Genomic DNA, 142295 nt, shown 5'->3' with positions numbered 1-142295 from the left:
AGGAAACTCTCCACCTCCCTTCCATCAAGGGGGAAGACTCGTAGCTAGCTCGTGTTCCCATTTTATATGGAGCCTTTGCTTCCTTTTGGTCACGACGCAAGAAACTTCCCTCTCTTTCTCTCTCTCAATCTCTTTGCTCCCTTCGCCTCCCGAAGGTCTTTCATTGGCGGTCGCCTAAGGTCTCGGGCTGGCTCTGGCGTCGAACAAACATGATATTGTACAGTTACTGGCTGAGCACACCGATGCTCAAGTCAGATCTCGGCTCTGAAAATTCAGAATTATCTGCTGCTTTATGAAATTATTGATTGATGATAACTTGACAAACTAGATGTATGTTTTAAATTACTTCATGACTTTATTCGTTTTCTTGAATTTAAATGCATGGGAAATTTTAAAATGACTGTCATTTGCTGATGCTTCTTTTTGTTCCCATTGGATTCTATGCTGTCATTTATGAGTTCGTTTTTTTCCTCATACACTTTCCGGTGCTCCATACTTTCCTCAAACACTGTTCGGTTCCATCAAGACTTTAATAATGGCAACTTCCTAAAACTGAGGTACTCTGATTTTTTAATTTTTTTCATTTTTGTGGGGTTGGGGTGGGGGATCGTGGGAGGGGGCGGGCGCGTTAAAATTGAGACTGTATTTTATTGTGTCACTAGATTTACTGTCCTTGCCTGGATCAGTAATGGACTGGATTTTGTTGACAATAAAATGATGGCTATTTCGATGGTTTTTAATAGATCACAGGGATTAATTAGGACCTTATCTATTGAGGTCATTGTTGATAGACTAACTATTCACAGTAAAGTATCTTTTCGTAATGGGTGTGACAATTTATTTATTTTGAGAACAGGCTGTTTTGATTTTAAAATGCTTTTTAGTTTGATTAGCAACGGAAGGAAAGCAAGTATCTTTTCGTTTGATTAGGCTTTATTTTGCACCAATAAATGCTACTCTATATATGACACGACCACATGAAAACACATACTAATGGGACCTTAATTGAAAGAGCTCTTAACAGTGTGGGGAGATGCTCATCCCTGTGTGGGGAGATGCTCATCCTTCGCCGAGCTAGTACGGGCAAGCATCTCCATGCCACCTTACAAATAAACAACGCTAACTTGTGGGTGGATGTGGAGCCTCTAGATCTAGCCTCCATCAATCTATCAAGTCGTATACTTTTTGGCCACCCGGAGTAAGTTTCGTCAAGAGCTGCATGGGATGATGTCACTTATGCTTGATGTATGCTGGGGCGGATCATATCCTCCTTGAGAGAGATTCGGCTATGGTGATCGAGTGGATTTGGGATTGGGGACGTGGCGCTGACTCTAGACTGCTGTTCTACGATATTCACAGGCTCTTAGACGAGTATGATCTTTCGTGGACCTTACACGTTTATAGGAAGGTGAATTGCACTGCTGATCGGGTGGTCCCCTTCGTGGCTCACCATTCTGGGAGCTTCATCTGGATAGACCACGTGTCGATATTTTTTTCTCATATTATTTTTTCTTTTTTGATTTTGTTGGCTGCAGTTACATCCGTCGCATGCGAGCCGTGTACTAAAAAATAAAATAAAATAAATAAAATAGGAGGAGGAGGAGGAGGAGGAGGAGGAGAGAGAGGAGAGTGCGACACGGGTCTAGTAGTGGCACACTGGAACGACCCCACTAGGTTTTCTAAAAGAGCACCTTGTGGAACGACAGCCTACCAAAGTTCAAATTTTTGAGTGGCAAATTAAACTTTCCCACTCCCCCACTGTCCCACCTACTAATATTGTGGGTCACTTTTTTTGGTACAATAGCTGCTCACCCGACTCTAGTGTAGGAGCAGCCAACAGTATCAAATGCTACAATCTGACACAAATACGAGGGGGCCCTCCTGATGCGGTCAACATATCTTTCTGGAGTGCTGTGCAGCATAGGAAGCCACCCAGTCTGCAACCTTATTCGCCTTTTGATATACGTGTACTGCCTGGGAGGCACTACTGTTTTTTAGCATCAGACAAATGTCACAAAGCAGGGGACTCCCATCCCCCCTACTGTATCCAGTTAATCACTGGGGCTGAGTCTCTCTCAAGAATAATGCGCTTAGCTCCCAACCTCCGTCTCGCGTAAGAGATGTCTTACCAGGTTGCCCTAAGCTCTGCCCTTATAACTGAGAGCCCATCGACACTCTGCTCGCCCGCTGCAATCATCTATGAATCGTGACCTCTGATCACAAAACCCACACTCGCCCTGTCGCCGACTCCAGTGCCACTACCATCAAAGTTTACCTTGAGATAGCTGAGAAGTGGGGGCTCCCAAGAGATAAGGAGAAACCTGGGAGCTAAAGCAGCTAAACGAGGGTTCCAGATGTCCCTGCCCATCCCAGGTGAACTCGTCATAGTAGTAACCCTGATGATCTCAGTCGCCTGGATACGTGCTCTCTCCACAATACTCTACGGAGACTCCTGCCTGTTGTCGAAAATCCTGGCATTCCTACCCAACCATATGTGGTACGCCATATGGGCCAATTGGGTCCCCCACGCCACCGCCCTTGGGCTCTACACAGCCACCCTCAGCTGGTGTACTAGGTTGTCTATAGATCGGGTAGTGTGGCACTGTAGAAGGTCCGCGCAGCTCCAGATCTTTGTTACCCGCTCGCATCCAAGCAACACATGACTGATGGACTCCACGTCCGAGTAGTAGATACAACTCGGAGTGATCTGAATACCCCTCCCCACCAGCACTCCCCTTGTAGGGAGGCATCCCCAAGCCATTTTCCATAGAAACAGGGCCACACGAGGGTGGACTTGCAACCTCCAAATCCATCTACCATCCATCTGCCTAACAACCTTCCCTCCCATCACCTCTCGGATATCCGTGATACGTAGTCTGGATCTGCTTGTAGCTGCCCAAACCAACCTGTCCGTCACCTCCACCGTAGGTAGCGGAATAGCTAGGATCAACTCTGCCAGCTGCATCACAAAGACCTCTCGAATCAGTGGCTCGTCCTACCTGCTCCGGCCTGGAACAATCAGGTCGCTCACTCGACGACCCTCTAGCCTTGATGGATTGAAGAAGGTCGGTATACGACAAAGTACCCCCTCTAATACCCAGCTGTCCTCCAGGGTATCTATAGAGTGCCTATCACCTACTGCCCATCAAATCGCAGCCCGCACCATCAGCGCATAGGAGCAAATCTCCCTCCAAATAAAGGAGCACCGTCGACCAGCCTGGAACTTCTTAGTCGCCGTGTAAACTCCATACTTGACTCTCAATAGGGCACTCTATATATAAACAATCGGGCTCTAGTATAAATCTGGCTGTATGTCGCGCTGCGAGAATCTCTTGCCTCGTCACCAAGGACTGGATCTCCAAATTGTCCTGACGTATCGGTTGACACACAACCTTCCATGCCAACAAGTGTATACCCCTTCCTTCCTGGCTGCCCCAAATAAAATTTTAGAACAGCTGCTCCAACTCTTAGGTGGGTCGCTTTCACGAGGCGGCTACTTAGCATTTCCATGAACTATTTTAAACCAGCGTGCCTGTTCGAGGGACAATTGCACCAAAAAATTCACAACTCTTGTATACATACATATGTATGTATATGTGTGTGTATATATCTACTTAGCATTTTCATAAACTATTTTAAACTAACGTGCCCGTTGGAGAGACAATTACACCAAAAAAATTCACGACTCTTGTATACATACATACATACATACATACATACATTAAGGAAAGCGACCGCCAACAGCACTCTTCCCAGCTCCCAACCATGTGCTCTTCTGGGCATTCAGTGGCCTTGGAACTTTCACAGGATTTACGTAATTTAAATCCTCGATTCTCACAAAGTTGTTCGTTTTTACTCCAGTCTTTTTAGAACTTTCACAGGATTTACGTAATTTAAATCCTCGATTCTCACAAAGTTGTTCGTTTTTACTCCAGTCTTTTTAAATCTCTCAAAGGCTTCCAGTAAAAGTTGGACCACCCTAGTGGACCTGACTAGTTATCTAGGACCTGGATCCAAGGGCAAATGATAGCGTAATTGCTTTTGTCTGAAGTCTACATAGATGACTTCACCATGTTATGCTCATCCTACTTAGTAAGATCTGGTCAAGGAGGGTGTTAGAAAAAGTGGATTGCTTGTGATATTCTAACATTCCCCATTTGCTGAGTGAATGGTTTAAGATTTATTTGGCTTCAATCGAGTTAAACCTGCTCAAGTCGCATGCTAGTATGTTCCATGACACCTGAGTTGATGGATATTCTTTCTCATTTTATTTCCAAACCGATTTTAACTGTTCATTTTGATCCATTCTTGTCTGAGATACTTCCATTCATAAAAATCTCATGTCTTTTACCCACTCTTTTTATTACAACTTAAGAGTCATGCATGCACAATCTCTTCTACGACATTGGATATCACAACTGCCACATATTATATACATAATCTTGCTATGATATCATATATGTCATAAGATTGTGCATGCAATATGTAGCAGCTGTGATATCCAATATCATATATATTATGATAGAAGCAATTGTGCATGATTCTAAGCTGCAATATTTCTTGTTAGAGCAAGGACTCTCTATGACTGCGTATAATAATCAACATGATAAAAGCTTCCATATGGATCGGCATAGTAGAATCATAAGGACGAAGATTGATTTGCAGAATTGTTTTCCAAAAGAAATGAAAAAATTATCACTGTAGAAATGCATGTATTGTTTCAACTGCAAGAATCACCCCATTGATTCGTTCAAGCTGGTTAGACATTACCTTATGGAGATGGATGCCATGCATTATAAGCAAGGATGCAACCAAAATGACATGTTATATGAAAGGCTGATGATCTCATTCCCTTTTTATACTATTATATATCCCATTATTTATAACAATAACAACAGGAGTACCGCTCATTCGAATCTTGAGCCAATGATTGGGTCACCACCAATTAGGTAGCCCTTCTTATCCCATCCAACCTCTGATCACCATTCGATGGTGACAAATGACACCACCCAAGGTGACAAAATCCAATCATATACATCCAACTAAAACTTGCAAGGAAACGCATCAAGGCTTAGATGAGCCAACCAAGTATTTTGTCATCTACTTAAATTTTAATGCATCATTAACGTGATAACTACCAGCTCTTCTCCTCCTGCGATCATACTTTGATCGGTTGCCCATTACTTAAATATAATTGAAACATTATGTAATAATTTTTTTCGTAGAAAGCACCCTAAACATGCAGTACGTGTCACTGACCATTTGCATATAATATTATCGTATGCTTCGAGTATATGGAATCTGAATTACAGTGTACAACTCATCAAACGATCTAATTCTCATTTCCGAAACTAGCCCTAGGCTTTGTAGAAAGTATGAACTAGTCCCACAGTTCACTCAAGCACGTACCCTGCTGGCGCACTTTACCACCGGACACCGTTCAGCCTCGCGCGTCACATCGTGGGCAAAATCGTCATTTTATCTCATTCCCATTCGTTAACTTATACCGGATGAGTTTGATTGCTCCGACGGAGAAGCCTATGGCCATACCACGCGGCCCACCAATGACACCAAAATGCCGTGCAGAGAGGATTCCTGGCAATTAGCCGGATGATTGGCCTGATTCATCTATTTGACGCCAATCAACATGCGCAGAGCTTGATTATATTAGGGGTAACTCCCTACCATAATCAGGTGGATCCAAAAAAAAATCCGAGCGGTGGTGGAGGGGGTCATTCCTGCTTTAGAATATTTAAGCAATGGTGAGAGATGAAATAGCCTTTGAGGCTAAGCATATATTCAGAGAGGCCAACGAAGTCGCAGACTGAGTGGTTGTTTATGTGGCCTGCCACTTCATAGACATCTTGTGGCCTGTTGTGGGCTGAGAAAGGAGAGTTGTCTCTAGAATACTCCGTGATCTGTTGTTTTCTGATTTTATAAGATGTACCCGTATTTGTAACATATGAAATGTATATATATATATATATATATATATATATATATATATATATATATATATATATATATATATATATATGAGTAGAGCTGATTTGTAATCCAACTTGAAAGGTTCAATTTGCAGTCACCATATTGATATTACTACTACATATTAGTTTAAAGTTGAATGCCAAGGCTAGCTCATACATCTTCCATCGTGGCTCACAACTTTATACAATCACTGATCGTTGCATGATGCATGGATTGTCAGTGATTGAGAATTGGATCTCCAGCCGAATCTTAAACTTTTAATCTTCAACCTCTCACCTATAAAAAATAAAAGGAAATATATATTGAGGTTGATATGAAAGTTACAAAGCCTTCCTTATCTAGAGAAACAGTTTGGTGACAATATTGGGCCTGGTAGCATTTGCTTGCAGCAAACAGGACATAACCGTCCCTTTCGTCCGCATCCGCGTGTCGGGTGTCCCTCGGGAGCGTCCTAAACCTACCACTGACGAGTCCAACGCACGCCATAGGAGCGCACTCCTCAACCCCACGGAAACCCAAAGAACACCCAACATGATACCCCACTCCCACAACGCCGGGCCCACAATAGCTGCAGCCCACTATTTGCAAAGCCCACGTCGACATTCTCGCGATCACTGGACCTCAAAGCATGGAGGGTAAAACAGTAAAAGAAAAAAAGGAAATGTAACATTAAAGAAAGAGTGAGTTGTGTCGGGTTAGTGTACGGAACAGACAGAAGTCGCCTGCAGGCGGCTTCTCTTTTGCTTTTCCAGCAGAAAGAGAAACTTAGGGAGGGAGAGGGGTGGAGACTTTTAGAGAGAGAGAGAGAGAGAGAGAGATTAGACCTGTTGGTTGGCGCCTTCTACGTCTCGTACTTTCACTACTTTCTCTCTCCAGCTCTTCTCCAATTGCCTCATTTGCCCGAGCTTGGACCAGATGCGATCCGGGCCGTCCATGGAGGAAACGAGCGGGGAGGATCACTGATCTGCTGCACGCCGTCGGGGAGCTGGATCGGGTTGCTAGAGTTAGGGTTTTTGGCTGGGAAATGGGGAGCATGTCGTCGGACGGGGCGTCGGAGGACCGGTGCGGGAGCTACAGCCCGAGCGCTGATGTGAGTGAGTCGGAAAGCTCGAGCGATTTCTCCGGGCGGAGGTACGGCGGCGGAGGCGGCGGCGGTGGCGCATCCTCTTCCGCCGCGGGGGCATCCTGCTCGTTTGCGTCGTCGCCGCTGGCCGCGGCGGCCACGGAGGCGGCCCGGGCGCTGCTGCCTCGGGGAGATGTGGTGTTCTGGGACGCGAAGCTGGAGAAGCGGGAGACGGATTTTTCTGGTTCATTGCCTATTTCCCCCTAATTTTCTTCTCCCAAAATTAGCATTCTTTCTTTCTTCCTTTGGGAGGGGGTGGGGGTGTGAAAGAAGTAGATCTACCGCATGTTTGCTGTCTTTTCTTATTTTTTGAGTTAATTAATTGGTTATTAAATACAGAGGTGGACATGATGAAGGAGCGATTCGCGAAGCTACTGCTCGGCGAAGACATGTCCGGCGGCGGAAAAGGGGTTTGCACGGCGCTCGCGATCTCAAATGCCATCACAAATCTCTCTGGTAAGATAAATTCCTCTTTTTTGTGGATTTTTTTTGTATTTTTGTTGATTTTTTTGATTTTTTTTTTGTGGGGGTTGGGTGGGATTGGTTCAGCTACTGTATTTGGGGAGCTATGGAGGCTGGAGCCGCTGGCAGCACAGAAGAAGGCAATGTGGCGCCGGGAGATGGAATGGATTTTATGCGTGAGTGATCACATAGTGGAGCTTATCCCTTCCCTCCAAGAATTTCCTGGCGGTGGGACCTTCGAGGTGATGGTCCCCCGACCCCGCAGCGATCTCTACATGAACCTCCCAGCGCTCAAGAAGCTTGATGCTATGCTCCTTGGGATGCTGGATGGGTTCCGGGAAACCGAGTTCTGGTATGTCGATCGGGGGATCCTGGTTGCCGATGCTGATGAGGAGGGAAGTGGGGCATACCCTTCTTCTTCCTTTGGAAGGCCATCTTTAAGGCAGGAGGAGAAATGGTGGCTCCCGTGCCCGCGAGTTCCACCAAATGGTCTGTCTGAGAATGCAAGGAAGAAGTTACAACAGTGTAGGGATTGTGCAAATCAGATACTCAAGGCCGCCATGGCGATCAACAGCACGGTGCTTTCCGAGATGGAAATCCCTGATGTCTACTTGGAGACATCGCCAAAGGTATGGATAGGGACGGTGTGACTTCTAATACAATTTTAAATCTGCTTGATTTGAAAATTTATGGGCTAAAGCAATCGGATATATCTGAATTTCGTTGAAAGGTGCTAATAAGCATGTTTCCTATTTGCAGCACTTGAATTAAATTTTGTTAGTTCACTACTGCTTAGTTTGATAGGTAATGCCTGCAATTTGTATATGTTAATGGGTGTATTTGCATACGTTGAATCTTATCTGGCTAAATTCTGCATTCTTTTCTGTTAGTAACAATCATATAGGGGGTATAAGTGGTCTTAGGAGTGGATGAAGGGAAAGAATGCTGTGCAGACAAGTGATGACAGAAATGGTAGATGCATTAGTTATAGATGTTCCATTTGGTGGTCCTTGATGTAAACATGATAGATAGATGGCATGAAGAAGTAGAAGGGTGATGGAGCAAGAGAAGGCAAAGGCTCACCAGAAGAAGGATAATTTTCAGGAATGACATGGTCATCAAAGGTGTTGTTGGCGATTGCTCGAGGAATCTGAAAGTACAAGAGCCCATTATCTCTTGCATATGAGCCTCATAGCACATCCTCCATGCTCCAGAATGTATAATCAAAGAGATACATATCCAGGAGTTATTTTAGCTTACAACCAAGGATATAAAAGTGGTAATAGTCAGCTGGTTAATAATATAGTCAATGGAAAAGAGATGCCTACTGGGTTCAAGGAAGGTACATGGTAATTAAAACAACTTTCACCAATACTGGGTGGAAAAAGAAGATAAAATAAGACAGATGGTTTAAAACATATGAAGACATGAGCAAACAGCATAATAATTATGTTGGTACATATTATGTCAATATTGTCGAAGCTATGTACCTTGAGAAATAAGCAGGGTAAAATGACACTTAAATGATTGTACAAGATTTTGAACCATAGTAGGAAAGTGATTACGGTATGATGACACATGATCAATTTTCTGAAACAGATGGCCTAATATATGGTATTACAAGTCAAAATAAAATAATCTTGAATGCACCCTTCTGATCACGGAATCATGAGGGAGGTGTAAACAGACAGTTCGTGTAACCAAACCAACAAGTCCCATGTCAAATCTACACTATATTTGTATGAAACTCTCGTATCAAGAACGTTAAGATATGACCTTACGTCAATGATTAATTTCTGACTAGATATGCAGAAAAGTCAATTGTGAGTGTCAAGTTATGGGCCAGGATTGACTTCAAAAGAGAGCGATAGAATTTGACCAGAATGATATGCAAAGCTTCTGAGGCGAAGGTGTGCATTGGGCTGTAGCAGATGCATAACAGGTTTCTTCTGAGACATCAAAATCTAAAGGCTCAAATGACATGAGGAAGGAACCACAACTAGATGAAAGTACTACAAGTGGTGGCTTGAATAGTTATCTCCAACTAATGAATGTGGTCAAGCTTTGACATAAAAATCTTAGAGGTCAGACTGCATCAGATGAAACGGGGAGGTGGATGTATGATGTTAACGAAGCTTACTCTTAGCAAAATACATGTTTTGTTTGGAGCTATTAGAATTGTTTCAGTAACAAAATGGAGTTCGTTGTAAACAACAAATGGTACTTGTATAGGATGAGCCAAAAAGGATTAGCAGAATTCATTAGCACTTATAGCAAAGCTGCAGACAGTGGGGTCCTAGGTTGTCATCACTCAAAGATTTGTTATCAAATGTTCTTGGAATAGAAACTAATGTAAGTTCCTATTTGTTATCCCAGGAATGCCAACTTGTAAGCATAAATGAGGTGTAAATAGGAGTATTCATGATGAAGAGTTGTTTCTGAGTATCCATTGTCATGATATGTAAACTCTTGAACAATTTGTTCTGCTTCATGTGGATAGAGGATCTCTTGGATGAGTTGATCCTTTCATGTTTGCTATGTATAGATTTGACTTGTTATTAGAATCTCAACCAACATGTATTTTTTAAGGAATAATGGATATTTCGCCCAACTGAGGTTCAGATCAAGGCAGAATCCTTGTACCACTTGTGGAACATCATAATAAGGAAAGAATGGCAACTGGGGGAAGTAAAGTTTATCAAGGCCTCCAGAGAAATGTTTGGAACTTAAGCAGAGAATAAAAACTACTAGGTACTAGGTGTGCTAAAAGTCTTGGAAGAAAGGCCTGTAACCTAGAAAAGGCGAACTATCTTGAAAGGTACTTGTGGGCATTGGATGGGTTGGGCCAAAGGTACTAGGATTGGCCCACACTGCTGAAGGCCTGAGGCTAGCTTATACGAGCCCACTCTTAGCCCTACTAGCCCCAATCCTAGCACAGCGCACTGTCATAACTGAACAAGGATTGGCCCAAGTCATTCTTTGGCATGCTTTGGCTGAATTCAACTCAAAAACAACCAGTAGCAGACCTACCTGTTTGATTAAATGGCTATTTTTTCTTTTATTTAGAAAAAAACTAAGACATTAAATGAATACGTCTGTCAATTCCTTGTGTGGGATTCAGGTACTAACTGAGTTTCATTTGCTGTGCTGTTACCTTTTTTAGTATAAAGATTATGATTCAAAGCATACACACCTTTTTTCTTTTTTTTCTTTTTTTCGAAGATTGAGAAGAGAGATCGAGTTCCCAAATTGTCAGCGCCAGCTCAGCCCAGTTTGACAGTAACTTGCTTGGTCCAGCTTTACCAAAATGCAGGTCGAGTCAAGCCGGCCATGGGCTGGCCAGTCCAGACTGTGTCCCTACCAAAAGGGCTAAATAAGATGCCAAGAATCCTTGAAAAGCTCCAATGAAATTCATGACCATAATAGTAAATGGATTAGGGTTAAAAGGGAAGATAAGTCACCTAATACTAGAGAACTACAATATGAGAACCCTTTAATCAGCGGAATTGTGTGATGGCCCATATTAGATTCACTATAATATGTGAATGGAATTAAAAGATAAAGGAAAAGCAGTAATTTACATGTACCTTTCAAGGTTTCAGATGAAGGTAGAAAACTTAAATTACAGCTTAACCTTGGAGAACCTGACAGTAAACTTGGCAGCCAGTTGGTGCTCTTAATATTATGAAAACTAAATTATTGGCTCTGAGGTCACTAGAAGAGTTAAGGGATTGAATCAACAGTCACAATTCTTGCGGCTGCATGGAGATTGGCTGACTAGTGAGACTGTAATGACCATTAGAGCAACTGAATCATCATATATCATTAGAAAAGAAGGGAGGAATCTAGTGTGAAGGTGTCCATAGGAAACTCCTACCATACGAAATGCTCATAGCTCACGAGTAAAACCCTATCACGTTTCTGAATCTAGGCCAGCTTTCGAGTAATGTGTCAATATTCAAGTCGTCAATCATTACACAGAGTTATAAGTTGAATGCCCAAGTGGATCACGAAAAGAGAATCATGTATGTGACATCTATTGTGGATTTGCAAATAGTTCCTTGTTTGCCTAAAATCATCATTTTTAGGGAGGTTCACATGAAACTCAAGGTTCATTGTGTTCTGAAATTTTAATTGGTTGGTATCGTGGCATTCTGATTCTAAGATACAGAAGGAACCAGCTTGGTGAAATTATCCTGGCAGAAACAATTTGCGGTGACTTTGATGTCACTGTTGACCTTTTCTTTCCTCTTCGTGTGGGCGTGAATGCATGTTTGTTTGTGTGCTCCTGTGTTTGTGCATTCAGCTGTAGTGAGGTAAGCAAGCCAGACATTAGTATCTTGGACATCTAGGGAATTGAGTCTCTTGCGTTGATGTAGAAAACATTCTTCTGTTATTTATAGACCACTTAAGGAATGAAGAAAGGAAATGTTAGTTTGAGATTATTGTTATCCTTTGAGTTTGCCTTGACTCCGTTGCTTACATAAATAAGTAGAAATTAATTGTGCACTAGCAATTTTATAACTTTTACAGGGATAGACACCAAGGAAAACTCCTGCTTTTGATTGTGGTTGTGATATCCATGAAATACACATGTGCCTGCGTATTAAAGTACTTTTTTCCTTTGCCTGCATATTAAAGTACTTTTTTCCTTACCTTTTCTGCTACCTCATAATTCACCATGTTAATCAAGTTTATTTTTCATAACATTATGAATCAAGTTTATTTTTCAACAAGGATTGTATCTGGCAAGCATTTCAAGTGGGTTTGTTACTGATAAGATCAAGCCTTTTCCATCTCATGTACCTGCAGCATGGAAAATCTTGTTTAGGTGAGATCATCTACCGCTATATAACAGCTGATCAATTTTCACCGGAATGTCTCCTGGATTGCCTGGACCTGTCATCCGAGCATCATACACTGGAAATAGCCAATAGGATTGAGGCAGCCATGCATGTGTGGAGGTTAAAAGGCCAAAAAGGAAATCCTCAATCAAGGGCAAAGAAGTCATTATGGGGTGGACGGGTCAAGAGTCTTGTGGGTGATACAGAAAGAAGTCAATTTCTGGCACAACGGGCTGAGTGTCTCTTGCAGAGCTTGAGAATACGGTACCCTGGTCTCCCGCAAACTGTTCTGGATATGAACAAGATTCAGTACAATAAGGTTGTCTCGTATTTCCTCCGATTTATATTTTGTACTTAATCCTTAATGTAGATAGTCTTGCTATACTACATGGTATAACGACTGACCAACTGAAAAAGGAAAAAGATTTACATGGAGTTTCTGAAGTTATATTTCTCAATCTTCAGCTCAATCCATATGTTCTTCCTCTGAGCCATCCGAACAATCACCCAATTTTGGGTGGGTCTTATACATGGATTCTAGCTAGGAGATCCTTCTGACTGCATTTCTGCCTTAGTTGGCAGCATGCGGTAGATTATTTGAACCGAAATCACATGATCATCCTTCTTTTTTTTTTCGTTTAAAATCCTTTTGCAGGATGTGGGGCAGTCAATCCTTGAGAGTTACTCCAGGGTCATGGAGAGTTTGGCATTTAACATAATGGCAAGGATTGATGATCTCATTTTTGTGGATGATGCAACAAAGAGGTGTGCAGCTGCAGAATCTGTTTCCATATTTAACCGAGGGCTTGGAGGACTACCTATTCAAAAAAGGATCTCGCCTAGCCCCTTCTCTGTCTCTACCCAGAACACCCCCTATGCCTCACCATTCGCCACGCCCACATTTTGTTCTTCCACTCCAGTGATTGGAAGCCCTGGAAGAGCTCATCCTTCTTTAAGTAAGAGCAGCCTCCAAGGACAGCATGATGAGAAAGCAGGAAAATTCATATCTGGTGAGGTGGAGAGGCTGTGGTCATATACTGGTAATGTGAGTGCCAGGAGAGATGCAGGACATGCCCCTGAACGGGACTGACTTGTGAACAAACAAATCGAGTAGAATGCAGTTAGCAAAGAGATGGATCGGTGCAAAACTCATCAACGGAAAGCATTTGAGGAAGAGGTATAAGCTGGAACTTGTCAGGCTGGTCAGTTTATTCTTGTATAGAAATAACATAATTCAAGTTTTGTTCTTTACTCTCCAATACAGAATCTTGTTTATGTGCATGCTACCTATTACTAGTGGAAGCGAACAGATGGTTTCAAAAAAAGTTGTTGCATTTAGCATCTAATTGATGTTCAAGGGTATGTCTTTTGTAAGTTTTTGGTAATCATCAACAGTATCTCTCAAGAGAATCATGTTTATATGAACTTCCAGTGGCAGAAAAGTATGCCGAAGTACCCAATAGGTGTATCAAGCCGTAGGAAATGATTTTTGTTTGTTCCCGGTTCTCCCAGTCATGATGTTTACTGATAGCATATTGGAACTGTGTAATTGCAGATTTTAACTGGCGCTATCACTTGGCGATTTCTTCAATCTGCAGGTAGAAAAGCTGTTGCTCTTTTTATTCGCCCTCGTTTCATCTTCTCGATGAAATGTGAGGTGATTCCCCTGCTGTTTTTCTAATCTCTCTAAAATTAGACAGCACAATATTTGCATGATTTTGTAAATGCTCTATTGATCAAAGAGATTCATTTCATGTTTTAATTAGTTTCATTTTGTGCACCAATTGATCAAGTTGCTGCTGCAATGTTTGATTACATATCCGAATGAGATAATTATCAGCTGGTCATTAAAGTGTTCATCAGCAAATCTGAAAGATGTCGAGAAAAAAAAAATCCAGAATACGCGCTGCGACATAAATCAGCAAAAATAGAAGTAGTCCTAAGAGAGGAAGGGAGTGATTATCCTCAAATAATAGATTGTCGCTGCGACCAACATAAGCCAGCCAATCAACTGTTTGGTTACCCTCTCCAAAAGTTGTGGGAGGTTGTGAAGTAGATGCATATTATCCTGCAACTCCAAATGTCATGACGAAGATGATGGCTTTTAGAGAGACCTGTGCTTCTATTCATCCGGCTTAACAGCAACCAGATTTCTAACTAGATTTGATTATATTTGAGTACCTTAATAGCAACTTTCCCAAGCACATCAAGATTTGGCTTCTGGCACTGAGCAAGGAAGAAGTTTTGTAGCACCTGCACCTACCATACTCAACAACTCATCCCTCAATAAAAAGCCTGTAGCAGATGTGCTTCCAATCGTCGAAACTTTCCAAATTGTTTTAAATTGATCATGAGTGCTGGTCCAGTTCCTTCACAGATTGTAGTCAAATCCTTCAATAGTTGCATCAGAAAACTCCATTGCAACACGAAGTGGAGTAGATTGGGAAGTACAAAAAAGCAAAAGATTTCGGCAATCTATCTCTAGCTAACCAATCAGCATATCTGTTGGATTTGCAATAGATATGTGGTGCCTTGTAGAAGTTTAGTTGTGCATCACCACAGCCCAGCTTCTGATATCGACACTGTTCACTTTTCCCAAGGACGGTAAAGATGTCCCTCCGGAGGTGGCTGCTTGCTTAGTCTTTGGTAATAAAGATCTTGTGTGATTTTACTCTCTGATACAGATTTGAGGAAGTCACCTTGTGCAACAGGATTCACTTTCTTCTTTTTATCAGCAAGAAATATTATTTGGTGTGGTAAATGAATAATTCAGTGAGAAAAATGAATAATACAAAGATGTTTGGATGTATTCTTGTAGCAAGAAATATTATTTGGTGTGCCAGAACTATAACAGTAACATAATTAACTTGTAAATCTCATGACCGGATCACGTTTCTCTCTGCAGCTACTCTGTATTTAATTACATGCACTTGTTTTCTTTTTTTTCCTTCTTGATGCATCAGTCTGAGCCAGAGACCAAAGCTGAGTTGAGAAAATTCGCAGTACAACCATGGCGTTGAGGAGAAGGCGATGCAAAACTCAAATTGGCGAGGTAGTCAGCAGATTGATTCCGCCTCTTTGAAAGTGTGGAAAGCTGGGAAAGACCACACTTTAGCCTCGCAAATGTCGAGATTTTCCAAGAAAGGATGAAGAAGAATAAGAGGAACTAACGTTGCACCTCTTCATAGCCAAGTAGGCAGAAACCCCTTTCAGGATTTTTGTAGTGGGGTCTTCGACAGGGAAAAATAAGAGTGCTCCTCTACAACCTTAGCAGTCGCATTTCAATTGATTAATATGGCACATTCCTATCGATTGTGTAAGTGAGAGTTTTAATAGGAAACAGAAATCTCACCAAGATGTTTGTTTGTTTTATTAAAATCTGCCACATGTATTGACTGTAGGAACTTTATGCAACTTGGATTGTGGAAGATCTGCCGTTCAAAAGAATAGCGAGCCAAATGACCTAAACCATTCAGAGGTGTTTGGTAGCAGAATAAATTTTGAAATGAATATTTCTTATACTATTGAAGGGATCAACTCATTCTGCAAAATACGACCATTTTAGTGTTCGGTTAAATGGATAAGCAAAGGAAATAAGAAATATTAATGGACACTGAATTTCGCGATAGTTTGGATTTTATGATAAGGACCTACTATCCTCTTACTCTTTTCATTTTATAAGATGATAAAGATAGAAGGATAATTCAAGGAACATGAGCAAGCCTGCTATGGTGTATAAATTGGTTCCACTATTTTGGTGGAATAGACTTATGCCGTGTAGACCCACTTATACCCACATGATATAAGCAATTATTCCATGACCTCTTTTGGTATTTGGCAAAAATGTCAACTCATTTGGAGGGCCCCCTACTTATTCTGCAACCAAACATCCTCATAAGAGTTTTATTTCGAAATGTAAGCTTAGAAGCTCAAGTGGTACACCTTTTTTGCACCATAGCTAGGATTAGAAACAAGTCGGTGCATGATCGGCCCAAAAAGTTTTTCGGGCTTCAGACTAGGCTTAGACATGAAATTGTTTTCTAAATCGTAACCTAAGCCCTTTCCCAAGGCAAGGTCCAATTGGACCCTACCTTAATAGACCCATTTGAGTCGCACGACTAGGCCTGGCCCAAATTGATCCGGTTGAATCAATTCGTCTAAAATGCTCGGGCTCGACCCAAAAGACTAAATCCTAATAACGAATTCAGGCTACAGGCTCAAGCTTTGGGCCATGTCTGGGTCGAGCCAAGCACCGACATAACCTAGCCTTAAAATTTATTTAGGCCCTATTTTTAGACCTAAGCTTTATTCTTAGCTAATTTACAACTCTAGTCTAATATAGAACGGCGCAAACCAATACTTTGGTCTGTGTACGTACTTGGCCTGTGGGCGTCCGAACTTTGGGTCTATGAACTTTCATCTCCTGTGGCCCACCACCTTTCACCGACGTGGACTAATCTTAGGTCGGCCCGAGAATAGACCATGCAGCGAATTCTGACTTGGGTGCATTTGGATAGGTCTCTTGGTGCGGTTGTAGGATAAGTTCTGATGACGAAAGAAAAAGTTATCGAGAGAACATTCTTAGGTAGGGAGATCCATAGAAGAATTCTAAGTTAGGTTACGATCGTGAGCCTATTATTATTTTTTAAAATACATGTTAGCATTATAACCAAGGAAGTGACGCACCTCGTAGGGTGATACGCACATGATAAGATGGGGACTTTTTGGTTATAAAATCATAAAAATAGTGAGTTACCAATTATCCATAGATTTGGTGGATTAGGAGCATGGTATTATATATAAAGAATCTTGAAATGGGTTTATTAGCAAAGTAATTAAAAAGTCAAGATTTCTGCCTTGCATTTTATATGGGTATAGACTAATACAGAAATGCATCATGAAGGCTTATAAATTTTGGGCGCCATCGTGCTTCTGTTTTCTCAAGATCAATTTTGATGGTAATGTTCTCGATAAAGATAAATTCGGAGGATCCAAATTTATTATTAAAAACTCAAATGGTGCATCAATGGCAGCATGTAGAATTAAACATTTTGACACAACAATACCAATGGTGGAATTGCGTGTTGTTTTGGAAGATCTGATATATGTGACGAAGCACCTTAAGGCATCCCATATTATTAATTCTTGTAGGGTACTTGTTAACAAGTGATCAGGTGGTTATTAAACCAACTAATTTTTGAAACTTTCCATCCATTAATATATGATTGTTGGAGAATGGTTTCTGCTCTGCTTTCTTAGGAGCTAATATATATTTTTAGGCAAACTAATAATGTTGCTAATTGGATGGTAACATATATGGCCAATCATATTAAAACTATTTTTTGGACTACTATGTCAAATATTTCTATTGATTTTTCACACATTTTATTTTTTAATTCACACAGATGGCTTTTTCTCTAAATTGGTATAAATAAGATCTGATTTTACCAAAAACAAATAGGCTTATAAACGTTTTACGAGCATTTTAAGGATGATATATATTTAACACATTTAATTATACTACCGTAACAGTATGGTAGAATGATGCGGAAGTTTGATTCTTCCCACTGGCAAATTTCTTGTTGATTATTTTGGACTTTGCTCCAAATAGTGGCTTTGAGAGGGACCTATTTGCAAAATGACATTTCATTATATAAAAGGTACATGTTACCTCTTTTCCCGTGGGATGAAGGGTTTTGTTTTGTTTTAGGGTGAAAGGGATTTCAGCCGCCGCACCCATCTTCTTCATCCTCCCGTGCGCTCTCGGTCTCCTGGCAACATCCGACTTGGGTTCCCCTTTGTCTTCACTCGCTGGAGGCTTTCTTCCTTCTTCCCTTCTTCAACCGTGGTTTCTTCCTGTGACTTCCCTGTTTCCGTGAGCCTCTTTCTTCTTTGCTGTTTACAGTAAATGCAACAAGGGAAGGTATATTTTTGAAACTCATTTGATCTACCATTGGAGCCGTAGAAAGGTTGATTTGCATACTACACTTTTGATCTATCATTGTGGCTGCAGAAGGGTGATCCGATCAGGTTGTTTCTTGCTTTATATTTGGTTTTATATTGCCTCCTATTGTGATCATTTGGCAGTTCATATTTTGGGCTCTTATGTATCTATGCTTGTACCCTATTGGGAAGATTGATATAGTGGATTGTTCCTCCTCCCCGTGGATGTAGGCACTTGCTGCCGAACCACGTAAATTTGGTGTCTTTGTGCTTATCTGTTCATGCCTGTGATGTGTTTGATGGAATGCCTGAATGAGACCAATTGTTAATTGGTAAGCCGGATACAGTGAGTTTTGTGCCCAGTAATCCCAACAATTGGTATCAGAGCTATGGCTACTGTTGGGCAACAAAATTCATCTAGGGCTAACGATTCGGCTTCTGTTTCACATTCCACTACCATAAGGCATGAAGTGGCTGTATTTGATGGCACAGGGGACTTCTCACTATGGAAGGTAAGAATGAAATACCTGTTGGTTAAGGAGGGTGTAGCAAAAGCCCTCAAGGGTATGGATGCAATCCCAGGAGATAATGAGGCTGTTAAAGAAGAGATTAATGAGAGAGCACTAGGAACTTTGTTTTCGGGTTTGAGTGATAAAGTCCTGCGAAATGTTGTGGATCTTGATACAGCTAAGGGAGTATGGGAAAAATTGGAGAGTCTATATATGGCAAAATCCCTTACTAATAGATTGTACTTGAGGGAAAAATTGCACACATTTCGTATGGCAGAAGGGACTTCACTCAAAGATCACTTGGATGAGTATAATAAGCTCCTACTTGATTTATCAAATATTGGTGTTGAAGTAGATGAAGAAGACAAGGCTTTGATCCTTATCTACTCATTGCCTAAGTCCTTTGAGCATATTACTACTACTATGCTCTATGGAAAGGAGACAATAAGTCTTGAAGAAGTAGAAGCTACTTTGTTATCCAATGAGCTTAGATTGAAAGTACAGTTACAACATCAAGTTCAGACTCCAGCTCAAGGACTTATAGTTAGAGGTAGAGATGAGCAGAAGAAAGGTGGACAAGGTAGAAGCAAATCCAAAACCAGATCAAAGTCTAGGTCTAGAAGACCAGGTGTTTGTCACTATTGTAAGAAGCCAGGCCACTGGAAATCAGAATGTAGACTACTACAGTCTAAGAAAGAGAGGGAACAAAAGGATAAAGGAACCGTCTCAGATTCGGCAACGGTTGCAGTTTCATCAGCAGGTCACAACAGTAATGATAATGATGCAGTATTTACAGCTGCTTGCAGTGTCAGTCATCCTGATACTTGGATTGTGGACTCTGGAGCATCTTTCCACATGACACCTCATAAGGAATGGTTCTCTTCTTTTAGATCATGTGAGGGGGGCACCGTTCATCTTGGAGATGATGGTATTTGCAAAGTGGAAGGTGTTGGTATAGTTCAAATTAAATCTAATGCAAACACTGTAGTGACTTTGGACGATGTCAGATATGTTCCTCAACTAAAGAGAAACCTTCTCTCAGTACATGCTTTCGATAGTGCAGGTTTCGAGGGCAGATGGGGTAGAGGATCAATAACTATCAATAAAGGAGTATTGACTTTACTGAAAGGAAAATTGTGTGGGACCCTTTACTATTTGGATGGTAATACAATAGTTGGACAGGCTTCAGCAGTACAGTCTTCTACTGAGCAGTTGACACACCTGTGGCATCAGAGATTGGGCCACATCTCAGACAAGGGTTTACAGGAGCTGAGCAGACGTGGTTTGCTAAGTGGTCAGAAGGTTGGTGCACTTGGATTCTGTGAGCATTGTGTGTTCGGAAAACAACACAGGGTCAGCTTTTCTACAGGCGTGCACAGGACAGCTGGTATATTAGATTATATTCATTCTGACCTATGGGGACCAGCCCCAATTACATCCAAGGGTGGATCTAGGTATTTACTCACTTTTATTGATGACTACTCCCACAAAGTCTGGATATACACTATCAGAAATAAGAGTGATGTGTTTGACACATTCAAGAAGTGGAAGGCTATGGTCGAGAGGCATACTGATAGGAAGTTGAAAACCTTCCGAACTGACAATGGATTAGAATTCTGTTCTACTGAGTTTAATGACTTTTGCAAATTAGAGGGTATTGTCAGACATAGAACCACAGTGGGTACACCTCAACAGAATGGTGTGGCAGAACGCATGAATCGCACACTAATTGAGAGAGTCAGATCTATGCTATCTAGTTCTGGATTAACTAGAGATTTTTGGGCAGAGGCCGCTCACACAGCCTGCTACATTATAAACCGATCTCCAGCATCAGCATTGGGCATGAAAACTCTGGAAGAAATGTGGACAGAAAAACCTGCAGACTATTCAGTACTCAGAGTCTTTGGGTGTCCAGCTTATGCACATGTAAGAGATGGAAAGTTGGACCCTAGGGCTAAGAAGTGCGTATTTCTAGGATACGCATCTGGGGTAAAAGGCTACAGATTATGGTGCACAGAGCCTGGATCCCAAGGTTTTTTAGTCAGTAGGGATGTGACATTTCATGAGATAGCTACTCCTTTAAGGCAGCTACAGCCAAGTTCTTCTGAGAGAGATCAGGGTCAGGATCAGATAAATAGGACTGTTATGAATATTGATCAGACTATCAGATCACAGCAGCAGGCAAATGAAGATACTTTAATTCTGAATGAGCAGCAACAGCAGACAAATGTAGAGATACAGACTCAGGAGGAGGTTACCATAGAAGGTCAGGATCAGATTGATAGCATTGCCACTCGTAGACCCAGGCGTCAGATCAGAACACTACAAAGGTATGGTTTTGAGGATTCAGCTTGTGCTGGGTTAGTTTATTATGCTCTGAGCATTGCAGACACTATTGGTGATGAGCCGACCACATATCAGGAGGCTATTAGTTGTCCGCAGGCTGAACAATGGACCATGGCTATGGTTGAAGAATTACAATCTTTAGAGAAGAATCAGAATTGGAAATTAGTCAGATTACCAGAGGGCAAGAAGGCAATAGGCTGCAAATGGATCTTCAAGAATAAAGAGGGAGCCAGTCATCAGGAGTTAAGATATAAGGCCAGGTTAGTAGCTAAGGGCTATTGTCAACGGGAGGGAATTGACTATAAGGAAATATTTTCTCCTGTAGTTAAACACTCTTCTATTCGTGTGTTGCTTGCCTTAGTTGTTTCTCAGAATTTAGAGCTGGAACAGCTAGATGTTAAAACAGCTTTTCTTCACGGTGATTTAGAGGAACAGATTTATATGCAACAACCACCTGGTTTTGAGGTTCCAGACAAGGAAGATCATGTATGTTTCCTCAAGAGATCATTATATGGTCTCAAGCAGTCTCCAAGACAGTGGTATCGCAAATTTGATAAGTTTATGGTCGACCATGGATACAACAGATCTCCATATGATAGTTGCGTATATCACCAGCGGTTTTCAGATGGATCCTTTTGTTACTTATTACTGTATGTGGATGATATGATGATAGCAGCCAAGGATATATCAATCATCCAAAATCTGAAAGCTGAGCTCAGTACTGCATTTGAGATGAAGGATCTTGGACCGGCAAAGAAAATACTTGGGATGGAGATCAGTCGTGACAGGCAGTTGGGTAGACTTTTTCTTACTCAGCATGGATATATTAAGAAAGTCTTGGATAGATTTGGTATGTCCACAGTCAAGCCAGTCACTACTCCTTTTGCCAGTCATTTCAAATTATCTGCCACACTCTGTCCCCAGACTGAGGATGAGGAGAGATATATGTCCAGAGTGCCATATGCAAGTGCAGTAGGTAGCATCATGTATGCAATGGTCTGCACTCGACCTGATATTTCACAGGCAGTAAGCATAGTAAGCAGATACATGGATAAGCCTGGAAAGGCTCACTGGTCAGCTGTGAAATGGATACTTAGATATCTAAAAGGCACTTCCAATTTGGGATTGGTATTCTCCGTACAGAGTAATTGCACTATTACAGAATTTTCTGATTCAGATTATGCTAGTGATTTGGACAGGAGGAGGTCGTTAACCGGATATGTATTTACTCTCTCTGGTTGTGCAGTCAGTTGGAAGGCTACTTTGCAGCCTACAGTTGCTTTGTCTACTACAGAAGCAGAGTATATGGCGTTGACAGAGGCAGCAAAGGAAGCTATTTGGTTAAGAGGACTAGTACAGGATTTGGGTCTCGAGCAGGACCGTTTGGATATTAATTGTGACAGTCAAAGTGCTTTGCATCTTGCCAGAGATCAGATGTATCACGAACGCACTAAGCATATAGATGTCAGGTATCACTTCATTAGAGATTTGGTGGAGAATGGTGATGTCCGAATTCAGAAAATCTACACTGCTCATAATCCGGCTGATATGTTCACTAAACAAATCACAGCAGTCAAGTTCAGGACTTTCCTGAACTTGATTGGTGTGAGCACTTGTTAATGCCCTTCCGGGCTTGTGGTGAGGAAGAGGTTATTTTATCAATCCATATTTGATGATAGGTACATAATTTGTCGCAAGGAGGAGGATTGTTGATTATTTTGGACTTTGCTCCAAATAGTGGCTTTGAGAGGGACCTATTTGCAAAATGACATTTCATTATATAAAAGGTACATGTTACCTCTTTTCCCGTGGGATGAAGGGTTTTGTTTTGTTTTAGGGTGAAAGGGATTTCAGCCGCCGCACCCATCTTCTTCATCCTCCCGTGCGCTCTCGGTCTCCTGGCAACATCCGACTTGGGTTCCCCTTTGTCTTCACTCGCTGGAGGCTTTCTTCCTTCTTCCCTTCTTCAACCGTGGTTTCTTCCTGTGACTTCCCTGTTTCCGTGAGCCTCTTTCTTCTTTGCTGTTTACAGTAAATGCAACAAGGGAAGGTATATTTTTGAAACTCATTTGATCTACCATTGGAGCCGTAGAAAGGTTGATTTGCATACTACACTTTTGATCTATCATTGTGGCTGCAGAAGGGTGATCCGATCAGGTTGTTTCTTGCTTTATATTTGGTTTTATATTGCCTCCTATTGTGATCATTTGGCAGTTCATATTTTGGGCTCTTATGTATCTATGCTTGTACCCTATTGGGAAGATTGATATAGTGGATTGTTCCTCCTCCCCGTGGATGTAGGCACTTGCTGCCGAACCACGTAAATTTGGTGTCTTTGTGCTTATCTGTTCATGCCTGTGATGTGTTTGATGGAATGCCTGAATGAGACCAATTGTTAATTGGTAAGCCGGATACAGTGAGTTTTGTGCCCAGTAATCCCAACATTTCTCCCCTTCATGCTGGTTTGAAACTTTGCAAATATATATGTGTACTACGTCAAAAAAAAACCTTTGCAAATATATGTACGGTCCGGAGGCAACTTGTCTGTTTTTTCCTTTTGTTTTGGGTAATGCACATTTCTTTATTGTTTATGCATTTGCCTTCTTTATAAACCTTGACAAGATTGGTTTAGCGATTTATTGTACATCAAAAATGCAATCTATTAGAACATATCAAAGCCTGGATTTTATGTCCAAAACCGAGATGGTCGACCATGCAGACACAAAGTGGCCATGGGAGCCTTGGCCACAAAGGATCCATGCTCTTTTGACCAGGCAACGAACGCTCCTTCGATCATTGCACCGTAAAGGGCAAAGAATGATAGCAAGCCTTCTCTTTTATAGCTCCATTTCAATTTCGATGCCACATTAGCACAGTGTTGGTTTCTATAGTACGAAATTTTTTAGCATACCGAATGTCAGTACGTCATCCGTATCGGATATGATACCGAACTGATATGGTACAATATGCTAGCTCTGTACTATCTGGTTCGAATCGGTACAGTATATCATGTTAGTACTTTTCTTTCCTTCTTTGATAACTTTCATCCTGCAATAGAACAATGATACGTAATGGATTTAAAATAAAGAAAGATGTAAAAATACAAAGGCGTGGAGATTGCGGCATGCTTCATGTACTCGGTTCTTTGCAGACACCCAGACACGCTTGGGGAGGTTTGGCGGTACGAGATAAATCCTTAGCTGCAAAGCTAGGCCTGAAGTTAAATACTTTTTTCACTAGTTTTCAGAATCATTTTACATTCTAGTTAAATAAAAAATACTCAAAAACAAAAAAAAAATGTATTCCATAGAATCCTTCTTTTTTTCATTTGAAAGAAAAAGGTGGGCCTTAGCAAAAAAAAAGAAGAAAAAGGTGGAGCACAGTGAGAGAAGAAGCGAGCAGCTGGAAAGAAGGTTTAATTGTCTCACTATTCAATGGAGGCAGAAAGCAAGAATTCTTTCGAGTTTCGGACGGAAAGAAAGTATTCCAGAAGACCTCTGTATCAGTTTGTTCCATATGGTTTTAAAGACCGAAAGATAATTGCAAGGGTTTGGCACACAACATAAACATTAACAGATAATTTTCCTCAGAAAAAAAAAACATAAGATCAGATAATTATCATATAAATCGGTAGTCGTATCATGAATAGCACGATGGCAGCCAAGGAAAAACAAAGAAATGAGAGATGTTGCAGCAAGAATCAAATGAGTAGTTGCACTCACCTTTACTTCTTTCTTTGCCATTTAGGGAGGACATGAACGTTAGAATCCAAACATCACAATGGGTTTCGCAAAGAGAATCCAACAGAGCTCCTTTGGCAGGTTGCCCACCTGATCCATTTCTATTGCCTCCAACCCCATGCCACCTTGGCCCTAATGGAGGTGGACAGAATGCCAATAAACTCTGCAAGAACCGCTTTGACAAACCCACATGATGACTCACATAAAATTTAAATGCTCGAACGAGCTTTCACTGCTATTAAAGATTTGCGTGCGTGTGTGCGTGTGTCGGAGAGAGAGAGAGAGAGGAGGCGGAAGGTGCGATAGGACAATGAGAGGAAGAATAGAGAAAGTTGATGCAGTAGAGCACGAGAAAGGAGAGGAGGAACGGAATAAATCATCCCCCCCTCTATTGACCACTGCGCGCGCGCGGGCCGATGATTTCTGTGCAACATGGCACCAGACTAGAAATAGATGCAGCTGAAGTAATAATTAATGGCATATTAGCGTGCGTGCTGACCTTGAAAGAGGCGGGGGAGACTGTGCAAGCAAAAGAGGGTCATTTTAAATGAGGTAAGTTTGTATCAGTATAAGCTAAGCCATGGAGATTAGTGAGAGTACTGAACATGAAGATTGACAATATGGGCAGCGTTTTGGATTCTATTATTCATGCACATTCCCAGGATGAGAAATGCTTATGTTAAATGTATAAAATCAAAGTACAATAACAAGATAATTTATTTGTGGACTGTCTTCGAATTTATTTAAGAGCTATCCAAAAAGAAAAGAATTTACTGGAGAGAGGAGATGAGGATAAGCTAAGTCGGTTCGAGTGTGTAAAAGATTTGGCCTAAGGTAATTAGCCTCTTTCTCCTCCTCTAAGGATTCGCGCGAATCTTGTCATGGATTTAATAGTTAATGACTGAAACGAAGAACCGATCAATACAAATACAAGCAAAGAGGCAATTATGTATAACAAACAACAAAACCAAGACCAACGAACTGCACAAAAGGAAAGCAAGGGAGCTAAAAAAGGTCCAAGAAAAAAATGAAAAGATGCCTTTGACTCTAGTGGTGCAGTTGAACACAAAAGTTCGAAGGCTTTTACTTTATCCTTTGACTTCCTGCTTCAATTGCTTTTGAAGACAAGTTAAACGACTGGTCAGAATGGCAGCAATAGGAGCGACAGTACTCGACCGATCCGTCAACTCCCGGTATGTGGTTCCCACTACTGGATGCATGGGTGATGATTGCATTTAGCCATGCTCTAGCTGGCCACGAATTGCGAGAATCCAATAAAAAAAGGGTTGGAGACTTTGGAGTGCGTCTCGGTTACGTGGATATTGGTATCCAATGCTTAAACATACATATATAAGAATTTAAATTTATTTAAATCTAATAATAAATACCACGTTTGATTTGTGATCGGTTTTAATAGACTCATGCTGTAGTATCACCTAGTCGATATGGACGATGGGCTGAATCTCTTCTGATACTATTTGTAACCTTCCATAATTTCATTCAAAAAAATTAGCTAGAAATTATTATTTAAGTTCTTTGATTGAAGACTAAAAATGTGCCTACATGAATCCCCACAACATAATTGTGATGGAAGGAAACGAGGAAAGTGCTCCCCGGTTGAAATAGATGAGTACATAATGCAAATTTTGTCTGATCAGCTTGTTTCGAAGTTAAAATATTAGAATTTCAGTCTATTGCAACCTTTTCAGAGGATTAGTGTTAAGTTATAGATCTTGAAAAGTTATCCGATTTCAAAAAAAAATTAGCTTAATTGGGCGTCATATGACCAAGTTATGGCTTCTAAAAATTTGATATGCGATCCGGCTTCTCGATGTGCCGAATCCTTTCCTGGACCCTATCCAGCTGTATCTATAGTGGCCAAAAAACTGAGGTGCGATCCGGCTTCTCAATGTGCCGAATTCTTTCGTGGACCTATCTAACTTTATTTATAGTGGTTAAAGTAATCCTGGCGATCCTCTCGGACCAGACTAATATACAATACCCCCTAGCCATACCAACCCAACCAATTGGCAGCTCAAATTGAGTTACTTTAATTATATTTTCGAGCTACCAATCTAACTTGTTTTTGCAATTCTTAGTACAATAGAACCTCTTCATAAATTCTGTCGCCAAGACAATTAACATTATCCATGCAGGTCATAATCTAGCGCAAGGAAGCATGGCTAGATTTTTCTTTCAAGATATCAGTGGAGGTGCAATGGGCCAACAATTGGCATCCGGTTTCATGTCTCAATCTCCACTGGCTCAAGAATTCTGATGAGGGTAATTTTGCAAGGGGACTCGCACATGGTTTTAGGAGCAGTTAGTATAAATAAACCTCATTCAATTATGGGTGGAAACAATGACTACTACAACACTATAATGGCTAAATATCTAATTTAGTAGTTCTGAAGTGAGTCTACATTACATATATTAACAAGAAAATTTTAAATAATAGCCGCCATCAAACTGTTATTTTGTTAAGACAATCGTTATATACTGAGAATAACAATCTCTATTATTATATCCTTTTCTTATATTAGATATTATTTTAAAAAAAATCAATCTTCATTCCAACTAAAACAAACTTTTAATTATTAATTAGATGATAACTTGAACATATGATGTCATTATGTTTTTTGTTTACAAAAAAATCACTTTCACTGCCTTTTCAAAATAATAATTATTTTAATCTCAAATATTTTTGACCTGATTACCTGTTTTAACTATTATATTAATCAATTTTTAAAATGTATATATATATGTAATGGGCTTGCCATCCAGGATTTGAAACTAGAGTTCTCTATAGCCAGCTCAGGCTCAAACATTTGTTACACTAAAATTGTAGCACAATTGATAGCCCTGGATTCAAGGACAGACCTCACCCTTGGGTGAATGAGCCAGAACACTGAGAACAGCATATATTTTATTTATTTACTTTTTATTATTACATGTTAGAGTCCAAACAATCTCATTCCAGAAACTGTTGAGTTATTCTTGCATCATACATCACAACATATGAACAGTATGCAGTACATGGACTGCAGCAGAAGCTTAAAACTAGCAGCAGCATGAACACCTCCATGTAGAGAACACGTACCCTGGTGATTCCTCTATGAAATACACCGGAGGGAGTACATGGACCGCGCGGATACGTCCATGGCGGGAGCATCATACAAGCTGCCGCAGTGACGACCTCTCTCCAGCCCGTAATCCATCAGCGGACGGTCCTCCAGCTCTACATCATGCTCCTGCACGAATGCCGGCACCTCCATCTCTTCCCTCCTCATTCGCTTCCACAGGTACTCCACCCGGCTCACGTACCTCACCTTCCCATATAACCTATCATCATCCAAAGAAAAAAAAACTTTATACCCTAGTCTGGCTGGTAAAAGAATATTGTTATAGGAATTGTGGCTTTATTCCTCACTCGGAACTGAAGAGGAACCGGCCGAAGGCGGCGAGGAAGAGTCGGGAGCGAAGGCCGGGGTGGACGAAATAGACGGCCTCGAGGTTATCCCGGATAGCGGCGGGGATAGCCTCGTATATAAACCGGATGGTGGAGATGCCGGGGAAGTTCTCCGATCGCCGGACGTCGGTGTGGAAATAGACGACACAGAAGGGTTTACTGCCCAACTCTGGAAATATCCTCCCCTCCAGGTACCTCTTCACTGCCTGCTCTCCTATCTTGGCTGCAAGAAATTATGAAACAGAACTAAAAATCCAAGGTCGAAATGATCCAAATAATTTGGTTAAGTAGAAGGAAGAAAACCTGGGAAAAGCTTGCCGACGATGCGGAGAAGTTTCCTGCCAAGCTTGTCTCTTCCCTGCACTTTGAAAACTTGGACTAACAATTCTTCTTCCATCGATCACAAGAACCCTAGCCTGCTGAAAGTACTAAAGACAAGATTTTGGAGGATTTAGAGTGCGATAATTGTCTAAGAAAATTCGGGAGGGGGAGCTGTTTATCCCTTGGTCGTCGTCTGGAAGGGAATATTCTGAGGCATCTTCGCATTTGGAGTGGGCGAAACGGCTCGCACGACGTTGACACGTGCCAAGAAGGAAGGACTGGGGGTTTATCCGATGGGCACGGCTTTTCTTGGAGTTTTGGCCGGCAAGCAACGAGGAGGACCGATAGTTTCTGGCTGGCCCACCTCGTCCTTCTTGTAGCTATCAAAGCTCGAATCCAATGCGGGGTAGGTTTTACACCGATCGATCGGTCCAAGCTCAGGGTCTACGTACAACGTCCATGCCTTTCCATCACTTGGCATGGCTCAAAAAAACTGCAATAAAAACTAAATTCCATGTGATGCCTTGATTTCGTGAGAAGATAAACACATGTAACAATCCTTCCATTCGAATTGATTCCTCCATGGTCTTTGGATGCCTCTCCGGCAAGCCCTGAATTATTGGATAACTAAAATGGCATCCCATAAGTTCTATCTTTATTAGTTTCCCCAGTTAAATATATAAAATAAGATAAATTTGTTTATTTTCTTGTCTTTCTTATTTCATTCTTTTATTAGATTTCTTTATGCAGTTTTGCTGCAAGATTTTAACCTTTGAGGTTGACTTGTAATGTGCTAGTACTTGCATTGTTAGGTTTTTTTTTATTGCTTTGATATTTTTAATCTCGGTCGACCCATTTTCATCCCCACCTCTGAGGCAAATAAGATGGGATCGATCAAGTAGATTCTTACTACAATTGCCTGTTTATGGCGAGATCATATATAGCCAAAGCCCATTTGCTCACCAAGATTTACATCGTAGTACAGGACACTTGTGCTTGTAATTTCTTGTCTGCCACAGCCACATTTTTATTTGGTTGTGTTGATTTTGACACCAAAGCATGTTGTGGATTGCCTTGCAATCAAAAGATGCAGTCTGCCTCTACTTCTTCTGAGCACGAGAAGCTGCTAAAGGTATGAAATAGTTGCTTGATGCTCTAGCATGTTGTGGATTGCCTTGTGATCATTCAAATTTGTTGCGGGGACGGCATTCTGCCGGAGCCTCACACAACAGCCTAGCCCACATTAAGCTAGCAGAGAAAGAGGACCACGTTCCTTCCGAGGTATTGTCCGCTTTGGGGGTCGAGCGTACCCGGAGCCCTCCTCACGGTTTTGTCCCACAAAAGAGCCCTCGAGAGGAAAGGATTTCCACCCCCCATTTAAGGCACGGAACATTTCCGCTACTAGCCGATGTGGGACTAAATTCAAGGCCCCCTCCCCCCCCACAACATAGCCCTCCCAGCAGGAAGGTTCCGGCCAAGTTTTACCCCAACGGGCCCCCACAGTCCTGGAGGGTAGTCAATGGAGAGAGGAGGCGCCCCTACCTGGCGCGCCATCTGTTGCGGGGACGGCATTCTCCTAACCCACATTAAGCTAGCAGAGAAAGAGGACCACGTTCCTTCCGAGGTATTGTCCGCTTTGGGGGTCGAGCGTATCCGGAGCCCTCCTCACGGTTTTGTCCCACAAAAGGGCCCTCGAGAGGCAAAAATTTCCACCTCCCATTTAAGGCACGGAACCTTTCCGCTACTAGCCGATGTGGGACTAAATTCAAGGCCCCCTCCCCCCCCCCCCCAACAAAATTAAATAAAGTTGATCATTAATGTCAAGTGGAGTACTCATGGAAAACTTCTGTAAGTATTCCAAAATTGAAGCTCCCTGACTGCTCTGTGCCTCTAGAGGCATAGTTACAATATTTTCCAAACTCTAATGCATTTATAAATTATTCTTAATTTTTCTCTCAATGATCCTATGAATCAAACCATTCAATAGTTATCAAACTGTAAGAATTTCATGAATTATTCATGATTATCTGCAACCAATTTAAGAAATCTTTATGTATTAAAAACTACTGATATCATGTAGTACTTTTGGCAATAATGATTCCTGCTATCAATTTTTTTCCATACATATTTTTAAATAACTAAATATGCAGATATTTCAGAAAGTTCATCTATATGTTTTTTTTTTTATTTCATTTCCATTTTTGTTTTTTTATTCAAGCTCTTTCTAAACTTTTAATAAATTTATCAGATTTTTCCTGAGTTCTGAATCTTTACCTCTTTCTGATTTTTTTTTCCCGAGTACAACTTGCGACTATGTTTCAAGGAGCTATATCAGATTTCATACGTTGGATACATTGTTTCCCATCAGATATTCATTCTGCCACGTTCCTTTTTACCATTATTTAAAATGCCACCAAATTAAATCAAATCTTCGAAAGATCATGCAAATCATAAGAGAGGAAAGCAATTCCTTCTCTGTTTCATTTGTAGAGTCTCTTATATAAGGCGCTGTACGTATAAAAAGTAGTAATAAAAAAGAAATGAACAACCGTCCCCAACAACTCATAAAAAGAAAAAAAATTTTCACGGTGCAAGCTCAAGCATCCACGCCATTTTAACTTTTCCACGTACAAGCAGTCAACAGATGCTCCTCGTCCATGTAAGGTTCAGCATCTAACTTGAGTTTCATATTTCTCATGGCGTTTCCTTGAATTGTGATGTTTGGCATTGCATGACCTGATCACAAGAGAAAATGGCACAAAAGAGTCGTTAAAAAATGGCTGGTCTGCCTGAGATTAGCATGTATAAATCCGCCATATATAGACCCATCACTGGAACATATATAGCCTGCGATCAGCTAGCACAAATTAATGAGCTATAGATCAGTCATCATTCGAATGTAGCAATTGTGCTATAATGTCTCATGCACCTTTTTCTTCTTGAAATAAGGTTACATTTGCTCATTTTAAAGAATTAGTTCTGTTATTTGCCCTTTCGGAAGGATTTTTGCTTCCTAATTATTTCTTATGGATTTGTTTATACTGTCTGATGTGAAGTTCTGAGATATATATATTGGTGCGACTGACAGTATTTTCTAGAAAAGACCGAGCTATAAACTTTTCTAGAAAACCTACTGAGCTTGTTTTTAAGAACCTATAGAATTATGGTCGGCTCGTTCTGAATATTGTTATGAATTCTATGAATATATGCCTGGTCCGGCACATCGCCGTCGGAATCCTTCTGGATACTGGCCCGTGGCTTGGAGGGATCTCAGGGTGGAAAGCTGCATGCAGAGCTTGTGGCGAAGAGTGTGTGAGTGCAGCCCATAAAGTCAGAGAGAAAGCGAAAATACATCGAAGGCAATATCGAGGCATCAGTATGGTGAGCCGCAAAAGATGCCATCCAGTCCACCACACTGTTAACCTCTCGAAAGATATGGATAGCCCAGTGAGAAGTGCATTCTCCTAAGAGGCTGCAGATGTCGTGTATTAGTCGCAACCCGCCTGATGCACGCCCAACTTCTGGACCCACTCGATCACTATGGCTGAGTCCTCTTCTAAAATAATACGATCCGCGCTCAACACTTTTCTCACATAGAAAATACTCTTCTATGCAATCCTAACCTCAGTGCTAAGCACAGATTGATCGAAAATAGATATGAGGTTCGCTGCCATTACCACTTCGGGCTATGGACTCGAGGATCTTCCGTAGGGCCAAGACTTGGTGGAGAGGGATGAAACTGTTGGGAATTATAGTTTGTGCATGCTTCTTTTTTTTTTTTTGCTGAAAACAGTAGTATCATACATAACATGTATAGATACAGCCCAAAAAGTTAAAAAGCAAAACATCACGGAGAGCACTAAGCAACTCCACCTCTCCCACTCAGAGGTGGTCCCCGGAGTGGTTGACAAGAAAGGACGCTACCCAATCCGCGGCCTCATTGGCCTCTCTAAACACATGTTTCGCCTGAAGCACCATCCCATCCCTAACCATGGCCCGAATATCTTTCAGAAGTGGGAGGTAATCGCCAAACCTCCCGAAACCTGCAGAATCCATCCGATAACTATCGCAGAATCGCCCTCCAGAAGAACCCCTCTTTTCTACAAGGCACGCCGAACGTAACACAATCCAGACCAGGCCGTTCTTAACTCCGCCCCTAGCACCGAGGTGTCGAACAATTGGCAGCCCCCAGCTGCGATTACCTTGGAATCCGGGCCCCTAACAACAAAGCCTACACCTTTCCTCCTGCCGGCCAGCAAGACACATCCATCAAAGTTGACCTTGAGGAAACTCGAGAGTAGAGGCTCCCAGGTGAAAAACACCAAACGAGACGTTCTACGAGCAGATGAGGAGCCCCAGATATCCCGAGCAGTCAAAGGTCTATCCAACCGGATGACTTGAGAGGCCTCCACCGCCAACAACCACGCCCTCTCCACCAGCACCCCCGGTGGAGGAGCATCTCTTTCCAAAAGTCCATACATTCCTTGCAAGCCAGATCTGATAGGCAATATAGGTCGCCCGCACTGCCTCCGGTCTGAACTGCAAGACCCCCGCCAATCAGCAAATAACCTGAAGAAAGGCCGTCACATGATACCAAAGCGCTTTGGAAAACTCCGACTGCCTCCAAATCCTCCTAGTCCGATGGCACTGAAAGATGCATTTGGTGTATTGATAAAAGAACTTTTATACTTGCTCTTGGGGAATGTGGCACGGCAACGAGGCTTTCAAAATACAACCAGTGTCCGGCATTTTCTGGCAACTTCTCCAAAATTGGCATCTCGATGAAATCAACATGATACAAACACCACTTGCCCGACAGCAGGAAAAAAAAAGAAAAGGAAAAGAGTAGCAAAATCGGTACCCAAGCAATTATTCTCTCCCCACATTATTCTTTGCTTTGCTCTTGCTCTTGCTCGGTGACGCGGAGTCTCGTTCCTTCGTAACGTAACAAAACCGAAGTATCTCTCGAACCTACTCTCAGGCAAGAACAATTCCAGCCTTCCAGGTGACTCGGACAATAGCGTTCCATTCTCAAGCCAAATTAACTTGTCTTCTTCTTTTGTCTTGATTATGCTTTGCTTTGTCCTTTCTCATTGCAAAGCTACACGACGCCCAAAGATGCTCGCCGAAACCCCGTTAAAATCGGCTTCCCTCCTCCCTCCCCCATCCCTCCATCGGCACCATGCAAATGATGGAACCATTGCCACCCTCCGAGGTAGACCAGCATTCCAAGCTACCAATGATGGAACAAGCGCCACCCTCCTTCCCTGGAGAGGCCTCCAAGCTGAAGCTAAAGCTCATGGTAGACCAGCATTCCAACCACGTCCTCTTCGCGGAGGCCGGCAAGGACGTAGTCGACTTCCTCTTCGATCTCCTCAAACTCCCCATCGGCTCAGTCGCCAGCCTCCTCTCCAAATACCGCATAGCCGGCTCCATTGACAAGCTTCGCGATAGCGTCGAATCCCTCGACGACGCCTACTTCATCCTCCCCGCCGAAGATCGCCATGCCCTCCTTAATCCCCAAATCTTCTCGTCCACTCTCCCCCTCACCTCTCTACTCCTCGAAAACGAGAAGTCCTCGGACCGACCGGCTAGAAAGTACTATCGTTGCTCAGGAACCAGCAGTCGGGGGTTTTGCGCCGGCCAGAATCTTTGCGGTGGGGAATTTGGCTACGTCACGGATGTTCGTGGGACGCAGTGTCCGTGTTGCCGTCAGGAGATGACGGTGGAGGTGAAGTTCGTGGCTGGGGAGGCGGAGAAGGCGAGGGCGGAGGCTGGAGGAGGGTACGTGAAGAAGGTGGTGACTTACATGGTGATGGATGACTTGTCCGTGATGCCCGTTTCTACCACCACTGCTATTACTCTGCTCAACAATTTGCTCATTAAGGATGTGTCCTCGCTCAACGAATGGACCGTGGAATTGGGCACGAAGGAGGTTAGCCTTTTCTTTTCTCTTTTTTTTTTTCCATTTTGAGGTTTAAAAACTTCGATAGGATTCAGGAATATTTGTAGATGGTTGACAGGGATGTTAGTTTGTTGCTAATTGTGTTATGGAGTTGGTGGTTTTTGGTAGGGGCTGGACCTGCTGAAGGCGTCGCTGCGGTCGACGACGGTGCTGACGGACGTATTTCTCGGGAAGTCCGAAAAGGGTGTTCCCCTGGATTGAGCGTCAACATGTAATGAGAAGAAAAAGAAAAAAGATTGGCTCTATTTATAAAGCTATGCACAAGGGATACGCAAAAAATATTACTGTAAATATTACACGAGATCGAGAATGGAGCTCCGTCGAACTTCCACATGTACACTAAAAGATACCACCTTGAATATGGAAATCAGATCTCCAAAGCACCAAAGTAAAAAATATAAAATAATAGCACAGCCAATAGGACTAATCTAATAATAATGAGACTAAACCATAAGCTCCAAAAATGACGATAAAGATTGAAAGTAATTGTCACGCTCCCGATTTGAGATTGCACGTCGGAAGCCACAGCAATCGCTGCATACTTATAGGAACTAGGCTCGATCACCACAAAAAAATAAATATTGTATTGAATGTTAAATAGAAATATTTACAAATATTATATTTTTTATATTTATATTGATATTTTAATATATTATTTTTTATTATTTATACTTTTATATTTATTAAATGTTATATTAAAACCTTAAGTTCTTGCTAAATTCTCTTAAATAAGTTGTCTTTGAAGTGCTGGAGTTCCGCCCAAGATGAAATAAGCTTGCTTGAACGTTAGAGAGAGAGCATTTGCTAAATATAATGACTACTCCAACACTATAATGGCTAAATATCTAGTTTAATAATTTTGAAGTCAGTCCACATTACATATATTAACAAGAAAAATTTAAATAATAGCCGCAATCAAATCGTTATTTTGTTATAACAATTGTTATATACTATGAATAACAATCTCTATTATTATATCCTTTGCTTATATTAAATATTATTTTAAAAAATTAATCTTCATTCCAACCAAAACAAACTTTTACCTATTAATTAGATGATAACGCAAACAAATAATGTCACTATGTTTTTTGTTTACATAAAAAACACATTCACTACACTAATAAATAACCCTTTTCATAATAATAATTATTTTAATCTCAAATGTTTTTTACCTGATTACTTGTTTTAACTAGTATAGTAATCAGTTTTTAATATATATATATATATATATATATATATATATATATATATATATATATATATATATATAATAGGCTTGCCACCCAGGATTTGAAACTAGATTTCTCTCAGGAGAGGAAAAATGTCCTCTAGCCAGCTCAGGCTCAAACATTTGATACACCAAACTTGTAGCACAATTGATAACCCTGGATTCAAGGACAGACCTCACCCATGGATGAATGAGCCAGAACAGCATATATTTTATTTATTTACCATTTATTTCATGTTAGAGTCCAAACAATCTCCTTCCAGAAACTGTACTTGAGCTATTCGGGCATCATACATCACAACACATGAACATTAATTATGCATGCAGTACTTGGACTGCAGCAGAAGCTTAAGACTGGCGAGCAGCAGCAGGAACACCTCCATGTAGAAGTAGAAAACAACCCAAAAGAAGAACACGTATCCGGGAGGTCCCTCTATGAAATACACCGGAGGGAGTACATGGACCGCGCGGATACGTCCATGGCCGGAGCATCATGCAAGCTGCTGCAGTGACGATCTCTCTCCAGCCCGTAATCCATCAGCGGACGGTCCTCCAGCTCTACATCATGCTCCTGCACGAATGCCGGCACCTCCATCTCTCCCCTCCTCATTCGCTTCCACAGGTACTCCACCCGGCTCACGTACCTCACCTTCCCATATAACCTATCATCATCCAAAGAAAAAAAAACTTTATACCCTAGTCTGGCTGGTAAAAGAAGATTGTTATAGGAATTGTGGCTTTATTCCTCACTCGGAACTGAAGAGCAACCGGCCGAAGGCGGCGAGGAAGAGTCGGGAGCAAAGGCCGGGGTGGACGAAATAGACGGCCTCGAGGTTATCCCGGATAGCGGCGGGGATAGCCTCGTATATAAACCGGATGGTGGAGATGCCGGGGAAGTTCTCCGATCGCCGGACGTCGGTGTGGAAATAGACGACACAGAAGGGTTTACTACCCAACTCTGGAAATATCCTCCCCTCCAGGTACCTCTTCACTGCCTGCTCTCCTATCTTGGCTGCAAGAAATTATGAAACAGAATTAAAAATCCAAGGTCGTAATGATCCAAATAATTTGGTTCGGTAGAAGGAAGAAAACCTGGGAAAAGCTTGCCGACGATGCGGAGAAGCTTCCTGCCAAGCTTGTCTCTTCCCTGCACTTTGAAAGTTTGGACTAACAATTCTTCTTCCATCGATCACAAGAACCCTAGCCTGCTGAAAGTACTAAAGACAAGATTTTGGAGGATTTAGAGTTAGATAATTGTGTAAGAAAATGGGCGTGCATGGAGGGGAAGATAGGGTCAGCCGATCAAAACAGAGGAAACAGGGCATCGCGTTTCCGTCAAAAATCCGGCGATTGCCAGCTCAAAACGAGCTTCGAAAGGTCACGGAAGAGGGAGAGAGGAGAAGAAGAAGAATAGGAGAGAGGAGTTTGGGATCGTTGGCTCGATCTCGGGTGAACTCGAACGAGGAGGAGGAGGTCTTTAAATAGATAATACCGGCCTTATCCATTTGGTCTTTGGATCACGATGAACTTCGGATCTCCGGCATAATCGGGGAGGAAGAAGACTCCCAGTCGGAGTGGGAGTCTTCTTCCGTGCCTCTTGCACGTGCATCGCACACGATGCTTGGCCCAAAAATGGCTGGGCCAAATACAATGCCCAGAGCATGAGCCAGGACCGGAGTATGCCTGGGTCTGGCGCTTAGGCCTCCACCCGAGGGTCGCACTGTTTTTATGAAAAGTCGTCTGGGATCGGCTTCCGACGAGAGCATTACTGAGCGAATGGGGCTTGAGGATGCCCCCTGAGTGCGGGGCATGCAGAGCCGATGAGTCGGTGGACCATGCACTATTTCAGTGCACATGGGCAAGGGCGGCGTGGCGTGCGGCGGGGCTGCTATGGGAGGGTTGGTCTCGGGGGGACCAGTTCTTACGAACCATCCGTTGGTGGTCGGGCAACCCGTTGACACAACAAGAGGCGGTTAGAGCGACCTGCACAGCATACCAGACATGGCTGGCAAGGAATGCTCGAACCTTTGGTGAGCAGAGCATGTCGCCAAGGCTCGTGGCAGAGAGCGCCCGGGCGCAGGCGGTAGAGATTAGTCGTGCTTCCTCCTTAGATCGACTTTTGATAGCTCGGAATATCTGGGGTTCCCTTTCTGCCTCGGCAGCTTCTCACATGGTGTTTTTCACCTGGGAGCCCCCACCCCCAAGCTTCCTCAAGGTCAATTTTGATGGGTCGGTGCTGGATGGTGGCACAAAGGGTGGAGCAGGTTTCGTTATTCGGGACCCGAGCTCTAGGGTTGTGGCGGTGGGGGGCTGTCTGTTATTTGACGGCACGGTTCCTGGAGCGGAGCTGAGTGCTGCCTGGGCGGGTATTCGACACGCTCAGCGTGTGCTCTCAGCTAGATCAGTTATTTTGGAGGGTGACTCGGCTACGGTCATTAGTTGGATCCAAGGAGGTCAGAGGGTCGGTGCTGCCGACCATCCCTTGATCCGCGATATATGGATGATGATGAGGGATGGAGGGGTGGTCCAGACGAAGCTGTGTTTAGAGAAGCCAACAGGGCTGCGGATCGATTGGGTGGCCACGTATATGGCTAACCATGCCAGTAGTACCCTATGGGTAGGGGACGGGGAGCTGCCTCGGGAGCTCCGGGACATTTTGTTTTCCGACTTTATTGGGTGCATCCGTACACGTGTTATATAGATCACCTGGTTTAGTGGGGAAAAAAAAAACCGATGGGCCGGTCTGAACCCCTTGCGATACAAGAGCATCAACGGCTTCCAACCTTGTTATTAGGCAACAGGTGGGACTCACTAAAGGAACACGTACCAGGCTTGCATGGTACTCAGGAAACACGTACATCTGTGTAAGGTGGCGAAAACGGAGCCTGGGCTTTTCCCACTGTTACTGTGTTTCATTAGTCCATAGATTTTGGGCTGGCTACGTTCCTTTTTAACCTGGTAAGAAATTTGAAACCACGGGTAACTTCGTCACGTCCTAGAATTTTGAAAAGGTGAGGAGAGAGAAATCTTGTAACTCCACAAAAATGATAGGAAAGTCTTAGCTGATTAAAGAGATGAAAATTGTAGAGGTTGCACAAAAGATATTGCAGAGATTAATGAGATGATATTGTAGAGGTTACCTCCGGCCTGAGATTATTGACTATTGGCTGCTAAGATTTTACCAGAGGGTCAGAAGAAATGTTGTAAATTTAGTCATTACTTACATACTAAATTACAAATGTGCTGTTCTAAAGTTGGAAAAAAAAAAAAAAACTAGCCGTTAGAAATCTACATGTCTATTAGCAATCGCTGGTGAGGGTAGGGGTGGGTTTCCCCACGTTTAATTAACCCGTTCCTCCTTTCTTTCCATGGATTTTTGGTTTGTTATGGAGGCTGGAAAGCACTGGCCTTAACTACCACCTCCACTCGCTAACAGTTCTCTCACCACCATTTCACTTTAATCAGTTCAGCATCTGGCTTGCCATTTTTGTCTCCACTCGTCTCGTCTAGTTCGTTTAGCGTGATGGGGGAGGGGAAGGAGATGGGAATGGAGGAGGTGGGAATGAGAGAGATGGAAGAGAAAAGGGCTATGGTGGTGGAGATGGTGAAGGAAAACGTCTACCCTCCTCCACTTCACTCCCATGAAGAAGTACGTCAACGATGAAGCCCTTTTTATGGACTCCCTGCGCCATTTCCACTCTTCTATTGGCACTAATTAAGTTCACGTATGCAGGACTTGACATGCTTTTGATTCTCTTATATATTTTTGTTTATATGCATTAGGGCTTTGATGATATCTTTTTCTTTGATGGAGAAGGAACCCTGCGTTACGAGTAGAAGAGATGGATCTGCATCTCTTATATAAGGAAGTGACTCAAAGGGGTGGCCTTGGAAAGGTCTCCTTATCTTCCTTCTATTGTTTACTCCGCCATGGTATCTTAGATAATTGTGCTACGATCGAGAGACTAATAAGGTTTGACTATAAAGTTCTCATTGTTATTAAATTTGAGTAATATAGGTTGATGAGGTCAGGGCTCCTTCGACCTTAGACCTTCGTCCCCACCGAATTGGAATAGAGGAACAACTGTGTCCCTTGCGAGATATTGTGCGAGATATTGTGCGCTCTGGGGTTACTTACGCGCTCCGGGGTTACTTACGCGCTCCGAGACGGTTTTACTCGACAAAAGGCGCCTCGCAAGGAAAAAGACTTTTCCCTTCATTTAAGGCGCAGACCTTTCCGCTATTCAGTTGATGTGGGACTAAGTTCGAGGCCTTTTATTCCCACAGCGTCACCCTCCCAACGGAAAGGTCGGTGTCGGGTCAAGCTACTGGCTGAGGAGGAGGAGCTCCAGTGCGGATGGTACGTCGGCAGGTTGTGTCCTCCGGGGGACCTGCAAAAAGAAGCCGATGGCCGGGTTTCCGGCGCCGGCTCTCCGATGCTTAAGTCAGAGAGGCTCTCTTTTGAGAAGAAAATAAATTGTGTATAAGAGCTTTAGAGTCAGGATCTGAATCCCCCCTCCGGAGGAAGAGGTTTCTCTTTTATAAGAGGAGTACAGGGTTACCTGTGATGTGACTGGGTGAATTATGTGAGTTACCATCATGATTGGACGTGACCGTCTGAATTAATGAAGTGTCGTGGATGACTGGACGGAGTTGAGTGAGTCAACTGGTTGCCGTGGATGGCATGAGATTTTGAGTAAGCCGGAGATCCGTGGAGAGCATGTGCATTTATTGTTGAGTAAACCGGAGATCCGTAGAGAACATGCGCTTTATTGTTGAGTAAGCCGGAGATCCATGAATAGCATGCGCATTTATTGTTGACAGTCGTTTAGACGAAGATCGCGGGACGGGGCCCTGGAAGGCTTGGTTCCCGGCAGAGTGGAGGAGTTTGCCTCGTTCTCTGACCTGGTCAGGCGTCTTGAGATCGGGCGCCTTGAGATCGGGCGCGCCGTGAGGTCGGGTGCCTAGTTTCACGTGCCGGCAGTGTGCCCATGTGCTTCGGGGCAAACCATTTTTCCCTCAACAGTGCCCTTTCACTCCTGTTTCTGAATCCTACGCAAATCATCATTTACATGCAACACTAGATGTCATGACAATGAAATAATACTTCTAGGATGATTTCCTCCATCAAATTAACATATATTAGTAAATTGTGAGTTTGTCACACTAGAGTCTAGATAGATAGTTGGTGGGAGAGATCTCTACAAAACATTTTGGTTATGTTATGCAAGAATCGCACTTAGACTTGAGCGCATGGCTGGAGGGTGCAACGAGATACCATGCAAAGCAATAGGTAGAATTCGAAGAAGAGCTTGGATTCCACCACCATTGGGTTAGCAGACCCCATGTCGTTAATTGGTCTAGCTTCAGAAAATCCTCCTTCTATAGTCCAAATCATGATGTGAGTTTTTTCAGCTGCGAGGGGGATCATAATTCATGGGACAAGCCAGAGAATGGTATGTCTCAACTCCTTGCCATCATTCAACAAGAAGATAGGGTTAGAAGTTCATCTTTTTTTTTTGCATAGATGGCTTGATTGTAGGTTCAGGAAGTCCTTAAGATCAATGTCCATTACTCGCAATTAACAAACATGGGCTGGCTTGGTGATTATTATCATTTTCGATTTTACTTATCCTAGCTTGAGACATTGCAGAATTATATAAAATTACCCTGATAAAAGTAAAATGTTTTTGAACTATAGTTATTTTGTGCCATACTTAAATCAAATTATATTTATGAAGCTAAAGGTGGGAGAAACATGTACAATGACTAAAACAACAAGAACCAGAAAAAAAACAGCTTCCTCAATGTTTAGAAAAGCCAAAGTAGACACCAAGCAACTTGCATTTCCCCTATAATTTACAACAGAACTGTAATTTTTATACTTGTACATCGTTACTGTATTTTTTTGATACTTTTATAATAAATTGGGGGAAGCTTCTCAGTTCCTCCATTTTCCATCCAAAAAAAAAAATACAGCAGAACGGGAGATAAGAAATTAATGTACTAAGAGCCAGCTCATCAGATTCCTAAACTCTCAGTACCACATTCATCACAGAACTTTGCAGGACTTGTGAGCTGAAACAGAAAGATCAAATGGAACAGGCAAAAAAAAAAAAAGAATGGTGCATAGAGAGCGCATCTTTCAATAATTGCTGTGGGGTAGCTTCAGTGTTATGGCTTGCATACTTTCTCCCTTCATTTTGTCAATAAGTATTACTAGAAAAGAGTATAGGCCGGACACCCGCTGAAACATATACAAGTGCACAGAAGAAGGCCAAATGTAAACAGAAAGAAGCTATTTCTTCTGGAGGAGTATTAGATAGTTGCAAAGCAAGGAAAGTCCGGCCTATTTGAGAGTTATGTTAGAACCTCTTTGGTAATCCTGTGGGATTGGACTAAATTTTCCTCCAGCAATTTTGTAGAAAGGGAAAAATAATCTTTATAGATCTTCTTTAGGCTAGAACTTGAGCAGACCCTTACAAAAATACGAGCTAGATGAGCCAGTCCACCAATTTCTGCAGGAATTGTATCATGCCCCAATGAATATTCTAGATAAGATTTGGGCAAAGACGAATAAAAATACTTTTTGCTGGATAATAGATCTACTATTTGCCACTATCAAGTCCAGGCATCAAGTGTAAGGATCCGCACGGACATATATTTAGTCTCGTATTGATTATGCATTAGGTAAATTTTGGGTGGTTATACGGAACCAAAGATCTAAATAATACTTTTCAGCTAGGTTTTTTGGATAAGTTCCTAAATTGTCACAAATAATATCAAAGCAAATCTGTATGTGGAATAGGAGACACTGCAGCACATGTTCATTAAGGTTGACCATAAGCTGATTACAGTTATTGTGATTAGATTTGAATAGATTTAAAATTTTAACTTGGCAAAAATATCAGAATTTAAATAGAGAAAATATGTGAAATGTGTACACATATATTTAGTTCATATGAGCTATGTATTAAATAGTTCATAAATAATTTTAAAAAAATAAAAAAATTTAATTAATATCTTCTGATCTTTTGGGACGGTCTTTATCCCTATTGACCCAGTTCAGCACAAGCAAGCTGACAGTACTCCGCCCAGTTCTACTAATAAAAACGTCACTTCACTATTCAATACCAACAACGCCATCTCCGTCCTTTTCCTTAACAAAAACGAACCGGACGCTATACACGGCAACTTGCCCGAGGCCTCATCCCCCTGATCCACAACGTAACAAAGAATAAAAGCTACCTCAATGGCGTCACGCACAACCCCGCACCGTCCTATTCCCCATTCACTTCCACTCCACTGCCTTCTCTTCTTCCATTCCATTCTTACCAACTTAACCAAAAGAAGATCAGTACAATGGCCTCCTACTCTCGCGTCTCTCTTCCTGTCCTCCTCTCTCCTCCACCCCCCAAAAGGTTTGTAACTGTTCATCTTCTTTATCTACTCTCTTCTTCTATTAGCATTGGTTGTCATCAAATCTCTGTTTCATAGATTTCTTTCGCTGTCGCCGACGTTTCTCTCGGCATCAAAGCATTCTGGACACCAGCATGCAGTTTCCGGCGCACAAAACGGTCGCCCAGGCTTCCTGAGGTATGGGGTCTACTGTAGTTCAATGGGACGGGTTGTTAAGTTTCTAAAAGCTACTGTTTTCTTCCTTTTTTTTCTTTAATTCTAATTTTCTCGAGAACTATGATTACTGCATTAGATCTGTAAGCAGCGATGGAAATCCAGAAATAGGGGTCCCAAGATCGGTGCCGGTTCGTGTTGCGCACGAGCTCCTTCAAGCTGGTTATCGCTATCTGGACGTCAGGTAATTATGATTAAAGAAATGTCTTAATCTATAGTTATATTTGTGCAGTCGACATTTTTCTGATTTTTTTCAGAAGAATTTTCTCCAGTAATCACAATAGGATGTCATAGGTGGCTGCCAACTCTTTCCATCGGGGAAAAAAAAATGAAAATGACATTAGGAAGTGATGCATTATGGGATGGTTTTTCAGGACGGTGGATGAGTTCAATGCTGGCCATGCAGTGGGTGCTAAAAACATCCCTTACATGCTCAAGGTTGGGTCAGGTAATGCCTGGCTAACCAATGTTTTCCGTGTACTTCGCTTTTAGTATGTAGTATAATTCCCTTTTTCTTTTGGTTTTCTCCTGTGATGATGCTCTCTTTATCGATTCTCTAGTGATAAATCTTCATGATTATGTTTACATAAACAACACAAATAATATAGATTTATAAACCCTTCTATCAAGATTCATAATTTCGGTACCAGATCTTGTACTAGTGCCACACTAGCATATATAGTGTCGGTAATGGTATGGAATTTTTTGTGTGCATCGAGTGTCAGTACAGTACTTGTACTGGACATCGGTATCCGTACTGACGTCTTGTATCGCTCGGTTTGGACTGGTATGGCATACCATGCCTTCTATACTTTGGTACCGGAACACATACTTCTTGTGCATTATTGTTTTTCCTAACATTTACAACTTCAAAGCAGGGATAAATCATTTTTTACACCAAACTCATTGTCAATGATCAGTCTGCTTCTGTGCTTGTTCTGTATAATAATCTAAATTGATCTGATTGGTTGTCCTTGTTCTCCCTTCTCCTTCCTGCTCTGTTCCTGGTCTCTTTTAAGCTTTATAAGTCATAACCAAGCGAAATTAAGATTAGGAAGTCTCCAGATTTTAATGAATCTTTCATATGTCGACCAGTTTAGGCTCGGTTTAGACTTTTTTTGGATCTCACTATTTGTTTTTAATGGCCAAGGGGCCCCTCGTACACTCTAGCTGAATGCATGTTTTATATTTGAAGAACATCCAAAGATTCTGCATCAGAGTCATATTTATGTTGGTATATATATCCAGAATGACAGATTTTAATATATATTAATTAGATCGGAATCATGAGAAGTGTACTTGCGCTGACATCAAGAATGGCACGGTCTTCCTCAAGATTTAGATTATGACAACTTGACTAAGAGCTTTTAGATGCTTCAGACCTTGTGATTGGTTACATATCCATGTTTGAATCTGGTCTTATCAGGTCTTATTGGCACTTCTAATGAGACAGAACAAATACCATATGCAAGATTAATGTGCTTTCCATGTTTTACTCTGCTCTTCTGAAATAAAATGAAGATTTTGTACAAGAACTATGAAGAAGTAAGGAATCTGTATCTATCCTAAATGATATATACAACCGAAGGAATTGTAGGGGCCACAGTATGCTACAGCCTAATTTCCATGTTTTGGGATCAAGTTGCTAATATATTCTCATGGAAAGAAAAATAACAATTGTAAGCAAATTGTTGGAGCCTTGGAGGAATTTACTTGAGCAGCATGAGATTTAGAAATTGAAGTTAAAAATTGAATCTGAGGTACGCCTGCATCATCCATAGTTCCTGGGCATTCTTTTGCTTGGCACAATAGTACGAGTAATGCTCCATTGTGAAAAAAAATAGAAGCCAGTCCAGAAATGAAATTTTTTGAAGATTTGTTGTGAGCAGATTCAGCATTTCAGCTAGGTTAGATGTTCATATCCAATGCATTTCCTATTGCATTTATTTGAATTCAGGTTTATGTCACACCCAAAGTGAATGATGACAGCAATAGAAGACACTGAATGAAAGACATCTAGGAGAGGAATATATGCAGAATTTAAGAAGTAATGATGAAAGAGCATTACAATCTTTGTAGCCTAGAGTTGTTATGGGTGTTGTTTTGTTTCTCTCCTTATATCATGCTATAAGAGTAATGGATGCTACACTGTCAATTTACCAATATTCGAGTGGGCGATAAACTTGGAAGCACCCTGCTCCGCATGCTGAACCGAGCATTAGGGTATACAAATCGGCGTTTCACCATATGGAAGCCTGCAGATATAGCAATGCTTCTTATACTGGTTTAAGATTGTATACAGTTCTTACAGCATGTCATTTAGCTGCTTATTTATTGGGTAATGTAGTATTTTCTAGATCAAAATCCTTAAAACAAGTCTTGAGTAAAAATGGTATATAAATCAGTGGTTCACCATGTGGAAGCCAGTGGACATTTTATTCCGCTGTTTGAGCATGTCATTTAGCTGCTTATTTATTGGGTACTGTAGTATTTGCAATTGTGGATCAAAATCCTTAGAAAAGGTCGAGTGAAGATATATATTGCAGTAGGTTTTATTATAAATTCCTACAGACAAGTTTTGGTTGATAAACTACTGGCATATCTTTCTTTCTTTTTTTCTATGCGGTTCACCATTTAAAAAGTATCTTCACATTTATTTTCTTCCTCCTTCTGGTGTAGGGAAGACAAAAAATCCTAACTTCTTGAAGGAAGTGCTAGAAGTTTTTGGGAAGGATGATGAGATAATCATTGTATGTCTGCATGTACTAATTTTTCAATTCTTGCCCTCAACTTAAGCTACTTTAAGGCTTTTTCTTCTTGGTAATTCTTCACCTTTTGCCTGTAGGGATGCCAGAGTGGGAGACTGTCACTCATGGCTACAGCTGAACTTTCATCTGCTGTAAGTAGAAGTTTAACGACATGCTTTGCCTTTGTACACGTAATAGCAGACAATTTACAAACAGTGGAACCATATATCGACGAGATCTAAGACATTCAACATGAAATATATTTCTTTGGTTGCCATGAAATCATGTAATTGCCCCTGAACTGAGACACTCTTTCATTTCCTCAGGGTTTTACAGGCATTACAGACATTGCAGGTGGTTATTCCGCTTGGATACAGAATGGACTCCCAATCGAGCAGTGACAGCGATCCCGCTGGCACATGTATAGCTCTCCATGCTTCCATGGTGGTAAAATGAGACAGGAGGGCAGCTCTAATTTTCCTTCCTAATAGTTGTTAGCCTCTTGGGAAGAAATAAAATGATCCATTAGCAGCTAATAATCAGCAGATGTATGTATAGATTGAAGTACATCTGCATGAAGAAACTCCATTTGCTATAGTAAATTCCATGAAACTAATTAGGAAATATATTTATACATATTTGCTTGCTTTATGTTATCATGCAGATAGGGATGCTCTATCAAAGTTAAAACCGAAATAATAATTAAAATCAGTTTTTGTAGCCTAGGTTATTTTACATAAGATCACTTTCGTAGACTGATCATTCACGCATTTTAGAAGTTAAGCTTACAACGCCCTCAGTGCCATCAAATGAAAACTGTGAGTTTCGGAACCCTAGATTTCAAGTCCCTCAACACCTTTTCTCTCTTAAGACTGTTTAGTGAATGCAGCAGATCCTTTAACAGTGCGACAGTCGCATATGATACATTTTGGAAAGAATATCGAGCACAGTAAAATATTTCTTGAGATTTATTTCGGTTCACAGCTATTTTTGCAGAAGTGAGCTGATCCAGTCCCTGAGGCAGCTCACTTCCAAAGAGCTGAAGGGAAAGTGTAAATTGCACTTCTTGGTTGAGGAAATATTGCTGTTTGGAGCTGTGTTGCTGGTCTTGTCCATGGTGCAAGAAATGACACCATGTCACAGAGCATCCCCAACTTAAAGGATGCACTTTGAAAGTGGATGCAGCTGCCATGCGATTATATAGTCTTAAATCTCAGTACACATCAGACGGTTGAAACATTGTTTTGAAATCATTTTGGTCTCCATCCGGGTGCAAAGTCCATAAATAATACCATGGTCGTCATCAGAAGTGTCAAAACTTACATAAAGATATCCACTCCACTAAAGAAGGACAAATCAAGGCTCAGAACTACCCTTAGTAACATCAGGCCGAAAAGGTTAAAAGAAGCAAAAACAACCGAACAACTATAACAAAATGATCACCGGCACATGCTCTGGGAAGAGATGATCACTTTTGATGACATTCCATTCGAATATGATAAAAAATAGACATGGCAGCAGTTAAATGTAAAAAGAATTGCAACTCAAAATTTAGGAACAAAAAACTAGGTCGTCAAATTAAATACTGTACAGCTTAAGGTATAATCCTACCAAGGACTGGAAATTGCCCATGATGAGATCATACAAATGATGATTCGCGGACATCTCTCCTTCAGTGGCCCCGCCTCAGAACTGAGAGAAACCTGCCCGATGACTTTTCCTTGCGACGATCCTCAGGTTCATCAGCGACCTGTTAGGCAAAATTCATAAGAAAAACCCTAAAGGCCCTTTAAGGAATTGAGAGGAGGGGGAAAAAATAGTCTTCTTTATTGAACCTCCTTGGCTAAAAACTGGAGTATCTCCAATATTTCTGAAAAGTCTGGCCTTTGAGCTGGGTCCTGCTGCCAGCATTTTTCAAGCAGTTCAGCAAGTTTAGGATTGGTATGCTTTGGTATGGTTGGTCTCAGGCCCTGCAAAGAGCAGAAATCGCCACCATCTTTGTAACAACAGTCAGGCAGCAGCAAAAAGAAAATAGGTGAAAATTAGAAAAGTTCTGATGCTGCAGAGATTAACAGTACACCATGATCAACTTCAAGAAATATATAGATCCTTAAAGATCTAGTCTTATCTAGACCATCAGAAGGCCATACATTTTTATAGAAGTATGTAGACATGAAGATGGGTGGATGAATAAACATATAATGCCGTGCATGCCTTCATTTTAAGCAAACTTACTTTAGGTATACCACCCTTAAAACAGAAGCTGCACCATTCTTAAACTAACAAACCACAAACTACAATTTATTTCCGACCAAAAAACATTATGGTTAAGGTTGTAGTAAATATTAATCAATGACAATAGTAAGATATACCTCAAAACAAATAGAGCACTGTATGTTCAGTGTGTCAGGTTGAGTAATTGTTAGGGGAAAGATGAGTTGTTCAAGATCCACACATCTCTGATCTAATGATGCCCACCTCAACTATCAGAAGCACACTCCTAAATGCTTTGAGGCAAACCATTCATGAACCAGATCTGATGCACAAGCGACGAGACTATGCGACCCTAATGCGTATAGAAAACCCTTGCCTACAACCGTGGATTTGCAGCATATCTCATGGAAACATAATTATGAATATCAAGAAAAAAAAAGAAATATGTAGTTCTTTTTTTAAATATAGCAGCCTCGTACCCTAAAATTTTCCAAAGTTGAACAGTAGGTGATTCAATTCATCATGTAATGTGAAACAAGATTACTGATGCACAGCTTATTGTCCATAATATAACATTTGACAAAGAGAACTGAACGATTTGGGCCAGGTAGCGCAACTTTCAGTTTTCCAAACATGAAGAACCAACAAAGCAAAGAACATGGTATATCTAAAATTTCCTAACCCTATTTTCTTTATACTTAATTCCATTAAGCAATGCCACCTTTAGCTTGAGAAACCAAAAAAAGAAAAAGTTATTTTATCTATTATACAAGTCAAACAAGATTCGCTATAATTATCTACATGTTAAGCTTTTTGATTTTGAGTTACATTTAAATTAAAGTCGCTAGTTTAATAATGTCAAAAAATACTAAAAAAAGGGTACCGCGGTCTCCTGCCATTGCAGAGTTTGAGAGGGTTAGATGAACGTGTGTGCGGAAACGAATGACAAACCCTTCAAGGGAAAAATTAAGACTGCATGCATAAGAGACAATTATTGTAGGCGAAAAAATTTTGCAGCTGACCACATTTTGTTTGCTCTCTCATTCAAGAGTTGGAAGAGATTTATAAATCATTTAATTGCTCAAGAAGCAATGGTTCAAACTTCAATGCTTTATTTTATTTTATAGTGTAAATCTCGAAAACATTTCACACAATTATTTAGTAAGTAAACAGAAAATACATTTCCAGAAGGGCAACATCCACATGGTCTGTAGCGGACTTGATATAGCAAGTCAAGCCTTTTAAGCGTGTAGGGGATATTACATTTACCTTTATTTCAACTGTCAGATTCATTTACTAGTGGACTGAAAAACAATAAACAAAGAAAATTTACATATGATGGCTATAGCGAATATTTGCATGGTGCATAATGATGAGTGGGATATGATGCTTACCTTTTGAACCACACCTACTGCTGCTTGTAGCGGTGTTAGGTACTCATATGGAAGCTAAGCAATAGATAAATATGATCATCAGCTTAACTGAAAAAAAGCACTTGTTATAAAGACTAAGAAATAATTCCATACACTGCATTACCTTTCCTGTTAGCAGCTCCCACAGCAAAATTCCGAAGCTAAAAACATCAGCCTTGTGATCATAGGGCTTGTGTTCTATGACCTACAATATAAACCCATTCTGCTTAGAAACTTATTGGAAACTAGAGCCTAAAATTCAAAGGATATGGGGAAAAAAAAGGATCAGCAAACTGCATAAAAATTGATGAAAAAAGTCCACTGGAATGGCTAGGGTAAGACAAAAATAGAAACAAATCAAATTACATTAGCACCTATGGTTATGACTTATGACATTTCATTCGTTCATCTTAGTACTAGTTTATCATGGTTTTTATAGTTCCAGGAGCACAAATTAAGTAGGGTCAAAAGCAGGAACATAATCCCTAGAAAAAAAAATCTATCAGGAGCTTGAATCTCGAAATATTCTTGAAGACTTCCATATACCACAGAGAACATCTTGATTATTTCATAAATGCTGAATTGATAGAGTAAAATTTTGTTATAAGATACCACCAAAGCTCCTAGTCCTTGCACCATGCTTAGAGTTCAGTTACTATGATCACCATCTTAATTTACACTTTACAGACACAGTATACAGAGTTCCTGACAGCACTATTGCCTTTACCATGCTTAATTATCCTCCAAACATTGCAAACTTTCAAACAAACAGTGCCAATTGTAATCACAAGATCAGCAGAAGAATTGTTTTAATTTCCAAAGACACTACGTCACCACCTCAATCACATGACATGTATATATCTTTAATTCTAACGCTAATCTCTCTACCTCAAAAACAATTGCCAGACCAAAATTCAAGTCATAGGATCGTGATTTTCAAACCATCATACCAAACTGAAACCCTAATCTTAACATATCATTCATTCCATTAATTAGCAAATAACTATAATGCTGTTGTGATGGGACACACCCTCTTCTCTTGCCCTCGGTCAGCCATGTTGTAGATCAGACCCTCAACCACTTAGGGCAGTCCCACATGGGCTCTGACAGGTCCACCATATGGGCTTTCTTTCCACGCAGGTAAATAGACTCAAATAGTATGCACCTGGAGTTGATAGTGGCCTACCTCCAGCAGACTTGGAAAGCTCAAAATCAGGGGATCTTCTAAGGTGAAAGCATCCTTCCTACCAGAAATCTTATGATTTACTTGGCACCATTCAAACTCCTCTCATCTAATGGGCTTCCCTAGAACCTGGCCAGGTACAGGTGTATTTTGACAGAGCAGTAAAGGCACAAAGTGGTGAACTGGGAGTGTCATTTGGAACTAAAAAGGCAAACTACCTGGCAAGGTTTGTTGTCTTGGTACCAGACCCTATACCAGTACCATAATGGTATAGTGTCATACACCTGATATAGAATCAGTTCAGCATACCAAGACTCGGTATGTCCTCCATACCAAGTCTTCGTTCGTCCTGGTATGATAAGGTCCACTGGGTACAGGATGAGTATGTAACGATATGGCAAGCCTTGCTACTTGGTGCTGGGTCTATTCACCAAAAGACCACCTTTCTCTTGCTGACAACCTGGGAAGGTGTAAACTTTGCAATGAACCGACTAGGAACAACCAATAGGAGTAAACGGAGACTCACAACGGTAACCTGGATTGATGGAGATCTTCCCAATCACCCATAATTTTCCAATCTCTCCAAAGTGACGAGGTCATGCCCTAACGTTAGAGCTTCCCACATATTTAGAGTGAGGAATCATGTAACCAATGCCCCATGGCCAACATCACCTGCAGATCCAGGCAACCAAGGGTTCAGATGGCGAACTATCCTGCTGACATATGGTCCCCCCAGCTGTTGATGAGTCTAGCTTACGAGCAGTTGTAACTAGAGAGTTCTGGCCCTATGGTTCACAAAAACAAAAAACAAGGCTCAACCAAAGGCTCTTCCCTGAACCAATTTTGCACAAAACCTAGGTTGATCTTCGTTAAGGCTGCATAAGCACCAAGAAGTTAGAAATGTCAAACTAACAATGGCATAACTTACTCTTGCAAACATAAATCAAATGACAGTGAGGTGATGTGGGCATCAGATTAGCAGTTCCTACAGCAACCATGCGTAATGCCAAGAAATAATCTAAAAGTAGCAAACAAGAAGTGCTATTTCTTCAAATCAAAGAGTGGAAGCGCATAGTATCAAACAACTATCGAAAAAGATAATCATCCTCCTGGACAGAAATGAACAAACTAACATTGCCTATGTATTGATAATGCTATCGAGTGGGTCGTAGAGCATAACCATGATAACCACCATGGTCCAACCACTGACATCACTACTACAAAGATATCTGTAAGGGTGTAAAGTTTCACTATGAATCCCAATCCAGATCTTTTCCGATTCAATTGCATACAGGAAAATGTAAGAGGAATGATAGTGTTTGAAAACCCACATGAATTAAGCCTGTCATGAATAATGCAGCAGCAAATCATAAGAAAATTCATGAATTCAAATTATTCTAAGATTGGTGAAGATGCTCTGCAACTCGTCTCCTATATGCTAGTTTAATATTCATGTATGCTAGTTCTCATGCTTCTTATACAGTTAGCTAATATCAGCCCCTTCAGTCGGTTCCTTAGGTCAGACCTTGCTATAAATCACCACCATAGATGCCTTATGATCCACTTAATACTAGATTTCATACCTATGAAGCATACAGATATAGTATATTTCAGATTTTAAAATCTATCTGAAATCCCAGTTTTGGCATGGCCTAGTTTTCTTTGAAAACATTACAGCTACCAGGTTCTCTAGCCCCTCCCTACACCAATTTCACAGCTTTTTCTTGACTTATGAGTCCTTCTCCTTATGCAAGTCTCCTGTGGTAATCATGGCACTTGCACATACCACCACCCGCTAATATCTAAGTGCATGAAATTATGTACTTTGTCCTGCTTGAGGGAACCCGCAGGTCTTAAGTCTTAGTCGGGAAAAGTTATCCTAACAGGAGGAGATCCTCTTCCCCAAGTTACAAGAGCTTTTGGGATGTCAAGTTCAGGTTGCCCGGATCTAATACTAATACTGATATGCAATTGGCATTTTGCAACATGTACCAGCCATTTGAATACCACATGGTTTCTTTGTATTTCTTAGCCATAACTTTCAGCATAAGGCTCACATGGCAGGATAAATAAACAAATAAACATAAACATGCATGCATGAGGCTGGACATACACTTTACAATTTAGAGATTGGACTTTTTACATCATATATTACTAAATATGTGGATTAAAGGCAAAAACAGTACTCACGTATGTGTCCTAAAAATTGAATATGGCCAAGTTGCATTTTTGGATTTTGTATAATATCTGTTTGTGTCAATACATTGTATTTCATTCTGTATTACACTATTAACTTCAGACGTACCATGAATATGTTTTCTCATAATCTAAACAACTGGTAGAGATTTCAACTAAACATTGGAAAGAAGTAAAAACAGACATCTGAAACAGTACCTCAGGGGCCATCCAACGATATGTTCCCGTTTCAGCAGTCATAACTCCAGATTGTGATTTAACACGTGCAACACCAAAATCTGCAACCTTGACAGCCTGTGAAATGATGACTCAGCGAATGAAAAAACAAATGAATCAACATGTCAAATAGAAGCAAGAAAGAACAGCTAAAATGAGGGGAAAAAATAATGCCACAGAAAATGAGGTTTTCAAATATGATTATCTAAAGACAAAGTATATACAGTAAAGTTGGTTGGTCTTGATTAATATAGTAAAATCAGTCTAATATGAGCATATCAAAATCTTATTCCATGCCTTCTGTGCATCATATTATTGCATAGCATTCCTAAGGCATCGCCATTTCTGAGACATTCTTGTTTTCATGATGCTGTACTGAAAGAACTGAGGTATTGAAACTGTTCGAACCCAAGGTATGGAACCGAGAGGCCATTCCTTGGTGCAATGGTAAAGGCTTGGTCTGACAAGTGCAGTTCCACGAGTTCAAGTCCTGCAACAGCCATTTTGACAGAAAAAAATATGCCAAAGATTAGGATTGTCCCTAGTTCACCCCTCTCAGGACGCAGGAACATCGAGACCATAACTGGGTAATGATCCTTTAGGTGTTGAAACTGTTTGCTTGGGGTCAGAAAATCTTCTGCCTAAAGTTGCACTCAAGCAAAAATGCACTAAAACATTGATCATCCAACATAAGAAATATGGTCTGATGATAAGTCGGAAAGACCCTGTAACTTTTGATTATGGGAAAAAAAACATTAAGTGAAAGGTATCTGTGTCAGCAACACAGCCTGGGATGCAAAAAACATATATCACATCTTAGCAATACAACACAACTCAACATGAGCCATGCAACAGGAGGGTTACAAACAAAATTAGTAGCAGTCTTGGTCTACAAGCATTTATGAGCAATAGCATGTGAATTAGGTATGATGAGAACTGGAAGACATGCTTTACACAAAAAGGAGCTAGGAGCAACACGGCATTGCACTGTGCACTAACACCAGGCATTGCCCCAGGAATTAGTTCTGAATAACAAATTAAAGCAACTTATGAACTTTCTCTGGTTGATTAGGATGTGCAGAAATAGTTAGAACTAAATGCAGACAGTATGGAAAAACATCTCATGATGTATCTCACCGGAAAATCGATTATGCTCCTGCTCCAGTATCTATGCATTATGGAATTTCTGGTATCTGTGTAATTAGTCCCAAGCTCATAGACCACAGAGCTAATGGATATTATTAAAAAATGAACAAAAAGAAAGGATAGTTAATGTGATTACAAGTAGTATTTACATAACTGGTTAAAACTTATTTACTGGATTCCATAAATAGCACTCTAAAGAACGCTGTCAAGAAGACAAGCTTGTAAAATTAGCATCAAGTCTGACACTTTAATTTCGTTGTCAAAACTTCTAGTAGTGAAGAAAGTTAACAGGAAAATGATGATGCAAGATATCTAGATTAAGATGTACAAAAATACTTTTTCTCAAAAAAGATGCAAGCAAGCAATCTACTTGAAGCAAATTTGAAGAATATAACATATAATAACTGTGCTGATAGACATTTAACACATAAAAAAGATAAACAATAAAGAATAAGCTGATGCCAATCCCCCAAACCTGGGTAAGTACAGAATATATATAAATGACATGGTAACCCTGAACAAGGAATCAACTCAAAACGGCAGCTGAGCATTGGTAGCAGCAGATAGTGCATTATCTAAAAAATATAAATGCACAAAATAAAAGAGAGAATTTGTATAAAAACATCTTAGTCAGGTCAAATTTGCATGTATGAAGATGTGGCACAATGAAAATAATAGCTGCATGTAACTACAGACCATTTTTGACGCTACATGAGTCTGCTTGGAGTGACTACAAAGTTTGTTAATATAAAATATTCATGTGTACATGATGTAAACAAACTCAACAGACCTATCAAATTTGTCTAAATTAACAAAATAGCAGAGAAGAATTAAAGATCCATCACTGAAGAACATATAACACATTCAGCCACAATTAACCATATTACAACAGCAATTAATTAGGGATTGGACTATACAAGTGTATTCAATACTAAGAATACAAATAGCGAATCTCTACAAACAACAGCATGTATTGAAATTACTTGCCTCCTTTTCATCCATCAGAAGATTGGCAGCCTTTAGGTCCCTGTGGATAATATTATTCTGGTGCAAGTAGTTCATTCCCTTCGATACATCAATTGCTACCCTAAGCAAAGCTGGAAGCTTAAAAACACCTTTCTGTTTATGAAGAAAGTCATACACACTTCCACCTTGCATAAACTCTGAGAACAGTACATAAACCGAAGAAAATAGCCTCAGCACCAGCAATCAGCACAGAAAAAGAGCATCTACATTCTATGTTATGCATGACAAACTCTGTAGAACCAATTGTCATCCATCCTCAAAATTTCTTAGATACTTGTACCTGTAACAATACATAAGTTTGGAGGTTTGCTGCATGCACCAATAAACTGCACGACATTCTTGTGGCGAACTTTTCTGCAAAAAACATGAGCATAATGAGGGGAAATCAAAGTAGATCAAGAAGAATTTTGTGTAATAGAGAGCACACTTCAAAAAAAGAAAGTGGTGATATAAATTCTCCAACCAAAATGAGAAGAAGCAGATGCAACCATATCCTCTTCCCTTGTGGCGTTGAGACGTGTACTTTCATTATATCCACTTATGGACATTTGCTCAAACCTATAAACTTTTTAAAATCGCTCCCTACAAATACCATTCAGATCTTTAAGTATTTCCATCTTTTAGGTTATTTTCTTCAACTGGCTAGTAGGAGGATAAGATTTATTTAAAAAAAAAAAAACAAAACAAAACGATACTTCACATTACTAAAAAGTCAGCAACAAGAGGCCTGTTTTTGACTGACTACAAAAAATGTACAAACACGTGCAAAGAGACAAGTTACGTAAACAAGTTAAACACAACTTCATAAGGCATTAATAACAATAAGAATGTCAATCAGTGCACAATCTTTGCAAGCTTCTTGTTTCTCAATAATTTAGAAGCCTCATTTATGCTCTTAAACATAAAGCGGTTATCAAAGATTGAGGCATATTTCACCATGAACTACATGAGCAAGTAACATCTAAATAAGTAAACAATGTCTAAAACAGATATACAAGTGAAGACATAAAGTACCTTACTTACATGTCATTGTAATTGTGACAATTTCAAATAATGTTGAGTTAAAATATTGCATCATAGTAGTGGTAATTACCAAACAATTTGCCACCAGAATATTACAAAATTAAGCGAGATAAATTTAAAATACAGCAATGCAAAGCACAGCATGCGAATAATTTGTTTACTTTGTATGCAGAACATAATTAGCGCATCAAAGTAGGAATCAGTATTGAGGCAGTAGCAAAAGCTACTTATTCTATTGTCCAAGAAGTGATGAGACGATAAATGATTCATACTACAGCTGAAAGCAAGTGGTTCTCTTCTAACAAACCTCATAATATAGACTTCCTGAGCAAATTCTCTCTGCATATCTGCATTTACATGCTCAGGCTTGAGTACTTTAATAGCAACATCCTGGCTACAATATGCTCCATGGTAACTGGAAGAAGACAAGCAATCAGGCAAGGAACCATACAAAAAACTGAAAAAGTCTTCTATGTAAGTCCACTGGTAAGACTTACAGATCACCATATGATCCAGATGCCACTTTATTTCCAAACTTCAGCAGCTTGAAATCAATTTCCCACACATCAGTCCCATCTGTAGGTATTTGGACATGGTCTGGTTGAGACACCTCCCCAGTTTGTGCAGTTTCCAATATAGGAGACCATGAACACGTCTTTGACCATGCCTGCTTCTGTATAACATTTCATACGTTATTCAGAGATTCAAGCATACATAATGTTCGAAGAAATGACAAATAAGCAATCAAACAAATAAAATTTCAAGGAGTTCGAGTATTCCAAGAACAACATAACTAAGAATCTAAATGAGATTGCACAATGTTGATATGTAGCAAAGCAGCTTTATTTTCGGACTTCCTTTTCTAGAACTTGACATGAATATTTCAAGATTTAACAGCTCGTCAATAAATAAAAAGTTAAAAGCTACAGCTTGCTGTCAAAACCAAATAACGTCAATGAAGCCATTTCTGTACTATTATTACTTAAATATATAGAAAACAATGTATATATGACTATACAACAGACAAAAGAGTTATATGAACACCTCCTTTTCAACCATTGGTCTGTTTACTTTCATTATGATCATTTCGTAAAAAAAATAAAAATAAAAAGCCCACCCCCAGATTTACAATCACTTGTCAATTTTTAATTAACTTGATGGCCTGATATTTTTGTCATACAGAATCAACACATAAGAACAGTTTCTCATTACCACAGATAGACCAAAATAGCATAACATCAGGGCTTTTTTACATACCAAGAACTTGTTTGCTGCAAGACAGAGAGCAAAATCATAACTTTTCTATCAACTCCTCAAATCACAATAATTTTTTTGTCACATCGTCATCCCAGGTGCTGATAAATTTCTACACAGAACTGCCACTGTGTGTGGAGTCAACACTTTTCTTTCAGGTGGAAACACAAAATAGTAATTTGGTATAAATTTAAAGTTGCTCTCTGACTGCTTGATTCAAGATTACAAACTTAGATCTCACCATATAGTCTAGCTGAATAATTAAATTTACTATTTTTCCAACAATAATAAAGGAAAAAAATGAACAAAACCATGTTTTTAAATGCATTGTTTAGGATTCCCTGGAAAAGATCCTGAAAGTAATTTCAAGCTATTGTGGCCTAATGTGTCTGTACAAGTTAATTTAATGGGAACTTTCCTCCATGCAGCAAAGGGAATAGTTCCCGAATGAAACATGCAACAAATATTGTGGGAATATCATTAGAGAATTCTAATAAAACATGGTTCAAAGTTCCAGCTCAAACCGTTTGCTAAAAATAGTCAGTTGATCCAATAGATAATAAATAGTTAGAGTCCGTTAGACAAACTATCGGACAAATCTCAGTTCAAAACTTCAGCTGAAATCTGATGCAAGTTTTGCTCTCACAAACAGAACCATAAAAAAGTTGCACATAACTTTAAAATAAGTTGCGATCGTTCCATTTGAACTGTTTCATCGTTCCATTTGAACTGTTTCGACTTGCTTACATTCTTCCTTCATATGTTTAGGGTTGACCTTTTGAATCCTTCTTTGCTAAAAAGTCCCATTAAGGGCCACATTCAATCATTCATTATCACAGTGTCACTACAATGTGTTCCATCTCATGATTTTGATTTATCTTAGATTACCCTCATCTTTGTTCAGTCTTCACAAATCTGAGATTCTTCCCCTCTTTGCAAAATCCTGCTCAAGTTTCCATTGCACATGGCCTTACCTTCATCATTTTCTACCACTCCCATCTTCTAGTGATGCAACTCCTATGCTCCCTTTAACATACCCATTACTCACCTGTTTCTTCATAAATACACCGCACATCCACATTAAATCTTCCATGCACATCTTACATGCCGGGACCCTAATTATTAGCCAACAGGCTAAATCACACAGCATAAAACAACTTCTTGTTATATAATCATATTTTCCTGGAATTCCAAGGCACTCATTAATAACAACATAAAAGCACCCCTCCCCTGCATCAACCTAGATCCGATTGCATTAAGAATACAACTTTTGTCTCCAAAGCATAGACAATAAAAATTCTGCTGGAGTTTCAAGGCACCAAAAAGACCATAAAAGCACCTCTCCACTTCATCTACCTTGTCCTGATTTTATCGAAAATCCATCTTTGTCTGTACATCATATAGTATATCAATTCAAGAATATAATATTTCATAGCAATACTAAAAATGTTAAAATTGTTTTTTCAAATCATAATGACCTTTGAAATTTGGGTTCAAAATTCACATGTTGATAGGACTTATTACTTGAGAATTTGATTACCTAAAAATATATTATGGTTAAGTCAATGATACTTCAAGAAAATGTCTGTATGCATTCCTGATAGGTATGTTGATGAATAATTTTTACTTCTTACAACAAAAGAGAAAAAATACTTATGTCATCTTGAGAGTGTTTACAAATGGATCCAAAACTAGGTAACCCTCACCCCACACCAAATGAGTGGGTGTTGCGCAAGGACATGAGTGGGTGCAAGCTTGGTTTGCAAGTTTTATGCATGTGCTACACGTATCAAGAACCATATATGAGTGGAAAAGAGGCATTAAGCAGTGTCATAACATACCTATTAATGTTGTGATTATTGTCAGCCAGTTTGGTTAATAGCATCTAAACTATAAACCACCAATTACTTGACCTAAGGACAACCTTCTAATGCATGACTGATTAATGCAGATACCATGGAGCAAGATGACAAAGATGATAAGCCTATACAATGGAGGTGTTGAAGGGTGAGGAGGCATTTGACAAGGAGAAGATACAAACTATAAATATCAGGACACCTTTACCACAATCAACAAAAACAAATAATGCTAGTCCAAGAGCTTGGCACATGGAAATTGGGCCATGGAACTTAGCCTAAAAACGAGATTTTCATAAATAGCTAAGTCTAATCCACACCTCCAAGGTGTGTCAATCATTGGATTAGCCTGTTCATACTCTAGTTATATATTGTTCTTTCGACATCATGCTGGGTCACTTGAAAATGCTAGAATAGTTGTTCATGTGATTCGAGATATGGCTAGAAGGTTTATGCCAAGAATAACACTCCAGCAAAAGACAACTTACAAATTTGGGGGAAAAACTCAATGATATTAGTTCTTTAGAACCTTATTCATAATGCAATTTTTCATATTCCAAAGAAGTTTTGGATATTCTTTTTTCCTAAAAGAAAGTAATTGTGCATTAATTCCAGCTATGGGTAAGCTCCCACAAACTTTTGGAAAGTTTCATTGAAATCAAAAAATTCATCAAAGCTAGAAAGTATTTAGTATTGTCCATAATCCTGATGATTGCTCAATCAAAAACCAGCCCTTATTATCCAAAGGCTTAGTTTTATCTCATCAAGAAATCGAATCAGCATACAGAAATATCTTTTAAGTCTTATAAAAGATGGAGGAAAAAAAGAAAAAGAAAAAGAACATTCTTGATATTGTCAATGCTATATTCCAAAACAGAATGATAAGAAGATATGTTTATCAGGATGCATAATTTTTCAAAAAAGGAGTTCAAGAACATTGTCAAGCCACAAAAAAAAAAACATGAACAAGCAGTTCTTTATGTTCCCCAAAATACAATTACCATGGAATGTTTTCTAGCAAAGGAAAACATATGATCTTCAAAGTAAAAAATACAAAACAAAAAGGTCTTAGATAAAACACTTGGAGCCCAAATAAGGATATGAATATTAAAATTGACAATTTCTTTATTTAACCCCATTATATTGATAGTTTGACTGGTAAGAACAAAATAATTGATTAGCAAGGCATTTGCTGGGTGAGTAAAAAGAAGGAAATTACCTCAATCTTCTGAAGTCCCTTCTGTAATGCATCCCTGAGCTGCTCCGTTTCCTAAATATTTTCAATGAACAAGTAAGAACTCTTTCTTTCTAGAAAAATATAACTGTCTCCTGACAACTATGTGACAATGTTAGCACTACAAGTCATAATGATAAGCAGATCAATTTTAGCCTCCTAGACATACTCATAGAAATACCCCCCAAAAAAAAAGCTCCAACAGCTTGCATAATTAAATACCAAAAACAAGGAACTCCACTTGGCGTGTAGAAACATGACATTACAATGCATCAATTACTGAAGATTGTGTCATACCATAAAGCTTGAAAAGATCAAAGAATGAAGGCTAAGAGACTGTACATGTGTGCATGTACTCTCATCAAGGGCATATGAGGGAAATGGGGGATCATTCATAAAACTCAGCAATCTAGGGACATGATCTATGGAAATCCTTCATAGACGCAACTTACTATAGTCTGCACAACTTCTAATAAATAAGGTAAAAATATTAATAAAAAAACTGTTGCCTTAGCCGCCCGGGTGCTCACCAAGATAGCACCCTTAGTGGCCATCTAGGTGCCTGCCTGTTTTGCATCAAGTTGGCATATGAGGGAATAAATCAATTTATGAATTAGTATTGTATGTCAAAATTTTGGTAATTTCAATTGACTTAAAACATCTAACTTGATACATGGTTCATTTTTTGGATTATAACTATTTTTTCTTTAACATGTATCCTTGTATTATTAGTTTTTAAAGTTTGCTACTTTTGGGCTACCTTGACCTCTTGGAAACCACCTAGGCACCTGCCGATTGCTTAGGTGCTAAGCAGCCCCTTGGGCACCCATTTGCTGCTACAGTATTTAAAAGAATAATTAGAAAGGCGACACAATATGTTCCTCCAGTATAGGAGCCAACAGGTAATGCCTAAAATTTACTGCAACCATTATATTCTCACGCACTGTGGCCTATTTAGACATGTTAGTCCCCGGCCCCTCCCATTAACACCATTACCAATACTATGAGCCTGCTGTAACTTCAAAAAATAGCACAAATTCCAGGTTTGAAACCAATAATTTCAACAAAAAGAACATGCAACCAATGGCACCAAGAAATACTGAGCTTCATGTTGCATCTGATACATGCAGACAAACATGTTCACACAGATTATAAACAATCCTTAACCAGGGCACATATGCAATTTTCTTAATTTAATATAGCTGCAGTCATGTGCAAAGACAGACAACATTTAAGCATAATGCACCTAGACCTAGATGCAAGATCCAGAGGAATGTTACATCTTGCACAGTTGCAAATAATCTTTCCACCCAAATAATTGACAGATTCTTGTAAATGCTAGAAATTTCATGGTCTCCAGATTTTAAAAGTGGTTGATGCTAATAGTTATATCTGAAAGCAAGGATAACAATTTTTCACACAATTGTTGATTTACAAATAAAATAGGAGATTCATCAATAATGGAGTTGTTTCTGGATTAACTCAACATACTTAGCATGCATGAAAAATCAACAATGCTTAGTTGTTTCTGGAATTCACAAAAATGAAGTACAAAAGAACTGCCTCCCATTGACTCTTATAACATTTCTTTTATTTCTTGTCTCACCAATTTCACTACTCAACTCTTATATTCTCCCTTAGAGTTGTAGAATCATGATCATAAAAGGTGCTATTTGATCAAATAAATGTCAATTTCTCAGAGAATTCATTTATCCTGGGAAAACAAATATAATGCATACATATTTATTCATGAAAGTTCAAAGAAGTTCCACCAATCTAAAGCAAGCAACTGTTGTATAGTACTTCCAATAAGAGTACATCTTCTTCCCACCATGTACAACTGTCTTTACACACAATACCAGTTTACAAAATTATAAACTCTGATTCATCCATGGAAATGAATGAGGTTAAGGAAATCTTCCCATCCTATGTTTAGCATTAGTTAAGAGAATGACTCAATTAGTTTACCTCCAAACCGCATTGGTTGAATCTGACTAGAAGTCAATAAAGGCAACACATTTTTGTCATCATATATAAAATAGGCATTCCTTTATAAAGCACTATAAAGCAACTTTTAGCATGATGTTCTTGCTACTTTGGATAAACAAGTAAATCACAAGCATTACATTCAATAATCCTAGCTGATACAATTTATGCTATTCTCTAATGCAGAAACATAATCCACAATTGTATAATACATGATAAGGGAATAATGGATTCTTAACAAAGTGCACTCAGTACAAAGGACATACAAGTAATAATAATAGTGTCCATTGAGTTTATTATTAAAACAAGTATAAGAATATATCAAGCAGGTTACACAATACCAATTGCCACATCAAGATCTGAAATTTAGCATAGGGATTTTAAAGAATACCTCATAATGCCAGCCATCAACGACAAACACATCTAACGAGTAACCATCATTTGTTGAAAATGCATGTGCTTCTTGGATGTTAAGGCCAACCTCAGCAAGCAACGCAGTCAGCTGAAAACGGAAGAACACTGAAACTTTCACTAACCAAATTTATAAAATAAGCCGATATTAACAAAATGCTGCAACTCTTCCTTCAAGAACTGGCTCATATTGTTTCTTGCATAAGCACTTAGTAGCCAACTGAACATTCTGCTTCGGTAGAAGCAGAAACTTCCAGTGCCATGATTTCAGGGATTTTATGCATTTCTACAACAAAAACAGACAGTAATCTTTATAGATTTGTAACTTGTAAATTCAAAATATTATAAATGAGAATGTATAATGGATTTAATTGGTATACAAAGACATATCCATAAAAACTAGACTTATATTTATGTCAGTGGTTCATTGTTTTTATAACAAGACTTCAAGCAAATGCCTGTCCATTTTCTAGAAGCTGAATAATTTTTTAATGCAGATTGTTATTCAGTAAATTTTGTTTTTTTCTTATTAGTGAGATCATTGACTTGCTTGGCACTTGGCAGTGTGCCTCTCAGATAAATATCATGATTACACAGTGTAACTGCCCTTGATCATAGAGAATAGGAAGGTGTATTCTACTTGTCCCTCATTATCATTTTATCATTCCTCTTCTCGAATACGTCAACAATTTTAGTTCACAATTGGAACTTACCGATGGAACTACCTACAAATAGTCAAAAAATCTATTCATCTGTCTTCCATAACTTTCACTCTTTATGCTTTCAGATTACCATGCTTGATAATGTTAGCTGACCTTAAAAATTAAATTGCCAAATAGACAATGGCATGAGTTATTTAGCAAAAAAATCGCACAAGTATGAATTTGAACAAAAAAATAATATACATCTGAAGCATGCAAGAATAAGCACACAGACATTCTTCTCTTTAAAACAAATCAAAAAATCCAAAGAACTTCTACGATTGTCAGCTTATCAGAAAGTGAAAACAGCTACCCTCCTGTTGAGAGACATGAATAAATTGCCAATGAATTTAGTAAATTTTTAATTCACAAATATATTTGGAAAAAATGATGAGGAATGGACCCTAAAATGGCAATCAGTTGGTCTACCTGACTGAGAAGCTTTGGCTTGTCATCAGTTGAAAAGGTGATTTCATGCATGGGCCTGCTGGATTATCAGAACACGCACAAAAAAAGGGTATTTCAGTGCAGATATATAATGATGCTCCCGAATAAAGAAACAGTTGTTTTGAAGTGGGAAAAAATTACTTACTCAAATGAATAGAAATGATAACCATAGACAAAATCACACAGCCAGGTTGCGGCATATATTATGACTCTCGGGGGAGAAACAGATAATATAACAAAATGCATGGTAACAACAAAAAAGGGGGCAGAAATCTTTGGAAGGTTAGAACCAATAGAAACACCAGAGAGATCTATAGCTAATCCATGATGAAGAAACAAGCAATGATGCATCCAATAACAAAGAGGGATACTAATATAGAAATTTTGATTGAGACAAAAAAATCATGCATAGAATCAACAAATCACATATCATGCAGGGTTAAAAACAAGCGAGAGCCGCATAACATTAACACCTTCATAAGGTTACACGGAGCAAAGAACAACAAAGCTGATAAAGGATGACAAGAAGTTCATTCATATGCATGAAAGGAAAACAGAGCTGTGGTAAAACAACTAAATACAGAAGGCACATGATTGTGGTACAAGAATCAAAATAATAATGTCAAGTCAGAACTGGCTTTATATGCTTGTATTCATTTTCATATTAAGGAAAGAATCCATTGATTTGTGCAAAACTATTTGAAACTTTTTTCCACAACATCTAGCAAAGTTATCTTAGTTCCCCATCCCTCTATCCTGATCCATCAACAATATTATGTAATCCTTGCTCATCTTTCTTGAAATTTAGTTGCACACCATCTCAAGTGATTCCAACTGCTTTATTCTCAAATTCTGCAGGATTTCAGTTCCTTCGTGTACCCATTTATACCCTGTTCTTTCAGCTTTTAGCACTCAATAGTTCAACAGCTAACAATTTTAATGTCTAGCCAACATTAATGTACTAAAATTCCAGATAATATATATAGTCCAACTATTTGTTTCAATCGGCCAGAAAGGAATCTTGGTTAACCCTGACCAAATATCGATAGCTCATCTTACAGAGTACATCAGTGAAAATTTTGATTAGCTCAAGGATCCTTGGTGTGCAAGTTGCCTGGTCTAAGACATTATGGCAATATGGCATGATATATCAAGTCAAAGGTCAAGTACCTTCAAGCAAAGTGGAAACTGAAGATTAACCTATTTTATCTTCACATTATTATCTCTTCCCTGGAGCACAGCAAGGTCAGCCACCTAAAATGGAGCTGCTCAGGTAGGATACAACCCATGAATAATCAATAGTCCTTAGAAGTACAGTTATATAACATTTTAAAATATATAATGGGTAGATGAAATATAGACATAATAGGTAAGGTTGCTTCAAACCCAGGTGTCATGAATTCAAAAGAAACACCTTCTTAGCGCCGGGGGTAAGCCTGCATACATTTGACCCTCCCCAACCCGCAATGTCAAGAGCCACGTACATTACACCTCCCCCTTTAAGGAATTTGATAACATGATTTTTTCCCTATTGCAACAAAAGGGCAATCTAAATCTACAACAGATACATCATTACTTCTGTAGGAAGATTTGCAAGTTTATAATACACACAAAGGTGAACATAAAACATCTTGAAACTGCAGCGAATATCAGAATTGAAAAATCATTGAAATTAGTGAAACGGTTCTAATTACAGTCCCATACTATTCAATCTGTGAGTCCAAGATGACCAAACAAAACAGTGAAAGTTCAAATGATTCTCTCTTTTCATGAGAAAAATGTATCGAGCAGCTGTAAAGAACTTGGATAGAACTAAACTTTGAAAACAACTAAAGCTTTGGGCATCATACAACCAGATTGCTCCTAGATAAAGGGAGAGCTAGATTAAAACGCGCTAATTTTTAAGACATGCTTATTCAAATTGTGAATTTGAAAGAAACAAGAAATTTAAGCAAAGATAAGGAGGTATTAAAAGAAGATGACTGGAGGAATTTTTACCAGTTTATGCAGGAACCGGCTAGCGTGGCAAAGAATTTAAGATGATACATTGGCATGCTTGTTACAGATGATTTTAGAATTTTAACCAATAATAATGCAAGTTCTAAATTATATAGTTATTCTCACACTATAGCTGTGATTTTGATTAATAATTTTCCCAATACCAAAAGGACTTAATAAGCGAAGATAAAGGGAAATATGTGTGAAGAAGACTAATAGGCAAGGTTTACCTGGGAAAGAGTGCAAAGGCATTTCTAGCATCATCTCCATCTTGAAGATATTGCTTGCTGGCTTCAAGGGCAAGTGCCTCTAGATTTGGTGATGAGCCAAAGGCCGGAGGGGGGTGACTGCTGAATATTGTATGATATACATGTATCCAGAAAATCATTGTGCATAAATAAATGCATCAATTAGAAGGCAAGGATAACATGAAGTGGTGAAAAGAAGAGATAATTATACCTTTGCCTGATAAAATAATTTGAAGTAGATTGAGCATCTTCCTCCCCTGGTTTGCTGGAATCAAAAAAATCAGCTCGCTTTCCATCAAGAACTGGGGACACCTAAATAGTAAAAAAATATACCATTATGCAACCAACCACACATGCAAGTTAAGGGACTCCGACATATCATGGTAACCCAAACAACTCAGACCAGAGTAGCCAAAAGCAAATGCCAAATACAAGAGCAAGGCAGTCATATCATTGTATTCATATAAAGAGTAACCAACAAACTTATCTCAAAAAGCTTCATAACAATATCATCAAATAACAATACCAGTTCATTTTTTCAAAATTAGAACTCTTTGAAGCGATCGATATAAGAACAAGACAGTGGTTTGGAACATGGTATTCTCTTCTTGATACAAGAGATGAAAATAAACAAAATACATTATAAATCATGTTCTTGCATAGTCTGACCCGCCAGTGCCCTAACAGTCGCAAACTAAAAAAGCAACAGGATTCACTAAATTATATGCCCCGGGCACCAAAATAGAACTCTACAACACTAATAAACAGATACAAGTTAAATGTTTGAAAATAAAATCTTTCACCCAATACTTGAGCACTACCCAGAGAAAACATTTGGTGATAAACCCCAACAAATAACCATCAGTAATTACATTAACCCATATTGACCAATTGAAAAAATAAGCATAATTCCGGCACTCGGCAACAGTTAAGCCGGCTGAGCCTTTACCTGAACTAATCGAACTGCAAAGGCAGGCCTATTGGCAGGATCATGCGCCAGCTCCAACAATTTCATATGTGTCAGAACATCTTCTGCCCTCTCCACATTCACATCCATAGCATAGCTGCAAAGAAAAAAAAAGAAAATAAAGAAAAGAAAATAAAAGACAGTAAAATTCACAAACAATTGGGGTAAAAAACAAAAAGAAAAAGTCCCCATAAACGCAATTCCAAGAAAACCTCAAAGGACGAAAAAATACGACCACTCCAACCTAAATCACTGCACTGACAATAGGATGAAACTAGCCAGCATTGGAATTTCGAAAATTATAGACCAAAACGGTTAAACCGATGCCTGCACTTCTATAAACAACAGCAATGCACGGGTTATTTGAACAGGAACCCTGATCAAAGACGGACAAAATCTCGAGGTAATCAGGCGAAAGGAAAGAACTTTTCAATCCTGAACCCAAAAGGAGGCCTCCAAATCGACAAATATATGGATACAGAAGAAATCTACCGGGCCGGGAGGCGATTGAAGTGGGCCCAGAGCTCGTCCTCGAAGGACGGCGACAGGGCCTCCGGCCGCCCGGCCTCCCTGAGGCGGCGGAGCGCCTCGTTGTAGGCCTCCAGCTTGCGCCGCTGCTGCTGCCGCGGCTGCGACGCCTGGGCCGCGTCCGCCGCCCGACTGCCGCAACTCTCCGCGCTCTCCTCCATCGCCACCATCCACGAAACCACCCACAAAGAGACAGAAAAGGAGAAGAGAAACCCGACAAACAAGGGAAGAAAGCGATCGCTCGCACTCTTTTCCTCCCAAAATCCCTCCTTTCTCTAGGATTCGAGGCGGAGATCGTGGTTGCCGCGGCCTCCCATTTCTCACGTGAGCCAACGGCGAGTCTTTTATCTCCCTAGAGAAAGAGAGAGAAGGGAAAATGGAAGCGGAGAACCGGAGATGTATGGAGAACGGAAAGGGTGACGTGGTGGCGATCAGATTACAAGCAGGGGGGAAAGCAACTACAGCTTGCGGAGACGGTTTCTAAAAGATTTCAAGCCACTTTTCACCAAAAAAAAAGGAAAAAAAAATCAACCCTACGGAGCCCAAAAAGAGCACCAAAAATGTTCCCTATAACGCTTCCTTCCCCGCTGCAATAAAGAATTTCTAAATTCATGCAATTATGTGACAGAAATCAATCGTATGTTACCTAAAAAGAATTTCTGAAACAGGATTGCGCCGTCTATCGTTCTGCTTTGATTTCATATTAGTGGTTATTCTATCTAAGGGATTATTATCCAGTGTTGGATTTAATAGGAAATAAGATGTGACTCAGGGCTCAATTGGGTAACGTGGGAATCTAGGTGGATTCTACCAATGAAACCTGCGGCTTGGCGCCGAAGGGTTTTTAGCCCTTGTTTTTTTGTTTCCAAAGGGAAAGGTTGAGTGACCCAAAAAAAGTGATCAAGAGTTACAGGTGAACAAACCAGGCATGGTGCATGGCAGACAATTGTCGGCTACGCTGGCTACCAGTGATAATGAAAGTAAACCTCAAAGGTCCAACCTTCATGCCATGTAGGCATCAAAAATCAAAACTATGATATAAGTTTTTCTGTTGGCAAGGAATAAATATTAGATGATGATCAATCCAAGAGCCAAATCTGAATTTTCCTAGTTATTGATCCACTGATTCAGGCAGACAAACCATGTGACAAGCTAGATGCATGAGAAAATTTTGGCTACGAAGTCAAGATTTATAGTATTTTTTTTTAAATTTCGAACAACATAGAAATAAATTTAGTTAATTATGGGCACCACTCAAAACATATGATGCAAGCAATCTATTATATATATATATACACACACACATATGTGTGTATATATATACATATATGTGTATGTATGTATGTGTGTGTATATATATATATATATATATATATATATATATATATATATATATCTGAGTGTGTGTGTGTGGGGAGGGGGGGTACGTATGTATATATATGTGTATGTATATATGTATATATGTGTGTATATATATGTATGTATGTATGTATCAAGATAGGTAAATGGCGCTCGTAATGTTCTAGGTAGGTTGCAGGATACATGGAAAATTTAATTTTGAAAATTGTAGAATGCAAGATGCAAAACCAAATAAGTGCTTCTGCAGCGTAGTAGAGATTATAGTTTTGGCTCTATGTATGATATCTATAGAAAACTAGTAGCATGGTGATTACTAGTATCTCAGTATTGTCAAGAGATTTCAATCTAATCTAGTGATGTATTGACATTCTTTTCGAGAAAAACAGTGCCAGAAGCACTGCCATTTCATAGAGAAAATTAAACGAGTAATGTATTAGCGTCATTTTGATTGAGCAATGTAACATGTAATTAAAAGCATTTGGTATTATGAAATCATGTTGGTTTTTTCCTAAAGTTGTTTGTGAGTTGTTTTTTTTTTTTTTTCTATTTTCCCCAAAACTCATGTGAACCGTAGTCACTAGATATGCAGTAGATCATCTCTACAGCTTAAGCTAAAATCATAACAGCTCTATAACACATGGTTTGTTTTGATCAGCTGAAAAGGGATGATGGTATTTGTAAATTTATGCTATCATTCCTAAAAACCCTGCATTCTAATCGAGTTGAATGACAACAAGAAACTCTACTTGCATTATCCTACAAAGCCAAAAAAATATTATAGAACGCCAAAAGATTGTTTTCTATGATGCTTGTATACGACACTCTCCTACATCCACAAAGAGGTGGCATAATGATGGTAATCCCTTTACCAAGGGTATTCAATCTATAGTTGCTGGTTTTATCTACGCATATAGGCTAAATTATAACAAATTCATTAGTTAATTCTCTGTAAGAGTCTTCAATTTAAAGTCACTATCTTCTTCATTCACCAACCAAATCCATTTGGTGAATTCCTTACGACAACGTCTGTACCTGTAAAGATCTCCTTTCCGTAAAAGATAATAAATAAACCAGTTCTCTTGAGTAGACACCGTGTTCTGGGTTGGTACTCTTCCAATTTAACCATGGGAGACATCTATAAAAAAATGGATCAACTGGGTCCCTCATGTTTATGCCACGTCAACGTCCACACCAAGAATGATGAATCCATGAATGGAGGTGTGGTCAGTCAGCTGTCATGGTTCCTTTTGCCATCCTGCTACTTTTTTTCCCCCACAAAGGTATAGATTATTCTTTCGAACTGTTGGCCAATTATGTCATGTCGCATGCTTAATTTATTGCTCGATGACTGTCTTGAGCTAATCGATCCAGGTTTATCTCGAGATTCCGACATATACGCTTTGGTTGGATAATGTTTCTTGTTGACGTGGATAATGTCAATGACCCAAATAAGAATGCGGAATGGGTATTTGTTTCATGAATTTATGAGCATATAATACAAGATTTTTTGGAGGCCAATGTAGATGGAAAATGGTTGTTGTTATAGAAAATACAAAGATTGGAAGGTCAAGTCCAAGATTCTTATAAGATAATCTTAAAAACTTGCAAATAAATTGAAATTTTTTTTTGGGATGCATGAGTTTGCCTTCCATTAATGTCCATGTCTATCCATAGATATTATGCAAGGCAGGTGAGACCCACCTTGCACATCCACCAAAGACACTACTTCGGCCAGCCAACGTGTTGCTTGCGTAGCTCTATCACAATTTTATATTTTTTATAAAAGTTATAGCAACGTAAGAAACACCTCAATCCCAAAACTTTAATTTTTTGCAGTCAGCCATCGTTTGTTATTTTTCCATTAGCAATCATCTATGTCTATTAAAAATTGTTATCATATGATCATCGCGTGATTTAAAAAAAATATTTCTGAAGTATCCTTTCTATTATTGGAGATGGAGGCTAGGCTACATTATAACCCCAAAAATAACTTATGATGGTTGGTTGAAGAATTGAAAGTTTTAAGATCAAAATAATTTTTTGTATAATTTTGAAGTAATGTTGTTGTAATTTGCCCCATTTTTATCTAATTTTTCTAATCCTCAACAAAAGCACCAATCACCGTTTACAGCATAAGATTCTTCTATGTAAAGATAAAAAAAATACTAAAAATATTATTTTTTAGCAAATTTGCTGCTCACACTAATCTCGCGTGAGCGCTGCCATCTGAGTCAAGAGAAATAATATATTCCAAAAATGGAAAACAGATACATGACGGATCTAGAGGATCTTTTCGAAATGGTGAGTAGTAAAGAAAGCGACCAAATCCGCAGTTCTGTTCATCTTTCGGTATACATGTACAACCTGAAAGGCACCACACTCTTCCAATAACCTTCGGATGTCATCTAAAATCGGATGATCAGCCTCCTCCGGCCCTTTCTTAGAATTCGCTCAATAATCTCTACCGAGTCTCTCTCTAAGAAGCCTCTAGCACCCACCTCGCATAAGGGATTTTAAGAATTTCCCCTCGCATAGGTGAAAACATTATAGCTTTTGCAACAGCTTGTAAGCGATGTACGCGAATCGCATTCTTCAGAGCTGGACCTTTCTCCTCGTGGTCCACCACCCTTCCATGACCTAAGAATAAAAATACCTTGGGACCCAGCACTAGAGCCAAAGAAAAAGTTTGCGCACCAATTATCAATTATACCAATCACATCCTGCCACGTAAAAGGTTAACTCGTCTTTGATGACAATTTCCCTCAAGAATCAATGATGAGAATAAATTAAAAATATTCAAAGACCAAGCTTTTACATATATCTTATTGATGAGTGAGTGCTTGATAATGTCAAATTAGACTATAATTATATTTGTCCACAGGATTAAGCATACACCATGAATCGCATTATTTTTTTCCAAAATAAAAAAAAACAATTCATGGCATCGACATGCCATAAGCAATGATTAAATAAATATTTATATACATACATACATATAGGTAGGTATGTATGTAAAATCTCGCGATTAACTACACAAGCTCTATAGATAACCGCAATTGTGAAAAGAAAAAATGAAAATAAGAAGGCAAAGATAGCTTTTTTTTAAAAAAAATCAAGTTAAAGAAAAGATGATAAAGTTTAAGTATAGTTAAATGGGCTCATGAAAATTTAAGTGAATCTTGTCAAAGGCCGGTTTGGGTGGACCGCATCCTCCGCGAGTTTGGCATGATGGCGCGAGGCGAACGCGCCGCGTTAGAAGAGAAAAAGGACAAGGAATACAGCACAGGCACAAGTCAGCATTGCTTGTTTTATCCCGGTGGGCAACGAGGGATGCTTGGATTTGCTCTTGCTTAGCTGTATATAAACTAATCCTAAGTTGTATATGATGATTAAAAGTATGTCGGACGTGAATCTCATGTGAATTGTTGCATTAGATGCATTCAATGATTAATGACCTCTAGCATGATGGGTTGCAATTGTATGATTGTATCTTTTACCTGAAATGGAGGATTCATCTCCTTTCGTACTAATTCATCATTGGATCATCTATCGCATAGATCACAAAATGATTCAAACTCCATCATTCATCCTCCTGCAGATATCTCAAAGTGAAATGGTGAATTCGTGTGAAGGAAGGTGAATCCTTCTTCCAGCGCCGAAGATACAATTCTAATTCCTAGCTGATTTGGCCCAATCGAACTCATGATTTCGATTTAGTACATGATGCGGGGTTTTCACCCCGGCACCAGCCCGCACACTAGCCGAGCAGGGAAAGCGACTGCGTCCCTCGCGAGGTATTGTCCGCTCTAAGATTGCCGCTTCGGGTCTCCGGAGGGTCGCCCAGGGTCTGTGCCCAATGACTGCCCCAGGCCCTAACAGCGCGGGGGTCCGCGGAGGTACTGCCCCTACCCTCACGGTTTTGCCCTTCAAAAGGCACCTCGTGAGGAAAGATTTTAGGCCTCCTCATTATAAGGCACAGACCTTTCCGCTGATTAGCCGATGTGGGACTAAAGTTCGGAACCCCATCCCACAACACAGCCCCCCCAACGGGAAGGTCAGTGCGCGGCCGGGGCCCTCCTTCTAGCGCCATCTGATGCGGGGTTTTCACCTCGGCACTAGCCCGCACACCAGCCGAGCAGGGAAAGCGACTACGTCCTTCGCGAGGTATTGTCCGCTCTGGGATTGACGCTTCGGGTCTCAGGGGGATCGCCCAGGGTCTTTGCCCAATGACTGCCCCGGGCCCTAACAGTGCGGGGGTCCGCGGAGGTACTGCCCCTACCCTCACGGTTTTGCCCTTCAAAAGGCGCCTCGTGAGGAAAGGTTTTAGGCCTCCTCATTATAAGGCACAGACTTTTCCGCTGATTAGCCGATGTGGGACTAAAGTTCGGAACCCCATCCCACAATAGTACACTTGATATCTTATACCAACAGGGTGCACAAGCAGTTGGCATCATCTTTTATTTTGAATTATTTCAAGCCAGGGATCAATTATTGAAACTTTGGCTAGGTAAATCGTGCAGGGGAAACAAGATTTACCAGAGTTCAAATGTGTGTTAGCAAATGATTGAAGCCAAGAAAGAATGCTTCCTCATACATGGAAGAGGAAGACAGGAAAGGACATGTTACATGCACTCTTCTGCTACTAATACATGGAAGACTTCATCAACTTTGGTCAATCAGAACTTCAGTTCATGGAGCAAGTTGCTAATCTCTTCTTGCATGTATGGGCTTGTCTTAGCAGTCATTATCGATCCAAGGATACTTCATTAGATCCCATGGAACAATGGGTTTAGCAAACTAAATACTTTGGATTCTGCAAACAAATTGAGGGTGTCAATATGAAAAAAAAGCGGTACATATATCAGGCCCTTCCTTTAGAGGACGTTACGAACTCACGCAAAATTACCTCCAGAATTCACGTTGAGATAATCATAAGATTCCGTGCTATCATTTCTTTGGTGAAGGACCATGGCTCGGCTATTGGCATGTGACCGTCGCATAAATAAAATAAGTTGCAATGGCTTGTGTTTGGTGAGAAAGCTAAAAGGAGCTAAAATATTCACACTGAAGAGTAATGATGTGCTGTGAGGGTTTGATGCACGTGCTGCAGCCCTAGAGTCAGAATAAGAGACATCTACAATATTCTTAAGAGTGAGCAGCAACTATGGTAGGACTGTGCTTAGATCTGAAGGTTCGGTCTTTATCCGAGGATAGCCTTATTCCTTTGAAAGGTGGCTTGAGGTCGGCTACCGATGAGGTTTGTTCTGAGAAGGTGCAGACTGAGCATCTAACCGCATGTCTTAAGTGCGAGGTGGAGTTCGTGGACTATATTCTATTCCAATGTGATCAAGCCATGAGGATATAAAGGCTTGTTAATATCCCATTGGATGCTCGGTGCTAGTCCGTCTCTTTCCCCCGACACCTAGACGGTGGGCCGCCATACTTCAGACCTGGTATGTGGCCATCAAGGCAACATATATTGCTTGCCATTTTTGGTTGGCCATAAATATTTGGATGTTTGGAAAGAGTAGCCCTACACTAAGGTTCGTCATGGAGAGGGCCTGAGCGTAGGCTACAAAAATCACTCATGAAAGTCTATCAGATAGGCCATTGATAGCTTGGAACATCTGGGTCTCTACCTCTGCTCTTGTAGTTCTGCAGACAACGTACATCATCTAGGAGCTCCCATCTCCGAGTTTTCTCAAGGTCAACTTCAACGAGTGTGTTTTAGTTGATGCCAGGAGAGGTGGAGCAGATTTTGTGATCAGAAGCCCGGACTCTGAAGTGGTGGTAGCCAGTGAGTGCCTAATTTCCGACATTTCAGCCTGAGGGCAGCTTAGGCTGGTTTGTGTCATGCTCGGTACGTTCTGCTGGCCAACACAATTCTGCTCGAAGGTGACTCGGTTGGATCTAAGAGTGCAGTGGTGATATGGGTGGCCGCCATCTCCTGCTTCGAGATATTTAAAACATGGCAAGTGGAGACATTGTCTTCAAGCCCAAGTACATCGATAAATAGACTAATGGAACTGTAGACTGGGTAGTTTTTTTTATGGCCAATCATTCTAGAAAAATCATCTAAATTGGTGAGAGAGAACTGTTTAGGGCGTTGGATGGCCCGTTACTTTTTGATTTATTTTTTATTCTATTCATGCCATTGGGTCATAAGTTATCTATAATAATAATAATAATAATAATAATAATAATAATAATAATAAAATGTGTCCCCCAATGCCTGAGACGTGACAATCCACATTGTAGACAGCGTCGCTATAAAGAAAAAGGTGGGGATGCATTTAGAGCACGGCAAATGCATAAAATGCCTTGATGTGACGCCATGAAGACAATCTATACGGCAAAAAGAAGATAATCTTCTCAATTATACGGCATTATACATATATAAGACAAATCAATACGGCAAACAACATCCTCCATTTTTCCCGTCTAGAGGAAGGGATGGGTAGTTGGAATATATAACATAAAATTCTGGTGCAACGAAATTACACGGCAAAGGCATATGTCATTTTTGGCATCTCTCACCGGCTACCTATCAACGAATTGCTATCAGCAATTGGTGCAAAATATAGCCCCATATGGTATAAATTCTTGATATAAGATTTGGGGCCCGTAGCACTAGTTGAAAAAAATCACAAACAGCATCTTGGCAGGAGTATAACAGCCTTATACCAATCAAAAGCCATTTGCAGCATACATATAGTATACTTTCAATGTATTAATCTTATTCTCCATAAGATGTTATATTATGATGATAATATTGATTGTCACATTATGCTAATATTTATATAAGTTGCTTCAAAATATAAAGTTAAATCAATACATGAATATATTAATATAGATAGCATATACATAATATGAATATCATAACATAAAATATGCCATAAAACTATATTTGTTATATTTTATAATATAAAAATTATTCTCTAATAATATTATTATAGTAGATATATTAATACCGCCGTATAGATTATAATCTATCGAAGATAATTTTGTTATTTTAAAAAATAGATAGTTTATTTTAATTTTCAGCTTATTCTAAAAATTTTATAGCATGGGTAGCTTACTTGGTGTAGCTATCCTTGTTTCAATTTTCTTATCCTCTACTAAATTCCATACAGGGATTTTTTTTGAAAGCTGCTATTACTACAAATACCAAGTTCAAATGCATCTTTTCCATGCCTCGCCCCTAAATTGCTCATCTTAGAAATAGAAGGCTCTCATTCATTTTTCTAGGATCTCACCTTAAAATATCAAATGTGCAAGTAGCTGTCAAGCAGGTCAAACAGGGGAGGGCTCTCTTTTTTTTCAAAATAGGTTAATCCATCCAAACATGCACAGCACTCTAATGTGCAAAAGATGCACCGTAGAGAATGCCACTCGATACCACCACTTGGTTCTACTGACACGGACTTTTGAGCTTGGGTGCAAAAAAAGGACTATTGAAGCCCACCAAAGATCACTGTATAAAAAAATATAAAATATATAAATAAATCTACGTCATCCTATGAGCTTAAGTTTTGAGGATAAATAGTGATTTTAACGTAGTATCAGAGTAGAGATCCTGAGTTTGAACTCTCTCTCCACACTGTTTGATCTTATTATTAAAAATTTTATATGTTTTTGGAGTAAATGCTGATTTCAACGTTCTGACTGTGGGATGCCTGCCCAATGCCAGCATGACACTCGCTGGATGGATCGCTGGTCCGACCAGCTTCAACAAGTGCCAGCTAAATAATAATTTTTTCAATACTCAGAAGTCAAATCATAGATTTCGCCGCTTCAAAAGTGAGCGTTGACAAATTCATAGCCGTTGGTGGTCTTCTCAGCCGCCCCACTAGGTTGACTCGACCCGGTCCACCCGCCTGAACAAAAGCGGGTTGGATTCGATCCATTTAGTTCAGGTACTGGGGAAGAAAGGATGGAACAAATAAAAAGTTTGAAGGAAAATTCTAGTGGACATGAGGTGGATGAAATGCTGGATCCATCTTAAAGCAACGTGGCATTGTCTCTGGTTTGGGACCAGAATCACCATCACCACCGACCCCAAACACTCTGGGCTTTGAGTCAGAAAGCTGCGAGAATCCAGGAGTCTATCCACAACTCTTGTTCCCGCAAGTTGAATCCAGGAGTCTATCCACAACTCTTCCCAAGTGGACAGATGCCAAGATACGTGTTCTAAATGGGACTGCCAATTGTGGAACCTTGATCGCCAATTATTGTAATTTAGGATCTTAGCCACTTTATGTCGTTCGATATTGATTTGGTTGTCTTCATCGGTCCTAGTCTTCGGCAAGTGCAATGTAAAGATCCAAGAAGAGCACTAAGGAACTATGGATCCTAATTTTGGATTCTGTTCATGCAAACTGATTAATATACTCTTCAAGTTTCTGTTGTTTCTCTCTTATCCGAGTTGGAATTGATGGTCCCCGTTCTCTTCAGAAAAGAGAGATGACAAGTTTGGAAACGGAATAAGAGATGGGATAAAGCATTTATCACACCTTATACCTGGGATAACCGCCAGCCTAGCTAAATGTTGGGTTTGAACTGCTAATCCCCGACAATGTGGTCAAACCAGGGATAACCAGGGATCATTACTCCACTTCCCTTGGGCCCTGGAATTTCATTAAACTCCATTTTTAACCCTACTATTTAATGAAGAGACCACAATAGTCCATTATTGGTTAAAGATAATTAAAATGTAAGGACACTATTGCCATCTTCGCTAGTCAACATTTAAAGGGGGACCAAAAAACATATTTCAAGCATAAATTTCATGCCGTTTCTGCTTATCTCATGTTACCCTGGTATTGGTTGTCCCTATTGGGATAACAAGAAGTTATCCTCGAAGCACTTATCCTGCTTCCGAATGAGGCCTGAGAGTTCCACCGCTAGGCTGCCAAATAGGAGATGAAGAAAGGGCTCTTCCTTTCTTCATTCAAAGGCAGTCTACTGGATAAATTGGAATGGAATGGACAAACGGGTGGAGTCGCCTAGAGGGTGTTTACACCCTCCAACAATATAGAAAGTTTGAAAGATCAATTGGGAACTTGGCATGCAGACAAAATTGACAGGTCAGAGGTTTGCACCACAATGTGCAACAAAATATAGCAGTTATCAAGTTGCAAAAGGGCCATCATGCCTCAGTCATAAAAAAAAATAATAATAATAAAAGTTTCAATATGATACGAGGTGACTGGGTGGTTTATGCGTGATTGATTTTTATTTTTTTATTTTTTTTGGATGATTATGGAAGCAGCCCAGCTTTTATTAGAGATGGATCATACGATTCCATGCATACGAGTGTTTAGTCCCACATCGGCTATAAGGAACCAAAAAATCCAAATAATACATTCCAACTAGCCTTTTGAATAAGATTTTGAGTTGTGACGAAATGGTAACAGATTCAATCATAGCCTATGTGGATCAAAGGACATTACAACACAAGTTCATTAGGGCTAATCGTGGACCGATTACGGTGTTTGTGATTAGATTTGAATGAATTTGAACTCTTAGCTTGGCGATGACGTCTAAAGTCATCGATCATCATCATTATAACATCTACAGAAATCTCCGCAACGATGGTCTCCTCCTGACTCGTTGGATGGGGAATGGGCGTGGTATCAGATACATATATATCATTATTCCTAAAATATGGAAGGGATTCCACTAGATTCAAGAAACGGCTAGCCAGATATTGCCAGAAGAGAATGTTAAGAGAATCCAGGCTCCATCACCACAAGCAAACAAAGCTACGCGTCACATTGGATGATCCCTATGCCTCCTAAAAAATAATAATTCCTCGGTCGCACCAAGTAACAAGGCAAATCACGCAACCATAACACCAACCCCTTGCTCCAAACTCCGAACCCACAACAATGATGAATCTTTCCGACCACGGCGTACTGGGCTTCCAGGAAGGCCTCCCGCCGCCGCCGGGCCCTAGCCCGCTCGCCCTCACGGGCCCCGACTGGCTGTCGCACGCCGACAACGGGTGGCAGCTGACCGCCACGGCGCTGGTAGGCCTCCAAAGCGTGCCAGGCCTCATCATCCTCTATGGCAGCATGGTGAAGAAGAAGTGGGCCGTGAACTCGGCCTTCATGGCTCTCTACGCCTTCGCCGCCGTGCTCCTCTGCTGGGTTCTCTGGGCCCACCGCATGTCCTTCGGCGATAGGCTCAGCCCGCTTCTTGGCCAAGTGGCCATGGCGCTCCCCGAGGACTACCTCACAAGTGCAAGCGACAAAGGCTCCTTCCCCAAGGCCTCCTACGTTTTCTTCCAGTTCGCGTTCGCGGCGATCACGGTGATCCTGTTGGCCGGGTCGTTGCTCGGGAGGATGAACTTTTATGCGTGGATGTTGTTCGTGCCGCCGTGGCTGACGACGTCGTACACGGTGGGCGCGTTCACGGTGTGGGGAGGCGGGTTCCTGGACCAGATGGGGGTGGTGGACTTCGCCGGAGGGTATGTTATCCACCTCTCCTCCGGCGTGGCCGGATTCACGGCGGCATATTGGGTATGTAGCTCTGCGCCTTCACTGCTTTCATTGCATGGATTTTGTGTTATGCGTGTGGCCCACAAAGGTCCACAGCGGCCTACTGCGATTTCAGCAAGGTGAGTTGTCTTGCCTTCTGATCGATCCTCTCCAATCCGGACCTGAACGTACGGAAAGTGCCAATTCTCCAATCACCGCTCTTCGTGACTTGCATAAGGGTTATGATTGGATGGATTTCGTGCAATACATGGGATACCGCATTTCACACCAGCGTTAGTGGTTCATCCAAATTATGGACCGCCATGAAGAAAATTGGCACCGTCCATTTTAGGTCCAGATCGAAGATGATCTGAATCGACCTGTATTAATGATGTATAAGATTTATATTTGCTAAGATTCGCCGTCTAGTATTGATATGGTATAGTATTAATTTTTTTTTTTATATCGAGTGTCGGTTCGCCATCTATATTAGATATCAGTATTAAACCGATATAGTACGGTGTGCTCCGTACTGTTCAGTTCGGACCAATACGATATACTATGATATTTGGAGCATGGTGGTGACTGGTCATACAACATTGTTGATGCATGAGATAGCGACCTTTCCAAAGACACATCTTGAGGCTCGTTGCTTATTACCTTCGCTTCGACGGAGAATAATTGTCGTTACTGAAAACGTTAGCTTGGGTTTGATTTAGACGTGGAGTGAATTGCGTTGATGCGAGACCACAAGCCTCTAATGGTCGACATGTGTCCTTTGAATAATGAGTTATCAACCATTGATCTTTTTTGAATTGTTTCCAGCAAAAGGTTATTAAGGCCGGCTGCTTATGCATTTTCAGCAACTATATAAAAAAAAAAATCACATGTCTCTTGCGTGGCGTGAGATCCCAAGAATTCATTACAATTTCAAAACAGGTCCACGTAGAAAGTTGACCGAGGGTGCGGCCTAGGGCAATCTTGCGGCTAGAGTTGGGCACTGGGCCGGGCCGCCCACGGCCCAGCACGGCCCGGCACGAAGCGGGCCGTGCCTGGCACGGCCCGCTAGCTACAGTACCGGGCCGTGCCTGGCACGGCCCATTTAAGGGGGCCGTGCTGGGTCACGGGTTTCTGGCCCGCGGGCCGAGCCTGGCACGGCCCGCTTCGGGCCTGGGCCGGCACGGCCCGTCTCCCCCGACATGCCCCCGCCTCGCTCGCGCTCTCCCATGCCTCGTTCCCCGTCCCCGTCTCCGAAACCCGTTCCCGTCACCACCTCCCAAGACCCCTCCCTGTACGGATCCCGGTCTCCCCTCTCTACTAAAAGTTCCTCCCTCCCCGCTCTCCATGGCCTTTCTTTACCACTCTCGCCATGCCTGGTTCCTTCCTCCTCCTCCTCCTCCTCCTCTTTTCCTTACTCCCTTTCGCCTTTCCCCAAGCCCTTTTCCCCAACAAATGCGGCGAGAGGTGCGGTCACCTCCCCATCCCCTTCCCGTTTCACCTCAACTCCTCCTGCGGCCCCGCCATCGACTCCTTCCGCCTCTCCTGCTCCGATGACTCCACCCCGTCAGCCCTCTTCCTCACTCTGGGCTCCACCGACCTCCGCGTCATCGACTTCCTTCCCTCCAGGTCCCTCCTACTCGACTACTCCCCAAACTCAACCTCCTCATGTGACCCCTGGTACTCCAACGTCAACCGCTCCTCCTTCGTCTTCGACCGCAGCCCCTTCTTCGCCGTCACCGCCGATAACGTCCTCCGCCTCTACGCCTGCGAGGACTCCTCCGTCTGCAAGATCGGTTGCGACAGGATCGGCGTCGTCGGGGGTTGCGACGGCAAGCGGAGCTACTTCGGCTGCTGCTACCCGCTCTCCGATGGCAGTGTGTGGAAGCCGGGGGATGGGTTCTCGGTGTTCGCCGAGTACGGTTGCCGGGGGTTCTCGAGCTGGGTGGTGCGGTCCGCGTCCGGGGAGGATGCGGTGGCCCAGAGGCCCGTCTCGTGCCTGGCACGGCCAAGCACGGCACGGCCCGTCTCGTGCCGTGCCCGGCCCGGCCCGCCACTAGACGGGCCTGGGGCCGGGCCGGGCTTCCGTTCTATGCTGAACGGGCCGTGCCCGGCACGGCCCGCTTATGAAGCGGGCCGGGCCAGGCACGGCCCGTTTAGACCTCGGGCCCGGTGGGCCTGGGCCGTGCCGGGCCGATGCCCAAGTCTACTTGCGGCTTTGGTCATGGCGTGGGCTTGGGCTAAGCACATATAAATTTGTCCTAGTTGCCATGAGTCCACGTCCGAGTTACATCGCATCAAATCCAGAAAGTGCGGTCTACAAGATCCGAACCCTTGCATGAGATTTTTGTTGACCCTGGCGACGTGTTCTAAATTCACCAACTCGTATGGCTGTCCCCAGGTGGGCCCGCGGATATCCCACGACCGGCAGCACTTCCCGCCCAACAACATCATCAACATGCTGTTCGGCGCCGGCCTCCTCTGGATGGGCTGGTCCGGCTTCAACGGCGGCGCCCCCGGCTCCACCAACTCCCTCGCCTCCGTCGCCTCCCTCGCTGTCCTCAACACCCACCTCTGCACCGCCACCAGCCTCTCCGTCTGGCTCTTCCTCGACATGCTCGTCTATCGCAAGAGCTCCGTCATCGGCGCCGTCCAAGGGATGATCACCGGCCTCGTCTGCATCACCCCGGCCGCCGGTTAGTCCACTATTTACTCACATCACTTCAAATATCCCATCTTTAAGCTTCGCAAAACCAACTGACGTGCTGGAGAACGACATGATGGACAGGGCTGGTCGAGCCGTGGGCGGCGATGCTGATGGGGACCATGTCAGGATCCGTGCCATGGTACACGATGATGGTGCTGCACAGACGAGCAGCCTTCCTTCAGAAGGTCGACGACACACTGGGGGTGTTCCACACCCACGCCGTCGCCGGAACCTTGGGCGGGCTGCTCGCCGGTCTCCTCGCGCATCCCCGGTTAACGACGCTGTTCAGCGGAAACGACCACTCTGGCTTGTTCTATAACTTCAATAATGGGCGCCTGGACGAAGGCTTCAAGCAGCTCGGATACCAGCTCCTTGGAGCGGTGTTTATAGCTGTGTGGAATGTTGTTATCACGACTGCTATATGTTTGGCAATCAGTAAAATCGTGCCGCTGAGGATGAACGAGGACGATCTAAATAAAGGGGACGATGCGGCACACGGGGAGGAGGCGTACGCGCTGTGGGGGGATGGGGAGAGGACTCAGACCTACGCTCGCTGGAGCATGACGCCGGTGTTGCCAGCCTTTTGTCGTGGGTTTCGTGGGCGCTGATCATGATTACGTGCTAGTTTGGTCAGTATCCAAGCCTTCTTTGGGTTATTAATCGATGACATGTTTTTTATTAGCTTGTTGCTACTGTTTGCCGCTTGCAAACTCTCTGTTGTTGGGATATACCGTGGAATGTGTCATGTAGTCATGTGGAACCACACGTTTAAGGCTTCCTGGAGATTCAATGCAAATATGATCAATTTCCTTGGAGATTATCCAACTATGGGAATTGCCAAAATATTGGTTGATTGAACAAGGTACTTTTAGCGTGCAACTGTGCACCTTTACCCCAAGTAGTTCCCTAATTTTTGCGGGTCGTTGAGTGTCAACTCTGGCAGAACAAAAATCATATAAGGCGGGCACATGAGAAGAAAATATAAAACGAGCATCCTATTTTGCCATAGTTTTACCGGTATCCATCTTGAAGAAAAAACTCAAAAGTCGAGGACTCCTCCTACTAACATAGTCGTCAATCCTGTAATTTAAAAAAATTCAAAAAAGAAAAATAAATTGTGCATGGCATCCTCTTTCTTCTTCGTCAAACCTATCCAGCCACGCTCTTTCTCGTCAAGCCGTATCTTCCATCCGTGAGGTCTTACTTCTCCTTGCCGAGTCCTTTCTCCTTCTTTGAATCCCTTTCTCTTTTTCAGAATCTTTGCACCTAAGAGTTTATGGAACTAAGGAACACTATATATATATATATATATATATATTAAATAGAGCTAGAAATTGTGTATTGTGTACTCGTACTAATGAACACTACTATGTTTTAAAATCTATGTATTAATTTATCTAAAAGGGTGTATTGGCTTGTTAAATAACTAATTGCTTGGTGTGTATCACCTACTACTGGGTGTGCATCAAAGAAGTTTGCAGTATATATTAGCAAGTTGATGAGTGTGTATTACCTGGTCATGTACTATGTGCTTGTGAACATGATGTTTTGAAGATTGTATATAACAATTTACTTGAATGTATGTATTGAGTTACTAGATGACTAATTTACTAAATATGTATCATTTGATTGTGTTTGGGAGTAATCATTTTTTTATCATAATGGCAAACCTATGTAATAGAAATCGCTCCCTGCACCCACTGTGGCTTGATTGTGGCATGTAATTAGAGACATTTTGGGCATCAAATATGTTCTCTCTCTGGGTTATACATGTCTCTCTAGTCCCATATGTACAATTGTACTTATGCCTATTTTAATCTGGACCCTTCGGAGTGTCACGTGAGAGTAGGAAAGTATTTATCAAATTATATAAACATTTTAAAATAAAAAAAATCTGCTTAGATTATTCAATGGGGGATCACGTACAGCTGGCTGTGCTTCCATTTGCAAAAAGCTATCCTTCTTATGAAGGAAACCTGATATTGCGGAATAAGTTATGAGAAGAAGCTATTACAAGATAAAACCAAGACTTCATTTTAGATTTCCTTTCTTCAGAAAAGGGCTCATTAGAACTTGGAAACCCTAGTATCCGATGAGCTCTTGTTGGAATACACTGTGCAACGGTATATATGTTGAGCCTCTAGTCTTCGTTTGGGTGGTCACATCTAGTGATCTACACAAAAGTCTCACACCTTCTTATATCTTGTGTATGTTTATCTTGTTGTGAAGACATGATTTGCTAAGAATAGATATACCTGGTTGATACCTCTAAAGCTCTTATTCTTCTCCTAGATCAATTATGTATGTATTAAAGATATGATGACATTATACAGCTGTTTAGATGGATCATGCTAGGCTGCAAATGAACTTCAAATGACCGAAAAATCGGGGCGGGGACGGGTTTGTGTCCGACTGAGACTTAATATGCCAAGAATCAAGTAATTCAACGCTCGAATAGATCGATTTAGAAAGATTCATGAGTTGATTTGTTTCAAGCTAAAGTATTCATCAACTTCGTCTATTCTAGTATTAGGTATCTCTTGCTGGTAACTAATTTGGTGCTGCGAAAAGCAATTAATAAAACCACTGAGGTGGTAGCATAGTGAGAGCGTAGCCTTACTTCCAACCAAGTGGTTCCGAGTTTGAAACGCACGGACGTCGATTAAATTATGGAGACTGGATACTCCCTGCTCGAACACAGGGTCTGGAAAGGCGTATCGCTATGCTGGTAACCTCGGTGGTGCCAGATGTGACGTACTCATACGTGGTATTCGTGCTGGAGCCCAGAGAGGTAACCGAGCCGGGCCCACGGGTGGGGAGGGTATGAGTAAAACCGGCCGGGGTGCCCAATACACGGTCATTTCTGCCTGCATCAAACATTCTCCTGGCAGGGTGAAGGCCCAGTGGAGGCTGCTACGCGGGGGTGGGCTTGTCCCTTCCTCCCCCCTTCCCCTTTTTTTCAGCAAAAAAAGAAGAAAAAAAGCAATCAATAAATCACAAATACAACTTCTCAAAGTAAGAATGTAGTGACACTGTCTCGGTATTTTTTTCTTTCGAAAAAAGAGAATTAAAATAGAGGATAAATTTTCTATGGAAGAGATAGAGCAACTAATCAATGAAGCACTCCACCTTTAGGGCGTAGAAATAAATGAGATGGGTGCAAATTTAGAGAAAGCTTAGGTAGAGTTAGAACTCAGAAGAAAGATAAAGGAACATGCTTGCATAGTGCTCCTTCCATGAAATGAGAACCTACGATGGAAGCAACATGAGCATGTGGACTCATGCTTGGAACATGTCAATCAAATTAATCTTGAATCAAATCACGATCGAGTTAAAGGAGCCATGGACAACTCAAACTCAATTTGAAGCCAGAATCCAATCCATCAATACCTTATATATTTAGCAATGCGATGCTTATGAAAAGCACAACCCTGGTTAATTACAAAATATGATTATTCTTTTTTTATATTTATAAAGTTTCATGAATACACTCTTTTCATGTTTCTTCCTTTCAAAGTAAAAAAATTAAAACAAGATAGATATATTTAGTAGGAGATAAAAGAGACAAACAATTGATGCCTCCTGCATGGAGAGATACATTGGGATTGTGGTTTAATATTAGAATAGCTATAGATTTAGCTAGCTAGGGTTACACTAACCATGACTTGTGATTGATCGTTTTAGCTAACCAATAACTTTATCGGGCAGGGAATGTGCATGGGTCGAAAGTTATTGAGTCTATTGGATTTAAATGTTAGGTCTCTAGCTAGTTTAGGACAAGTTAGGTTTGAGTAGGGATAGAAGTTAAACTAAACTGGTCAGATGTATCCCAGCCACAATGACAATAATAAAACTTTGTTGCCTAAGTGATAAATTATGAATTGTCATATTGAAAAATATAAAAGATTAACAAAAACTTTCATCATTAGACCTAGTTGAGGCTTAAGAGCCGAACCTTGAAATTGTTAGGCCCAAATGGCCCTAGCCATTTCCATTGCAGTGCAAGAATATAGCGTGTTATTTCAAAAATTTTTTGCTTCCCTTGCCATGAGATAAAAAGATGATTTCATCGCATTGGTTTCTATATCAAGATATAGCAATTTTGTTTTTCTAATTATTAGTATTTAAAAACATGAATATTATTTTAGTTTCAATATGAGATATTTGTTAGAAAGCACTAAAAAAAGAGGTACCAAAAAAGCCATCGGCGAATAATGGTGAGCTTGATCCCAGAATTTGGTTTAGATTGGAGGTCCAATAACAAATTAGAAATGTCTTGCGCTTTGTTTTAACTACGTTGGCTCACATAAAGTGCTAGTATTTTTTTTTGATGAATGCTTTTCATCAATTTAGGTTGTCTCCTTTTCTGCAGTGGAGACTTTATCTAGCATTAGAAAAGAGTGGTGATTTTTGGATGTGGCATGCGACTCAGTGGGTCCAAGCTTTTGTCTCGAATAGAGACATTACAAGTAAGCTTTGATGTAAGTTTTAACCCTTCCATTCATGTATCTCCTATCTCATCGAGAAATTAAATGACGGCAATGTTCAACTCCTCCATGATGTTCGCCAGCCTCTCTCTCTCTCCATGCTTCGTGTCTTGATTGAGAAACTTTATCATATTTTGGTCATGATCTTGGAAAAAGAAGAAGATTATGAACTTCCAAACTGCATGTAAATTGAAGGGATTTGGGTTATATTTTTCGCATGAAAGAATGATTGATCTTTTTTCAAGACATAAACTAGTAATAGACACAATGGTAAATGATGATAAAGTCAACATATCTTTTTAATATATCATAACACAAGTAATAAGTAAGGGTGGCATTTGCATGGAAAAAAAATTTATGGGTGGCAATGGGCTAGGTTGGATGGGTCGAAGCATATATAGATTAAAAAATTTTCAATTCATATTTGACCTATTTATAATCGGTCGGGAAATATAAATCCATACCTAACCTATTTATTTTATATACATCCATCCGTAACCACCAATGCATTAAGGTCTTCACTCATCAATCATATATATTAACTAAAACTAAAACAAACCATGGTATACAAAATTACAACTAAAAAAGCCATGTTTAACTTTGAAGATATCAATATAACAATCAAAGGTTAATTAATAATAAACTAATTAAAATGCAACAATATGAATATAATAGGTCTTAAGAGCGAACTTATTTTCTGGGTACGGTTCGAAATGAGGAGGGAAATTTATGGGCAGAAAAAGCAGCCCGGTGAAGTCGATTTACAGCGAGAGAGAGAAAGGGAGAGAGGGTAGGCCGGCGGCCCCCATGGCCAACCTTTCCGGCCTCATCCACGAGCTCCGGGAACGAATCGCCGCCTCTTCGTCCGCCTCCCCCTCCCCCTCCGGCGAGGACCCCCTTGAGACCAAGTTCCGCACCGTCCTCCCCAACCTCCTCCACGCCTATGTCCTCCCCTCCTCCACCGGTATCCCTCCCTCTCACTCTTTCAGTCCCTCTCTTCTTCTCTCGATTTCTTTCCCTAATCGATTCCCCTGCAGGCAACGAGAGAGAGGTCACCGCCGTCCTCAAGCTGCTCTCCCACACCGCCCGCAACTTCCCCGGCGTCTTCTTCCACGGCCGCGCCGCCGCCGTCCTCCCCGTTGTCGGCCGCATCCTTCCCTTCCTTGCCGAACCCGCCTTCCGGTCGTTTACCGTCCCCAATCCTAACCCTGATCGTCTCCCGTGGCATCAAAATCTCATCTTTTTTTTTTCTTGTTTACACTTGCAGTTCTCGGCATGAGGTTATCTTCGAGACCGTCGCTTCCCTTCTCTCCCTTCTCCGCACCGGAGAGCGAGAAGCATATCGCCAGTTCTTCTTGGACGCGATGGTAGCTGTTGAAGGTATGATTTTTTGACTCACACCCAAGACATATTAATATTTACCCTGCAAAGATTCAATCTTTTCACTTCCTGGCTCACCTAATCCCACAGATATTCTTTATATTGCATCGATTAATGCAAGCAAGTCAAATGCGACGTCTTCTGGTAGAGTATCACTCAAGTGTCTCTGTCACTCCTTCGCGGGAATATCTGATTCCCCTGCTCTTTTTAGCGAGCTGCCGGCTTGTTGCCGACCGGCCGATGGCCCAGGCGTGCTGGTTGATCTGACTGATAAGTCGAGGTGGCAACATTTTGCCGCATGGATGATTAAACTTGTTAGCAAATGTCTGACTGAAGGAACACTCTATGTGGAAGGGCTCATCAATATATCATTTGTATATGCTGCCTGTACTCTATTGTGCTACGGGAATGCAGCTTTGCACATGGTGGGTGTTTTTGTTTTCTCCTTGCATGCTGCTGCTTTCTCACCCTCCCCCCTCTGTCCTCCTGAGATGATGCACTTACGTTTCTAAATTGCAGATTCTTTTTCTAAATTATGATGCTTGTGTCATTCTAAACAGGCCTGTTTCGACTTTGCACGTATTACAGCAACGGTAATAGATGCAGAAATCTTACCGGTTGAAAATATCATTCGTTCAATAGCATGCATATTAGGGCAAGATGAGAAGGAACTTATGTTGTTCAGGTATCCCATCTTTGTTAAATGTTCCCTTTGCTTTTTCTTGACTCTTGAATAGTAGATGCTGCCTTTTATCAATTCTTTATAAGTCTTATTTTACTCCTGTACTTGTTTTAGTGTAGAGGACTTGATCAGGCAGATATTTGGTAGCATGTAGGTTGCTATAGCCTTGTAGGTCTCCTTTTCTTGAACAACTTTTTCATATGCGAATATTTTCTAGTGGTTTTATGTGTATGGTTAACCAATATTTTGGTTGTAGAGTAACTTTTGATTAATAAAAATTATTTTGCATGGTGGATTTACATTTTGTATCTTCTTCTTGATGGTGATTCTAGGTTATGCCTTTAATTCTTCTGTTCCTTGTTTCATCTTTTACTCTAGGCCAAGGTCCACCGTACCGGATCCGGTAGGCGTACCGGTTGCCTACCGGACCGGTACGGGCCGGTTCGTACCGTGCTCTGGGCGGTACGAACCGGGAAGCTCTTCCCCGCCGGAACCGGGGAAGAAGAAGAGCACCAGAGAGAGCGCGGGGAAGAGAGGGAGAAAGCCCACCTTCGGCCGCCATCGGAGAGCCGCGGAGGGGCGTCGGAGGCCGGTGGGGGGCGGCGGAGGCCGGCGGGGGGCGGCGGAGCCCGCAGGGGCGCTGCGGAGGCCGCGGCCGCGTCCACTGTTTCGAAAGAAACAGGGGACGCGACCGCGTTTTTTAATTTGGGGATTTTAAGTGAAGTCGGCACATCGGTTGCCGACTTCACTTAAAAATCCCCAAATTAAAAAATTTGGGGATTTTTAAGTGAAGTCGGCAACCGATTTGCCGACTTCACTTAAAATCCCTAAATTAAAAAACGCGGCCGCGTCCCCTGTTTCTTTCGAAACAGTGACGCGGCCGCGGCCGCAGCCTCCGCAGCGCCCCCGCGGGCTCCCCCGTCCCCCGCCCGGCTCCGCCGCCCCCCACCGGCCTCCGACGCCCCTCCGCGGCTCTCCGATGGCGGCCGAAGGTGGACTCCCTCCCTCTCTTCCCCGCGCTCCCTCTTTTTCTCCTCGTCTTCTTCGTCTCCGGCAAGGAACCGGCCTGTACCGGTTTCCACGGCTCCGCCGTACCGGTAGCTGGCCGGACCGGTTTGTACCGGCCCGTACCGGCCGGTACGGGCCGGTTCGGCATACGCTGCTCTAGGCCCATCATCTTGCATTAATCCAAGTTCTATTGATAGAAAATTTGAATTACAGTGTCTCCAAGACAACTATTAGACAGTGGCGGTAAATTCTATTTGATGCTAATGTTAAAAATTTTTTCACCTTTGGTGTGTGAGCTTGTGTGATCCTTGCCATATATGAGATTCACATCCTTTACTTTGCTTATGCTCATATCACTTTGCTTAAAATTTTAGAAAATCCATGAGGATTATGCAGTTATGCCTTTAGGCTGACGGCTAACCTCTCAATTCATTGACAGCCTGAATGCTTTGTTTTGCACCTCCACCTTTTAAACATTTTTGGCATTTTTCTTGAGCATGTCACGCTGTCCTATTCCTATGAATTCTTTAAATAGTAAGATGCTAGAATTTTGCAAATGGATGATGATAAAATTTTTGTGGTATGCAACCGTGCTGGCTTCGATAATACATAATGGTGTTAATGATTTAAGCTGCAGAAATTTGTTTTTTTAATGGTTACAGACATGCACATGCACACAAAATTCCTCACTTGATGGGCCATCCTGTTCTGAAATGTTTATTTTTTTTTAGAGTTAAATATTCCATTATTCCATGTGCAATTTTGCCAACTGCCAAATCATTTACAACAGATTGTTATTGACAGTTATTGGTGTAAATGATTCTTGACATCACTATAAGTACAGCACTCTTGCCGCATCTGTGCAGTATTCTGATATCTTACTACTGATGACCAAGTCTCTAATTGAATTACTATGAGATGAGATTTTTAATGTTAAAATCTGTATGTGTTCTAAGAGCAAAACTGGCTACAACATCTGTACCTTGTCGTTTGCTTGGCCTTGCTCAACATTCTTAACTATGTTTCTTCCTTCTCTCTAATATTTTTGTAAAACTTACAATGTCTTGTAATGCACCAACATGTCTGTTTTGCAGAAACACAGTTTATGACTCTTCTATGGGTGCTTGCCTTCATGTACTGCATATGTCTTGTCAGGATGATGTTGTTGAATCCACAGCTAGTGATGTAGTCAATGTCTTTCCTAGATCAGTCCAAAGCACTGAAAGCCCTGAACTTCAGGTCTAAATATACTTACTTTGGCAGGTCAATTCTTGTTTTTCAAATTGTAGGTTACCCAAACCTGAAGGAGATAATGTATAGATGGAGCTACTGACTGATGTAGTGATTTCAGGTAGCCATGTGCAATGCATACATGCGAATTGCTAAAATCTGCCCTCCACATATTTGGAGGCCAGGACTTCTTGTCAGCATGCTTTGCTCTCCAAAACCTTGTTTTCCATTGATTGAATGCATACGAGTGGCTATTGATATTCTTGGTTTCAATGCTTCTGGAGTAGATGATCATGGTATATATATGCCATTGGAAAGTGGCGAAGAACTTGACATGCCAAAAATTGGGAAGAAGAGGTCGGCTCAAAATAATGACAATATTCAGTGTAAGCGTCACAAGACAGTGGAAATGAGAAAATTTCCTATTGTTAGTATGCATATAGATGATGAGTTTAGAGCTTCATTAACATTGAAACAAGACAAAGAATTTGCAGATGAGTTGCAGCAATCACTGTTCTTGTTTGTTGGCCTTCTAAGACCTGGCATTGCTGATGCTTCTCCATTGAAACCAGATACTGCCATAACAGCTCTTAGCTTGCTCTGCATCGTATTTTCGGCTTATCCTAATACCAGTTTGGCTGCTAGAATTTTTCAGCTAGTGCTTTCTTGGATACCTTGGATATGCAGCCAGGTTCGTAAAAACTTTATCAGAAGCCATGGCAGCAAATTAATCACTTCAACACTTTGTATTTTTCTTTTTCTAACCCATTTTAATTAATTAATCATGCATGCAGGTAAAGGAAATAAGGTTGCTCTCGTTTGATTTGTCCATCTATCTAGAAGCAGTTCATAGCATACTGCTTCTTCAAGGTGAGGCCTTGCGTTCTTTAAAATATCACCAATCCAGAGCATCTTGTGATGACTTTATGTTTATCTCCGGGCAAATGCTTAAGAGTTAGGACAATTGATTAGACTGTATTCAGTTCGCACCTGCCAACTTGCAGTTCTTGTCTCTATTAGGATAACTTTTCTAATGGGAAGCTGGAGTTAGTTATTTAGATGGCATTGCCATTCTAGTCAAAATGGTTGTATATTCCCTTGCTATTCATGTTTTTTAAAATGAGGATTTTATGCATTAAACAGTGTTGGTCCTCTGAAGAGGTCCTGTATATGTGATTAAGAAATCAAGCGTAGAAAATATGACTTTTCCATTTTTTTTTAATTTTATTAAGTCTTTATTACATGCTGATGTCAGGTCAATTTTTGATGGTTAGTACCATGGCCCCAGGTTCGGTATGCCCACTTGAAGGAGAGGAAGAAGATTGGAAAGATATTTAATTACAATAAAATAATAAAATTGCTAATTGTTTGCATGATGTTCATTATGTCATATGGTTCTCAATTTATTCTGGTAAAACTTTAAAATCATTTTTAAGCTAATTTTTGTGTATATATGCATACACCGATACATATACATGTTTTCATATATTTATTTGCGTATGGCTGAACAACTTGCTGAGTTGATGTGCGTATATGCGTCTGTATGGAGGGGTCTTGTGCTTCTCCCTTGTGCTTTGGGCGCTAGTCTAGCAGTTAGTACTTAGTAGCTTGATCTCCCATGACTGCCTGCTACTTGCAGGTGGTCAGACCATACCTTCTTGTCTGCTGGTTCATTGACCAATTTCATTTCTGGACAACATTGCTTTGGCATTTTATTCACTAATTCAGACTTTCTTGATGCATGAATGAAGTTATTCAAGGTGATGATTGCTTCAATGATGCAGACATCATAAATTGTATCCATCTGAGATATGAAGATCTTATGGATTTGCTGAAACTGGCATGGGATAATCATTCACTTGAAACTCAAGCTCATCCTGTCTGGAAAGTAAAATGTCTCTCCTTACAAGCTTTCTCCAAGTTCAGCAATCAACTGAATGCTGAATGTGATCTTGAAGTGTTGGACCTGGCTATTCATGATGAAGCTGAGGAAGTTCGAAATGAAGCTGTTGTCTCAATGCCTGTGATCATCATGTGCTCTGGTTGCTCTTTCCTGGGAGACATGTTTAAACAATTGGAGTAAGTCAATTTGGATTTCCCAATATGCATTTCATGCATGCTTTGTTTTTGTTGAAAAGGTTTTGGGATTTCGTATGGGTCAAAAGTGTTAAAGTGCAGGTTATAATCTACTTATGTTATCCTAGATCAAGATTGTAAATACTGCATTCCGGTGCATGGTTTGTACAGTGACATGCTAGTGCTTGGCACACATTGGCTGGGCAACCAGCTAGTGGCCATGCTACATGCTAGTGTGTGCTGGCACAGCATGGGCTTTATGGCACAGACCAGCATGCAATCTGTCCTAAACAATTATGCTCCTTGAGTATTAGGTAATTATGCATAGTCATTTTTTGCAGATTTCTGTTTTACAAAAATGTATCTGATCCTTCTAGAAAATTTGATGTACCAAGAATTCTAGAAAACTTAAATGCATAATGGAGAAGAATATATCAGAGATGGAAATGTCTTGGTGCTCCATTCGTTTGATGGACATACTTTTGGAAGAGTTGGTGCTTATACTTTTTTTTATTTTAATTCATCCTTTAGGATGGATTATGTAGTGAAAAGAAAATCATGATAAATCAAGTCCTATTCCCTACCATGCATGTCTCTTCACATTACAATATGATTGTTTGCAATACAGTCTGCTTTCTGTGATTCCATTGTATGATAACTCCTCTTCCTTTTAGTTCTTAATTTTAGATTTGATGACACCTTATCGAAAGATGGTGTATCATTTATTCAGTAAATAGTTTCTGTTCTATAGGATTTTCAATGATTTCACAGCCTAGAAAAAAGAAAGTAGCATAGATTACTGAAATGGATGCTGTACAACCTTTTGTTTTCACTGTATATGCATCATCCATTTTTTAAAATTTTTGATGACATTGCAATTGTTGCTATATTTCCCAGGTCATTGAGTAGAGACAAAAGTAAACAAGTTCGTAAATCTGTCCTCTTTTCTCTTGGCTACATGTCCTGTATACATGGCTCCTCTAATGCTTCTGGTGATCTTGATGGAAGTACTTGCAAGTTGTTTCTAGGTGATCACTATGAAAGGCAGATCAAGACAATGGATCTTCTTTTGAGAGGATTCTGGTGTCCTCGATGTGACACAGGAGTTATAGGCAATAAAGGGCAGTCTTTTAATGCTATACGCATGCCTAAGGTGCAAAACTTAAGGCTTGAGAATGACCTTACTTTCATCAAACTGCAGTCCCTCTTTTTTCAATTTCTTTACGAGGAACCATTGGAAGATTTTCAAGTTGCCTGTGTTCAAGTATTACCACGAATTCTTAGGCACGTAACTCAAGATGTTCTGTTTGAAACAAGATTTCAGTGGATTGAGTGTATCGATCATTTACTTTTGCACAAAGCAAAGGCTATCAGGGAAGCATTTTCTGCCGAAATAAGTTGTTTCCTTGAAGATCACATTTTGGAGGCTTTATTCATAGATGGCGAGGCAAGTGAAAGGACCAAAGAACAAAAATTCTTGGACAAAGTAAAATATGCTTTGGCAAGAACGGAAGATCCCCAGGTCTTGGTGACTCTTCTGGAATCGACTGCTGAAATTATGAATGCTAGTGACGTTCATGGGCAGCTTTTCTTTACTCGCTTATTTTATTTGTTGATCAACTTGATAATCAAAATCAGATAGTAAGACTGACCGCATCAAGGTTGATGCAGAGATCCTGCCACTTACATCTGAATGGAGGGTTTGAACTAGTCCTTTCAAAGTTTTTTCATATCCGAGATGAGTTATATGATTATCTCTCTGCAAGACTGGTTGGTCGCCCAACCATGATTAGAGAATTTGCAGAGGCTGTTGGAATTAAGACTGAGGAACTTATAAGGAGAATGGTTCCTTTTGTCATACCAAAGCTCGTGGTCTCACACAGGGATAATGATCAAGCACTCATCACTTTGCATGAATTGGCAAACCACTTGGACACAGATGTAGTACCATTGATTGTCAACTGGTTACCAAAAGTGCTTGCCTTTACTCTTCTTCGTGCAGATGGGCAGGAGCTATCCTGTGTTTTGCAATTTTATCATGTCCAAACAGGATCTGACAGCAAAGAAATATTTGCCGCTGCCTTACCAGCACTCCTAGATGAACTATTATGCTTTCCTGTGGAAGGGGATATGGATGAGATGGACAAGAGGTAATGGGTTTTCTTTAAGTTTTCACTAGCAACAAACAAAAAAAAAAATCCTGCATTCCAATTCTAGCCAGTATTCTTTGGACACTACCTTTAATTGTTGACATTATTGCTATTTTCAGGACCATCAGGGTTCCTACGATGATCCAAGAGGTAGCTAAAATCTTGACAGGTTCTGATGACCTTCCAGAGTTTCTGAAGAATCATTTTGTTGGTCTTCTTAATAGCATTGATAGGAAAATGCTTCATGCTGATGATGTCTGGTTGCAAAAACAGGCCTTGAGGCGTATCGAAAAGTTGATCGAGATGATGGGTCCATATCTTAGTACACATGTGCCCAAAATTATGGTTCTTCTAATATATGCCATTGATAAAGAAGCACTTCAAACCGAGGGTCTTACGGTGTTACATTTTTTTATCAAGCAGCTAGCTAAGCTTTCACCCTGCAGCATTAAACATGTGATCTCGCAAGTTGTAGCTGCTTTTATTCCATGCCTGGAGCGATGCAAAGAAATCCCTTCTGTACATTTACATAAAATTGTTGAATGTTTGGAAGATCTTATTGTTGAAAATAGGTTGATACTAAAGCAACACATTCGTGAGCTCCCGCTGTTGCCTAGCATTCCAGCTTTATCAGAAGTAAACAAAGTCCTACAAGAGGCAAGGGGATCGATGACCTTGCAGGAGCAATTGCAAGATGCTGTTGATGGTCTTAACCATGAGAGTTTAAATGTAAGGTATGTGGTGGCCTGTGAATTAAGCAAAGTGTTGAATGTAAGAAGAGAAGATGTTACTGCTCTGATAGCTGGTGAAGCCATTTCATATCTGGATGTCATAAGTTCTTTAATAACATCCTTACTAAGAGGATGTGCAGAGGAATCAAGGACTGCAGTTGGTCAACGGTTGAAATTAGTCTGTGCAGATTGCTTGGGAGCACTTGGTGCTGTAGACCCTGCTAAGTTTAAGGGAATTTCCTGCCAGCGTTTTAAAATTGAGTGCTCAGATGATGATCTCATCTTTGAGTTGATCCACAAGCATCTAGCAAGGGCATTTAGAGCTGCTTCTGATACCGTAGTTCAAGATTCAGCTGCCTTAGCTATACAGGAGCTTCTGAAGCTGGCAGGTTGCCAGGCATCACTTAATGAAAATATTAGCAAGAAAACTACAAAAATAATTGAGGATGGAAGTATTGGCAATCCCAGCGAGATGAACAAGAGGGGTCAGAAAATATGGGACCGTTTTTCTAATTATGTCAAAGAAATTATTGCACCATGTTTGACCTCACGATTTCAGCTTCCTAATGTGACTGATTCAGCATCTGTTGGCCCCATTTATCGCCCATCAATGTCCTTTAGAAGGTGGATATTCTTTTGGATTAGGAAGCTGACTGCACATGCAACTGGTTCCCGTGCCAGTATTTTCAGTGCATGCAGGGGGATAGTACGCCATGACATGCAAACAGCCACTTATTTGCTGCCTTATCTAGTCTTGAATGCTGTGTGTCATGGTACTGTGGAGGCACGCCACAGCATAACTGCTGAGATCTTATCTGTTCTCAATGCTGCAGCATCAGAAAATAGTGGAGCTACTGTTCATGGAACTACCGGGGGGCAGAATGAAGTCTGTGTCCAGGCTGTCTTTACGCTACTTGATAATCTTGGGCAATGGGTTGATGATCTTAAGCAGGACATTGCACTTTCCCAGTCATTTCACACTGCAGTCTCAAAACAACCACCTAGAGTGAAAGGAGAGAATGAGTCAATGCCTGATGCAGATCAGCTCCTTGTCCAATGCAGTAATGTTACCGAGCTGTTATCTGCCATTCCTAAAGTTACTCTCGCTAAGGCATCAATCCGATGTCAAGCTCATGCTCGTGCTTTGATGTACTTTGAGTCACATGTGCGGGAAAAGTCAGGTTCCTTCAATCCAGCCGCTGAGAGCAGCGGTATCTTTGCAGATGATGATATTTCATTTTTGATGGAGATATACAGTGGTTTAGATGAGCCTGATGGCATTTCTGGTTTGGTAAATCTGCGGAAATCATCTAGCTTGCAAGACCACCTCCTCATTAATGAAAAGGCAGGAAATTGGGCAGAAGTGTTAGCATATTGTGAACAGGCTTTGCAGATGGAGCCTTCTTCTGTCCAGAGACATTCAGATGTTCTCAACTGCCTGCTAAACATGTGCCACCTTCAGGCCATGGTAACTCATGTGGATGGTTTGATTCGTAGAATACCTCACTACAAGAAGACATGGTGCATGCAGGGTGTACAGGCAGCTTGGAGGTTAGGGAAATGGGATTTGATGGATGAGTACCTTTCTGGTTCAGATAAAGAAGGTCTAGTATGTAATAAATATGAGAGCAATGCTTCATTCGACATGGGCCTTGCCAAGATTATCCAGGCAATGATGAAGAAAGACCAGTTCATGGTTGCTGAGAGAATTGCCCAGTCTAAACAAGCATTAATTGTCCCTCTAGCGGCAGCTGGTATGGATTCTTACATGCGTGCATACCCATATGTTGTGAAACTACACATGTTACGTGAACTGGAGGATTTTCACAATCTTCTTGGGGATGAATCGTTTCTTGAAAAATCATTCAGATCAGATGATCCAAGATTTTTGAAAGTGATAAAGGACTGGGAAAATCGTCTTAGGTTTACGCAACCATCACTATGGGCAAGGGAGCCACTCCTTGCTCTCCGCAGGTTAGTTTTCAGTGCCAGCAATATGGGTGCTCAAGTGGGAAACTGCTGGCTTCAATATGCTAAACTTTGTCGTTCCGCTGGTCATTATGAGACTGCCCAGCGGGCAATACTAGAAGCACATGCTTCAGGTGCTCCAAGTGTGCATATGGAGAAGGCTAAATTTTTGTGGAGTACTAGAAAATCTGATTGTGCTATAGCTGAACTGCAGCAATCACTTCTAGACATGCCCGTGGAGGTTCTAGGCTCTGCTGTGATCTCTTCGCTTTCTAACCTTTCCCTTGTTTTGCCAAATCCACCTTCTCTTTGTGCCACACAAGCATCAAAGGAGAACCAAGATGTGGCTAAATCCATTCTCTTATATACAAGATGGATCCACTACACAGGTCAAAAGCAGAAGGAAGACATTATGACTCTTTACTCCAGAGTGAGAGAATTGCAGCCCAAGTGGGAAAAGGGATATTTTTTCACGGCAAAATATTGTGATGATCTACTTGTTGATGCCAGGAAGCGGCAGGAAGATAATCTTGCAATGCAGTCTTCTTCTGGTGCTGGTGGCTCTTTAAATTCTTTGGCTGAAGATAAGCCCTGGTGGTCTTACCTTCCTGATGTGTTACTATTCTATGCAAAAGGACTTCACAAAGGGCACAAGAATCTTTATCAAGCACTACCAAGACTATTGACACTTTGGTTTGAATTTGGAAGCATATATCACAGAGATGAGTCCTCATCCAACAAACCTATGAAAACTGTTCATGCAAGGGTAAAATTTTCACTCTCCTCCTCCTCTTCCTCCTCCTCCCTCTTCCTCCTCCTCTTTTATTTCTTTAGCTGCTTGAGTCTCAACATTCTGACTTCCATTTACCAGGTTTTGAGCATTATGAGGGGATGCCTGAAGGATCTGCCGACATATCAATGGCTAACAGTACTATCCCAGTTGATCTCCCGCATCTGCCATCAGAATGAAGAAGTTGTTAGGATTGTCAAACATGTCATTACATCAGTTTTACAAGAATACCCACAACAAGCCCTCTGGATGATGGCTGCAGTATCAAAGTCAACAGTTGCTGCAAGGCGTGATGCTGCTGCAGAGATAATACAAGCTGCACGTAAAAGATCCCGGCGTGGGAGTGATAACAGCATCCTGTTTGTTCAATTTGCTAGCCTGATAGATCACCTCATTAGGCTGTGCTTTCATCCAGGGCAGCCGAAGGCAAGGACAATTAATATCTCAACTGAGTTCAGTGCCTTAAAGCGTATGATGCCACTAGGGATTGTACTGCCAGTCCAGCAAGCTCTGACAGTCACATTACCCTCGTATGACGCAAGTCTAACAGACCCTTCTGGTTTTCATGTCTTTTCAGCTTCTGATCATGCTACAATATCTGGAATAGCAGATGAGGCTGAAATCCTTTCCTCTCTGCAGCGACCAAAGAAGGTCAGTGCAATATTTTTCTAATGTTTATCTGGTTTTAGCAAATATGGATAGCAGTAACAACAAGGAACTTGCATTTGAATCAAAGGACTGTTATAGAGAAGGTCAATACCCAGTGCAAAATGAAGTTAGTAAAATTTGTTTATGTAAGAATCTCTTTATCTGTTGTGAATTCATATAAATCTTTGTTGTTTCATTTGGCATAACTATGGACTGATCAATACTTTAAACCCTGGAAAGTTATTTTTATGGCTTCTAAAATCTAGTTCCTGAATGGATTTAGAGTGATTTCCAGTTCATGTAAATGTGTCCTCGTAACTCTTAATGATTCTAATTGTAACCTCTTTCATGTCAGATCAATTTATGTATAGAACAAATCTATCTACTGATGGAATAATGTTGAGTCTCAGGTTGTTTTCCTTGGAAGTGATGGTGTGCGTCGTCCATTTCTCTGCAAGCCAAAGGATGACCTCAGGAAAGATGCCCGAATGATGGAGTTCACTGCCATGATCAACCGTCTGTTATCTAAGTTCCCTGAGAGCCGCAGAAGGAAGCTCTACATCCGGACCTTTGCTGTGATCCCCCTCACTGAGGATTGCGGGATGGTAGAGTGGGTGCCACACACTCGTGGCCTTCGCCACATTCTTCAGGACATATATATAACCTGTGGAAAGTTTGACCGGCAGAAAACAAATCCATTGATTAAAAGGATCTATGATCAGTGCCAGGGAAAGATGCCTGAAGATGAGATGCTGAAGGCAAAAATCCTCCCAATGTTCCCCCCTGTTTTCCATAGATGGTTCTTGACCACATTCTCTGAGCCAGCTGCTTGGTTTCGGGCTAGAGTGGCTTATGCGCACACAACTGCTGTGTGGTCCATGGTTGGGCACATTGTAGGGCTTGGTGACAGGCATGGCGAGAACATTCTCTTTGATTCAACTAGCGGTGACTGTGTTCATGTTGATTTCAGCTGCTTATTTGATAAAGGCCTGCTCCTAGATAAGCCTGAGTTGGTGCCTTTCAGACTAACCCAAGTAAGGAGAACAGAGCATCAATAGGTTTCTTTCCTCCCACTTTGACCTAATAATTGTTATTTATCTACTAATCAATGTGCAGAACATGATTGATGGCCTAGGCATTACTGGCTATGAGGGCATTTTTTTGAAAGTCTGTGAGATCACCCTTTTGGTGCTGAGAACGCATAGGGAGACTCTGATGAGTGTTCTTGAAACTTTCATCCATGACCCATTGGTGGAGTGGACCAAATCTCACAAGTCCAGCGGAGTAGAAGTACAGAATCCTCATGCACAGGTCTGTATAATCTTTATTTGTATCGCTGCCATTAGTAGCATATTGACCATTATGCTTGATTCTTGGCATTATAAGCAATACTTAGTTTTTAATTGGTGCGAGAAAATTTTATGGTTTTGAATTTTAGAGGGCCATCAGCAACATCAAAGCTCGACTACAGGGAGTTGTGGTTGGTGTGGCAGCAGCACCATCTTTACCCTTAGCCGTGGAAGGACAGGCCCGACGATTGATAGCTGAAGCTATTTCACACAAAAATCTTGGCAAGATGTATATATGGTGGATGGCTTGGTTTTGAATTTCTTCCTTATGCTTCAGCAATCTATCATCCTTGCATTTTGGTTGCTTTATATTATGTACACTTCCTCTCTTTGGTGAATCTGTGAGAGGATGTATAGAAGCGCATCCCAACCATCCACAGGCATTTTGGCTTTCACCATGTGGATGATCGCGTTGGAGGTTATTGTTAGCCATTCAATTTTTGTTTCAAAGTGTCAACATTCAACTACTATGCTCGATTCAGGTAACTTGGAGGACGCATCGTTTATCTACTTTCTTTGTAGCTTCTCCTTGATGTTAGCATACTGAAATCAGGAAGTCATATATGCTGCCTGCCATGCCGGATTTGTGATGAAGTTTACCAACCCTTCCAATGGTTTACTGCAGGTAGCAGTGCGTGGCGTCGGTTCCTCCATAAAAAATGAAGAATGGAAAGGCAATCAGGGATTGAAACCTCCTAAGCACCACTTTTTTGGTCCCCAAAATCACCTTATCATGTTTGTGTCGCATCAAATATGCGTATTGCACAAAATACCCAGTTTAGTGCTTGTTCGGGAGCCGTAGCTTATGCCTTAGCTTTACTACTGCTACTACTACTACTACTAACAAAATGGTGAGAAAGGCTACCATGCTTTCATTAGAAATTTTACACTTCAAATTGTACAAGATGTTACTCTCTTTAAAATATACTATTTATCAACCTATGAAAGAAAACATATGTTTTTAGAAGTGATTGTTTTTTTTTTTTGTCGGATTAGGAGGAAGGTAACTATTTACAGAGGGAATTTACAGCATGAGTTGTAGGGAGGTTTCGAGTATAGTTTGCTTAGGGTATGGGCCTTAGCCATCGCTAGGGTTGACTTGGTTTGGTCGTCAAACTATTCTTAGAACGTTACAAGGGGAGGGCTTTTTCACATAAAGAGGCTTGATGCTTCGTTTTGACAGCTGAAAGTCCGATGACTTTGAGAAGTAGTCTGATTTTAGGTGAGTTAATCCTTTATTGATGAGAGTATCTTCTCGATGTCTTCTTTTGCCTTTCCTTGGTAGCTTGGGAGTCGATCTGTCTTCCGACTCGAGCTGGTGGTTTGGGGGTGCAGTCTTTCTTGACAAGAAGAGAGATTTTGATCGCCCGGCATGCGGCTAGATTCATTCTAGAGCTTCAGTGTTTTTGGAGGCAGGTAATGACGTCGCGGTATGGTCCGGCTCAGGTTGGTGAGACTTCAGCTAGGAGTTGGCGATGCTCCCCCTTGTGGTGGGAGATCGATAGATATGTGCCTTTGATTTTATCTAATTGCAGGTGGCTGATAGGTGACAGACAGGGCATAGACGTGGTGGTAGGCTCCTAGGTGGATTTGCTTTTAGTAGGATTGTGGCCGACCATGGTTAGCATCGACGCCCCGAAAGAGCTGCGGGTTTGTGACCTCCTTCAGCCCGGTGGGGCAGGCTGGGATACTACTCGCTTAGCCCAGCTGTTTGGTGACCAGTTTGCTGAGAGGATCTGGTTAGTACCAGTTCCAGGTTGTCCCTGCCCCGACATGCGGGTATGGAGCTCGACATGCAGATCTAGAGTTAGGGTTGGCAATGTTCTCAGCCTTCTCCGGAGTGTGCAGAACATAGGGGTTGACTGCATCTGGGTCTGGCGCTTTGGTCTGCATCCGAGGGTGGCCTTGTTTCTCTAGAAGATTGCCTGGGGCAGGCTACCGACGAGGCTCATCCTGAGTGGTAGGGGCCTGGAGATCTATTTCCAGTGCCTCTTGTGCCAAGTGGCTGAGTTCGTGGACCATGCATTGTTCCAATGCCAGCGTGCAAGGACGATTTGAGAGCTTGCTAGGGTCCCTTCAGGAGGCTAGCGTGACTCGACATCCTTTCTGCAAATGATCAGACGGTGGGTGGCCTCACTACACTCCAAGCAGGTGGCTATAGTAGTGACCAATATGGCGTATCAGATCTGGCTATCCAGAAATGCCTTGACGTGAGAATTGTCCCCCTCCGCGGTTCGTGATTGAGTGGGCTCGAAACCAGGACACCTAGGGCTTCTTTTTTGCTCTTCGAGCGCTTCGCACGGTGTTTTTCACTCGGGAGCCCTCATCTCTGAGTTTTCTCAAGGTAAATTTTGACGGTTGTGTACTGGATGGCAGGAGCAGGAGAGAACAGGCTTCATCATCAGAGGTCTGAAGTCCAGGGTAATTGCTGCTGGTGGCTGCTAGATCTTTGAAATCTCGGTCCTGGAGATGGAGTTGAGGGCAACCTGGTCCGACTTGAGTTATGTCGGACGCTTATTGCGAGCATGCGCCATAGTGCTGGAGGGTTATTGGTTGAATTCAGCAGAGTGTGAGTGGGGTGGGCAACAACCACTCACTGCTCAGGGACAATTCGGGCTATGGTGAGTGAGGGGTGGCCGTTCAAGCAAAGTATGTGTACCGAGAGACCAACGGGGCTGCAGATTAGGTAGTCTCTTGCGTTGCTAACCATTCTGGGGAAATCCTCTGAGCTTTGGCTGGAGGAGAGGGAATTACCCGGAGCGCTCTGAGATTTGTCATTTTTTGACCTTTTTGGGTGTATTCACATCCGCCATGTATGATACATCCGCTTTAGCAACAAAAAAAAAAAGAAAAAAAAAAGAAAAGAAGGGGAGATGCTTCTGTGAACCTGAAAAGTCTTCCGTTTCTTTCTTTCCATGTTGACTAGCAGACCATTGTGGCTGCCTTGTCCCATGCAATCTTGGAAGTGCTCACCGGTCGAGCTTTCCTCCACGCTGACCATAGATCAGAGATTGGCTCTGGAGGATGAGGATGCGGTCTTTGGCAGATTTGATGCCATACTTGTTTGGAGTAGCTGCAAGACATAAAAAGATGATCTGTTGCTTCCACTTCTGAGCCGTACACAGTGGACAATTTGGCGGTCCTTGATTAAGATTTTCCGCGGTAAGGATTTTTTTGTTGAAGAGTAGCCAATTGAAAATCTTACATTTCTCCGGTAACAGATTCTTCCAGCGGATTGTAAACGGGTACCTTGCTTGCTCAGAAAGTTGTAGCAATCCTTTCGGTGCGAAGATTCTATTCTTATTCCATTTCTAAATCACCGAATCCGATTTCTCTATTAGCCCTAACCGTTCTAATTCTGTCCAGAAGATTTCGAAAGAGAATGGAAAGCCTTCCGGGGCTTTCTCCCTCGATAAGCTGAATACGGCCTGTTTAATTTCCTCCTCCGAGAGGAGGTCGGTCTGCTTTTTGATTGCTGTCCGTTGGACCGTAGATATTCGCTCTTTGAAGCATGGTGCAAAGGTTGGTGTTTTGTACTAATGGAGAAAGCTCCTCTCTGGTAAACCGAACCTTCGATCTTTGAAGAGTTCCAACTTGTTAGAATTCCCCCAGAAGAGCATGCGGCCGCCAGCTCGACCCATTCATTCATCTTGGTCCGTTCCACATATGGATTTAAGTTGCTGGGCTGTGAGTTGGCTAAGCTGTAGGTCACCACGGGCATTTCGACGACAGTAATGCATCTTCTCTAACTCTGACCTTCTTTTTGTGGCTTCCCAGCCCTCTTTTCATTCCGGGACAGTGTGGATATCGATGAAGCTTCAAACTTAGATAAGGACTCTTCATTAGACTTGGTGGGCATCGCACAATTACAAAACGAAACTGACAACATAGAAAGATATCATCGCACAATTGCAGTTGCATGGGGCCAGAGTTCCACAAGCATGGCCCGCTCACCTAGGATTTCATTGCTTAGTTTACGGGTCATGTAGAGTAGGGAGAGAAACTTACAGCTGTAATCCGGACATTATAGCCAAAAGGACATACTCCAGTATCGATTGAGTTGCAGCCATACCACAACGCAGCATTTCTTGGTTTTTCAGCTTGTTGATTTCTTCTTCATCTTCTGGTGCAAGGAGGAGACAATTTTGACACTAACCTTTCCCTGGGCCATTCAATACTACTTCCTGGCTCACGATAAACTTTGCTTTTCGATTCGAATGTACACCAAAAGCTTATTGGAGGACGGAACAACAATCACTGAAAAGGAAGCTGCCCCCCTCTCATCCTCTGCTCAAAGTCCACTAGTTTCCAACTGATCATGTCGCATACTCCAACATTACATCACCATAAACCCCAAGCTGGGATGCAATGCATCCTCAAACCAAATCATCCTGACAGCATTTTAGTATTGAGTAGCATCTTGCACATCCTAATACCATATATCTGCCTATATATAACCAACCAATCATTTTATATGCTTCCTTTTCAAATAAATCCAAGCATCATCTGTTGTATTGCCGAGCCACCTCCAGCATTATTGTCGCTTGCCCATTACTTGGGCACTATGCATCTGATATGGGTATCATGCCCAGATGCCTGATTCATTCCAAAATAATAACCAAAAAAAAAAGATAAGCTTCTCGGAATAGTTTTAAAAATACCCCTGCTCCCAAAAGGGTCACCTGCAATATCAGAAGTGAATTGCTTGCTACTTAAACCGGGCAAATGGGGACAGAATAAAGAGAGTACAGCTCCTCTGGAATGGTTTAAATTTCTTGTCATTTGAGCGGAGGTAAAAGCTAAATACAGGGCATTGACTGCTCCAGACACATGAAGACACCCCTCCTAGACCACCACAAAAATTAAGAAAAGCCTTTACCATATCCTCCCATAAGCAACTTTTCTGTGGATTATTCACATTCTTGGTCACTCGAGTCCATTCAGCCAATCAAAACCTCATGGCAGCTTCGAAGCAGGATAGATTTTCTTCCAACAACAACAGATGAAAAGGGCAGTACAACTTTGCACTGTACATATCATGCTATGGCTTTGGGTGAGACTAATGGGATCTTGTTTGACTCCAAGATATTGCTCTTCAAGTTGAACAATCTGTTTGTGAATAAAAATGCTCATTATTAAGTAGCATTGCAATATCAGATGTCACAAATAAATTTGAACGACTCTTTGATAAATCATATAACAAATGCAATAAACTAAAACAAGGCAAGCAAACTTATCTTAAAGGCACTACCCGGTTGATGGCTTGTGTATATATGGATTCAGAAAATTTCACATCTTAGCTTGTTCTATATGGTTATGTTCCTGGGGAAACTTATTTATCGTTAAAGATCAATATGCATCCCATTGTCTTCTTTCATGTCTCAAATTTGAATGTAAGATCCATTTTCTCTGTAAGCTCATTATAGGACAAGATGACAGAACAGCATTAATCAGCTGTTTGAAGTGTGCTTATTGTGACATATCCTTCTTTTTTGTTTTTTATCAGTGATATGGCTTACTATATTGGACCATGGTGGACCATAGCCATTTACAAAATGCATCTTGGTAGGTGTATACATGTCTTTTTGCCCTCGTAAAACAACCACATATATAAAGAGAAAAGGAACACCATGGCTTATCTACTTGATATAATTTCCAACCATTTTCCATCCTATATATTTCTCCTTTTCCTATATGTTTGTCTTTGTGGTGTTGATGATTTCAAGTTTGATCTATTTTCTTGATCCAACTAATGTAGTTTGCAGGTTGTAACAAATTATTGGGCTTCTTTGATCTTATTTTCATCTATCTGGTTTGTCATTACCCCCATAACCATGTAAACATGAAAATAAGTGGTGATCCACTAATTAAGGGCAACTTAGTGTCTTCTAACTTCATAATTATCACCCTTGTTGTTATAATAAAATTGAGGACATGTCCTTTTATGGTGAACTGTGGACCCCATTTCTCATCCTCCACCATCATCATCCTTGTAACTCTAATTTTTTCTCCTTCCACCTGATCTCCATAGGTAGCTTGCATCTTAGGGTATGCCATTTCGGGAAACATCATTGTGTTCCTAAGTAGAATACAAGTACCAGATATCCAATATCAGATGTGTGCAAGGCAAAGTGGTCAAAGTGGTAGATTCTTGATTAGTAAGAGCTTTGAAATGTGAAATGATAGTTTTGACACTTTTGTAGGATTCATGTGTACACATGCTCTGAAAACACTACAATGCAATTATAACTGAAATAGTATTGTGAGTTCTTACACTGCTCATGCCTTGAAAACACTAAAAATGGTAAATTTAAACTTCATAATTTTCGTTTTCTTGACTTTTTTACCCAGGAAATTTAAATAAGAACACTTTGTGAGGAAATCTTTAATATGAACACTTTTTCATGATGGCATGATACAATTTGATAAAAGTAATAGCTGCTTTTGTTACCCAACCCCCATCCCCCGGGGCCATGCTCTCTCTCTCTCTGTGTGTGTGTGTGTGTGTGTGTGTGTGTGTGTGTGTTGTTAAATGCCTAGTTATGCGGCTACCAAGGTTGGTAAAGGTATAGACACAATTTTTCTTATGTTTAATTTTTTTGACCTTTCTCAAAGAATAGATTTTATGTTTTACCAGTGTTTCTTTTCCTTACAGCAAGCAGAAGAAAAATGATAGAAAACATAAACTAGGTATGTGTTTTTCCTTTTCTATTTTTTTCTGTTATCCATTGTTTGATATGCTTGTATTTGAATAGATGTATGTGATACGTATGGTAGCAACACTAACCATGAATGCAAACAAAATTCAAATGGACCATGATTGTTTTAGTCTTTTTGATTTGTTGCTCTATTAATGCATGCCCTAATCCACGAATATAATTTACCATCTCGCACTAGAGAAACAAAACAATGATCAACTTGAGCAGAATGGTTATGACGAACACACTGTCAAAAAAGTCTAAAAAGTTCTATGATCTATCTCTTTTCAGTCTCAAAAATGACTTTTTAGAACTTTATATTTAAAAAATAATCTTATGTAAAATCAGGTGCTCCCTTTGTAAAATTTTACTATGAACAACCATTTTCATCGTGCATCTTATTGAATGAGAACGATTGGATCCATTTAGGACCTGCTTGCATAGAGCAGGATCCAGGCTAATGCTATATGATTTAATAATCCCAGGGGTTAATATTTAGCACATGCAAGGAATAATTGTTTGCGTGACTAATCCGGGGGATAGCTAACCTATGGAAATAAGCTTGTCCTATAGGGTAAAAATAAAGTGGTCAAGAGGACATTATTGCCCTCAGACTAATGGCAAGGCATATATCCTGGTTCCTAGACTCCATGCCAATGATCTGCATATATGAAGAAACATGGCAGTTACCTGTGATTTTTTTTTGTAGCACTTCTTTCAACCTAAGATGTTCTAGTGCTATAGCTGCACAATCTTGGTTTGCAAGAATGCATATAGCTACTTGCTCATGACAGGTATTCCAACTAATTTTTCCTTTGAACCATGCTTGAGAATCCATAGCTTGTCTAATATAATAACATGACTTGGCGACAATACAGTTACTTTATGATCTATAATAATCATGTTCTGCAATAATTACGCTGTTCCTATATTTATTATGTCAGATGGAAGCACAAGGATCATCTTCATACTAATGCATTGTCTCAATGTTGGATGACAGTAATGTGCAACAGATACGAGGTTAGATTTAACTTATAGTAATAGCATAATTGGCAGGAAATAGGGCAAGAAAGGACCTAAATAAAGACACCTGACCTAGTGCTCCATCATTATATTCAGGAAAATAGAGAGTTGAATAGGAGAAAAATCAGTTTAGGCCCTTCTCTACCAAAAAAAGGTTGGAGAAAAATTTTGAGATTGCAGGTTGCTCAAGTAGTTTTCATGTTTCTTTCCAAATAATTGAGGACGAAGAAAATATTGTCAGGGTATGATTCAGTTTATCGGCTATTTAGAGATAAATTCAATCTACAGTTCATTCTCTCAGACAAGTTCAATTGTGAATAAGATCTAATTTCTTTAAGATTGTTTGTTCTTCCTCCATTTAATCTTATTTGTTCTATTTCCTTCTTTATATATTTTTCTTGTCTTTCATCCATCATGACATAGTGCTGCCTGCTTTGACAAGTCTGAAAGTATGTCAAGTTTGACTACTTGAGGAATATTTTTCAGATTAGATTGATAGATGTGACATGATTCGCTCTATTGTACTCAAAGAGCTGGCTTTGCTGGTATGCGCTAGATAGTATGTGCTGTACTGACAAGGAACCAGCACCCAACACCCCCAGCACTGGTTGCAGGTCGAACCACTCTAAACCTAGTGGTATTGAATGTTATCGATAGGTGAAAAGCCACTACCTGCCAGTAATGCTTGAGACCGAGCTTAAACAGCAATAAACCCTTCCTATTGTTGCTATCTTTCCAATTCAACCTTGTGGGACGGGATTTTGGCGGAGGGGAGCCTGAACCAAGTCGGATCTGCAAGAATCAAGGCAAGAACAAGATATCAATGTGCTAAAACCACTACTATGTAGCTAGCACTATAATGGCCCCTTCCAAACACTTTTTCATAATTACCTGTAACAATATATGTAAAATCATGCATTTTTGAAGATCACAAGCAGGGATTTGTAGGTGGCTAAATCTTTTGTCGTATGTAAAATGAATTCATGCCCTAAAGGATGAGTCCATCTACGGTTAGATTAGTGCATCATGGGAGGGTTGGGTTGCACCCAAAATCATTACCTAAAAGGCCAACCAGGGCACTTGGAGTGTTAGGCCTAGCCAGGAAAGAAAGGCTACTCATTTCAGCAAGGCTAGATGAAGAAAAAAGTAACGGTTAAGGAAAAATCTTAGTTGATCCTAGTGTGGCATTGGTACGGGGTCTAGTATCGGTACGGCGAACCTTGATCTAGAGACAATAATGATAATGACTTATTGGTGGTGATGGTGTAGGCATGGGGTTGGCGAAAGTGGAGTCCAGGGGCAATTAAGCCCATTTACTTGCAAAGCCAATTTTACTCACCATAACTAAGTTTTCACGCATGATGCCAAAGGTAGTCATTTTCCTCCCAGCGATACCAGATGAGTGAGGACAAGGTGCAGGGAGGCTGCAGCCAACCATAAGAGGCACCATTAATTCTATATGGGGGCATCAAGAGGGCATAAGTGTCATGACAAAGGGAATCAGCTTGATAAGGTGATCAAGTGTTAACAACCTCTACTAGCAATTGGACGAACCATCCATATTCCCTTCTATCATACTAGTGTGGATTCTATCACACCTTTAACTCATGATCTGTATTTGGGGGATCTTCTATTGTCTCCTATGACTTGAATCAAGGTTCGCCGTCTTGATACCGGACCCAGTACCGATACCATCCTATTACAGTGTTGGTATATGGTTCAATATGGTATAGCTTGGCGTACCAAATGTCGATATGGTATGGTACAACATACTGGTTTACCGGTTTGGTACAACATACTGGTTTGGTACCGGTACGATATGGTATGGTACTGACCGGTACGTCAAACCTTGATTCGAATCATATTTAGGTCCATATATAACTCTTATGGTAAGTTTGGGGCATCTTTGGTTGATGCAGGGATATGATAATTGACATGCCTACTCCGCATACAATTAGATTGCTCCATACTAGCCCACAATAGTTGGTGTTCTAGTGCTAATGCTTATGTAAATTGTTTATGTATGATCCAAGGTGGGCACCATAATTGCATGGAACTCCAACTGTTCCAAGATCATCTCTAATGGATACATAACATGAATCTGGTAGCTTAGAAGATTTTTATAAGCTCGCCAAACATGATGCGATAACAATGTAAGGACAAGTTGTCACTAGCGTACATTGCAATAACTTAAAATTTCAATGAGAATATGTCTTCTGCCAATGCCTGACTTAAAATTTCATTAACGTTTCTCTTCAAATATGCAATATTTTAAAAAGTGCTTATTACACATGGTAGTCAAGGGGATTCACAACGTGTGATGGATGTAAGATATTATAGCAGATGACTTGAGCTCAAGATGGGCTGCTAAAAACAAATAAGCATTTCACTTTACTAAGAATCCAATGGACAATGTCTCATATAAATTTCATGTATCTAAATTTAGGATTCAATTAGTAATAAATATGACCTATTTTTTATATTACACTTTAATTATTATGTCAAACTAATTAATCGTATCTCCTAAGAGTCACAACTCACAACATTATAATCATTACTTAAGAAAGCAAAATGCCAAAATAGAGGTTAGCTATGAGGAGAGAAGGAGAGGAAGTCATGGTGCTTTATTGTTATGCCATTATTTTTTTTAATAAAAAAATCCATTTGGAAACTAGTCTAGCCCACTTTAGGCCTATGGCACTCATTTCCACTATATCTAGTTTTGTCCCACCATGAGCTAGGTTGCCGCAAGCCATCTTAGCAGCCACCATTAGTCATGACCTTTTCTTATAATAATGTATTATATGTCAGCAATTGCACATAAAAACATGTTTAATTGATTAAGACTAGACAATGTTAAAGTAACATTTTAATGCATGAAATACAACCCACTAACTAGAAACGATTTAAATTAATAAAAATAAAAAAGGAGAAAAAACTTGTGCCCGACCAGAAATGGTTGTGCCGTAGGGCATGCTAACTTTATGCCCTGCATCTGCATGAGTATTGGCAGGCGACTTATTTTAAATACTCAACTGTAATAAGCCTTTGAATTATGTCCCATTCCCTATTACAAGATGCAACATATTGATTTGAAGAAATGCTACGAAAACACAAAAAGCTTAACAAATTGGATAACCAGCATGTGATTCTCACACCGGACCACCGCTTGGCAGTCAGTACATGACAATGCTATAGCTTCCAATGAAATGACCAATAAGAGAGTTTTGCTGTGTTACACTAGCATGCTCTATTGAATTGATATGAGAGATTACAAAGAGCAGATGGTCTACTCCAAACAACTAAATACATGTGGATGTTGCTGGAGATTGAAAAATTGTTGATTTTTGCACCATTACGATTCATTTGTATTGTCAAGGAAAAGTTTTGAAATAATGTACGAGACAGTGATGGGAAAGAGGATGATAATTTTCTGCCTATCAAAGTTCAGATATGCAGGGTTTCCATTTGACTCGTTGCTCCATCTTCCAGTTGGGATCTGAAGAAGGTAGGGCACAAGCAGCTTTTCTTTAGTCAAAGCTGGTTTTTCATAGGTGACAATCAGATCTATGTCCTAATCACATGGTAGTTGTTAGATAAAGATGTCTGCTTTTCCACATTGTTCTTGCTTCACCAGATGGAAGTAATCAGATTTATGTTTAATAATTTGCGTCAGTGCCTGTTTAAGTTGTTAAAATGCAATGGAACTTATCCTAACCTAGATCCTTGGAACTTGGAAGCACAATCTTGTAAAAAATAGGTAGCATATGACTAGAGATGAACTTGTAGAGGTGTCAAAAGACTAGGAAAACACCAGACTGATAGCTTCTTTATCTCAGGTCTATTATACATAAGGATGGAGAAATAAACGAAGATCAGGAGAATTGACAAATGGTGGTTGATGTGCTTCAGAGTACTTTGCATGATCACTGCTTGGTAAGATTCCAGAAAGAATTTTACAAAATCAAAACTGTCAAGCCTTCTCCTAATTACTCTGGGCTGGGTTTATGAACACTCCTTAAGCATTCATATCTGTTGGTGAGATTCAAGGAAGAATTTTATAAGATAACAATGACAATGCAGCAAAGATTAGAACATGAGACAATAAGATGGTGCAAGACATAAATAATGGGAAGAGAAATGTCAAGATGTATGTGAGTAAAAATCAAGAAGATGAATACACAAGTTAAACGTTACAGATCTCACTCAACAAGGAAAAAATCATGGAAACCAAATAAATGTCAGCGAAGAAAAATAGAAGTGTGAGAGAAGTAGAACTTTGAGCCAAGGAGTAAAGCAAAAAAAACAGGGAAGATGCCTAAGAAAATCTTAAGGGCAGAAAATACTTGTTTTGACAAAAGAATTACCACTTCATTGGAAAAAATAGCAGCTTTTAACTAATCGTATGAGAATGACACGAGTTTTGTTAGTAATGATTGAGAAGCTACGACATGGGCATCTCTATTCCAAATCTTGAACATCGCCTTATAATTTAAAAGTAGGGCCACAAATTCTTTGGAATTGAACAGGCTCCAATAAATGATCCTTGTCTTCCAACTCTAATGAACAGGCTGGGTTATATACTGAAAGTAGCATGAGATTCAAGGAACACATTGGTTAGGTCCTGAATAAATGATGATTCCAAGGCACAGAACATACACATCAACCCCCTATATTTCAGAACATTCCAAGTCATTCCATTCCTCCAGATTCAAGCATCATAACTATTGTATCACAAGAAAGATGTATATTGTCCAATATATGAAAAGACACTAACATTTAAATAGTCACATCATAAAAAACAATACAAGCTTGTACATTCTAGTCCATGTATCAAACATATATCTTGAATTCATCAAGCAAGGTGGAAAATATAAAATGGCCTAACTTGTGGCTTCTACGACACCATACTAAATACCAAAAAAACAATGATTATGCGTTAACAGTTCCCTTAAAACAAAGGATAAAGTAGGAAGTAAAGGATGGTTTTTGCACCTTGATTAAGAATTATCTACAGTTCTTGTCTTGGCATGCGGAGCTTAGCAAGCTTGTCTCTCAACACAGCTATAAGAGATGATACTTCAAATCAGCTAGACTGAAAAACATATCATTTTTAAAGATTGAATCACAACCAGTCTAGAATAATTGAGATTGTTTTATATTACATGCCTGCATCTTCATATCTTTCCTCCATGACTGCTGTATTCATCTTTCTGACCAAATCAAGTTCCTCAACAAGTGGATCAGGGCCTTCTGCTGCGCTGTGGAAGAAATTACCCAAAATTAGAGTTGCAGTAAGACTCACCAATTGACATATTGATCAAGGCATTTAGTATTAATAATGCATCAGAATATAAAAGCATACAAATAAAATAAAGAACATGTCAAGAAAATATTATAAATCTGGCTCATACTGAGAGATATTAAGTACGGACACTATAGCCGACACACAAATTTGTTTAAGACAAAGTGATCAAAACACAACCCAGCATAGATACTCCATTTAGCTATGTTGACCACACATCTGGCTACCTTTAAATGCCCATATCAGCAGCGATCTATTTAATTGAGCATTGTGGACACCTCACATGGATGACAATAACTTTGGTTGAATGATGAGCACAAGTACAACAGAACATGCTTGGCGTGGCATAACTAGAAAGACGTTGTACTGAGTTCCTAAAAAAATTTCAGTCAAAAGAGTCACATCACAATATTCACAAAAACTAAACTGGTGCTACAAGCTCATGCAGCTGGTCAAATGAGTTTGGCAAACCACAGCTACAACATAAAAATTGTGAACTTTATCTCTTGAGCAGGTGCAAAAATGTCCACACTCAGCAGTACTGGTTAATATATCCCCTGATATAATTCCCCAACTTGATCAGATGTAAGGAGTGATGTTCTATGAAAAGAAAGGATAATCAAATTTTATTAGAGAAGGTCCATGACAGCAAGAAAGGAAGGAAAGGAATCATTCATTAGACTATCATGCAAGCACAAATACATGCACAGAGAGAAGCAAACAGACAGACAAAGACATACATACATTCCTGTACACCTGTAAAGTTAAAAAAGTGCCCACATACTAGAATGAAGATCTTAACAAGAAAAAAACTGGAAGGGGAAGTAGGTGTTAACCAGTCAAACAAAGGAGGGAGGCGACTGGATGAGATAAAGGTCACCGATAATTATAACAGGATCATATTATTAAGTGTTTGAGCTAAATTTGGAGTTTAGTAGGCATCAATCCTGGCGTGTTAAGTCTTCTACACATAAGGAGCGAATATATGGGGATTTACAAACACTGCAATGAAAATAACCATGGAACTTGAACAAATATAACTCTAAAATTACCCACATATTGTTCCAACTTTTAGAGAAAACCACAGGCCTCCTGGTTGGGTGTGGTAGTTTGGAAATAAGTCCTTAAATGGATGCAATATATCAGCAGAAAAGTACATCTTCCATTGTTAGTTGCAATATTGTCACTACTTTACTATTCTTCTACTCTATTTTTTATCAATTTATTCAATGAATCAAAATCACATGTATATTATTATTATCATTATTATGAAAGCACCATATTTATAAGTTTAAACTAGTGCTCCTGTTTTACATAAACCAAGAAGAATTTGAATAGCAATGAGAGACAGAAAGAAAGATACCAATATATAACAAATGGGGCAAAAAATAACTAAAATTATAAGAGGTAAAACTCAACTTGGAACCATGCTGTACTTAAGCTTTCCAGCAGAAGTTGATTATAATAATTCCAGCATCACCACTAAGTAAATTACTGAGAAAAAGGAGCACAAATCTAGCAGCGGCTGCAGCGCACAAAAAGCTGTCATCTCCAACCTCCATGGTTTATTCATTATAATAGCATGCTTTGTTCAAATTATCACATAAACAATCATATTCCTTGGCCTTGGTTCAAACAAAAGTTACATTTTTAGAAGGCGGCAGAGAAAGAAAGCAGACTTCCATGCTGGGAAACTTTCATGAGTGAGAGTATGATACATTTCAGTGCCTTTTATCCTATCATACTGAGCAGGACCATGAACCATGACAGCTACAGCCTAAATAGTCACTGTTCAAATTTGTAACTATAAAGCCGCTGCCTCTGCAAAAGAAAATATAAGTACTTCCCATGCAACATGAACAGCAGGCTTATATATGTTTCTGTACTTGATCTAGCCAAAAACAATTTTCCTTTTACTGATCCAAGTTACCAATTTGTTAAGTGAACAAGAAAGCTGCACGAAATGTTAACATAAGAATACAACATTTTTAGGCAGTTATTGATCACCTAAAGCTCCACTTTTATGAATGGAGATGCCTGGTAGGAAAAGCATAATCTTAGAAGAACAATTCCCTGTTAATATATGATCAATGAAAATCTAGTAACGCAAAAACAAGAAAGGAAAAAGAAACGGCAAGAAAAGAATATGCTGCATAACAGTTTGAACTTTGAAGTTTTGTTCAAACCAAAGCTGGAATGTTTTGGTTTTGGCCAAAACTGATCCATAATAGGGGTTATTTCAGAGGTTATTTGAAACTAATTTATAGGGCCAATTTCACTGCTTATGGGTCCAAACTGAAAAAATTAGGCAAAAAACCTCACTTTGAGGTTTTTCCTTAATTTTGTTTAATTAAGCTTGCTCTTTGATGGTAATTTAACATCTAGAAAGTCTTATTCACCAAAACAAACTCACATTTTGTCATTTTTGAGTAGACTTATAAGCACATAGTTGTTGAATTGCAAGTATGGGTGGTAATGGTGGGGTTGAATCAAGTAAGGATGACACAAATCCTGGACACATAACCATCCCAAAATCAAGTTAATACCTCTCAAACCCATCCACCCATTGGTCATTTCGGGTCACCTGTTTGACCCTAACCTAATAAAAATTCAAGACTCAATCCCTAACAGACCTAACCTAACTTATCAAATCCAGCTCTTATAATTCTTACAGACTAATTTTTAAAATGATCTAAACAAGTAATACATCATGACCCAACCTGACTTAACAATTTAAAGTTTGGGTCAAAAAATTTGACCCTTACTTGACTCTAACTAGGAAAACCCTTGACCCAGACCCTACCCAAATAGGGTTAGGTGCATCAGGTTTTTAGATCAAGTCAATTTTTGTGCCCCCCTCGCCAAAATATCTAAAGGAACCAAAATATTTTCAAAATAGATATTAAGTTAATGGTTTACAATACCAAGTGTTTGGTTCTAAAATGAAATGTAGAAGCCCAAAAATGACGGAATCAAAAATTTCTACATTTGGTAGAACAGATCAGAGATCAAACTCCAAATATCCCTGATATCAAATAAATAATCAACATTTCTGAAACTATAACTGCCACTATCACTCCGACTAGGAATGTTTTTCTCCGTACCATTTAGAATGGGTTCTTCACTTCCACTGGTATGCCCAATAGCATCAAGACTATCCATTGATTTATTTGGGCTTAAAAAGAGCTCTTTAAGCAATACACAAATGGAGACTGAGGACAAGGGGCTTTCCAAATTCAGGTTCTCTACTTGTCACCTTATGATTTTCTATTTGCAAACCATCTCTTTCTAGCAACCAAACACCTCCATAAAAATCAATTCCTGAAATTCAAATATATTAAATCTAGAAAAGGATGAAATGATAATTTTAAAATTAGAAACATCCAAGTGCAGATTACTGTTTTAATTTGATTAAAACTGAATATGATATCTTTATAATCTTACATCCTGCGAAGTATCATAAAACACTTGTTTTCCAAAGTTGCTATATAAAAATTGTTATTTCCCAATATATGTATAATATATTGGTGTGGAAATTCTTATCAAAATTATGATTTAAAAATAGTATGCAATTTTGTGCTAGCTTTTCTTTTAAGTTTTTTTAGTTTCTCGCATTTTTTTTCATTTTTAATGTTTCTTATGGTTCTAAAGTGTCAAACCAATTATGTATTAGACTCAAGGGTTCCAAACAGTAATGTAAACTCTAAAATTGGAATCTAAAGCACTTGCTTTATTTTTCTTTGCTTTTCTAATTCTATTTTTTATTTCTCTGAATTTGAACTCCAAAAATAGACCCAAATTATGAAAATAAGAAATATATCATGCTAATACGCACCCCATAGTAGAAAATGAAAATAAAAATAAAGACCTACCTGTCCATGGATACATCATAAACAGTCTTTCCACCACTTCCTCTTGATGTTCCATGAACAATTTTAACAGCATCTGTTAGAACAATTGCCTTGCTTACATAAATTGGTGCCTGCATTTATCAGAATTTAGATCTGATTAACAATAGGCAAATCAACACTATAAGAATCAACATGTCTCTAAATAAAGTAAAAGAGGATGTAGCAATTGCTATCTTTCCTCTCTTCAGCTTTAAGGTGAAAAGTTTATGAGCCAATAATTATTACCAAAAATTCTTCAATGAGCAAAACACTTTTGAGATAAACAAGACAATAAATAAAAGTAGAATTATGCCTTTCTTTTCTTTCATTTTGGATGCAAGTATAGAGGAAAATCAGCTGACAGAATCTGTCATTAATGGATGCCATTAAAAAGAATAATATCCGCAAGGTCTAGAAACTTCTATACTAGGTTGACAAGTAATAAGATGTGGTGCCTCCACGACTCGCACATGCAGACGGACACATAAATACAATCCTCATGCAGACATACACACAAAGATAATTGACCTAAAGACATATACATACACCTCGGATTAGTATTACAAAATGCAAATTGAGCATATCTTGATTCAATGGTGAGTGCTCCATATACACAATGATTATTATTGATAAAGAATAGCTGATATACTCAACGGCCCTTTGACATTCCAAGAACTGAAAGTTTAATAGTAGGTATAGAACACATGGAATTCACTAAAGGCACCTTTTTAGGAAGGTATAAGTTTGATTGACTAGATAATGATACAAATAATTATGCTCCTGCCACTACAGGCAAGATTTGGTCAGTTTCCAATATCTAATGTTCGTTCTACACAAGTTTATTGGTTGATTAAAGAATAGTACAAATGACAATACTACCACCACTACAGGCAAGATTTGGTCAGTTTTCAATGCACAATGTTCCACACGGATTTACTGTCTCCCAAAATTTTGATATAGTATAAACAAAAGGTATCTTCCATACAAATGACCAATACAGGCATGATATAAGAACTACTCAAATCTATGTTGCTGGCATTACCTGGAACCTTTTGGCAACAATTATAGCATCTGAGGGGCGCGCATCAATGCTCATATTGGCCCTCTCTGTGTGCTGCAGATCATATATATTCAATACAAAAAGATGGGCTACTTGTAATTTAATATGATTAAAAGCTACCAATCAAGGATACACTAAATATCTCAAAATTCAAAAATAAATTATACCACAGATCTCTGAATAAATTAAACATGGATTCTTCTCTTAACAACCTTTCCGAGGAATATGCGCGCATAATATGTATTGACCACCCTTTCTGTAATGCGCACCATTTTCACCTGAAAATGAAAACCACAATTTTAGAGCGCTTGCAGCAAATGATATCAAATAAGCCTTCTAAAGTAATAAACAACGTATAAATGATCTTCTAATGGGCAAGTCCGACAGATCACTGATATAGCAAAAAATAAAACTCAACAGACATGTTTGGACTCCATGATAGATCAAGCCAATATGCATAACCTATACATGTGCAATATGTGGTGCACATGCAAGTCAAATTAGAAATATGCGTTATCTATACAGATGCAATATACGTAGTTGCCAGCAAATCATGCGATTTCTAGTCTCAACATCTCTCCCCCTGCATACCTTCTCATCAGTGAAAGGGGGAGAGATCTTGAGACCAGGAGTTGCACGGCTTGCTGGCAACTACGTTGCACTTGATAGCCTTCTTGATAAGAAAGTAGCTCTACGTCAGATGCTTGTCAGTCCCGAATGGCATAAAAATAGATATGCGAGGGCTGGCATTGAAGGGAGCAGTGTCGAGGACTTGGTAACGAGGCAGACATTCTGACAGCGGGCCACTACGATAATAAAGGCTATCAGACCATTGTATAAAGTACTTTGAGCCGTAGATAGCAAGAGGTACCCTCAGATAGGCTTCCTGTATCACATGATGGAGAGGGCAAAGACTTAGATCATCGAGGTAGATCCGATGCATGCCTAGGAGTACATCGATATCATTGAGCGGTGGTGGGACTACCAGATGGATAGAAACTTGCATCTAGCAGGTAAGCAAGAATATTAAAATTAGACTACTCCTGTACATGTACAATTTTATGTGCAGCATATTACCTGAAGCCTCGGTTCCAGTACAGCATGCCTGGAATCGATATGGATGACGAACCTCTGACCGCTCTTCGTAATGTGATTTAAAAGATGGAGCCAGATCCAGAAGTCACAGCCCTATGTCTATACAAGAGGTAAGTTAACTTAAGTGACGTGTGAATTAACTGGTATCTTCTATTATTAACATAGTACAATATGTTTTTTTTACAAACCAAAGTATTTAGAGAGGGCAGCGACAGCTTTGGAGTCTCGGCAGTTGTCATAAGTAAGAAAAATATGAATCTAGGTGTGTTACACATCAGAACATGTACCTGGCGTTAGATGGTTACTAACATGGTATTATCTCACATGTAATTTTTTTTTAATATTTTTGCAGCTGAATGGTGGATCCATTTTGGATTGTCCACGAAAAATCTTAAGCGACTAGCTATTCAGATCCTCTCCCAGATGGTTTTCTCGAGTGGCTGCGAGCGCAACTGATCCACCTTCGCCCTCATCGACAACAAGCAAAGAAACCGTTTGCCATAAAAGCGCCTCAACGATTTTGTATATGTTCATCATAATCTAAGATTGAGGCTGAAATGCATTCAGAAGAAAGTAGAGCTCAAGTACACAGATCCGATCCATAGTGCTTTTGTTGATGATGAGGATGATCGGATGGCTTGTAAGCCAGCAGCAGGAGCCGAAGCTTGATAAGCGAGGATCGCCTCTATGACCGACCAGTTTCATAGCCAGCGAGACTAGGGTCGATGCAGGGCAACGGACCGAGCGCAATATTTCATACATCCTTCCAGCTGATCAGCTATAGCCACAGAAAAGCTGGTCACCACATGACTTCTTGTCCAAGACATCCTCTTAGAGTTATGATCCAAAGATGCTTAGACGAGGCCGCTACGCTATCCGGTCGACTCAATCAGGAGGGCGACATACATCCTTCCAGCATAGCTAGGTAGAGAGAGGCACGAAGGATAAGAAGGCAGCTACCCAGCACATCAAAAAAGAACAGAAGACCAGAAGCCCCAATGGAGAGTGTCGAGGAGAAATCAATTCACTCACATAGATCAAGAGCAGCAATTCTGGTGGTCATAAATTTGTTGGCCAAAAAGAAAGTGGAGGACAGAAGACCGCCGTTTATAAGATAGCCGCAGGTTGGTCTTCGATTCACGGTGAGCCAGTTTATGCATGCTACATAGGATAGAAACCGTGGTGCACGATCTAGTAGAGCCCGCGAGGATACGATTGCATATAGGAGACAGGCTCTTCGAGGTCATTTAGGAGGACATGATGCAGCTACAAATGACTTTGCAAGTAGAGTATGATTCATAGATGTATCAGATTCCGAGTCGTATATTGGATCCTAGTACCCGCAGCCACAGGCAGCCTATGACCCATACAGATATGGATATGGTACGTTTGAAGTATCTTCCGGTGGCTACTATCCTATGCAGCCCAAAGCATCTCACTAGTCAGATTTTGCTGCTGACATATTCGGATAGGCCTCTCCACAGTCATATTATCAGCTAGAGGACATCTCTCAAAGCTAAAGCTTCAGCGAGAAATTTGAGAATGCTTATAATCCGGTGCGCATTTCTTATGGGATGAATGTACAAAACTACAATGCTGTTTGGTTAGAGGGGTGGGTTGATGTGCCTGCTGACTATGTTAATGATCCGAGGATCTACGAGAGCCATCGCGACTCGATCCGATTTTAAATATTGGTATATATGTTGCAGTTTAAATATATGTAATTGATTGTATTATTTTATAATTTTTACGTCGCTACTTGATTTGAGGATATTTTATGTTGTTCCTTGTAGCATGCAACATCTCAATAATCATTTTATAATTTGTATCATTTAAAACAATAAGATGCATCATTTAGGTTAAACCGGGATCATAGAAACATCAAAAAAGCATAAAAAAAATATCAAATTAGATTTAAAATCATTGAAAAAGTTTAAAAAGAGTGATTATTAATTAAATATTCTTGAAAACTCCAAAAAAAATTGGGCGTCCCGGTGTACGGGCACGGTACGGTACTGAACCGGCACCGAACCGTACCGGTCACCAACTGGTATGGGTCCCGGTACTGGTTCGGTGGACCTTGGATTGGACCATGCTAAAGTTTTGTCATCCTTTGGTGCTTGGGATGGTGATTCACTGATTCTGCCAACACAAAACCTGATTTGTCCATATTTTACTCACTCAGTTTAGGGATAAAGAGTAAAGCTAGGTCAATCTCTATCCAAGCATGACCCAATTCAAATTTAGGTCAAGACACCTTATCCAATTTAAGACAAGATGGTAATCATATATCTGAAACAAGTTCCAACTGGGGCAAGTCAGGTTGATTTACCGGTCAGGTCAAATTTTGCCACACATAACCACTTCTACTAAAGTAAAGAGAAAGTACAGGCAGCCAATTACCGTACAAGCAGCCCATTACCAGTGGAAAGGTTATTAAAAATAACCAAGTGGAAGCTCTAACCTCATAGCCAAATGTCCCCACAATATTTTTCACAAACTGAAACTGATCTGGGAATTCCTGCATCAAGTCCAAATTCAGTGCTAAAGTTTGAGGTAATCATGGATGTAAGCTGAAGACTAAAATATCACCTCATGTTGATCATCTGTTGAGTCACTAATAAGTCTTCTAATAGCAAACTCTCCTTCACAAAAAGAAATTAAAATACACTAAAGTAAAGCCGTAAGGAAATGACTACCAAGACTATCCAGAAACCTTCATGGTACACATCCTGAACTTTGATAGCATCGACATACCTACAATTATTGGCAATAGTAGATCCCCATCACAAGCAATTTTGAGAAATATAGTAGGGCTCTGAAATCGACGAAGAAACCCTTGGCCAAAGGGGCTACCACTTGAATTTTCCCCTTTTGCCCGATGAGAAAAAGAGTGCCTATGACCAAGCAAATTCCTTTTTTCATCTACTGCAAAACCCTGCTTCCACAGGTTGTAGTGCCTGACAGTCTCTGTAATATGTATTATATTCATAAATAGAAGAGAAAGAAGAATTATTTCTAATTCAACTAATAAGGATTTTGGTTGGGAATGATTCATATGCATAGCAGCTGTATATATAAATAAGATAGAAGCTTTCTTAATCACAAAAATATAAAAACTCAGAAAGACAAATTGCATTCATCTGAGAATTTTGCACCAAGGCTTGTACCATGGATATGCAAAGAGAAATAGTATCTGCATATAATAATAGGCATGTCGAGTCCCGAGAGTTATAAAAAGGAGAAGGGGAAGGATCTAATTGGATTTGCTCAAAATATCAAGCACAATCTCTCCCTTATTAACAAATGGGGTAGAAAATTCCTGTGCAAGTTACATATAATAAAAGGCATATTCTAGAACATTGTTTCGAACACAGATACTAAAACCTACAACTTAGTGAATGACAATGGAAAGCTACATGGAATAGTTAGCTATAACATAAATAAATAAATAAATAAAATATTCTTTTGAATCAGGCAATAGATGCTAACTTCCAAAATGCAGGTAAGGAACAATTGTAGCACTAGAGCAAGAAAGAGGGCATCTATCTAGAATCAGCACGATTATAATAAACAAGTAGAAAAATGAATCTTTCCTTCTTTTGCATAATGAAAAATGTTCGGATTAGCTATAGTCACACCACCAGGATTCCTTTTCATCATAAAACATGCCCATCATATTCCATGAAAAATTATTAGCTTTCCTTCAAAGTACTTTTTGATGCAGCACAAGGTACAACCAGCAAGTACTAGGACTAGCTGGACCATACCAAGTTTTGCAGGAGCCAGCGGATTCACAGGTGAAGACCTCACTGGACTTTCCTATGAATTTTTGATTAGAGACAATATCGAATTTAATCAGATTTCTATATTTGTGGTAGAATAATTCTAGCATATTTTATTATTATCATGCCCTATTTCGAGTGTGATTTTGTATCAAGTTTAATGCCCCAATTGGGGTTAGGGGTCATATCCTATATATGCGTCTAATACATTATATGGGGCAGACTTCTAACATTAATAAAAATTTCTTTGAGAGAATTTTCTTTACCAAACAAAGGATTCTTCAATCCAATTTGCTTCCATTTGTGTATTAATCTTTGAATTGTAATCACAACGATCAAATCACCCCTTCACCCTTTCCCGCTACCATACTTTTATTATTTATAAGAACTTGTTCTCGTGGGTAAATTACTAGATAAAAGAAAAGACGGGACAATGAGGAAGAAAAAAGCAAAAGGGGGGAGAAGGTGAGAAAGAAGAGAGAAAAGAAATGGATTGAAGAAGGTTAGAATGAGTTTGACTTCATTGTATTGCTCCTTGTTATCTGGTGAGAATGAGATGGCAAACTCCTTTAAACAAAGAGATTTTGGTTTGGAAGTTGTTTATCTTAGAGAGTCCAAAAAGATTTGGAATCAAACATAAGCCAAACAATCAACACTACCACACAAGCTAGTGGTGCATATATATACCAAGCATGCCCAACTTGGCTTTTAAGGTGTGATCATGAGCCATCCACTTGATTATAATGAAGTATGAAGGGGATAATGAGTTCTTTGATGGCAAAATTACTTAAACTAGATAGGTATTTCTAGGGTGTCATGTCACCAAAACAAGCCATGGAAATTCAAGGTAACACTTTATAAAAATGTAGTAAAGCACAAACCTCACAATGTTATCTAGTTCAAAATGTCTAAAAGGAAATTTCCATGCAAATAAGATGATGCAAGAGAAATAAGAACGTTAAGATGGATTCATTGGTAAAACACAACATGATAGAGTGACAAAGGAGTACATCAAAGAAGGTATATGGGCAACACTAGTTGAGGATGAAGGGGTGAAGAAACAATTCACATGGTATGGACCTCTGTTAAAAAGATTTGAGAAGGCGAGTACTTGAAAATACAAGAAGTACCAAAAATAAGGGGAGATTCTAAGTTAATATGGATGGAGGTTTTAAGAAAGGACTTAGTTAAGTTTGGAATAAGACTTAGCATTAACTTTAATAGGAATTACTAATGGATAAAAGACTCAATAAGTTGACCCAAAAGAGTTTGGGACAAGGCTAGGCAACAATGGTTATCATCAAGATGCTTAATTTGTTTGTGAAAGATTGGTCTAGAAGTTGCATATATGGTTGCATGGTTCTAACCAAGAGTTTGTAATCTCAATACTAGGTACTTCATTGGTACATTACTGGTTTGGTCCATACGGGCCAGTATGGCACGATATGCACACTGTACCGAAACATCTCTCGAGCCATTTTTCTCACTTCTTACCTTTGTACACCTCGATATGTCTTGGTACAGGTCGGTATGCATCTCGGTATAGAGCAGTACAAGGCCTATACTGACCAGAATATGAGTTTCATACAAATTTTGATCTGGTACAATACGGTACGCCTCAAATTAGGCGGTTCGAGATAACATGATAGTCCATGATTCTAAGGTAAATGAATCTTCATTATCTAAATTGTTCTACTTACAACATTGAATAGTTGGAATGTCTTCTCCCACACTTTAACTTCAATAATTAACAATTATAGCTGGATCATAGAAAAATGAACATTTATATAAATTGGTCCGAGGAAGACCATAGGAGAAGTATAAATGTTATCTTCAACAAATACTCAATTTATTGCATATTTATCCAGCATGCTCATTCTTTTCTGCAAGAACTAGGAATGGAAACAAAAAAGAGAGGACGGGAAAAAATAGTGCATGAGCTTGAAGCACCTTAGGAAAATTTAGACAGCATATATGAGTTTGCTTGTGCATGATACGTATTAGAGAAGCAATGATATGTAAATTCACGAATCATAAAATTACTCCATGCACCATATGTGGGAATGTGCAAGGTTCCTATGACTAAGTGCATAACATACTGCCTTCATTGACTCTGGTTTGGATACATGGGAAGAAAGCAATTACCTTAGTGAAATTGTCTACAAGAGGGAAAAAAGCGAGTAATTGTCTAACAGGAAAAAAATTTATTATTTACCAACTTCCAATTTCATCACATGAAGGTGTAATATGACCAAGCCAAGCAAAGATTAGTAAGAGCTCAAAAACAATGACTTTTAGTTACAAGACATGCAGCATTAGCGATGTTGCCAAAGAAAATGATGAAGTTAGAATGTGGATTTTTGAATCAGTATAGCTAGTGGTAACAATCTTTTCTTCTTGATAGGGGAAAGCACAATCCGAATCAATGCAAGGGTGGGATCAAACCCTAGTCACTGGTAACAACTTTTTCTTTAGTTACCTATATATAGAACTTCTATTAGAAACTACAGATGGAAATTTTTGACTTCAAGATTGATTTGGAAATTGTTAAGTAACTGGAAGTTGGTTTTCTCGGGGTTTCAAGACAACGGATCATTAAAATTAACAAACAAGTTGTCCGCATGAAGTTCTTCAAGCATGGCTAAGCATTGAACAGCACATCATATAGTATGCAACATGCCAAAAATCCCAAAATTTATACAAGTTTGACAGACCAACTTATATATTACAAGGTTCGCCGTACTCGTCGGTACCATACTATACTGATATCAAACTGGTATGTAGTTTCTACCATATCGGCATTTGGTATGCTTCACCATCTCATACCGTATCACATACCAATATTGTAATAAGATGGTACTGGTACGAGGTCTGGTACTAAGATAGCAAACATTGATACTTTCCTTAAATTTATTAGTTAAACATATGTAACCCCAATTTAATTCCTAACCGACAACTAACTGCACTGACTAAAAGTGTCCATGTTTCTAGTCACGCAAGCAATCCAAGAGGGTTTCTTGGTAGTCTTAAAAAAAAAAAAACAGTTCTTTAAATCGAAACCAAAATAGAAAGCAAGAATCAGCACAAGATCCCATTCACAATCAGCTCCAAACAAAAGAAGGGTAAATAAAGAACCCCAGAAAACCAACAAAGAACTCGTTCGTGATCAAAATAGAAAGCAAGAATCGGCACAGGATCCCATACACAATCAGCTCCAAACAAAAGAAGGGTAAATAAAGAACCCCAGAAAACCAACAAAGAACTCGTTCGTGATCAACTCCGCAGCAATTCTTACCAAAAACCAACCTCTTAAAAACCGAGAGAGACAAGAATTGGGGAGAAAAGAAATGGGACCTGAGAGGAGGAGAAATGCCTGGAGGAATTGGTCATCGTCGTCGGCGCCGCAGCCACCGCCGCCGTCTCCAGCGGTCCCTCGATCGCCATTGCCGAGGGAAGCCTTGCAGGGGCGGAGAAGGGATCTCCTGCGGCGCGATCTATCGAAGCGCAGGACGAAGAGAGGGATCGATTTCGAAAATTTGGCGGAGCTAGACAAGAACCGTGCGTCGGCGGTGGGAGAAGAAGAGGAAGGAGCGAAGCCGGGCGGAACAGCCGCAGAGTGGGTTTGGATTCGAAGCATAATGGAACCCCCGAGAAAGCCAGGGGCCGGAGAACGGGAACGAGAGGAAACGGGGACTGGGAACTGGGAGGCCCTTCTTGATGTCAACTTCAACGCGCACGTTGCGCTTTCTTGGTTGGTCCGGGTTTTGACCGGCTTTCCAGCGAGGCGCCAACGTCGGCGGATATGCCGTTATCTTCCATGAACTGGAACAGCTAACGTGCGAAGTTTCGGAAATAACGACGTTATCTTCTGGACTCGGTTTATTGGAAAATAAAACGATGACCGTCATTTCCTTTGTATGATAATAATGGCTAAGTAATAAAATAAAATCCTATTAAATAAAAAATAAAAAATAGCAAAATTTTCATGTCGTATTCCACTAATTTGCGGAGAAGTAAGAAGAAGAACAACAATAATATCAAACAAATAATAAGCAAAATTAGGACATCTCATGGGGGCAGAAGATGCTCTAAAACTCAATTTCACATTCGACCAAAAAAAAAAAAAATTCCTACATTGTAAGGGATTGGATTTGCGCCTCTAAAGCCGGAGTTTTATTTATCAATTCCTCCTACCATAACCTTAACAGTAAAATGGGAAAGAAGAGGAGACATGGCTTTCTAGTACTCATATAAGTTGCACAAGGCGTCTACTTCAACCCCTAAATATTTATTTGCCCATGTATCACTATTATTTTATGTTCCTGATAAAAAATAGGTATTTAAGAATAAATTTAAACAGCATCCTTAGCTTTTTGGAAAATCTCCAAACGAGCAATTAGATCCTCATAGATAGATTTAGGTTTTGGGAATGAACCTTGGAGTAGGGTTGAGGAGCACATGTAATCAACTTCCTTGCATGATACCCTGTCCTGACTAAGAAAAATGCACGCATTGCCTTCTTCAAAGAAAATTGTTTTAGTTGCTAATTATTAGGGATGGTTAAAATGGATTTGAAGTCTTTCTGGCATTAGTGCGCCAAATTTCAGAATTTCATATTGCAGACTTGGCTTGCATGTGCTTATGAGCATTCTACATTCTGGTTGACTTTCTCTCATGGTGGCTTCTATGAAGCAGCTCCATGCTCCTGGTTTCGGTGCTCGTTGATCTCGTTCGATCCCTAATGCAGTGCCGATCATAAATTTAAACTTTCCTTAAACTGTCTTTGATCCTTGTGCACTAAAGGTGTTGGACTGGTTCAAAGACCTTAAAAACAAGCTGGAAGAACAATTTCATGAACAACTTATAGACCTAGTCATCAAATTTCACGCGCAAAGTTAGGCCTAGCATTTTGATGTTCAAGAAATGGTTACTGGTTAATCTTTTGAATTATATCTATGCTCATGCAAGTCTTAATTTTAGAAGATTGAAGTGATGGGTGTCAATTAACCATAGACTTGTGCACACAGGTCTAGAATTCCGTTTCTCAAAGTTCAAATTAATGCAATCATCAAACTAAGATTCCGCGTAGAAAAACTTATATTAGCTACGATCCTTATAGATTAGCAAGGATTTCATGGTATTTCGGTATCACCAGTCCTCATAGACAGATTCAGGTTGCGAGAATGAATCCTAGAATAAGGTTTTTCAGTGCATAACCTTATAATAGGTTATGGAGTACACTTAATCAACTTCCTTGCGTGACAACATCCTCCGTTGAATCTGAGGAAAGATGAAGTCATTGCCTTCTGAAAGAAGCTGACTTGATCACCAGTGATTAGGAATGGATATATAGAATGGACTTTGAAGTCTTTCCAGAATTATTCTGCCAACGTCTTTCATATTTTAGAGAGGCTTTATGTGCTCATGAGAGTTCTACATTCTAGTTGATCATGGTAGCTTTCTATATATGACAGCATCTCCATGCCCCAGGGTTCAGCGCTGGCCAGTCTCCTTTCCATGATGCAGCATTTGTTGTCTGAGTTCAAGACACAAAAAGATCGTTAGCTTAAACTTCCCTTTGAATCTGCTCTTGATCCTTGTGCATAAAGGTGCTTGATGGGCTCATAGACCATAGAAACCAACCGGAAGAACAATTTCATGAACTCGACTGCTCGTCCAGGTCATCAAAGTTAGTGCAAAATTTAGGCCTAGCAGGTTTGATGTCAAGCAAGGGGTGCAGGTTAGGCTTATTTTTTGAGAACTAATCCTAGTTAGTCTTCATTATGGTTTCTATATCAATTAACTTAATTATGGACTTGTTTGTGTAGGCCCAAGAATACCTGGGCACTCAGCCAACCTATCACATGATAGATTCACAAATGGCCTCAACGTTGCACTGAGAAGTGAGAACAGCCTGAAAAATTCTCTAAACCTTGATAACATTCGAAGCAAGGTTCGCTATCTCGATACCGGATCCTGTACCGATGCCACACTAGCACAGTATCGATACGGTACAATATAAAATTTTGGGCATATACCGACACTCGGTATGCCATCCGTATCGATATGCCATTCTTACCAGATACCGATACCGAACTAGTATAATATGCCTCATACCATTTGATTTGGGCCGGTATGATATTCTATGAATTTGAAGTTGCATCGATTAAGCCCAACTAAGTCTTCCAAGCAAAATGATCAGGGTGATGAAAGACTGGAGAGTTTCACCATTCTTCTGTATGTAAAATCTTGAAAGCAAATCTTTTAATCGCATTCTTCAGATTATCCTGGTAGAGTCATATATTGCTCAGGTGTAGCTCCTATAAATGATTGCCTGATCTTTGAGTTGACCGTTCCTTCTATCAACTTGCTACAATTAGCTCCCAACATCAGGATACCGGTGTAAGTATCTGCTGTGTAAGGCTTAAAGCTTTATGGGCTCGTGAGAGCCCAATCCAACAACATTGAACTCGGTTTGCCCACATTAAAAGCCCGCTATCGAGTCCTACGACAAGAGTCCTTCGAGATTTGAGTCCACTCCCACGTCAAAACAGCGGCAATTCGAGAGGAAAAGAGCTCATTGATCCTTTGACCTTAGTTGGTTCGTGGGAGGGAAAGAATAAAAAATATGGTAAACTAAAAAATAAAAACATACTTTATATTTGTTTAAAGTCTTTTTTTAAAAAAATAGAAAAACAACTTTTCTATGGGAATATGATCTTACATTTTTCATAAGAAAGAAAAACTCATATAGAATACGAAAAAATTTAATTCTCACTAAATAAGAATTAAATTTTTTTTCTAAAAATATCCTTAAGATTTTAAATAGAATAGCATGAGGTCTTTCTTTATTAAAGATATAATAGATATTTTATATAATTTTTTTTAAAAAACTAGATGCTCAACTAAACAAAAGATATTTCTATTTTTTATAGTCAATCAAATATGCAAAAATTATTTTTTTAGATATTATATATCTATGCATCAATTTTTTTAAAAATACATTCTAGCGAGAAAAAAAAAAAAAAAAGTGAACCACATGAATTGTGGGCTACTATGCTATGGCGCAAAAAAGGTACTCTGAAGCCTCTTACTAGATGTGATCGGAGAAGAAAAAAAAAGGTTGGAGACAACGAGGAACAAAAAAGAAAAAGAGGAAGAGAAGTATTCCAGTCTCTTGTCTAGATTTGTCTAATCATTCTTTTTTGGATTATTTTCCAGTCTCTTACTCTATTTATGAGAATTAATCTCTCCCTTTCCCAGTGGAAGTATTCTAATTTTTATGTTAAATCTTAGACTTTTTAACTACTTTAAAATTCTAAAATATAAACGCTGCCAACTTGGCACATCCGATGATTCTTCAATCTTGGATTCTGATAACTCTTATCATATTTACTCCAGGATTTTTTTTTTTTTTTTTTTTTTTGTGATAGAAAGGAGGCAAGAAGCCACCTATACTCGAGTAGTTAAATGGTAACAGAAGCTAAGGTGGAGTTTGTTGGAATTTCGTTAAAAGCCCATTCTAGTTCTGGTCAGAAAATGACATGAGATCTTTGATATTTGGGTAGTTCTATATACACCCCCCCTATTGCTCAGGACACCCCCCAAAAACCAAAAAAAAAAATATCCAAACTAACCTTTAGTGTAATTACCATATTGCCCTTGAAATTTTCTCATACACCCCCTTCCTCCTCCTCCGTTTCGTTTTGAAAAGAAAAAAAAAAAACACCCCTCAAACCCCCCTTAAACCCCTCCTCCCCCGTTCCCCCTTCTCCCTCTCGTCGCCGGCATTCTCCCGATCTCCGACCACCTCGCCGGCTTCTCCCGGAACCACCTCGCCGGCTTCTTCCGAATTTTTTTTTTTCACGGTTCGTGCTCCGTTCGGCACTGGATCGCCGAACAAAAGGCTTCTGTTCGGCTGAACAGTGCCGAACAGAAGCCTTCTGTTCGGCAACCCTCAACCGAACAGATCTGTTCGGCTGCACAGTGCCGAACAGAAGGCTTCTGTCCGGCACTGTTCAGCCGAACAGAAGCCTTTTGTTCGGCGATCCAGTGCCGAACGGAGCACGAACCGTGAAAAAAAAAAATTTCGAGAGAAGCCGGCGAGGTGGTTCCGGGAGAAGCCGGCGAGGTGGTCGGAGATCGGGAGAATGCCGGCGACGAGAGGGAGAAGGGGGAACGGGGGGTTTTGGGCGTTGGCGAGGTGTTTTGGAGGGAAGAGCGGGGGGGGGGGGGGGGGGGGTTTGGGGGTGTAGAGAGCAATTTAGGTGAGGGGGTGGGGAGGGTGGGGGGTAATTTAGGAATTTTTAATTTTTTAGGGGTGTCCTTAGCAAATGGGGGGTGTAGAGAGTATTTAATTTTTTTTTAATTTTTGGGGGGTGTCCTGAGCAATAAGGGGGGGGTGTATATAGAACCACCCTTGATATTTGAACCCGCGTCCCAGCGGCAGAAATGGTCTCTTGAGGACGCGTGGGAGGAAAAAAAAAAAAGAAAAAAGAGTCGACAGGGTCTGTACTCTGTCGACTCTTTTTTTACTCGGGTGCTGCAAAAATTCTCTCGTATTTTTTTCCTCTTCTCAAATTTTTAATTGAATTAAATTAAATCTTGATATTTTATTATTATTTTAATATTTCCTTCAGCTGTTTTTAGACTGGCCACCTTATCGTAGCTACTGGGTCCCTCCTTGTCCCCTGCTTGCAGGCTGTGAATTGGGACGCCAGCTGTTCCTTACACAGGCTGTTCAATCTGAACAGCGAATCTACTGTGCAACCAAATTAGATCTCCAGATTCTTCACTATTGTCAGGTGTGTACGCCTTTCTTGCAACAGTAGACCCATCAAGTTGACTGGAAGCTCCCATTATTTTTTTTTTTTGGGTCAAAAAAGCTTCCATTATTTGAACAGCATCCGTGAAGGAAGCGACAAATTTTGTGCCTTGGCAGCCAAACCAAATTATTCCGCGCACCGCATCCGGGCCATCTGTTCCTCAGACAATTTTTTTTTTTTAATTTACATCTGCTGCTCCCATTAATCTTATGAGAAAAAAAAAAAAAAAAAAAAAAAGCTCAATGGTGAAGAAACAACAGTCTATCTGAGTTCAAAAAATCTTTTCAGATTGATGGACAGCATAGGAGGCGACTTAATCAGCAATTCTATTCACTTCTTGCTACACATGCACAGTCTGTAAGACATCATATTTTCTCACCAACCATCGGATATCGCCACCCTTCCTAAGTTTCTAGAATTCAATGATATATTGATTCACACTCACACGCACACGCACACCAAACTTTTTTTTCTACAATATGTTTGTTTTATTTTCCAGCAACTTTATGTATCCTTCCTTATAGGGATTAGGTAGATATCTGACCTTGTCTATAGGCTTCTCTCCTAATGGCACGTGTGGAGACAAATTTATAATGTAGAGAGAATGGATATTGTGAGGTCTCCAATAATAATAATAATAGAGAGATGGATAGTGCTAAAAAAAAAAAGATTACAGAGAGATGGAAAAGGTTACCAAGGGTTGAGGGCCAAGTAACTTCAGTTCTTTCAGCTTAAACTGTAAGGATAAGAGCTGAAGATTGGCTTGGATTGTGTCCTTGGGTGCAGCATATTGGCTTAGACATGGTCCCTACCATGTCATTACCAAGGGCCAAGGATTAAGATAATGGTTACCAAATTCTTTTGCCCATTAGAATCCCGATTGCTTAATACCATGCTGAAATCACTATTTGTCCCAAAAACTTAAATTGATAGGATGAGATGGATTTATTTATATATTTTGTATTTTCTTACAACAAATTATATTGCTACTTTGACAACTCTCGAACAGTCCACACTTCCATGCTTTGTGGGATAAGTCTCGTATAAACTTGTTGTAATGGTTGGAATCATTGTAGTACTGGGAGTTCTCTTCTATAATTTACAGAGAATTTGGACTCAATCTTAGTTGAAAATTAATAGTTCGAAGCTAAGGAGAAGCATCAAGAGCGGTATTGCATAGACACAATCATGAGACTGGGATATAGATATGCGTCTAAGTAACTGGTTTGATAAGAAAAAAAAAAACAAAAGTACAGAAATATATAACTTAAATTATAATTTAACTAAATTATATAACTTATATTTTTAATATCATTCATTTAAATATTATAAATAAATAATAAGAAGATATTGTTTGTTAAAATATTTTAACATACAAATTTGCCATTCAAACTTTTCAATTGACTTAAAGTTATATAAAAAAAAATATTTTGCAAAGAATTAATACTTATTTCTCATATAAACAGGCAAAATCAAATTTATTATTGAAAGAGTTCAACTCCCTATCAATTTTTGGAAGTGGCAATCATAGAACTCCATAAGTATCTAGTGATATAGATAAAGAAAAAGATAAAATTAGTAATGAAAAGGCCAATGATGTATATATCAAGCTCGACACCCTTGATGTACGACCCAGATCATGTACTATAAAGACAATTAAATCAAAGACAAACAAGAATTAGAATAATAGATAACTCGAAATGTTTAAATAAATGATGTATATGTAGTTGGTTGGCTTCCACTGTGTTGAAGTCATAAATATGCATCAGAGCTCAAATTTATCAGAGTCATAAGTTTGAATATCTCCAATTTAATTATTTAATTAATTATTTTTGGATATCCTGATTCTTATTTGTCCCTGAGTTATTCTTTTACGTGCATATCTAGATTGCACATAAAGGAGGTGTTAAAGTTTGATATGCCCTTTCTCCATCAACTTAATTTTTTTTTTTTTGGGTCAATTCATTAGCCAATTGATATGTCTCCGATTCAGATATACATCCAACATGAATTTTTAGACACGAATCCGAGTGTGGTGGTAACATTGTTCCGAACAGTATATCCAGGTGAGTTATGCTCAATATTTTCACAAGAACTCTGAACATACAACTCCACATCATAAAAACATCAATCAGATCTTTTTGCAGTATGTGAAGGAGAGAAACACCCACACATTGACGGTCACCTCAAGGCTCTTCAATTACAAGTCGTAAATAGGTGGGGAAGCTGCAAGCAACCAAATCAGTCATTCACCTCCAAGCTTCTTGCTTACAGAGACATGCAAAAGGCCTTCAAACCTGCTTCCCCCGTTGCATTTTCTCTTCTACAAACACCTTCCGCCATAGCCCGCATTTCTAAACAATGCCTGCTTTATCTCCTCAGAGCTTATTGCTGCCCTCTGCTCCATATCCTGGAAGCACACCAACATCATAGTTTACAAACTAAAGACACAGAAATGCGAACACAGATTCAGGTAATCGAACAACAGAAGCCATGCTTAACGTTAACCATCTTACCTCGGAGCAAGAAGCTTGCATCCCGAAGTCATTGAAGCAGCTGATGACACACTGCTGGATATCTAACCCTAGGGCCTCTAAAGTGTTCACAGTCGACAGCAGCAAACCTGTCTTCGACGTACAGCAAATCTCGATTCGGGTGTCGGAGTCTCTCCTGTCGACATCAAACTACAAAGAGAGCTCACAAGGTAAGACTCGTTGCCAAGCCATGGGCTTCAACCATAGACAAGCAGAAATTAAGTCTAGCGATTACCTTGGGAGAGTTCCTCACTAATATGTCATTGGGATTCAGCTGCTCCTTGAAGATGCCCAGTAGATTCGGCTGCTCCGAGCCCAGTTCGATCTCTTCCTGCAATCGCTTGATCCTTTCCAGGAGCTCTTTCATGTAATCTATGGTGTCACTAAGTATTGAAGTCCTATCCATCTGCCAACATCAAGTCTCGAACTCTACTATTATAAATCCAAGGAAAGAAAACTTCGAATGTACACCAGAAAGTTGGTCCAAATTGGATCCAAGATTTAGCATTAGTGCATTACCTTGCTGATCTTGGGAACAATGGACCGAAGCATCGACAGCCGATCGTTAAGCCGCTTCCTGCGCCGCCTCTCGGCCATTAAATTCTTCGACTGCAGCCCCTCGGCTCTCCTCTTCTTCCTGTCCATGCGGCCACCCATCCCAAGCACCACCGGCGCCTCCGGCGTCGACTGCCCCATCTCCACCTTACAAACGGACGTCTGCCCGTCACCATGGACCGGACGACCAGCCTTTCCATCCTCCAATGCCGACTGCACCGACGACGAGTGGATCTCCGGTGCCGCCGCAGCAAACCCAGCACCAAGCAGGCAGTAGACTTCGCTCAAGCAATCAAAACTCGGCTCCGCCGGCGCCGCCGCGAGGCCTTCGAATGCTGAGAAGCTGGGAGGAACCAGTCCTTGGCTCTCTTGGAAGCAATCCAAGCTTCCTTCACTGGAGAAGAACTCACTCATTCCATTGGGGAGAGTGTCCCATGTCTCCCCCCTGAGAGCCAGAAGCTCCTCCAAGAATCCAAGCTCATCGAGCTCCATCCTACTCTCCAGAGCCTCAGACAAGGAGGCCTACAGGAAAAGGAGGGCGGTGGTGTGAGCGGTGCACCAACCAGGGGAATTATATATAAAACCTTAGAGGAACAATTATTCCTTCTAATTAATGAATTCAACATTTGTCCAATAAGGTATACTGGAATGGATTGGAATCTATAGATAGCCCAAGATTATAAGTTTATAACTCTCTCTCTCTCTCTCAATGATTATTTTTATTCTGCAGTCTTTTTCACGGAAATCTGCGATCTTGGTGGGGTGATAAATAAAGAGCATGGACGGAGAGGTCTGACCCACACGACCGTTTGAAACGAAAGGGACGCGGACCGTGTCATGTTCTTCGTACCTCATAACATTCTCATATTTTTAGAGTTGGGGGGGTCACGGCAAGCTACCGAGAGGGCCGTATGTTATTGGGACCACTTGGTCTCGGGTTTGAGCCTTGGGTTCGTCCGAGGGTGCATGTGGGTTTGGGGAATGGCGCCGTGCTTTGGGTCCTCTGTGCTCCTTGTAGACTACTTAGGTAAACACTTGTCCCTCAATTAATTTAGAGTAACATGTCTAATAGCCAATTGAAGTTTCCAAACTTTTGTAAAGAAAAAAAAAACGCCAATTGAAGCTCCCATAAGAAATTTCCATGACTCAATTATTCGATCAAAGCAAATAGACAAGCATTCCACTATGCTTATGTAACTAGAATCCCTCGACAGTAGTTACATTTGTTGTATTATAATGTATTATAGGTTCTTCCTAAACCCTACTCATTCTTGCGTGGGATGCTTAAGAAAACTCTTGTTCCTAAACCCTAACCTCCCTTCGAAGTATTACTTTTTTTTTATCCTCTTGTTCTATTATTATTTTCTTTTTGAGGTGGTTCATTTTATCATTGTCATCACAAACAATCATCGTCATCTTATCTTTGTTGCTCCATGTGCTGTGGGGTTTTGCGTTACGACTTGCCGGGTGTCTTACTAGTAACAACAAGGTGCAGAGGCTCGAGCCATTGGTTGGACTGTTAGTTGTATTGGCATCTCCGAAGGATAGGTGGGCATAAACAAAAGAAAAAGGTTAGCCATTTCTCCGAGGGTAAGTGATTGGCATCTTCGGAAAGGGTAATTATTAGGTCGACTAAATCCACCATGAACCTAGAATGAAATCATCTCTAGTATATATTGCTGTTACACATAAAAAAGAAGAAAAAAAGATTCATTTCAATCTAAATCTATGGCTAATCTAACCTAGCTAATTATTAGGCAGACTAGAACCACGTGGCTTGAAAGAAGCGGGCGATGTATGTAGGGCTTGCAGACCAGTAGTCGTAGCTCTCTTTTGTGGTAGCCGCTGGCTAAATATTCTCTAAACCATTACTGGAGTTTTAATATTTATAAACCATTAGAAGGTGTGTGTACGAAACTCATATGAATGAAATTGGGAAGAGTGAGGATGGGAGAACCACAGTGTCATGTGTACTACCTTACTGTTCTGGATTCTGTTTGTAACTTGGATTACTTTGGTTTTCCCGAAAATAAAAAACTTAGGCCATGACCAACAAGAACTTTTGTGGCTTTCTTTTTTTCTGAATCAATGGATGAAGATCTCCCAAAACAGGTGGATTCATGAAACAGAGACACCATGCATGCATTACAGAAATGGGGAAGAGACATGGCAATCCATAAGATCAAATTGTGTTTCAAAATCAATTGCATGATGGCAATACATGGTTCCTCACACAAGGGGTTTGCTTCTTTACATATGCAAGTTCATAACTTTGCATATGTTAACGATTAATATATGGATTCTCATTAAGTTAACAAGTTGAAAAAATATGCTCGTACACTGTCTACAAAGTATGAAACCACTGACTTGATGTTCTTTTGTTCAGAAAAATCTAGTTTTCTTGTATACGCCAATTCAGGCACATACTTCAACCAGTCCTTTTTAGGAGAATACAATCATCCCCAATTTCTTGTCTCGTGATGGTCCCGGCTGTCTTCTCTTTTACAACGTAACTCTCCACCAAACCCGTTTTAAGTTGCCTAAATACAGTTGTAAACTTCCAACTCCTTCACAAAAGAGTACAACCATACACTATTAGGTCCTCTCTCTTACATAGATTAAACATAAACTCCCTTGGCGATGCCAAGTCGAATCCTTCTCTCATCAAAGAAGCAATCGAATCTCCCAACAATAGAAATTGCAGATCTCATCATTAACATTCCCTGCAACATCCAGGTAATTAAACCTTTGGAAATCTTATCTGTCATGATTTGGCATGCAGTGGCTCATTGAACGTGAGACTGCATGCATTTCGACGAATCCGATTTGAGACAAACATCTCTCTATTGAAATGATTATAGCCATGCAAGATGACCGTGAATGACAATTTCTCACTAAGCACCTACCATACTATACGATAATCACCGTAACCATGTCACACATATCCACATATGCGACGATCAACATATGATGGTCATTATCGAAACCATGTGACGAGCTTATCATCATTAAGCACCAACCATGTATGTGACGATCATTGTAACCACATTGGACAGCAGCAACCATGCATGTCATTATCGAAACCATATTAGGCTAACCATGTGGGAGAATCAACACATAATTCCCCATCAAATGCCATGACAAGCATGACACGAGGAGGATCCAGCCGATTGCGTCGTGTTCGGATGCGGTGACGAGACCACCCCCGGTGGGCTAACCCAACACCACAAGCCCAACCAAATCCCCTACCCGACAACGCGCGCTGGCCACACGCCAGGAACCCACTCGAAACCGCGGCTCCCAACGGTGGTTTCGTCGGCAGCCCACAATATTTCGCCTCACCGCCTTCCTAAAACCACTGCCCTCTCTTTTTGTCCCCTCACTCTCGAAACTCGTCTCTTATTTTGGGCCCCCGGACAAAGGCCGGGCGTGGGGACGGGCCAGGTTTTCCCTGGTTCCTAGGTTTCTGCGTATATAGTAAAAAGCTTGGGAGGGGTGGGAAAGGGTTTGAGGCCCTATGTCCTATTAAGCTGCCAACTTTTTCCCATCTATGTCCTTCTTTCTCTTGCCGTGCAAACAAACGGAAAAGGCCATGGCCTATCTTTAGTTTGGCCTTTTCTAGCTCTCTGTTCTCTTTTTCCTTGGACTCCGTGGAGTGAAGATGAGAAGAAGAAAGGGTGGAAGAGTCCCTTTATTTGCATTCATTTGAGGCTTTTAGATTCGCAGCGGAGCTACCGAGAGAACCTGGGGGCGGGGTAGAAGACAAGGAGAACTCGCCACCGCAAGCCAGCTGCCAAGCGAAACTCGCGCGCCCGCGCGTAACGTGGGCACGTGGATACGTGGTGAGATGCGATGGATACTGAGGCATAAGGGCGGCCTTTTAGATACTGATTTTTTTTTTGGGGGGTCATGGGCCCCCTTATATCCCGAAACCCAAAAAAAGGCGGCCTTTTAGAAGGGGATTATATTAATGAGGGGAAGGCTAAAGTTGAGTAGTTAGCACTCTTTGTTTGCTTTCTTGCCTTTGCGTAGTTTGGTGCATTTGAATTGTGTGGAAAGAGACGAGATTTGCAATTAGCTAATTGCCGTCTGCGAGATTTAGTGGATACCTATTTGACATGATTACGTTATTTTTTATCCTAGGTGGTAAGGTTGGTGGCTAATACAATGCTACATTCATTGCAACCAAACTTCAAACTTTATATTGTTTGTGCCTTTTTACCGGGGTCGGACTAGATATGGATCAGAGTCGGATATAAGATAGAACAAAATTTATTAACTTAAATTTTACTAAGTTATAAAATGGGTCAAAAATTTAGATTCAAATTGATTATTTTATTAAATAGATAGTTTAATCCAACCGAATTAACGTAGTAGTTACAAACTAAATATACTTTATACCCTTGTTGAAACAGGAAGCAAACAAATTATTGAAGAAAATAGCTGCACAACCCAATGCAGGTACTAAATTGATTCCCAACGTGACGTAGCAGTCATTGGTGTGAATCATTAAAATAAGCTCATTCACGGGACGCCGCGTCAAGCACGAGGTCACTAAAATGCTCAAAGGTCCGTGAAGCAATTTATTGGATCAATCTGCTTCCCAAAATTCTTTCGCTTATATATATTACTACAACAGATGTCTTATACATACAATTCTAGAACGAATATATTAAGAAAAATTAGTAAACAACAAATCTCGAAGCGTTCAAAACAACTCCCTCTTATCAGTACAAAAGATCTTACTTGAGTGATCAACCACAGAAGAAGCTATTCAGTCTAGCAGCGAGACCCAGCCTGGTCCGTCGAGATTGCTAGCCTGAGTCCACTTTTAATATGTGGTTGCCCAAAGGAAGCCGTGAAGAAGTGACGTGTTGGTTGCGATGCAAGCGTTAGCAAGTTTCTTCTTCCTCTTTTTAATGCTAGAAAATTGGTATCAAGCTTTTCGTTTGACTCCTAGCTAGAAAGTGAAATATTGTTTTTGCGATGTTTCTGCAGGCAACAAAACTATAATCATGCTGGTTTCAATCAAGGCTAAGTTTAGGATTCAATTGATTTGAGTTGGGGTAAAAGATTGATGTCAACCTTAGACGAGTCGAGTCCTTAAATCTAATTTAATTATTAAATGAGTCAAAAATTTATATTTAGATGTGATTATTTTATTAAACAGATAATTTAACTCAACGACGAATCCAGGTAAACATAGGTTACAAACTGAATATATTTTGTACTCTTGTTGAAACAGAAAGCGAACAAATTATTGAAGAAAATAGCTGCACAACCCAATGCAGGTACTAAATTGATTCCCAACGTGACGTATCAGGCATTGCTGTGAATCATTAAAATAAGCTCATTCACGGGACGCCGCGTCAAGCACGAGGGATCACTAAAAAGCTCAAAGGTCCATGAAGCAATTTATTGGATCAATCTGCTTCCCAAAATTTCATGTCTATAAACAGACAACTAATACAACTTTAGTACAGATATATTCCAAAAATATTAAAGATCAACAGACCTTGAAATGTCTAAGGCAACCCCATCTCACCGATCCAAAAGATCTCACTTGAGTAATCAGTCATAAAAATAAATAAAAAATATCCAGCACAGTTCCATTCGCCTTTCTGCAGACATGCCTTGCATGCATGCTCGCTCATGCGCGCGCGAGAGAGAGAGAGAAAGCGAGATGTGCTGTTAACTTTGTGAAGTCTGAATCGTTGAGATTGCTAGCCTGAATCCACTTCTAAAACAAATTACTTGAGTGGTAAATATGTGGTTGCCCAAAGGAAGTGGTGAAGAAGTGACATGAGATGCAAGCGTTAGCAAGTTTCTTCTTCCTCTTTTTAAGGTTAGGAAATTGGTATCAAGCTTTTCGTTTGACTCCTAGCTAGAAAGTGAAATATTGTTTTCTGGACGTTTCTGTAGGCAACAAAACTATAATCATGCTGGTTTCAATAAGGCTAAGTTTAGGATCTAATTGATTTCAGTTGGGGTAAAAGATTGACATCAACTCTACAGGAGTCAAGTCTTTAGATGGTTTTCTATTTTTTTCTTTTCTCTAAGAAAAGACTTCGGACTTGCCTGCAGCATTACTTCCCACGCTCTCAAGGACTTTTGACTTC

The 142295-nt window shown here is 40.3% G+C and overlaps 10 protein-coding genes across 30 annotated transcripts; 5 read left to right on the top strand and 5 right to left on the bottom strand.

The window, feature by feature from the left end:
* Positions 1 to 6715: 6715 nt before the first annotated feature.
* LOC103722953 (rop guanine nucleotide exchange factor 1-like) lies at positions 6716 to 14880 on the top strand. Of its 6 annotated transcripts, none has more exons than XR_005506837.1 (7): positions 6716 to 7295; positions 7451 to 7567; positions 7661 to 8202; positions 12386 to 12736; positions 13073 to 13594; positions 13973 to 14015; positions 14211 to 14880. XR_005506837.1 is itself a non-coding variant. In XM_008813709.4 (5 exons), the coding sequence occupies exons 1-5, from the start codon at positions 7013 to 7015 to the stop codon at positions 13505 to 13507; spliced, it is 1728 nt and encodes a 575-aa protein (XP_008811931.1). In that variant the 5' UTR covers positions 6716 to 7012; the 3' UTR covers positions 13508 to 13872. The 6 variants fall into 6 exon arrangements, 1 of the variants encoding a protein (XP_008811931.1); XR_003382979.2 differs by lacking the exon at positions 14211 to 14880 and adding an exon at positions 13682 to 13776 and having other exon boundaries at positions 13973 to 14182; XR_606559.4 differs by lacking the exon at positions 14211 to 14880 and having other exon boundaries at positions 13973 to 14182.
* A 12973-nt stretch (positions 14881 to 27853) lies between these two features.
* Positions 27854 to 29033, bottom strand: LOC103722944 (protein GDAP2 homolog). The gene is made up of 3 exons (XM_008813701.4): positions 28728 to 29033; positions 28386 to 28647; positions 27854 to 28297 (listed from the first exon to the last, which is right to left on the bottom strand). Exons 1-3 carry the CDS (start codon positions 28819 to 28821, stop codon positions 28069 to 28071), a joined length of 585 nt encoding a protein of 194 aa, XP_008811923.2. The 5' UTR covers positions 28822 to 29033; the 3' UTR covers positions 27854 to 28068.
* Positions 29034 to 33900: 4867 nt separating this feature from the next.
* Positions 33901 to 35011, top strand: LOC103722938. Its single transcript, XM_008813691.4, has 2 exons — positions 33901 to 34680; positions 34819 to 35011. The coding sequence occupies exons 1-2, from the start codon at positions 33928 to 33930 to the stop codon at positions 34909 to 34911; spliced, it is 846 nt and encodes a 281-aa protein (XP_008811913.4). The 5' UTR covers positions 33901 to 33927; the 3' UTR covers positions 34912 to 35011.
* A 1282-nt stretch (positions 35012 to 36293) lies between these two features.
* On the bottom strand, positions 36294 to 37180 carry LOC103724150 (protein GDAP2 homolog). Its single transcript, XM_039115640.1, has 3 exons — positions 37031 to 37180; positions 36689 to 36950; positions 36294 to 36600 (listed from the first exon to the last, which is right to left on the bottom strand). Exons 1-3 carry the CDS (start codon positions 37122 to 37124, stop codon positions 36372 to 36374), a joined length of 585 nt encoding a protein of 194 aa, XP_038971568.1. The 5' UTR covers positions 37125 to 37180; the 3' UTR covers positions 36294 to 36371.
* A 6010-nt stretch (positions 37181 to 43190) lies between these two features.
* LOC103722934 (thiosulfate sulfurtransferase 16, chloroplastic) lies at positions 43191 to 47606 on the top strand. Of its 2 annotated transcripts, XM_008813678.3 has the most exons (7): positions 43191 to 43359; positions 43436 to 43534; positions 43650 to 43754; positions 43945 to 44018; positions 46250 to 46320; positions 46416 to 46469; positions 46644 to 47606. In XM_008813678.3, the coding sequence occupies exons 1-7, from the start codon at positions 43301 to 43303 to the stop codon at positions 46716 to 46718; spliced, it is 537 nt and encodes a 178-aa protein (XP_008811900.1). In that variant the 5' UTR covers positions 43191 to 43300; the 3' UTR covers positions 46719 to 47606. The 2 variants fall into 2 exon arrangements, with proteins under 2 accessions (XP_008811900.1, XP_038971429.1); XM_039115501.1 differs by having other exon boundaries at positions 46416 to 47606.
* Positions 47607 to 47772: 166 nt separating this feature from the next.
* On the bottom strand, positions 47773 to 69080 carry LOC103722908 (serine/threonine-protein kinase STY46-like). Of its 7 annotated transcripts, none has more exons than XR_003382977.2 (16): positions 68328 to 68837; positions 67818 to 67932; positions 67080 to 67180; positions 66851 to 66970; positions 64605 to 64662; positions 63455 to 63565; positions 61063 to 61113; positions 57231 to 57406; positions 57041 to 57148; positions 55991 to 56064; positions 55672 to 55847; positions 53521 to 53616; positions 50068 to 50148; positions 49926 to 49979; positions 48153 to 48313; positions 47773 to 48067 (listed from the first exon to the last, which is right to left on the bottom strand). XR_003382977.2 is itself a non-coding variant. In XM_026800163.2 (16 exons), exons 1-16 carry the CDS (start codon positions 69063 to 69065, stop codon positions 47990 to 47992), a joined length of 1590 nt encoding a protein of 529 aa, XP_026655964.2. In that variant the 5' UTR covers positions 69066 to 69080; the 3' UTR covers positions 47773 to 47989. The 7 variants fall into 7 exon arrangements, 6 of the variants coding, with proteins under 6 accessions (XP_026655964.2, XP_008811883.1, XP_008811875.1 ...); XM_026800163.2 differs by lacking the exon at positions 68328 to 68837 and adding an exon at positions 69010 to 69080 and having other exon boundaries at positions 48153 to 48287; XM_008813661.4 differs by having other exon boundaries at positions 48153 to 48287; positions 57231 to 57400; positions 68328 to 68834.
* A 10532-nt stretch (positions 69081 to 79612) lies between these two features.
* Positions 79613 to 83640, top strand: LOC103724142 (ammonium transporter 2 member 3-like). The gene is made up of 3 exons (XM_008815312.2): positions 79613 to 80245; positions 82602 to 82896; positions 82989 to 83640. The coding sequence occupies exons 1-3, from the start codon at positions 79613 to 79615 to the stop codon at positions 83513 to 83515; spliced, it is 1455 nt and encodes a 484-aa protein (XP_008813534.1). The 3' UTR covers positions 83516 to 83640.
* Positions 83641 to 88095: 4455 nt separating this feature from the next.
* Positions 88096 to 102373, top strand: LOC103722900 (serine/threonine-protein kinase ATR). The gene is given in 17 exon segments (XM_039115499.1): positions 88096 to 88358; positions 88432 to 88576; positions 88662 to 88774; positions 88865 to 89199; positions 89335 to 89459; positions 91559 to 91703; positions 91816 to 92385; positions 92489 to 92564; positions 93446 to 93773; positions 94668 to 95362; positions 95365 to 95920; positions 96040 to 99385; positions 99491 to 100060; positions 100468 to 101091; positions 101174 to 101368; positions 101496 to 101888; positions 102032 to 102373. Coding segments are annotated over 16 exon segments (8226 nt in total). The 5' UTR covers positions 88096 to 88123; the 3' UTR covers positions 101664 to 101888; positions 102032 to 102373.
* A 3721-nt stretch (positions 102374 to 106094) lies between these two features.
* LOC103722875 (bifunctional nuclease 2) lies at positions 106095 to 127988 on the bottom strand. 9 transcript variants are annotated; one of them, XR_606542.4, is made up of 11 exons: positions 127617 to 127988; positions 123235 to 123447; positions 123070 to 123122; positions 122942 to 122998; positions 119595 to 119660; positions 119365 to 119436; positions 118305 to 118414; positions 114293 to 114388; positions 114123 to 114191; positions 109800 to 109919; positions 106095 to 106515 (listed from the first exon to the last, which is right to left on the bottom strand). XR_606542.4 is itself a non-coding variant. In XM_008813602.4 (10 exons), exons 1-9 carry the CDS (start codon positions 127897 to 127899, stop codon positions 114167 to 114169), a joined length of 975 nt encoding a protein of 324 aa, XP_008811824.1. In that variant the 5' UTR covers positions 127900 to 127988; the 3' UTR covers positions 106095 to 106515; positions 114123 to 114166. The 9 variants fall into 9 exon arrangements, 4 of the variants coding, with proteins under 4 accessions (XP_008811824.1, XP_008811804.1, XP_038971424.1 ...); XR_606541.4 differs by having other exon boundaries at positions 114297 to 114388; XR_606544.4 differs by having other exon boundaries at positions 114297 to 114383.
* A 7132-nt stretch (positions 127989 to 135120) lies between these two features.
* Positions 135121 to 136761, bottom strand: LOC103722869 (transcription factor bHLH93-like). The gene is made up of 4 exons (XM_008813571.3): positions 136141 to 136761; positions 135857 to 136027; positions 135604 to 135771; positions 135121 to 135497 (listed from the first exon to the last, which is right to left on the bottom strand). Exons 1-4 carry the CDS (start codon positions 136666 to 136668, stop codon positions 135411 to 135413), a joined length of 954 nt encoding a protein of 317 aa, XP_008811793.1. The 5' UTR covers positions 136669 to 136761; the 3' UTR covers positions 135121 to 135410.
* Between the last annotated feature and the right edge of the window lie 5534 nt (positions 136762 to 142295).

The sequence above is a fragment of the Phoenix dactylifera genome, chromosome 18 (genome assembly GCF_009389715.1).
Source record: "Phoenix dactylifera cultivar Barhee BC4 chromosome 18, palm_55x_up_171113_PBpolish2nd_filt_p, whole genome shotgun sequence".
Lineage (NCBI taxonomy): Eukaryota > Viridiplantae > Streptophyta > Magnoliopsida > Arecales > Arecaceae > Phoenix > Phoenix dactylifera.
Note: the sequence above shows the minus strand (reverse complement) of the source record. Positions and strands in the feature narration are given on the sequence as shown.

Bases quoted from the DNA above. Each gene is read 5' to 3' on its own strand.
- LOC103722953 (XM_008813709.4), top strand. From the start codon at position 7,013: ATGGGGAGCATGTCGTCGGACGGGGCGTCGGAGGACCGGTGCGGGAGC. The intron at 7,296-7,450 runs GTTCATTGCCTA...TATTAAATACAG, and splicing joins GCGGGAGACGGATTTTTCTG to AGGTGGACATGATGAAGGAG. The intron at 7,568-7,660 runs GTAAGATAAATT...GGATTGGTTCAG, and splicing joins TGCCATCACAAATCTCTCTG to CTACTGTATTTGGGGAGCTA.
- LOC103722944 (XM_008813701.4), bottom strand. From the start codon at position 28,821: ATGGAAGAAGAATTGTTAGTCCAAGTTTTCAAAGTGCAGGGAAGAGAC. The intron at 28,648-28,727 runs GTTTTCTTCCTT...AATTTCTTGCAG, and splicing joins CGTCGGCAAGCTTTTCCCAG to CCAAGATAGGAGAGCAGGCA. The intron at 28,298-28,385 runs GTGAGGAATAAA...GGATGATGATAG, and splicing joins CGGTTCCTCTTCAGTTCCGA to GTTATATGGGAAGGTGAGGT.
- LOC103722938 (XM_008813691.4), top strand. From the start codon at position 33,928: ATGCAAATGATGGAACCATTGCCACCCTCCGAGGTAGACCAGCATTCC. The intron at 34,681-34,818 runs GTTAGCCTTTTC...GGTTTTTGGTAG, and splicing joins TGGAATTGGGCACGAAGGAG to GGGCTGGACCTGCTGAAGGC.
- LOC103724150 (XM_039115640.1), bottom strand. From the start codon at position 37,124: ATGGAAGAAGAATTGTTAGTCCAAACTTTCAAAGTGCAGGGAAGAGAC. The intron at 36,951-37,030 runs GTTTTCTTCCTT...AATTTCTTGCAG, and splicing joins CGTCGGCAAGCTTTTCCCAG to CCAAGATAGGAGAGCAGGCA. The intron at 36,601-36,688 runs GTGAGGAATAAA...GGATGATGATAG, and splicing joins CGGTTGCTCTTCAGTTCCGA to GTTATATGGGAAGGTGAGGT.
- LOC103722934 (XM_039115501.1), top strand. From the start codon at position 43,301: ATGGCCTCCTACTCTCGCGTCTCTCTTCCTGTCCTCCTCTCTCCTCCA. The intron at 43,360-43,435 runs GTTTGTAACTGT...TCTGTTTCATAG, and splicing joins TCTCCTCCACCCCCCAAAAG to ATTTCTTTCGCTGTCGCCGA. The intron at 43,755-43,944 runs GTAATTATGATT...ATGGTTTTTCAG, and splicing joins TATCGCTATCTGGACGTCAG to GACGGTGGATGAGTTCAATG.
- LOC103722908 (XM_008813640.4), bottom strand. From the start codon at position 68,533: ATGGTGGCGATGGAGGAGAGCGCGGAGAGTTGCGGCAGTCGGGCGGCG. The intron at 66,971-67,079 runs GTATAATTATCT...TACAATATTCAG, and splicing joins AATTATTTTATCAGGCAAAG to CAGTCACCCCCCTCCGGCCT. The intron at 55,848-55,990 runs GTACAAGTATCT...TACTGTTCTCAG, and splicing joins AAACTTATGTATTGTTACAG to AGTTTATGCAAGGTGGAAGT.
- LOC103724142 (XM_008815312.2), top strand. From the start codon at position 79,613: ATGATGAATCTTTCCGACCACGGCGTACTGGGCTTCCAGGAAGGCCTC. The intron at 80,246-82,601 runs GTATGTAGCTCT...GGCTGTCCCCAG, and splicing joins GATTCACGGCGGCATATTGG to GTGGGCCCGCGGATATCCCA. The intron at 82,897-82,988 runs GTTAGTCCACTA...CATGATGGACAG, and splicing joins CTGCATCACCCCGGCCGCCG to GGCTGGTCGAGCCGTGGGCG.
- LOC103722875 (XM_008813582.4), bottom strand. From the start codon at position 127,899: ATGCTTCGAATCCAAACCCACTCTGCGGCTGTTCCGCCCGGCTTCGCT. The intron at 119,661-122,941 runs GTTAGAGCTTCC...TTTCATTTTCAG, and splicing joins TGGGGACATTTGGCTATGAG to GTGAAAATGGTGCGCATTAC. The intron at 119,437-119,594 runs GTTGTTAAGAGA...TATGATCTGCAG, and splicing joins CGCGCATATTCCTCGGAAAG to CACACAGAGAGGGCCAATAT.
- LOC103722869 (XM_008813571.3), bottom strand. From the start codon at position 136,668: ATGGAGCTCGATGAGCTTGGATTCTTGGAGGAGCTTCTGGCTCTCAGG. The intron at 135,772-135,856 runs GTAATCGCTAGA...CTCTCTTTGTAG, and splicing joins TAGTGAGGAACTCTCCCAAG to TTTGATGTCGACAGGAGAGA. The intron at 135,498-135,603 runs GTAAGATGGTTA...GTGTGCTTCCAG, and splicing joins TGCAAGCTTCTTGCTCCGAG to GATATGGAGCAGAGGGCAGC.